At 41.2% G+C, this 127,500-nt stretch overlaps 3 protein-coding genes across 3 annotated transcripts; 1 reads left to right on the top strand and 2 right to left on the bottom strand.

Moving 5' to 3' along the window:
* Positions 1-16,529: 16,529 nt before the first annotated feature.
* On the bottom strand, positions 16,530-68,954 carry igsf9a (immunoglobulin superfamily, member 9a). Its single transcript, XM_084046203.1, has 21 exons — positions 68,832-68,954; positions 57,087-57,183; positions 56,686-56,886; positions 49,078-49,215; positions 46,813-46,958; positions 46,404-46,521; positions 44,013-44,154; positions 42,877-43,022; positions 41,200-41,342; positions 30,569-30,709; positions 29,879-29,995; positions 29,309-29,459; positions 27,040-27,151; positions 25,346-25,536; positions 24,817-25,034; positions 24,311-24,395; positions 22,826-22,996; positions 22,375-22,411; positions 19,496-22,042; positions 18,787-18,872; positions 16,530-18,149 (listed from the first exon to the last, which is right to left on the bottom strand). Exons 2-21 carry the CDS (start codon positions 57,148-57,150, stop codon positions 18,001-18,003), a joined length of 5,103 nt encoding a protein of 1,700 aa, XP_083902329.1. The 5' UTR covers positions 57,151-57,183; positions 68,832-68,954; the 3' UTR covers positions 16,530-18,000.
* Positions 68,955-70,014: 1,060 nt separating this feature from the next.
* On the bottom strand, positions 70,015-77,009 carry tmem230a (transmembrane protein 230a). The gene is made up of 4 exons (XM_084047701.1): positions 76,851-77,009; positions 75,162-75,276; positions 72,813-72,935; positions 70,015-71,864 (listed from the first exon to the last, which is right to left on the bottom strand). The coding sequence occupies exons 2-4, from the start codon at positions 75,261-75,263 to the stop codon at positions 71,724-71,726; spliced, it is 366 nt and encodes a 121-aa protein (XP_083903827.1). The 5' UTR covers positions 75,264-75,276; positions 76,851-77,009; the 3' UTR covers positions 70,015-71,723.
* Positions 77,010-104,026: 27,017 nt separating this feature from the next.
* adra1ab (adrenoceptor alpha 1Ab) lies at positions 104,027-107,777 on the top strand (the record flags this gene model as incomplete). The annotated part of the gene is made up of 2 exons (XM_084047179.1): positions 104,027-104,957; positions 107,299-107,777. 2 exons carry the CDS (start codon positions 104,027-104,029, stop codon positions 107,775-107,777), a joined length of 1,410 nt encoding a protein of 469 aa, XP_083903305.1.
* Between the last annotated feature and the right edge of the window lie 19,723 nt (positions 107,778-127,500).

Here is a 127,500-nt window from a genome sequence, read left to right as displayed (position 1 = left end):
CATGACATGTACCTTATGGATATCTTGTCACCAGTCATTGCTCATTGTTCTTCTTGTCCCTTCAAATGTAATCAGCATAATTGTTATGCTTTATTTCCCATAATACTTGTCATCACTTTGCCATGCATTTCGGCTTTGAATTATGATTGATGGTTGATCTGAAATCTTCTGTCCTGGGGGTCATATACAGATTTATATTAGCTTACAATATTTGTATTATGCTGGCATGATTATCTCAGAGCCACTGAACAAAATTGCTTTTTTTCCAGTTGGATTTCATCTGCCAGGAGAGATTAGGGATCTGATAAATAGCTGAGAATGTACATTATTCAAGGTGACGAATGGAGCTGCTCCACTGAGAAATGTAAATGTCTTGATATGTAATTTGTAAAGCACATATATCCTGACCCCCATAAGTGAACTTGGAGGAAGGGTAGACCTTTGCAAATGCTGCAGTGCAGGGGGATTCAGTTTCTGCTCAGATGGCCAAGATGGGTGCTTGATGGGGGGGGGGGGCTGTTAGGATTTAAGTATCTTGTTCAGCGACACTTTTAAACATAGACATGGGCAGGCCGGGCGGTGGTGACCACTACCAGATGGCCTCCCTAGTCCCTATACCCACTAATATGGCAGGAGGGAGAGGGAGAGGGGGGGCAGAGGGGGAGGCAGAGGGAGAGTGACGGTGGGAGGGAGATGGAGGGAGGGAGGGAGGGGGTGGGGGGGGTGGTTTGGGGGGGTATTTCACCCACGCAATAACCAATGCTGGGCACCAGGACCTGAATGCGCTGATCAACAGTTTATCAGACCAATAACCCCAGCAACACTGGGCAAACTATTGTCTGTTTCTGCTCGAATTCATAATATTAATTGTTGGAAAACTGCAGTCATTATATTCACTGTTGACTGTACGTACAGTATAAAATCCAGATACTTACTGTCAAATGCCGGTTGACACTGTATATATCAGTATAATATGTATGGTTAATAATCCATTCACATATCCATTGGTGATATACTGTACTGATTGATTGATTGAAATTTTTATTAGGCAAAAGAATGTAAAACAACACAGTTACATTTATAATGCTTTTGTCTAAAAGGTCTGGCCAAAAAAGTCCTTGCGGGCTTGTTTCCGTTGGGGTCCTTGAATGTACAGTACATTCATGCATACTATATTCACTGGTGATAGATTGTACATTCATATTTAATATTTATTGATAGAATATACATTATGTTAACTCAGTCAAACCCAATGCAGACTCTAGGTCTATTTATTTTATTATTTTATGCCTATCCTGTGTTTCACTCTTACCGCTGTTGCTGCTATAACACCTGATGGATCAATAAAGATTTATCTCTTATCGCATTACCTCTGCCACTTTTCACTCCATTCCATGTGTCTGTCTGTATGTTAGCAATAGTAGAAAAAGGTAACTCATGGCCATATTTGAAATGGCCATGAGTGAATGAAACACTGGAGGGAATGATCAGGCAGCAGCCCAGAATAGGTGATTAACTTTTGTGTTGAATGGTCAAGGTCACAATCAAGGTCAGAATGAAATAGTTGGTCATATCTCAGGGAAAAAAGATACTTTGATGGGGCTTGATATGTTGGCTTCCTCATGCAAAATTGGATAAAGTGATCATCACTTGCCATCTGTGAAGTCAAGCTGTGCCATATTGGCATCACAACATACACATTCTTGGCATCAAACCTATTCAAAATAACTCAAGATTCCCACAAAACTTTGTGGGGATTTTCAGTAGACTGCCCCGGATGATGATTAACTTTTGAGAGTCAGAATCTGAATAATTATTTTTGCTTGAAAAGGTCCCAACGCAAGATCACAATCAAGGACAAGGTCATAATTATACAGCCATACAGTATCCACGGTGAAAATAGCATATTTTCACAGTTCCAGTGTTACTATTATCTCTTATCAGACCACCAAACCATCAACCAACAACAGGGTAGGAGTGCCAATATCTAGTTTATGCTCCATTATATGTAGGACACTCACACACTGAAAATACAGATCTACAAGCTCACAACGCATCGCTTCTGCGACGCAAGCTTGTACACAGCTCTACATATTTGTATGTTTTTTTGTTTGGTTTTTTAAACAAGCTGATGTTAGATAGCAATATGCAGAGCTAAACATGTTTGCTAACCATCCATAAGAGCAAAATGTTACCAAGACTGACCTATCCAATTGCCTTTTCAGGTGCCTGATAAAGTTTGATGTGGTCGATCCAGCATCCCTTAATTTGATACGACAGAATCAGATGTTGCATTGTTTGTTTGTTTGGGAATTGTGTTAATTTAGCCAAAGGTTATGATAAATGGCACAGCAGCTGCAGGTTGGTGTTGATGCAGCATACATCTATGGCCACGCACGCCCAGTGGGTAAGGTTACGCATGATGATAAGGGAGGGAATCACATTCAGCTTGTCCTTAATGTTAATGTGCCACAATAGGGGCGCCCGCTGGTCTAGCGGTCTAGGCACATAGGCTACCACATACACTGGTAATCTAGCTTGACAGTCGCCCGGGATAAAACCAGCAGCGCCGCTATAATTGGGCGATGTTCACAGAGACCCGCCCACTTCGATCACCCGCCCACTCAGTGACACTGATCGAAGTTGCCTGCCCACTTCCATCAGTAATGTCTTTGCCGGCCGTTGTGTTGCCAAACATACACAGTGTTGGTGTCACTGACATTAGCTGGCTACTACCTATGGAACAATAGCTTTGCAATTTATTTATTTTTAATGTGCAAGTAGGCACTTGCAAATTACATTTCATTATCTGGTATGAATACCACTGGCAACGTCATACAGAATGTGAAGGATAATCTATTCCGTCTCATGGCCAATGCTTGCACATGAGATAATAAGAGGCTCAGAAGACTATTGAGCAACAGGTGTACTGTAATATGGTGTGCAAGTGTATCTTGCCAACACACACATAGTTATGCAATCTGAAAGAATAGTTGCACTCAAAATCCATGTCAAATAATCTGATTGAGGGCAGAAAATGTGTCCCCCCATGAGCCCCGGCATGAGTCAGTCAATTGACAGACATGCCAGACACCATGCACATTCACAACGCGTACTGTGGATACTGTACCTAATACACTGGAGAATTAATCATAAATGCAATAAGGGCATGTTCACACTGTCCTCTTTTTTTTTTTTTACAAGTTTATAATGTAATGCGAGATAACAAAAAGCCGACCACATAGCACACACAAAATGCCAGTCAGTGAGCTTTAGTTTGGGCCAAGCAGAATGCTTTCAAAAGTTGAGAATAGCTTAACTTTTTGAGAAAATAGCATATGATGTGGGAGGGCCAACCATCTGGGATTGTGTCTGATGCCGCAAGATTGCTGTCTCAACCCTCCCGAACAGGTCATCAAATGGACCCTTGCTTTGCCTAAAGTAGCGAGCTTCGTCCAGACGGAGATTCTAGACAGGGTTATTGATATGCCCCGTACCACTGTCGGCCATGGAGGATGTCATTCGCCCACAGCCTCCCAACAGCATTCTCTGCTTCTGCCCCCCAAAAATAAAAAGCCAAAGCGAGTACAACTTTTCTCTTATTAATCGACATGGCCATGGCGATATAGGCTATCGATAAGTATCAGACAAAATACAACCTAAAATACAGACAAATGCAGAGCCACAAGTCTGAGCTGAAGGTCTCTCTAAATTGTGAGAGCAATATTATGAGAATAATGGAAACAAAATGTGCATTGCGAGACCCCCCCTGTTTTTTTCTTTCATTTCCAGCAGAAAAAGCATTAGGCAGCACCTTTTCTTCATAACAGGCAGACACTGTGAACAGATCCCAATACAGCATTTTCTTTTCATTTATAGATAGACATGGTATGAAATTAAAAGATTGATGACCAGCACTTTAAAGGATATACAGCAATAATGTAGCTTCTCTACTTCTATGTGTGTGCGTGTGCGCGCGTGCGCGTGTGTGCGTGCGTGCGTAAACATGGTGAGTCAGAAGAGGCCCAGGAGAGAGTGTGGGAAGAAGTGTTTTTTGTTTTTTTTGGGTGGTCCAAACACAAAGTCTTTGTACTGTATGGGAAGTTATTTTGAGTCATCTGCATGAAATGTCAAGCATTGAAACAAATCAAAGGCAATTTTGATCATTTTGACGTTTCTTTACATGTTTTTATTTTCTCCCTGTTCTCCCTCTCTCTGACAATAAAGCTGATTCTGACTATCAGCTGTAGGCCAAAATCAGTCTGAAATCTGGACACATTTTCACTTGGTTTGAGACCAACAGGCAGCACAACTACAAAGAGTCAGTTCAATGGGCTTGCCACCCGAGGAGGCAAGCCCATTGAACCTCTTGGAGGCTGACGTGCGCAGAGCCTTCAAACGGATGAACATCCCAGGCGCCGTGTCCTCAGAGCATGTGTGGACCAGCTGGTGGGGGTGTTTGCTGATATCCTCAACCTCTCCCTCTCTCAGGCTGTGGTCCCCGCAGGCTTCAAGATGTCCACAATTGAGGTTGTCCCCAGGCACTCCATAGCATGCCTGAATGACTGGAGACTTGTCACCATCGCCTAAAATGTCAGTAAATGCTTTGAGAGGTTAGTGAAGGACTGCATATTGTTACATGCTGTCTGCCACACTGGACCCACGGCAATTTGCATATCATCAAAACAGATCCGCCGATGATGCAATTGCCATGTCTCTTCACGCCACCCTCTCTCACCTGGAGGTGAGGAACAGCACGTGAGTGCATCAGCTGCAACTGGCAGCCAGCTGCTACACTGCCAAAACAAACAAGTATAATGAAGACATAAGAGCAGTGATTCTCAACCGCTTAAATTTCAAGGACCCCCAGTTTGATATGCATTAGGCCGTGGACAGTGGTAGAAAAAGTACTAAAATGTTTTATTGAGGTAAAAGTATCAATACTGCAATGTAGAAATACTCTGTTACAAGTAAAAGTCCAGAATTAAAAATTTACTTGAGTGAAAGTACAAAAGTATTGGTATCAAAATGTACTTAAAGTACCAAAAGTAGAAAGTACCCATTGCACAGAACGTTCGCTAAGTTTTATAATGTATAAAATGTATAAAATTACAAAAAGCTCACAATGCGTCACATTGTGACTCTTGTAGATCGGCTATTTTCAAATGGCCGAAATGTATATGGCCGTTTGATGCAATTTCTCTCTCTCGCTCAAAGTGCTTTACAGAGCAAGAACACAATTACAATTACAACTTATTTAACAATAAAGCAAAAAAGAAAAGCAAAGGCATAAAACAACATTACAATAATAGCAAAAGGCAGTGAATATCAGGCAATGCAGTGAGGACATGGATAACAACACAAAGATTTAAAAATCAACCAAAAAATCAACTAAAAGCAAGAGTGAAGAAGTAGGTCTTGAGCTGTGCTTTAAAGCTATCCACAGAGGCTGCCTGTCTTAGGTGAAATGAGAGTTTATTCCACGCTGTCAGTCCGTAGAAGCAGAATGCTGCTTCACCGTGTTTTTGAGTGGTGGAACCACTCCTACATTTGACTTTGTCCGTGTGTCCGTATGTCCGTCCGTCCGCATGTCCGTCCGTATGTCAGTCCGTATGATTGGTCAAGCTTCACGTGACACATGACAATATGTTGTCACGTGTCACGTGACAACATATTGTTGCTGATTGCAACACAAGGATGCAACCAGTTACACTTTCAAAGGCACCACTCTCTTCACACTGGGTGTGATTTTTTATATGTCATTGTGGGACCTCGAGCAGGTCAGCACTTGAAGACCTGAGGGGGTGGTTTGGAACATATTTAGGCAGGTAGTCATTGGTAAGAGTGTACAAACTAAACAAAATGGACGCACTGTGTTCATTTGGTTCTATTTGTACACTCTGAGAGCCATAAGCAGTTTTTTTGTGCTACAGCTCAACATTCAACACAATAGTGCTAACCTTGACACAAAGCTCAGAGATCTAGACGTGCACCTGACTATGTGCAGCTGGATACTGGACAACCTCAATGTTCTCAATATTCAGCATCTTTGTTAGCTCTTGGACTGTATTCATTTTTGAAAGTGAAAGCACACACGGAATGACAAAAGTTGCATCAGAAATGATGCTACTTTTGCTACCAGTCGGCAAGGTTATAATAGTTTAGTTTCAGTTAGTTTAAAAAAAAATCTAATTCAGTTAGTTTTAATTTTCTCAAACCCTTTCATGAGACACACCGGGACCAGGAGTCTCAGAGAGCTCAATCTGCAAAACACATGAACAAACTAAAAAGCACAACCTCTACAGGTTTAGACTGAAAGAACGAGCCCAGCACCAGATGCAGGTGGAGATTTTTGGCAATTCAGTGCAGTTGAGTAGCAATATAGCATCTGTTGTATTTGACAAAATAAAGTGAACAAAGTGAGTGTTTTGGACAATTAAAGTGCACATGTATCTTGTAGTAAACAGAGAGATAGTTCTCCACCTCAGCTGGATGCATGATGTGCTTAGCTTTTCTATGTTAAACTTGAACGTAAACTGTTCAACAACATGGTAAACAAAAACAACAAAGTGAAGTCCTTGCATCAAGAAGGAATCAGCTGTATCAAATACAGCTTTTCAAAATTGTGTGTGTGTGTGTGTGTGCGTGTGCGTGTGCGTGTGCGTGTGCGTGTGCGTGTGCGTGTGTGTGTGTGCACCAATAAGTCCTCGCGCTTGTGGTGTTCCTGCAAATTTACTAGCTATTTGGCCAATTAAAGCAGTCCATTATGTGTCTGTTCTTCCCCGTGCTAACTGGCCTGTTTCTGGGGTGCTCAGACAGGCTGCCTTGTCAAGGTACTCACTATAATTTATTTATTTATTTTAGTTTTTGTTATTTCGTTAGTTTTCGATAACTATAATAACCTTGCCAGTCGGTGGAGTTCATTTGATCATTTGTCGCAAACCATACTGCTGCTTGATGCTATATCTTTCTTTTTGAAGAAATGTACTATTTGTAAAACCTTCCTTTCACTTGCTTAGGGTACACATATTCAGGTGTACGTCTAGAATGTTGAGCTGTAGCACACAAACTGCTTATGGCTCTCAGAGTGTACAAACAGAACACTAGATAGACACTATGGGTCCATTTTATTTAGTTTGTAAGGGTCTGGGTTTATAGTGAGCCATCCCCTCCTTGTTGGCATAAAGGTGGTCCAACCCAGTGTGGTCATTGGCCTTCAGTGGGAGATACAGTTGCAGATCACCTGACCAAGGGGGAGCATCTACAGTATAAGGAAAACAGTATGGGCCCCAGGATTGAACACTGGGGGACCCCACAGGTGAGAGTTGCTTAGTGAGAGAAGCTGGCGGCTACGCTCCCCACGAATGCTCTATTGTTAAGGTGGGAATGAAACCAGGACAGAACAGTGTTGGTGATACCAACCCCTTGCTGAAGGCGGTTAACAAGGGTGGTGTGATCCATTGGGTTAAACGCCACACTGAGGTCAAGGAGAACAAGTGCGGCACATTTTTCCAGTGTCTGCAATGAGGAGTAAGTCATTAGTTACTTTCAGAATGGCCGATTCCATACTGTGGCCAGCACTAAAACCAGATTGGAACTTTTCCAGTATCTCGTTTTGATGGAGATAGGGTAGCAGCTGACTGAGATCCGTCTTTTCCAGCAACTTAGACAGGAGAGGGAATTTGGAAATGGGTCGATATTGGCTGCTTGGCTGCTTCTCTTAATGTTCGCTTCTGAAACCTGGTTTTTGGTCGAACATCTCCATTGCCTCCTTTGCTGTAGAAGAAAGTAGCATGAGTAGCCAAGGCTACATATTGTTTTGTCAAGCATGACACACATGTTTGAATACTTTATTAGCTGTTTGCAAAAAAAGCACAGGAAAGTAGCCTACAGTTCAATACAAGCTCTGCTGGATTTTAATCATCGCGCGTGTGCACATCAGGTGCACACGCGCTTCCCCATGCTCTCATTGTCCTGCTCTAAATAGGTTGTTGTTTTGACATATCTTAAGGGCCCAATTACAATGGCCCAGGCTGTGTATTTGTTGAATTTCGACTTGAATTAATTACACATTTGAAAACAACAGGAGCTGATCCAAAGTGCTTTCCAATATAGGCAGATGAAAAAACAACAACGAAAGAAATGCAAAATAAATGAATAAAAACACGATAACCACAAAAACATTAAATGAAAAGGTAAAACACAACTAAAGGACTTTGGGATTGTTGTGACCTAAGTGACAGGGGGCAGAATAGCAGATCATCAGTGATGTAATGTGGAGCTAATACACTTGGGCCTTTAAAAACTAAAAGTAACAGTTAAAATCTATTTTGTACTGTATTTCACTAATGACCAATAATGCAAGTCTATCAGCTGCTTCTTTTGAACTTCTACGTTTTGGAATCGATTTTAAGATCCTTTTATTGGTTTCCATATCACTCAACAGACTAGTACCGTAATACTTGTTGCCAGATATGCTTTAAATCTGTGGTTCTCAAAGTGGAGTCCATGCACGGACCCCCAGCGGTCCTTGCAGCTAAAACTTGCAGCTAAATTAGTTAATATAGCATCAAAATCAGTTAATCAGTTAAATCAGTTAAAATAAACCTACAGTATATACAATGTTGTGAGCTTGTAGATCTACAATTTATTTTTAAAGAAACCTTGAAAAGTTTTTAATATTTTTGAAACATTTTAACAACACAATTCTTGGCATGGGGGTCGGCGATCCTTACTTGCCAAGTTTGAGAACCCCTGCTTTAAATGTCCTGTGCTCCCTCTATTCCTCAGGTCCTCTGGCACTGGCCTTCTAGTTGTTCATTGAGTGAGCATCAGGGAGTATGGGGAGGCGGCCTTTAGCCTGCCAGAGGAGCTGAGGGCATCACAATCTGTCCACACTTTTAAAAGAAACCTTTCTTATGAAAGCATTTCTCTTAATCCATTTGATTGTTTTTATGTCATATTTCCTTTGTTTTCACTGCCGTGCTGTTGTGCTAGTTGCATTTTCAATGTATTGCTGTATTTTTATTGTAGCTTTATTGTATTTTATAGTGTCATTTTATTGTTGTTAAGCACTTTGAATTGCAAGCATTGCACAAAAGGTGCTATATAAATAAAGATGCATTTGATTTGATTTGATCTGTAAACGCAAAAGGGTGGACTGGGTCAACCCCAAATACAGGCAATTAGAATTAGTCCAGCCAAGCGGTGATAAAGCATGGATAACGGTTTCTGTCTGGCCTTATTAATATAAAAATGTGGCTATGGTTCTAAGCTGATAAAAAACTGCCCTTCAACACTTTGGACGTGTAACTGACAAGTGTTTTCTCTGCTGAGTTGGGCTGTAAAATAAGGCGGGCTCAGTACTGGGTGAGAGGCCGGACTCACTGGAGGCTGTTGTGGAGAGGTGTATACACAAGAAGAGGAGGGCCATAATGGACAATGTGGGTCATCCTCTCCACAACATCCTGGCAGGTCAAAAAAGCGGTCGTAAGGACCTGTTCCGTTCATTGCCCTGCAAGAACGATCGTTTTAAAAACACTTTTGTTCCAACAGCAATCAGGCTCTTCAACTCCATGACCAGCCGCTAGGCTTATGAACTGGACTAATGGACTAATGGTCGTAGTTTTTAGTTATTTATGGGTCTATGTGACAATGACTAAGGATGATATATTCCAGTGACACCTTTTAAATGCTCTTTTATGCTTATTTCATAATATATCTTTTATATTTGTCTTCTCTCAGTTTTAACCTGTACCCCCGCCCTTTTTGTGATGTGTTTTTAACTAACCTTGCCTGTATGAGCTATGGGATATCTGAATTTCCCCTCGGGGATCAATAAAGTATCTATCTATCTATCTGAAAAGGTGTTGCGATGTCACAGTGACCATGACGTTCTACTGTACCACCGGACGGACGGACGGACGGACGGACGGACGGACGGACGGACGGACGGACGGACGGACGGACGGACGGACGGACGGACGGACGGACGGACGGACGGACGGACAGACAGACAGACAGACAGACAGACAGACAGACAGACAGACAGACAGACAGACAGACAGACAGACAGACAACCTCTGTGTGCTCTGTCCGCCAATGGAGGCATAAAAAACTGTATATGGTGTTAGTACTGTTGTATAAATACTATTTTATCTTAGATACTTTTATATTATAAACTGCAGGTGGGGGTTGTTATGATAGACAGTTTAGTTAGGTCATTATGAGTTGAGCATAAGCATCCTGCAGCATTATGTGAGTGGGCATGATGTCATGTCACAGACTCTAAGTGCAGGTGGAAGCTGGATGCTGTGTGTTACCATGCTGTGAGAGCAGCCACTGAAGGCTTGAAATAACTTGGGAGACAAATGGACTCTTACCATGCACATCATTCCCACTGTTTTGCAGTGGTGGAAAGTAACTAAGTGCATTTACTTAAAATGTTGAGGTATTTGTACTTTACTTGAGTATTTCCTATTTACTTTTACTCCACTACACACATTGTGAGCTTGTAGATCTGCTATTTCCATACATTTGAAAACTTGAAATGGGACATTCTGCCTAATGAGTACTTTTACTTGTGGTACTTAAAGTACATTTTCGATGCCAATACTTTTGTACTTTTACTGAAGTACATTTTGAATTCCGGACGTTTACGAGTAACAGAGTATGTCTATATTGCAGTATTGATACTTTTATGTTTAAGTAAAACATGTGAGTACTTGGCGGGTTGGCCCCGGTAAGGCCTAAGCTGTGCCAGAGGGATACCTTGCGTGGGCGAATGGTGTGAACTGGTCGCCAACTCAGAGTTTGATTCCTGCGGCGAGGTGAGTCAGTGAGTCAGCCCTCCCTCTGGCTAGGGGATAGAATGCTCACATGAGGCGAGACAGAATCCATTTTACAAGTTCTTTGCAGCATGCAGAGAAATGATTCGAGGTTGTAGGGGGCACTACTCTAGGTGCAGGGTTGGATTTGCAAGGGAGATGGGGGATACATGTCCATGCTTTTGATATCCTCCCCACCGGTCATTCATTGTTTATTGCTGGTGGGGATGTTTTATCCCTGCTTCTGGTCTGACAGAATTTTGGGAAATGTAGACCAGTGGTTCTCAAACTTTTTCATGTCAAGGGCCCCTAACATGATATGTATTTGGCCATGGACCCCCCCAAGAAACAAAGATTTGAGTTACAAATGTTCGCTTTAAAAATATATACAGTCAAAGGTTTGCACAAATAGTCACGATATTTCAAAAATAGCAGATCTACAAGCTCATAGCGCGGCACTCGGTGCAGCGCTATGAGCTTGTATATCTGCTATTTTTGAATAGCCAAAGTATAAAAGGTTAAAGTGGTTAAAATTATTGTGATGCTATATTAACACTTTTTGCTGTGGACCCCCTTGGAACCCCCCCTAAGGACCCCTGGGGGTCCCCGGACCCCACTTTGAGAACCAATGAAGTAACTATCTGATATGTTTGATATTTATGTTTGATAATATCACAATTGAACTATTTAATTAAAACAAATATCTTAACCACATCCCGTCATCCCTACTTAATTTCGTCTAAAACCTTCAAAATAAGTTCTGAATATGTTTCTTCAGAGAACGAGTTTGCTTGTATCTTTTTTATTTTTTCATCACCAACTCAGCCAGATGAGAGGTACTTTTCTTGTCAAAGAAAATAAGACTCAATTCAGATTGAATCTTTTATTCGCATAGTCAAGGGAACTCTTCAATGTTTTCACAATGTGAATAAGATCATCTCCAAAGCCAGCACACCAGAGAACTAAAACCTGAGCCTAGACTGGAGTCAAACTGTAAAATTATTGAGATGTTCAAAAGGAAATTGTTCCGGTTCAACTTTGACCAAAGATAAAAGTAGTGCTCCACTTTTAGGCTCCAGGCTATGATTCATGTACTGTTAATATCTTATGAGAAGTACAGTTACTGTTATAAGAAGTATGTATGTATGTACGTACAGTATGTATGTATGTATGTATGTATGTATGTATGTATGCATGCATGTATGTATGTATGTATGTATGTATGTATGTATGTATGCATGTATGTATGTATGCATGTATGCATGCATGTATGTATGTATGTATGCATGTATGTATGTATGTATGTATGTATGTATGTATGAATGAATGACAGTGTCACACTTTCTCTATAGACCTAGTAGACCATTATTTCTGTTTTTGAAGAATTACGAAAATGTTTGAACATTTTAATGACATGCCAAACTTGCCAGGTTGATGTGTGTGTGTGATTGTGCCAGGCCTCGTTAATTATGTCTGTGGGATTTATAAATATTTAACCAGAAGTATTAACGAGCTTGTGACAAAATAATAAAGGAGGTTCTTCTTTCCATGTCCTTAAAAGTAACGGTTTTGGACATAAAAGGTTTCTGCCCAAAGGCCACAATATTAATCAGTTTAATCCTGAAAGAGCCACAAATCACAAACTTTAAGGATACCTGCCTCTGTAAACAGACTCTGAGGACAAATACCTGTGAGCCTTATCAGTCTAGCAGTGGACTGGAGGGCAAACATAAACACTCCATTACTATTTTGCCAACAGGTTTGAATGAACACATTTGGAATCAATATAAGTATGAAACTCCGTAAGGTCATTGATTTTCGGATAACAAGAGCAGATATTTCTTCAAACGACAGTGTTAAGAGCACATCTTGAAAGTGAAAAGGGGGTTATAAGTGGAATGCTGTGTTGTGCAATTTAAATGATGCCCTCTTTCCCTTGGCACTTCACCAATCTGCTAGGAGGCATTGTGTGAGGTAATTAATTTCTCTCATGCTGTGTATTCTAGTCCCTCATTCGGAGTGTTGTGATTGAATGACTGATCGAAAAACTAAATATAATAAAAAAAAGAATGTTGTTTCAATCTATAAATTATTCACGGACAACAATATTTCTATTGCTGACAATTGAACTCATTGTACCCATTTTACACTTGGCGGGAGATAATAGCTGTGGCTTATCCCCGGCAACATCCACTAATTGCATCCTCATTCTCTTATACAAACATAATACCTGCTATACTTGGACAGGGAAATAAAAAAATAAAAAAGTGAAGTGAAGTAAAACCCACATTGCCATGACCTTTTTCAAACGGCCAATGTTCTCTCTGTGCTCTCCTAGACATTATTTACAGTAAGCATTGGAGATTCTGCACCAGTACCAAGATAAAGTCTGACAGAGAATGGTGAGGTGATTCTGATTTAGATTTTATATCATCTAATTAAACTCCTAAAATATTGTAGCTATCGTAAAAGAACATTAGCGATGGGACCGTGTGATCATTTTAGACCTTGACCTGAGTTTATTTTACTATTCGATACTGTATGAGCCTGTTTCTGTTTTTTTCTCTCATCATAGAGTCATGGTGTAATGAGTCTGGGTTCCCAGTTGGACAGAATTCTCCAAGGGTTTGAGGTTCAAACGGTTCCAGAGACCCATTCTGCAAACCAGTCTAGTTTGGATCTCACATCAAAAAGCCACAACATGAAAGCAGAGCTTTTAATTTGGTGTATTTTCGAGCCTCCATGCAAAATCCATTTTAGAATGTTGTTATGTTCCATATAACATAATACAGTAAACCACCAATTAGTATGAACATGATTTAAGTCTGGAGTATATTCTCGCCTAAAAACAATTCCTCAATTACTATATTTTCAGGCACAATAATGCAAATGTGTTTGAATTTCGGCACAAATGCCAATGACATTTCCAACCATAAAATTCCTGAAAATTTGTTAAAAAGGTTTAGACTAGTCCTGACTCCTGACAACAACAAAAAAACAATGAATCGCATATAAACAAATCCATTAGTCAGGAAACAGTGTTGCAGAATGGGCCTTCAAGGACATATTTCACTTTGACATACTATTTTACATGATACAGTATATTGGATACAGTACAGTACAGTACTCTCATAGGACTAAGCAGTCAAACAACACTATCTCAGCAATAAAGAATGATGCCACTTACTTCAGTTTCAGATCAAATACCAAAAAAATCCTTTTTGAAGGAACCATTTTGCCTATTTGTCATCCTCATAGCAAAAGCATAAATATGCTTTAAATTACCACTAATTTTCAACCAATGGTCCTCACTAATACTCATTATAAGATGGTACCATTTCTGTCTGCTCACTTGTCTCAGAGGAGGACTGTGGACACTTCAGAAACCTGCCAACCAGTGACATAATCGGCAGGTTTGGTCATTTCAAACGAGATTATTACTATTAGTATTAATGCAAGAGCAATGTCTTCTGTGTATATGCTCTTGCATTAATATTAAATGAAAATAACACAAAAGGTTGAAATCTTGTTTGAAATGGCCGATGATTCACTGGTAGTGTTCAAATGTTCACAGCCCTCCTCTGAGAGACAGACCAAATAGACAGAAATGGTGGCAACTTATAATGAGCATTAGTGAGGACCAATTATATGAAGATAGGTTGAAACTGGGTGGTCCTTTAATGCCAGAGTTGAATACAAACTCTCGGACCACAGTTACACCATATACGTGAATTGAATAATGAACAGGTTGCATTACAAAGGGAAATATTGCTTTGAGAAAGCATACCAGAGAATTTCAGCTTTGAAATATATCATTACAGTGCCAAAGGACAACATTCACTAAGCCATGTTCATCTTTGTCTTTATTTGCCAGATAATGCTGTAGTCCACAAACAAGAGTACAAAATAAGTTTGTTCCACTCCATAATCTGTGATCTCTCACAGATGTAAATCTCAATAGGGAGTGAAGTGGAAATGATGAAACAGGTAACTGTGACATTATCCTGATTAATTTTCTGGGGATAAGGGTGTAGTCTCTGGTTTGGAACTGATAACAAAAGTGTAATAAGAATCCCATTGGAATGTGGGACGAGCACAGTCAATATAATCATTGTCAATATATCATTGTCAAAGCAGCAGAATGATATATAATGATATATATATATATATATATATATATATATATATATATATATATATATATATATATATATATATATATATATAAATATATATATATATATATATATATATATATATACATACACACACTGTATATGTTGTCCAGAAATATCTTATAAATCAAAACAAATCTCCATAACCGTCCATCTGTGAGTCTGTCTAGGTGTCCCTTTTTTATGCCCATATGCAAAAATGGCATCAAATTTGCATTTTCAATTATCTGTAGAAAAGGTGTTTAAGGTGTTTACAACTAATTATAGAATCTTGAGAGGTGATAATTCCAACTTACACTAAATTATAGCATTTACTGAAAGACCGGGTGTAAACAGCAAACGGTAGCTTTAGGTGCTGCACATGCTGTAACTATGCAAATAAAAATAGAAAATTACAAACATTTGCCTAATGCAGTGTCAAGTAGATTGGATTTCAAAATCTGAGTCTATTACCAACCAGAAGGAGAGTTAACATTAACAGGTCTTTTGTTAACTTACACTGTACAATGAAACAGAGATGCAGTTCCTTTGTTAACGATATGCAATTCTCATTGCAATGGATCTTATAGTTGAAGTTATAAACCGAAAAGCTGTGAAGCAATGTTGATGTTACCCTAGAATTGTGGACCCATCAAATCCTGCGACTCTGGTATTTACAATTTAAAACAGCAATGCAAAGCTCCAATCAAATATCAAAATATATGTTACTTGAGGGTCACCATTGGGAAATTACATTCCTTTACATTCTGACTGGATTTCTTGCTCGGGCAAATTATTGCTGGCAGATGCTGGGCATAATAAAAGTGAAACCTATAAATGCCACATTCCACTTGAAAAGAATCCTCGCTAAGTAAATACTGTTGGTATTACCGCCAGGGGTGGATTTAGCTGTTTCTCAACTTTTTCAAATTAAACTGGCCCGAGACACCAGGGGACCGCCACAGGCAAGTTTCTTTCTTCTTTTTTTCTCCCCAAAACAGTGGTCTGTTTGAGTAAATCAGATTCTGTGCATCAGCTCATCATTATATATCATGGTTTCCTTTACAGTAGCTCCAATACAGGTGCCGCAGGTCACGCAGACACTGCGACAACAAACTCAAAATATTTTGAGCATCATGTTTCACTGTGGAAACATGAATACGTGTGTACAGCTTTGTTGGAAGAATGCTACTATCTAATAAAGCAACAAATACCAAAAACTAAAAAAGAGCCCACAGCACTGGCGGTTCATCCGACGAAGCAAAATGAACATTCAGACATCCTCGTCAACAAAATGTACAGTTTTGCCAACAACTCTCAAGTCTGAGTTTGTTTCATTTGTTTATCTCTGTAAGTATGCGTGACATATACAAACCAGAGAGTCTCATGTACAACAAACTGCTTAGTTGCAGTCGTCAGAACATAACAGCACTGTCGTAGGCCTAAACTCTGGCAGGAGAATGCACCGCACAAGCTCACAGGGGATATGGATGACACGCGAACACAACAATATTATATAATTCTTTTTATTGTAGGGTGAGGAGGTAAAATGGCAGTTTAAATACATAAAAATATTGTAAAAAAATCTCTAAATCCGCCCCTGACTAGAGCAGTTTTAAGTTTCTGTACCCCTCACCAGGGTGCAGACATCCCCAATGAAATACCCTTTACTGAAATTGAAATCCACTTTTCAGAACACACACACTGCCAAAGAAGTTCAGCGACAGTCAATCTAAATATGAGCTGCCCGGGGGAAATGCTGTCAAGCCTGGCATTCAGGCTTTCCCTGCTGGCTCTCAATATCAATAACTGTGAACAGGTCAAATTACTTCACAAGAAAAACAAGCTGATCCCAGATACAGAAACAACAGTAATAGCCGTATCTGTTTTCCTTATTTGGTGAATTGTGAACTTTTTTTCCTGCAGCACCTAAGAGCAGCACCTTTTCTGAGTTTGATCATTCATGGACTTCTGCTGAAGTATGTGCAGCAGAGAATTAAAATGTTCAACCAAAATGAAACAACACTTCAAATGCAGCCTCTGGGATATCCGTGGGATTTCAGTCATGGTATGGATACCCCGGAGTACCCTGCTACCATGTGGAAGGTAGGGTTGATTATTTGGCCCTAAGTGGCAACAGACTGTTGAAAAATGTAACTTGTTTTTTTATCAGCATTATTTGCTACAGTAGGAAGCATTATTTAACTTTGTAAACTGACCCATACTAATTGAGGCTTTAGGAGTTCCTTTGAGAAAAGGATTTAAGGCAAAAAAAAAAATCTTTCACGCTGTCCCTGGTGGACGTCATTCATTTGTCAACCATAACCAAGTAATAGACAGTGAAACAAAGGAGCCACAGACAACTGCTATATGTATTCAATAGCTCACAGATGATAGAATATAAAGATGAAATCTCTTGCTTATTTTTCAGTTCTATCAATTCTTCTTCTTCTTCTTCTTATTGTTGTTGTTGTTGTTGTTATTATCATCATTAGGGTTGCATTATTATTATTATGCTTCGTGGAGAGATAAAGATATAATAAGTCATGAATGATCGAATGCAGTCACACTGCATTGGACGACTGAAAACAAAATCTACATCAAAAATCACACTGAGATACAAGCAATTTCATTAAGTCTTGGCAGACAGTCTCAACATAAAATATTACATCAGTATAAGATTGTGGTGTTGTTGATGGACCACAACTCTAAAATGGATGTTTAGAGGTCAGCATAAGTGCACAATGGTTGTTTATGTCTACACTAATTCTCTCTTACTTTAATATGCCCCAGTAATCATGGTGACTTCTATTAATTGGGACAGACAACAACAACTGACATTGTTCTACAAATATTTACAGGAAAGGCTCCAAGTTACATCTTCTGGGAGGCAAAAACAGAAATTAGGTCGGCCCAACGCTGGGGAGACGGCACAGTCAAAACGTCAGTGGCAGTGAATGATATGAATCAATAACAAAATGTCACATCACCACCGTGTGTCGAGCTGAGGGCTCAAACTGTCAGAACAGGACCATCTCTGTCTCTGGCTCAGTGTAGAAGTAGGCTTGAACATTCCCCTGGGACGAAGAGAGCTGGTTGCATTCTTTTACTGCCTTGGCAGAGGGATGCATGCTGGCTGCCTTCTGCAGTTGCGTCGAGGGGTGCAGGCCTATGGTTGAGGAAACCGGAGAAATTATCTTTGACTGGTGCAGTCGAATGAAGCCCGCAGCAAAATCCTGAGTGCTAGTTTAACCACTTGAACCCTAGCAACCTGCATGTCATCATAGGCAAGCATTCGTCAAAAATAGGCTAACATTTGGAAAAATATCAGATCTACAAGCTCACAACAGTGTTTGTAGATCGGCTATAAAGAGATCTGGTTTAGATCGGAGGAAAAAAAGAGGAGAACTAGTATAGACCCCTGGGGGACCCCAGTCAACGAAGTGGGTCTCAGTGGTTAATTATGAGAGCAAAGCATACAGGGTCCATTTTTACACTCGCAGAGTTAAATGGAACAGTTCATAAACAGTTCATGAATTTGCACTGCAGCTGCTCTAACACTCGCCAGGCTAATCTATCTGGTTCTTTTGCACATAGTCTCACACCATATGCATGTAGCGATGTAATAATTCAGAATGAGGAGCAGAGACCCAGAAACAAATTCAATCACATTGCCGGGTCGAGTGTGAACGGAGAGGAGGTTGTTAAAACCTGCAGAGCAATAACTGCCCCTTCTTGGATGAACATGAACAAGAAAAAGCACTTCCTCTAAAATCAAAGCACATTTAATTTGGGCACAACTCTACCTCTTCCCTCATCGTCGGGGCCTCCAGGATCCAAGGAGACATCAACATCTGCATCCCACTCGTAATTCTCATCAACAGAGGGCCTTCTGGAGAGCAGAACATAAAAACGGTGTCCACAATCAGTACTACGGGTACATTTAAGGGGTAATCACACAAACATGCACACATATGCATGAGTGAGTTTGCACATACAGGCTCGACACACACGCATGAGGAGTGATGGATCACGCCCCATTCATTTTAGTTAGGGGCTGTTGAACCAGGAATTGTTACCACACACGGAGAGATACACACAAAAACACCTTACGCGCGCGCGCGCACACACACACACACACACACACACACACACACACACACACACACACACACACACACACACACACACACACACACACACACACACACACACACACACACACACACACACACACACACACACACACACACACACAGAAGATGCACTTGTCAATTACACTCCCAAATTAGATTCCTCCCTCTTACTTTGACATGTCTATTATATTTATGAATAATGAATAATTCTACACCAGATTTAAACAGTGCAGACTTGGCACTAGTATTTCTCTCTCCAATGCTGAATATTCGTAAAATGCAGTGATACTCTTAACGTCGCCTGTTTTCTCTTACAAGAAAATGCCAGAATGATCGGGTGAAATGAAATGTATCTGGGTTAAATAACATTATCTAGTACCTTTTGCTTGGATCCCTGTGGTCGGGGATTTTGTCCTCCATGTCCTCCTGACTTTCCTCTACAGTCTCAGGTGAGATTGTGTGAGTTGGAGACAGGCAGAGGGACAGGCGTCCATTAGTGGGCTCTAAACTCCCTCTGCCACTGCTGGCATAGCTGCTATAGCTACCTCCAGACTCTGGCACACGTCCATAGCCACCTATCTCAACCTCCTCCTGGCCACCGTGACCCTCACCAACCTCCACCTCCTTTCTCTCTTCTCTCACCTGCGTCCCTCCTCGGGGCAGCGGGGAGTCTGGGCCCGGGGACGGCCGGCCGAAGCCCTCGTACACGGAAGCCTGTGGCCTGCTTTCGGGGAGCCTAGGGTCAGTATGACCCATCCCTGAACGCCCCATGCCGTGCGGCGGGTCTCCGGGAGATTCCGTCATGGCGTCCATGCGCTTCACTGACCCAAACGCATCCTTGTAGACGAGGGACCGCCTGGAGGCGTCTGCGAAGCTAGACGTCTGTCTTTCTGGGTCATGGCGGGGTGGATGACCTGAGGGCACTGCTGGATTTGGGTTGAGCTTCATCGAGCCCCCTCTCAGAGATAGAGGTTCAGCACTGGGAACTGGAGGAGAGGCAGAAGGGGACGGAGGAAAAGGAGAACGGGAAGAAGTATTAGCTCCAGGTTTGGGGGTCTCCAAGCTAGGAGTGCTCCGCGGGGCCCATACCATAGAGTCCGAACTAAAGGAGGTGGAGCAGTTCTCCTGGCTGAGAGAGTCTATCCAGGCATCAGGCGTCAAGAAGTTTTTGCGACTCCGCCTCTTGGAGTCTAAACTCTTGCTTCGCTGGTGGTAATATATCTTCTGAGAGCCTCGGCTCACGGGTTTCCATAAATGTGACCCTGGAGGGAGGGAGGATGGTGTTCTGATAGGCCTCTCACATCTCCTCTCAAGTTGCTCCTTAGGTGTTGGGTTCTGGCAGGTAAAACTTGTTTTGTTAGTTTCCTCATACAGTCCTTTCTGAGTCAATGAGTTTTCCTGTAAACAACAGGCACCACTCTGGTGGATCAGAGGTTTTGTGGGCGACATTACGGAGCCCACCAATTCTGGCTCATCAACGCTCATCTCAATGCCCATTTTAGGGACTGCTATCTCTGCTTTTGAAGGCGCCGGCATTGCAGTGATGGGAAAATTACACATCTCATTATATGTCTTGCCACAGGAATGTGACGGTGACGAGCGGCTGTCACGGCAGAGATTGCTTCGCTTCCATGCCCTGGAGCATGAATTATTCCTTTGCATCTCTAGGTCTATGGATTGTGGATAATTATCATAGCCCTCTGGCTCTGCCTGTACCCTGTCATGTCTCTGATGCTTTGAGGAGAGATGTGGGAGAGCTAATCTCTGTGATTGTCTGCCGGCCTCCTCAGATTTGTGGGTGGTGTGGTTGGTAAATGATGGATCAGAATACTGGGCAATAGAGTCATAACATAAGGGGCTGACTGACACAGGCCTATTAAGTGGTCTCTGCGCTGGGACCAACGTAGGAGTGGAAATGAAAGGGTCTTCCCACTGGCTGTAGGGTGAATGAGACGTGCCCGTTGACAGAGCACAACTTCCCCTGCTGCGTTGGAGATGACTGTGAGGAAAAGTGTTTCCCTTGCATCTCCACGCGAGTTCGCCCGACTCTCTCCCCTCCACGTTCCTGCCTAGTTCCTCCATGCCTCTCTCGTCCTCTCTCTCGCTCCTCTCCAGCGTGTACTTCCGAAGCTCCATCTCCAGCTCCTCCCTCTCCTGGGCCAGTTTCAGACAGCGGCTCAGGTTACCTCTCTCCCTCTCGTGCTCCATCTGGAGCACCAGAGTGCTGGCGGTGGTGGAGGGCTGGCCGACGCCCTTCAGGATGGGGTACGCAGGACTGATGTCTCTGTCAGGGTGGGGGAAGGCGGCCGAGCTTTGCGTACAATCCGAGTACAGGCTGCTCTGGTCGGGACAGCCCTTGTAGTCCCCCTCGTAGTCCAACTTGTATTGGTCATGGAGGGATAGGTACTTGGCCATGTCACGCCCTCGGCCCGCGGGGTCGGATTCCGCGGCGGGTCCGCATGGCGGCAGGTCCACCGAGAGCACAAACGGCGGCTCTTTCCTGTCCCCCCTCTGCACGTGCAGGGACACGGACCTCTGCACACCGGGGAGTTGGGAGTAGTCCTTTCTCAGGCCTCTCCTGGTGTAGGTGTTCAGTGTGGACGCCTGGTCATAAGGCTGCACTGCAAAACGTCCATCTGGACCTCTAGAGATGAACTCCAGAGGAGGAGAGATCGGAGACGACGACGCCCTCTTGAGGTGGACTCTCTGGGGGTGGTGGCCGTGGTTTGGGAAGTCCCGGGCGGAGGACAGGAGCTGCTGACGCTGGCCTTGATACTCAATGTGGCTGCCCTTGATGACGGAGGAATGACCTGCAGACGAGCTCGAGGAGGAGGAGGTGGTGGATGAGTTGGTCGGATAAAGGTCGTGGGGATGGAGTAAATTCTTCTTCAGCACGCTGTCCGGGCTGCCGGGACCTGACGTCCTCCTGGGACAGAGAGAAAGGAGTGAGAAGAAAAGAAAGAAAGACAGGAGGAGGATAGAGGGAGAGGGAAACAGAAAAATGAAGTGTGTGTGTGTGTGTGGGAGGGGGGGGGGGATAAAAGAAATAGAGCGAAACAGAGTGAGCCAGAAAGAGGGAGTCATGTGTGAAAATTAAGAAAATAAAAGTGGTAGAGGTCAGTAACAGGAAATAAGACAAGCGCTATAGTAAAAGCAGTGGCCTATTCAAACTTTTAATTTCCAAAAGAAAGCATAAGATGATGACAATGGGCGGGGGGGGGGGGTGTTACAATGACATGACAGAATTAAGATACTTACATGGTTGGGGGACGTTTGAAGATGACAGGAGGTGGATCTGGAAGGGAGGGAAGGGGTAAGATGGTATCTGACTCATTATGATACAAGCATGGTGACCAAGAAAGGAAAAACATAATCAACCCCAATAAGATCCCATTACAAGGCCCGAGGCACCAAGCCGTGTCCAAAAAGTTAATTACGCTCATATTCATCAGCCACTAATGAGAAATGACCCTAATTAGCAAGTAATGTAAATGACATCAATAACTTTTACAACTGAATGGACAAGCGGGCGGGGACAAGTGCACCGCCAAATTCCACATAGAGAGCTATGATTTATGTAATGGATTGAAAGTGCTTTCAATATTTTATTGAATAAATGATGATATGCATGATGTAGTTCATCAAAGGGAGTCATTGCTATACAGGGGTGTGGTGGGGTGTGTGTTGCGGTGGAGGGGGGACACTTTACCATCGTTCTGCTTTTTACGGCGGCGATCCCTCTTGCGGCTGATGACACAGGCGGACCCTAGCAGCAGGATCAATGCCAAACACAGGAGTCCTGCCCCGCCCATCACGCCAGCCAGCAGCGAAGGCGGAACTCGTTCGAGGAGCTGGGAGGTGGCAGGATAGATCGCCATTCCTGTGACATTATCGGCAAATTATTGAAGGCTTATTTATGCTTCCGTTGCATGGCCCTTTCAACCTAGTGTTCCTCGTCAAAATAAAACGATGAAAATCTTTGTGACCTTTTCAACGCACTTGTCTAAAGGGTCATGTGATGAAGCTTTTAGTGGTTAACAAAAAGCAAACGTGGGTGGAAAGACTTTCACTGCCAGACAGCAATGCCAAAAAAGATATGTTTTCTTCTTTCTTTTACAATTATTTTTTCCACAAAAAATCTCCCAATTTAGTTGTTACAGTATGTCAATTTCCGATTCCCCATGCAACTACTCCTGTGGTTGGTTGAGGGGCAGACCCAGAACCACGTGTCTCTTCCAATATGCATGATGTCAAGGCCACTGCTTTTCACATAAAAGTTCCAACGCATAAGGGGGTGTATGCTATTGTTCCTAGTTCCACACCCCACTGCCCTGTGTCTGCGTGACCGGTGCCCTGACCAACCTGTGGGAGGCATTAATGCAGCACTCTCCCCTCCCGGCTTCACATATTTGTGCTCGTATGGAGGCATTGCAGAGGATTCAAAACCATAGTCTCCACAGTGGCAGGTAGGGACATTCTCCCTGCGCCACCCAGGCGCCCCCCCTGTAACTTTTGTTGATTTGATGCTACTTATTCTGTTAGGATACAACTATATACTATTATTCATATCATAAAGATTTGCATTACTTTGAAAAGGTGGGTAATCTCCTCATCATAAATAAAGCATTTGTAGTTTTCTGCGTCTAGTCTTAATGTATCCTTCACTACCAAATAGATCATCATTACTGTTGGTGCATCCACTTACATAATTTACACATCTGCGTGCTCCACTGAGATTACCACCACAGCCCTGTTAAACAATACTTAAACTGTGGCTCTGATTTTCAAGCCTGTCTTCGTGTTGTACCAGTGGGAGCTTCAGATCTGTTTGGCTGATAGTTCTGCACACTGTTTCTAATGAAACATTCATTTCATATCACACATTCGCACATAAGCATTGGAGAGGACCAGAACAAAACTCTTTGGAGAAGTTATTAGCGGGATATATTTCTATCACTCAGGCCCGTAATAGGCAGCATCCCCTAAGGGCCTGCTCTAATTTCGCTCGTACATTATGGAACATACAGTAGGGACGCTTGGTGAGGGTGGGTTGTTGTATAGAGGAACCGAGAGAGAGAGAGATACCGAGAGAAAACTGAAAGAGGACAGTATGTGACATGGGAGGGTGGGTGGGGGGGGGGGGGCTTGGAGGGATGGAGGTGTAGTGGGGGCAAGGTTGGTCTCATACACCTACCTATGGTGGAGACGTTGACTGATGGACTGGGCTCGCTCAGCAACTCCCCTCGACGAGATAGCAGCCGCAGCTCGTACACACAGTCCTGCACACACGCGCACACACACACATACAGATATACGAGCACACACACACACACACACACACACACACACACACACACACACACACACACAGTGGGGAGGACAGAGGATGAAACCACACTTTGTCAACACAGGCCTGCGCCTGCAATGCTAATGAAGTTCATTTGAATTCATGTAGGCCTATATGGGGAGGAGGGGGCAGGGAGAGGGGGAGGAGGCGAGCACAAAGACAAGACAGCCGCGTACATAGATTGAGAGGAGACCGAAAAATGATGGCTGCCATCTTAGTGTGCATAATCTGAGAAACTCAAAAGGCGAAATCACAGCGGCGTGTGCTATAGATAAGAATCTTGGGAAGCATTGGACGAGGAGCCTAGAATGATTAGTCTCAGAGGGAGTAGTGTGACTGCCGTGTTACAGTACCTTGCGTAGACCTGGAACGATTATCTCGCTACTGTTGGCACTGATGTCCTTATCCAGATTAAACCACTCCCCTTGCTCGGTGCGGGATTGGAGAACAAAGCCTGTGATGGGAGGGTGTTGAGCCACGGGGGGAGACCACTGCAGGACCACACCTGCTGAGCCCTGATTAGCTGACAGCATCATCGGGGGATTTAGCTCGCTTCTCCGTGGAGGCGGATCTGATGCGAGATGAAATAAAAAGACCCCCACCCCAAATGATCAATCAGCCATGCGCTGTGGGAGGAAATTAAATTACAACAGAAGAAATGGCCACTTCCCCTGATGTTCAACCTTGAGATTGTGAGGACAGTTATACCCTCTTACCCAGTCACTTCACACCACTTCGCACACACACACACGCACGCGCACGCGCACACGCACACGCACACGCACACGCACACGCACACACACACACGCACACGCACGCACGCACACCCGGAGACACAAAAATAGAGGTGGAGAAAGATAAGTCTGGTGTTCTGGTACTGACCCAAAGTCCGGAGAGTGGCAATCTCACTGAAGGGCCCGGTGCCAACGCGGTTGTGTGATAGGACACTGAACTGGTAGTCGGTGGCCGGGGACAAACCTGTCACCCGCAGCCTGGTACCGGTGGAAGGAGGCACAGGTACCGAGAACCAATCCCGTTTCCCACCATCATCGCTCACAGATATCTGCTTCACCCTGCAGACAGAAAAAAAAGAGAGGGAGAGACAGAGAGAAAGAATATGAGAAAGAGAAAGAGAGATAGGGAATGTGGGGTTGCGTGGAACATGGCAGCAAAGTAGGTTTCATTAATCATTCATAATCACCCTCCATTCCAGATTTCGCTGTGAGAAATGGCAACGATGTATCGTCGCTGTCACAGAAGAACTTGCAACTATAATTTTGGCAATTTTCACATTTTATTCTTGAGATTTAAATATTCCTTTGTAGACGGACCAAGCTGCCTGTCGCTAGGGAGAATTATTAATCTTTCAAAACCTATGGTAAAACTTTCGAGGGCACATGGTTGGCGCTCCATGGTGGCTCAACCACTTTATGTGCCAACCACATAGCAGCAACATCCTGCAAATATTACATATGCAACAGAGATTGATCATTTATCTACAGACGAGAGCTGGCAGGGGAGTTTTTATTAAAAACATTTTTGTGCTGTCCTGTTTCTATTCTCCAGCATAGAATACTGGCACACTCAAACACAAACTCTCACAAAGTTACTCCCACTCAAACTCTTTTTCTCGCTTCCTCTATGATTTCAGCCTCGGTATTAGGATTTAATCGGCTTCATCCTCTCTCTGGTTATTTGTATCTATATTTGCTGTTCTGTTACTGCTTTACACCCAGACACGATCTGTTATCATTTAGCATCCGTCCAAAGCTGTGTTGCTCTTTCTCTTGTACAGTAGGTGATGCTTTTAATGGCATGGCTCTACAGGAGTCTTGCCATCTATAAGAGGTCGGTATGTGTGTCTGGAGCTAATGACGTAAACCACTGGACAGATCAGTGCCAAATGTCTTGTGCACACTGCCAGCAGGCCAGAGACATAATGACACTAATGTAATTCTCACAAATATGTTATTCGGAGTCATAATTATGTCATAGATATGTCATAGACGACACAGGCAGGCAGCATTGTGGATGATCAATAACCATAATGTTCCAGCATATGTTCAATGATTGTTTGCCACAAATACTATGAACAGTAGTAGAACATTATTTATGAAGCACAATTCCTTTTCTGACTGATACGTCATAATATTATGAAACTGTAAACTAGACCATCTCTCAACTTCTGTCATCAATACATTACAACTATATGAAAATTGTTTTCCTCCACTGTCGCATTTGGCTGTACTGCTCTCCCCTGTGTAATGTAATGATCACGCTCAAATTATTCTGGTTGGGTGTCTCCTCTTAGCCTACATGACTGTATTTCCTCCTATGGATACGGTACATTTTATAATTTGTTACACCTCTCATCTATATTGCATCTAGAGTGGCCACTGCAGATAACAGTTCCATATAATTTACAGCAGGCGTATCTTATTTTATGGTAGCTATGAAAAAAGGCTATAACTGAGAAATGAGTTCCTCATCCCGGAGATCAATAGTCTAATGCCGGGGTGCTGTCGATGGCTGCCATGGTTACAGTCCGAGGGGAAAGTGGGAGGCTTTACACCCACCAAACTGAAAACGTCTGCGCTGATCCTCCATCAAAGCCTGCCTCCCAGGATATGTTGGCCTGCGTCACCCCCGGAGAGACGGACAGAGATGTTGCCGCATGGGGACTGGTCCCTGTAATGGGAAGAACGGAAGGGAGTTGATGAAGTGTCAGCTGCCGGCCTGGCCCTTACACCCCTTCAGTGGTGTACAGTAACTAAGTACATTTACTCAAGTACTGTACTTAAGTATAATTAACTTCACTGGTGTATTTCCAATCATCAGTAATCTTAGTTTTACTCCACGACATCTCAGAGGCAAATATTGTACTTTTACTCCACTACAATTATTTGAAAACTTTAGTTACTAGTTAATTTACAGATATAAATTATTATATTATAAAACATACATTAACCACTTTAGCCCTATTTTATACCTAGGCTATTTGAAAATAGCAGATCTACAAGCTCACAACGCGTCGCGATGCGACGCGTTGTGAGCTTGTAGATCTGCTATTTTCAAACATAGTACTTTTACTTTTGGTACTTTAAAAACATTTTGATACCAGTACTTTTGTACTATTACTCAAGTAAATTTTGAATGTCGGACTTTTAATTGTAACAGAGTACTTCTACATTGCAGTATTGATACTTTTACTTAAGTAAAACATTTGAGTACTTTTTCCACCACTGCACCCCTTCCAAAGTATCGGTAGAGGCTTGTTAGATTGCTCATGGTAACAGCTAGAGGACAGACACCAAGAGAACAAAACAAGACTTTCTCTGCCTATATGAGACATACACCATTTTATTTTTGAGTTGCGTGGGCGGTGAACTCTCCTTGCTTTGTAGTTTCTGTTTAGTTGAAACAGACAGACAGACAAATCTGAGACACACACGATGTAGAGGGAAAGACTTTAGGCCGGATGTGAACAGATCAATAAGTGTGTACTATGAGCATCTTCAATGGGCATGAATCAATAGCCACAGCCAAAAAAACAATAATACATCACCTACAATTATTCGCTGGAAATTCCCTATTCCCCGGAGCTAATCTCACAAACCGATCAGCACCAATCTTTGCATGCATGCTGCCGGTACCTCCACAATCGCTTTTTTCTCTCCAAATATGTTTTATACTTTTTGAAATATTAAATGTAATGTTACTACTAGAATGGCGCCCGGCCTACTCGGGGGTCATGCAAGTTAAATCGGGAACGATGCAAGTCGGACTCGGGAACCCATCTACGCAATACCCATTGTTCTTGTTGTACTTGTTGTCAGAGTACCCATTGTACCCATTCTTAGAGTACCCAGTGCGGTAGCCATTAACATAATCGACTAAATATGGAGATCCCTGATGTTGTCAGAAACTTCTGACGTCTTGTTGATGACGTAGATGGGCATACGTAAATAGAGTTATATTGTACACACTTGCACACTAGCCCGTCTTTACCATAGAAATGCACGGCAGACAGACGCTGCGATGTCAACAAACACTTTCTATGGACAAGGCCCCTGACATCACAGGCTGGCCACATGAAGTCGGAGATCCACATTGGAGCCACACAGTTCCCATGTGGATAATGAGATCCACATGATTCAATTTACGAAAAAGGGCTTAAGTGGTTAAATAACTAATAACTGCTTCATGTGAAAACTGGTATAGTTCGGAGCTCTGGGACATGACACCTCATTGATTCTCACGTCCATGATTCAGTTATGATGGTAAACAACAACATCACAGAGGCAGATTACATGATTGCCATCAGATTTGGAGAAAAACAAAACAGCAAAAAAACAAGGAAAGGAGCAAGCTGAAGACAGAGTTATGACCCATGATTGAAGATGCCAATGTTTTGACTCTGTTTTGTGGCATTTTGTACAATCCGTTTGTAGTTAAATTAGAAACTGGCAGGAAATTAAATGCCTGCCTGCCACTTGGTTGAAATGTGTCTCAGCTGTGCTTGGAATAAACAATAAACAATGTTTCTTCCATCTTGACTTGCAGCAGTGTTGTGACGGATTCAGCAGAGCCAGGTATTCAGCAGAGCCAGGTATGATTCATGGTACATTAAAGAAACAATAACTTAATTAGGTCACCGTCAAACCAATTAGGGTGGATTGTAGCAGCGGTTACGGGTGATAGCAATTTATTTTACAGTAAATGACTATTAAACTTGATTTAATTTTCCAACTTAAATTGAATTTACTTAATATTAAACAACAGTGATTTGATTTAGTTTTGATGTTGATAGTAAAGGGATGAGGGATGTTTATGGCTTTTACTCACCCAAGACATGGATCAGAGTGCTGGCTTTCACAGAGGCCACATGGTTGGTAGCGCTGCACTCCCACACCCCCTGCTGATCCTTACTGAGAGGCTGCAGGAGCAGTGTCCCGTTGTCTGCCACGGAGTAAACAGAGCGAGGAGCCGAGCCAACCTACCAGGAACAACAATACCGTTCACGTGGAGGCCAAAGGTCTCTGCTGATTTACCGGCAGCAGGCCATTACAGAGAAAAAGGGTGCGTTTGTGCGTGTGTTATCTTTGTGTCACACACACGCATGCGTGTGCAAGCATCAACAGTGGGTTTACGTTTCAAATGCATGTTTATATGTTTATGTTTACCTGGAGGGCAGCTTCAGGATTCTAATCTTTACTTTGTGCATTTGGCGTCTTGTATTGCGGTGTCTAAAGTCTGATTTATATTAAGATGCGCGCCGGTGCCGCACATAATATCTAGGTGTCAAAAATAGCAGATCTATGAGCTTGTAGAAAGGCTATGTTGGATGCACAAGCACAGCACAATGTGCTAGAAAGTATTAAACAGAACCTGGTTATTTATGAAAGGTCAACTCACCTTTCTCCAGGTTATGCTTGTGGCTGTGTCCCCGTTTCCCTGACATGGGACTTTCAGCGTCCTGCCTGCCACCATGCTGTACTGTCTCAACGGAGTGACGCCAAACGATGGGGGGTCCTGTGGATTGGCAATAGCAATGCAGTTAAGTCAAGAAGATTGCCATATTTGCCACAATGGAATTAAAGACGGATTACAGCCGCTTTGGACAAGATTATCCTAATAACAAATGGATTAGCCAAACAATTAACTCTGCTATAGTGGGGCCATTGTGACAAGTACTGCTAATGCCAGAGGGCTCATACATATTAGGAGTTACAGTAAAAGGTCGAAACAATGTCAGTTCCCTTGCATTTTTAATTTGCTGTGGCAGACGCAGCTGCAGCCAATTAAAATACACAGCACCATGGAGTCCGATAGTAGACGGGGCATAAAGCACAATGCTGAGAGTACTGCTGTGAAAGAGGTTAGAGAGCAGGAGTTAAAGACCAAAGGTCCATAATTATAATCATCAATTACTGCAGGTTCCATTTACAGCATGCCATGTTGTTTTTTGCTGTTTTATTTGTCTAGTACATTGGAAATTGTGTATTTAATTGTGTAATAAGCTCTCGAGCTTTTTTGTGTTTTACTTCTACATGCATTTCTGTCGATAAAAACATCAATCAATAAATCAATCAATCAAAGGCTAACCTGTAGAATGACTGTGGTGGGCTGTGACGGTCCCATGCTGCCATAGCTGTTATAAGGGGTACATGTGTACACGCCTGCCGCGTCATCGTTCACCGTTGCCATGAACACCGAGCCTTCTGAGGTCATGGACCATCCTGGATACTGGGAGAAAAGTGAGAGAAAATGTATCTCAGTTCTACACACTGCTGATAATACTGTAAAAGTAATAATATTAATTGAGAATAAATACACAGTTTTTATTTATTTATTTCTATTATTTACAGCGTTTTAAAAGTGTTTTAAGAAGAATATTAAATGGTACTCAATTATCAGGCAACCATAGTGTCTTCATTGGCAAGAAGTTCAAAAAAACTAAAAGAAAACTTAAAATATATCTTTGGCCGGATATAGGTCTCACCACACTGAATTCTGAACATCAGTCAGGGGATGCATACGTACAGCATAAGCATACAGCATGTAAGCATACAGTACTAGTGTAGATCAATGAGTACACAGAACAGAATAGAATATATCCATGTTATACTGAACACACAGTGTTACAGTGTAGCAGTGTATACAGTAACTCAGTGGTTTTCAAACTTTTTGTGCCCAAGGCAAACCAAAACGCAAGTCAAAATCTCAAGTCATATCTGTATTCATATCAGTCACTGAGGGAGGGGTCAGCATTAGGGTGGCAACTATCGATTATTTTCTTTGCGATTATTCTATCGATTACTTTTTCGATTATCTTTTCGAATAATTGAGATGCGTGTTTTTTTTTGTACTTTATGCCAACGAATAAACTGCATTTCTCATTCACTCTCCATACACAAATTATACAGGCTGATCCCAGGATTTGATACAAGAACCTTCAAATCAAAAACTCACTTCCCTATTCCATCAAACACAAATAGAGAAACACTGGGAGAAGAAGTCAAGATCACACTGGCAGTAATCACATTTGTGCATTTTCAGCTCCTAAATTGCACCTCATCTTTTCTTCTAGTATAGGCTCTATTGAAACATAATGTGTTTACAGCATATACGTGCTACAAAATTGAAGACTGAAAAAGGAATTGAACCAACTCGAATCCACAGAAATGATGCAACCATAAAAGAAAAATCTACAAAGTGTATTTTATCACACAGACCTACTTCTTGTATCTGTACCAAAATCACATTGGTTATAGTAACCTATTGATTGTCAACTGATTAAAATAGCATCGCTAAAACAAGAACCAAGAACATAATGACTTACTGTTTCCAACAATCCTCCCACTAGTGATATTACCATTTTTGTTCATATCTTTTCCCCATATTCTTGTAATAATATCCTTTGACCAGCACAACTTTTCGTGTGATAACTGACTAACATTATGCCACTCGTGTTCATAATTTACTGTAAACAACAAACTTATCATACAATGTTTTCGGAAAAGGCAAGGCTAATTTATATGGGTATGGGTAGGGTAAGTTATTTTGGTCATGGTTAGGGTTTAGGGTATGCATTAGATTACTACAATATGCGACTTAAGGTCATGTTACAGCTCACTTTGTTTCTTAGTAGAACTATAAGTTGTCGTGACATCAGGCTTGACCGTTCCATTTAATTTCTTGTCATAATTTCCTTTTTATACCAGATATGGAAAAGCCAACATAGCTAGCATCATGACATGCTAAGAAAAGGATAGCTCTTCAAGGGCAAGGCACACCTGGACTTGTCTCACAACACACCAGTGTGCCTGAGCTTGGAGAGCTGCTATTTTTGGTGCAGGACACCCATGCCTAACTAAGTATAACTTTGGCTTACCCTCCTCTGACACTGACTGTGTCATGACAGCTACAATATATGTGCCACATATTTACTCACCTACACCGCATGTCATTTGGATGAACACCTTAAGAAGAGTGCAGTGTGCACCCTGGTGGTGAGTCTTCCATATTTCAAAACTGCCTGTCATTGTTCACTTGGATCTATATGTGAGTTTTTTCAATCCTCTGTCCCTCTACTCATCTATGCTATGTAGGGTGAGGCACCTTCTGTGCTTTGATGACACCTGTGCCCTCCTCTACAAGAGTCTATCTCTCCACGTGGGGAAACTCAAAACCCACATATCCATCTGCTGTGACAAGGTGAGTGATGGATAGGATAAAGGTAGTGTTTCAGGCCTGCACCAACGCACGCACGCACGCACGCACGCACGCACGCGCGCACACACACACACACGCACACGCGCACACGCGCACACGCACACACGCACGCACACACGCACACACGCACACACACTTCCCCTCTCTTTCTTTATTTCTCTCAGAGCAACTTGTCTTTCATCTCTGTTCATCGGTGTGTGAACCACTCCCAGGCCAATTTTTTGGGGTGTTCACTCAACATCCTGCGTTCGTGCAAGGTTTTGACAACAAATGCACGACTTTTGAAATCACTTGAGATTCGAGAACAAGGCAGGCACACCGACAGCGGGGCCTTGGGGCCCGTGAGGCACGCACAAGCGTGCTGTTAGGAGAGAGTGTGCCCGCACAGAGCAGCTGACAGCCTTGCACGTTGACGAGCATGTCATCCAAGCTGGCAAGGGATTCCCAACCTATTTTTCCTTGGACATCAGACAAAAGCTGAGACCCCTGCACGCACTCGTGTTAACCACTTTTAGGATTTAGAACAGTGGTTTAGAGGAGTGGTTCTCAAAAATAGCAGATCTACAAGCTCACAGCGCGTCACTTTGTGCCGCACTGCGAGCTTGTACATCTGCTATTTTTAAAGGTTTTTGAAAAATCTTAAAAGTGTAGGAAAAAAGTTTTAATAATTTTGAATGTTTTAAAACAAATTCTCTCTTCTGGGGGTACCTGGCACAAAACATTTATCAGATGGGGGTCCGCGGCCAAATACATATCATTTTGGGGGTCCTTGGCACAAAAACTACTGATTTAGACGGCATTTGTAGAATTGGCTTCAGGTCTGAAGAATGGGTTAAACCAAAATGAGGGGGGGGGGGGGGTGGCTTGGATATGGCATATTGTACACGCCTTTCATCATGATAACTTTCACCCTCATGTGATAAGTAGATCAAACCAAATAGACCTCTGTGCTCCTCATGCTATAGGTGCCAAAACGTCCCTCCTGCAGAGCCTGAAGGTCTGTTCATTTTACATTCACCAACCATGAAGGAATCAACGTGACTTACATACAGAGCAACAGGACTGACTGTGTGCCCATCTGGAACCTTCCAGTAATGACTTTCACCTTGGTTCAGAGAATGTAAAGAAAATAGATGTTTGTAAAACTGTACAGAAATGTCCTACAACTTCCATGTGTATTGCTTCAATGACAACATACAGTATTAAGTTAACTATTTAACTTACAAGAAAGCATATTTTCTTGAAATGTTTAGACTCATTTAAATGTACATTTCACAATGTGTCAAATGATGAGAATGTGCTAGAAAATGTTTATTCCCTAAATGTATTTAACCACATGAATCCTAGCGTCCCTATTCTGTGCATGTGGTAATACAGTATGCAAACATTCTGTGAAAATAGGTGAACATTTGTCGAAAATAGAACATCTACACTAGAGCATTGTGAGCTTGTAGATAAACTGTTTTCAGCCAAGAGATTTAGTGTTGAAGGAAAAAGGAGGGGACCAAGTATAGACCCCGTTGGGGACCCCGGTCAACAAAGTATGTAGGGCATACATGGGCAACCGCCTTCACTTAATGCAGATTGCAGGTCAATATCTAAATACTGATATATTATTGATTTCAGCTGTTCCAATTCCAAACATGCACGTTTACAAGACTTCTTTTATTTACTACATTCCATTCCATTAAATTGTCATGTCCAATGTATTTGCATTTAAGTATTACTAAATGCATTTGAAATTAAATAGAAATGTTACAAATGTTACTAGAATACCACTAGTGAGAGTGCAGATACACAATGTGCCCCCCCTCAAATGGGTGTGGAAATTTAGTGGCCCTCTCCATCATCGAAGTTGGCCACCCCTGATGTAGGGTTTAAGTGGTTAAAGTACAAACAGTACTACAAACAGTACAATAACAATTCTCTCAGCTCAACAGCCTTCTTCAACAGGTGATTTGTTGAACTGTGTGCTTGAGAGGAGGGGGGAAAGGGCTTTGGCGTTGTATTTACTGCATACCCATCTCCCTGCCAGCCTATCCCAGCCCAAAACACTATACCTCACACTATGGTGTCAAAAGGAACTCTTTTGTTGCATAAACTGCAACTTGTCTCCAGAACTCAGAACTCATGTAGACACTCTTCTCTCAGCTACTGCCGTCTACAGTCTGACTTCAAAGACCCTTATCTCGTTACCATGGTAACCAAGTCTGAACGACCTCAGCTCCTCTGTCTCTCCACCGCTGAATGCCAGAGACAAAACATTTCCACTGTCTCTAAAAGAACCAGATGCTTTTGGTTTCCGACAAAAACAGACTTTCTGTGCCTGCAAGAGCCAAAACCTAGGTTCAGATATCAGCGCAGCCCCGTGCACGGATAAGAACACAGAGGCTCACCCTATGTCTCCCAGATACCTTTCCCTGCCGAACAGGCACGTCGACCAACCAGCAGGGGTCCCGACTCACCGGCGACAAGGACACTATCCTGCCAGCTTTGCACCCGGCATGGAGTCCCATGGGACCTGGGGTGTCTGTGGAGGTGGCCGGCAGTGTTTCACCCCTATGGCAGTGGTTCCCAGCCTATTTTCATTGGAGCCCCCCCCTCTTCTTACATCTGACAAATTTGAGACCCCTCACACGTGCACACACACACACACACACACATGCACGCACGCAGGTGCACACGCATGCACGCACGTTTTTCAGACATATTAACAACTTAAGCCCTATATTCGAACAACGAATAACGCGTTGCATTGCGGCACGCTTTAAGCTTGTAAATCTGCTATTTTTGAAAATGTTGATATTTTGGAACTTAGTTCTGCTACAGTATGTGAGCTTGCCTTTGTTCGCCTATTTACAACCATTTCTGATTCTAAACACTAATCATTATTTTATACTTTGGCTATTCATAAATAGCAGATATACAAGCTCATAGAGCGTTACTTTGTGCCGCGCTAAGAGCTTGCAGATCTGCTATTTTTGAAAAAAATCGTGAACATTTGTGACAAATCTTTGAATATATATATTTTCTAAATCAAACATATTTAACTCAAATCTTTGCTTCTGGGGGGTTCCTGGAACAAAATACTTTGAGATGGGGGTCGGCGGCCTTGACATGAAAGTTTGAGAACCACTGATACAGAAACATAGGTGTTTCAGAAAACTGTAAGGATTTAGAAGACATTTGTAGAATCAGGTCCTCAGGTCTTAATGGGTTAAAGGGAGCAGGTTGTGCCTGACATCACTGCTGTTATAACTGGTTGTTGGCAGCTTGCCAGTGGTTAAAGAAGGCTAATCTCAGGACTCATAAGGTTATCACATGTGTGATACCAATAGTTCACTTCTATGTTGTGTTTCCTTATCAGAACATATACTGTTGGATTATTGCATCATAACCATCTAGTCACATTATCCATTCCAAGTGTGCTGTTGATTTTAGAATCTAAACTTCAAGGAGCATTTTGTATCGTCTTTGTTAGCTGGCATTCTGTTGGTATGAAGTGCACAGTTTTATCCCGAAATTGATGAATTCATAACTTCAGATTAAGGGGATAAAGCTGCAAAGCTCCCATAGACACTACAATAGACTCAATACAGAGTAGGCTAGGACAGGGAGAGTGAGAAAGAAAGAGAGAAAGTCAGAGACAAAATACATTTCTTCTCTCTTCGCTGGAATAAAGAGAGAGACAGAGCTAAAAGGAGTGAAAGAAGAAGAGACAGTGTGCATGTGTGCGTGAGAGAGAGAGAGAGAGAGAGAGAGATAGATATGGAGAACCAGGACAATAGTGAGAGGTATAACACAGAACAAGGAGTGCCCAAGGAAATTGCTCCTACACAGTAAAATCCACAGTTTAGGATTGAACATCCTATCACTGTCTATCAAGAGCAGGGATTAATGATTTTAATCTCTATATATCAATGTACATATCTATAATAGATGAGAATGAATGTCTCAGCCTTGGTCTCACAACAGCATATCTAGTCATTTTGCATTTTACAGCTGGACTGGAATGTTGATTTGAATGTGTCAAGTCTATGACTTGAGTCATCTATGATGTATGTAAAACATATGATTCTATATTTGGGCAAGGTTTCAGCGTGATCCGCTTCCATTATTGAATTAAAGTTAATATTTAACTTTCATTTGATAACGGAAGCAAAACTATTTCAATTGTGTGAAGAATGCACGGAGGTACTTCCTTGGCCTGCTGGCAGTGTGCACAGGAGATTTGCCACTGATTGGTTCAGTGGTTTGTGAGATTAGAGATTAGATTACATTTAGAGAGAAAGTGTATGGGAGAACATGATATAGCAAATATTAAATATATTGTGAAAATATATTTCCAGGATCAAATACATAAAATAACAGAAGTGTGAACATATAATCCCAAATCTTATGGGAAAATATTGTGGGAAAACTATATTTTTGAATGTACAATAGAAAGCTGAATAAAATCCAAAGTGGCTACAACGTAGCAGTAACATTTTTAACCTTACATCCCACGAGCGAGATGGATTTTCTTTCTATGTTTTAGGCAGTTTTTTTTTTCTTCTTTCTAATCTCTCTCTCTCTTTTTTCATATAGTATCTTGAAACATGCTGTAAATGTGAAATACACAGTACAGTAAGTAACCGCAACCGCAACCGCAACCTCAGCTAAATAAAAAGGAACGGTTTTGGACATATGAGATTTCCACCCGACACAAGACATGTATCAACAGGACTGATGGTCACTTGGACCGTCAGAGTCTCCTGCAACAGGCCTCTTTTAAATCCCCTCCCACCGAGGATGCATGGATGAAACGAGGCAAGGAGAGAGGTAATGAAGAAACGTTTAGAGAACTGGGAGGAATTTCCCGGTAGCGTCATATTAAGCGACGTCAGTCAATTTCAGATACCAACAACACAGCTGAGCCCCACCCCCAACTTAATGACTCTGCTTAGACGCAGTAAAAACCCAGCTCATTGATGGCAATGAAACAACAGTCTTTAGTTATGTCACAGTTTAATTTGCCCCGCTTCAGTTACACATCGGCTTCCCCCGCGGCACCGACGCGTACACACGCACACCAACGCAGCACTGCCAGCTGTAGGGGTGGAGTCACTCATTAGCATCATGCTGTTCAGCTTGGAAAGTCTCCCTGGAAGGATTCACTGCTTTTTCCTCGCTCATAGCGAGGAACTTATTTAACCCATTTAGACTGGGAAAGAATGTGTGTGTGTTTTTAGATTTCTTTGGTTATTCAAAAATAGCAGATACAAGCTCATAGTGTGGCACAGAGTGCCGCGCTACGGGCTTGTAGATCTGCTATTTTTTTTTTAAATCTTTGAATATATGTTTTTTTAAAACAAACATTTTACCTAACATCTTTGCTTCTGGGGATTCTACAAATGTCTTCTAAATCCTAACAGCTTTCTGGAACACTTATCAGTGGTTCTCAAACTTTTTCATGTCAAGGACCCCCAAAATTATATGTATTTGGCCACGGACCCCCACCTCAAAACATTCAGTTCCAGGGACCCCCCAGAAGCAAAGATTTGAGTTACAAATGTTTGCTTTAAAAAATGGATATATTCATAGATTTGCACACATTTTCAAGATTTTTGAATGGCCAAAGAAATCTAAAATGACACAGATGCGTTCCCGGTCTTAATGGACTAAGAAAGAATACAATATCTCTATCCAGCAATCCAGCAATTTCTGCGGGCAGATTCGTCACACTGGGTGGCAAACTGCAGCCAGGAGTGCATTGCAGTCGATGAGAGCCAGGTAGACCAGCTTATGAACAAACATTATTTCTGTACGACAGTGACCTTTGTAAAATACTCTGTCCAGGAATATAAAAGTAGACATATCATATCACACATTGGTTTCTGCTGTGTTGCTTTTCAATGTGTACACTGTAAAATCTTATTGAGGTACTGTATCTAAAGAGCACAGAGTCAAAAGGGCCTTTCTATGTGGAGTTTGCATGTTCTCCCCGTGTCCCCTAGGGTAAGTACGATCACAAAAAAACATGCAGTAACCCTGGTCTCTATACTGCCTCCCCCTGGTCAGCCGGGGCGCTTGATAGAGGGGAAAGGAACTGGTTGTTCCTTCCACGCGCTACGTCCTACCGGGGAAACTCCCCCTTGTCAGATGATAAGAAGCGGCCTGCTCACTCCTCATGCAATGAAAGAAGCATGAGCTCAGTTCGGGGCTCTCTCCAGGTTGGCAGAGGGAGAGTAGCGCCCAGGATTACAAACTTAGGCAATTGGCACTGGGTGAAAAAATGAGTTACAAAAATCGTGGGATAAAAAATGTAAGCTAAAGAGCACAGCGTACGTTTCCGACTGTGACGTGCTGTTATCGAGAGACTAACCATCATTGACAGCCTGACAACCACATCTCGCAATACTACCGAGTCAGAAACGATAACTGGCGCTGTTTAGACGCCTCAATAAAATTATGTAGAGTCCACATCGAAAAACTAGCGATCAGAAAACAACCTGTGATATGTCTTCTTTTACATTCCTGAACCGATTATATGACAAAGGTTGCAGTCATTCAGAAATAGTGTTTGTTGTGCTCGGGTGGCGCAGTGGTAAAGTCACTGCCCACCACCACGGAGGTTGTGGGTTCGAATTCACTGTGGTGCAACCGGCTTTGTCGAGGGTCTACACGAACACAATTGGCCCGTGTTCGGGGGAGGGAAGCCGGACGGGGAGGGTGATATTAGTCATTGCACGTACTCCTACGGGCTGGGGCGTCACCTGTCAGCGGGGAGTGTTGCGAGAGGAGTAGGACGAAGGCTCTACGTCCTCCTGGTGGGGGCTCCTCACTGGCAGGTGAGTCAGTAGGATACGACAGCAGTGACAACACAGATATGTGTGTGGGGAGGAATTAATTGGCAAAACGACTAAATTGGGGAGAAAAAGGGGTAAAAAAAAGAATTGTCTAGTCTATAAGTTGTTCATAAGCAGAAATTAGTGTTTGTTCATAAGCTGGTCCAGCCGACTCTCATTGACTGCAACGCATTTCATCGAACTTCCGGAGCGAGTTTGCCAACCATGTGCGTCAATGGCGTATGCCCAGCGTCGAGCGCTTCTATTTCTTCTTATTGAAATTCCTTGGCTCATAGCTCCTCAGAGATGCCTCCTAATGCTCGCTCCTCTGTCCTTGAAGAACTTGGCATGATCGCCAAATTCTTCTTCTATTTCTGGTTCAAGTATGGGATAGGCTAGAGGAGCGAGGAACGAGGACAGAGCAGGATAGCCTGATTTACACTTTGCTGTACGTTGTGAGCGTGCAGATCAGCTATTTTCGGCATAAGGCACCATCGTATGACGGAGTATAAATGAAGCATTATTTATGCCCTTCAGCCTGTTTTAACCACAAACCCTCTGAATATGCACTGTCAATTCTCTTCTATTCTACCACCTGAAAAGGATCAAACTCAAGCAGCAAAAGCAGCACCTTTCTGCCATGAATTAAAGATCACTTTACACACAACCATGGGCCTAGGATGGGATTGGGTGACATATTGTGTAACACTGCTGTCGGGCAGAAACCTTGTATCTCCATATTTGATACATTCACATTCTCCATACATATTATATTATATTTATTTATTTTTGTTTGATCTACATGATCACGAGGCACACGTTGTGAGCTTGCAGCTGTGCTATTTTCGCATTTTTCGTCAATTTTGAAAGTGAAACTGGTTAAGGCTGTCTGTGGGTTTTATACATATTCAACCAATGAAAAGTATTGACAGGAGCTTGTGACTTAATAATAACTACATTGGATCCATTGGAACACAGGTTCTTTTTTGCCATTTTCTGAAAAATAAGTTTTGGACATACAAGGGTTCCACCCGACAGCGACGATAGGTAAGCTCAGGTGCAGCCAACTTTATCATTCAAAGAAAAATATAAAAAAAGATGCAATGTGACTTTTGTCAACATTTGGATGACATTTACGCAACATTTTCATAAAAAATGAATGGATTCTCCCCACTAGTTGCTTGCAGTGCAAGAACACAGCAAACTGCTGCAGTGTGGGCGGCCCATACAGCAGAAATAAACAAACAAAAGTGTGTAGGCATACTGCAGAGCTCTGACAGTATTATGAGGATCTTCCAGGTGGGCAGACACAAGTAAACTACTTATACCAATAGGGTCATCACGAACATGACATTTTACTTTATGATTTAATTACCATACAAATAATTGCGATTAAGGATTTAATAGTTTTGGCATTGAAAATTGGAACATATAAATAAAAATTGCATTTCTGTTTGGCTTTTAGGCTTTGTAAACAAAAATCACACCGGGCAGATATGACAAATAAGTTAAAAAAAGAAATCACTTACAATCGGTACCAACAATCAAAATTAATACTGCACTATGGCCAAAATAGGACATAGCCTATTTAATAATTGTATACCTACGATTAATAATTGCGATTATCACAAACAAATCGGGTAATTATGTAATAATTGTGACAGGCCTACTTACCAAAGACAGATTAAGAGGCTCTCCGTCCTTGGTCCAGGTGACTCGTAGCAGAGGAGGCTGAGCCATCATAGGACAGGTGACAAGGCCCTCCATAGCTGTGGGAAGGTATGTTTCCTTGGGCATTTGAAGAGCTTGGGCTGGGTCTGCACAGAAGTGGGGAATCAGAATCAGAATATTATGCAAAATCAATCCTATTTTGTTCATTAGTCAGTAACATTAAAACCCTTAACCCAGGAATTCAACTTTTTCAGGCCAAGGACCCCTTGCTGAGAGAGAGACAGATTCAACTTTTCATAGACAGTTGGAGTCAGGCTAATGAGTATTTTCAGATAGTTAAGCTTTTAAACCCTCAATATTTAGTCAACTTGACCGTTGGCTCTGTACTTGGTCTGGTCTTTTTCTTCACTACACCAACTCTCCGAAAATAGCAGATCTACAAGCTCACAATGCCTCGCAGTGCCTCGCATCGGCTAATGTTCCGCAACGCACAAAGATTTGGCCGACCCCGTGTAGTAACTCTGAGGACCCCCTCGGGGTCCCGGACCCCCTGTTGAAGACCCCTGCCTTAACCTATTAAACCTTCTATATTTAGTAAACTGGACTCTATCCACAAGTTTCCTCGGGCATTGTGGACATCACTTCCTGTCGATTTGATCAGGTATCAGCATATAAAATCGACAGGAAGTGATGCCCACAATGCCCTAGGAAACGTGTGGATACAGCCCGTAGGAGTACGTGCAGTGACAGATATCACCCTCCCTGGCCGGCTTCCCTCCCCTGAACACGGGCCAATTGTGTTTGTATAGACGCTCGACAAATCCAGATGCCCCTTGTGGCATTTTAACCTGAGTGCCCGCTGATGTCATTGGTATGCAGATTTTTAACTGTCCACAGCCCACTTCTGAGGCACAGAGCGAGTAGACAGAAAGGGGCATCTTATAATGAGCAATAATGAGGACCAATTACATTGAAAATGAGTAAATTGCTCCTTTAATTACTTAATGATAAGGCAAGACCATTATAAGCCAGACAGATGAGGCACTTGCAAAGATATTATTTTCCAATTATTTTTGATACATTTGTGGAACAATTTCTTGACATTGTAGCAAGTAAAGACACAGTCATTGAAGGGGTTTACTAAGTAATGCCACAAAAGATTCTCCAAATGGGTTGAGAGCGCTATCACAGAGTTGAAAAACAAAAACATAGCGTACAAAGGCAGAGGTAGACAGAATTAATTCATTTGTTCACAAGTCATTCAGACTTCATTCATTTATAATTCCTTCTCACATTCAAAATGATTTCATCCAGAATGAATTAGTTCATGCAGAATTCATACAGTATTCATTCATCCTTGGTTCTTTTTTTTTGTTGCTCAATAACTGATTCATTGTAGTTCACAATTACTTCAAGCATATTTGAACGTACCCTTTCTGCAATACCACCACTTATGCAAGTTCAAACATTTATGTAAAGGACATAAGACCCGAATTTAAAAATATTTAGCTCACAACATTTCCACCCTAAAGTATGTTATTGTGAAAAACTTAATTTGTAAATGTCCAAATTGTTTCCACTGAGTTTTAGCCCGAACATAGAATCTAGACGTCACCAGAGGTATGGGTAGGTGGATCGTCTGGCTATGACTAAGACTACAGTAGCTGGTACAGTACTTACGCATCACTGTGAGGCTGGCCGATGCAGTTGGTGGGGTGAGCAGTCCATTGGTTGGCATGCAGGTGAAGTTCCCAGAATCCTCTGGAACTAGACTGGAGATGAGGAGAGTGCCATCTACCATGATCTTGACACGTGATTTCAGGGTCCTTCGGGGGGGGGGGGGGCACATGAGAAATCACAAGGTGAACTGGCTTCTTCAGAATTATCGCAGTCTTGTCAGTTGTTGGCCTTGTTGCAATACATTCAAGTTAACCCATTAAAGACCTGGGACGCATCTGTGTCATTCTTAGCTTTGAGCTAAAAAGCATTATTTTACACTTTGGGCTATTCAAAAAAAAAAAGAAAAATCAAGAGCACTTGTGCAAATCTTTGAATATATATATTTTTAAAGCGAACATTTGTTACTCAAATCTTTGCTTCTGGGGGGGTCCCTGGAACAATATATTTTGAGATGGGGGTCTGCGGCCAAATACATATACATTTTGGGGGTCCTAAAAAGTTTGAAAACCACTGACATAGCAACATACGTTTTTTTCAAAAAACTGTTAGGATTTAGAAGACATTTTGCGGAACCTCAGGTCTTAATGGGTTAAACTGTCTCTCTCTCCAGCATCAGCTGCGTAGGAGGTTTCTCTATGGCGTATATTCACCAGTGAGCACAGCGAGGTTAAGCAAATTTTGTTTCATGTCACTGCGAGTGGGTAAAGGAGAATACTCAGTTTACATTTTTCATGCATTTTATCCGAACCAGAGAGAAACCAAACACTGGGAAAGCTGCCAGACAAACAGAATCACATCAACAGCCTGCAGATGCAATATACATATCTACATTCTGATTGTGATTCCCAACCTCTTTTCCTTGGAGCCCCTCTTCTTACATCAGACCCCCCACGCATGCACACACGGATTGCACACACACACACTCTAAAGTGTTTTTCAAATATGTTAATCACCTAAGAGCAATATACTTCTCATACAATGAATAAGAAAAATAAGCTATTTTGTGATCTTTTGTGACCTGTGTGATCTTTGGCATAAAAAGCATGTGGATTGGAGTTAACACTCAGGACTTTTTTACTGTGCATGCATTGTTTTTTGCATAAAAAATGTGCTTCCACCCTCAGATGTTCACTCACTCTATATGGTGCACGTTTTCACCGCCTCTCAGCCACACGTAAGTCATGTTGGGAGGATCCGCCACTGCCTGGCATCGCAGCAGTGCATTCTGGGACATGTTGAGAGACGTGCTCTTTGGAGGGATGACGATGACTGGGGGACCTAACACATCAACAACACACACACACACACACACACACACATTAATTAAGTACATATAATACCATGAATGTCTTCTCCTATCTCTGTCTGCATGTTCAGGCTGTGTGTGTGTGTGTGTGTGTGTGTGTGTGTGTGTGTGTGTGTGTGTGTGTGTGTGTGTGTGTGTGTGTGTGTGTGTGTGTGTGCGTCTATATTGTGTCTGCATGCATGCTTGTATTCTCTATCAAACAAAAAAGCCCACAGAAGAAGGCTGGCAGACAGGTAATTTGTCTTAGGAGTAAATGACCACAAGAGCAGATTTTTACAGCCATCATCAGTGATCAATTAAATGCTTTATAGATATAAATGCCACATGCACATGCCTGAGTAACAATTCAAGGGTTACATCCATTCTGTTTGTGACACTGCCAGAAACCGTGACCAAAGCACTGTGGAAGTCATGTTTTTTCACTATGATGTCCCCATGATTTTGCCATTATTTCTGTGTGTTATAGACGAAATGGATTATAAAGGCCTAATGTTACAGTTAGATCTGCTCCATGTAACCCTTATATTGTTATTCAGGTATGTGCATGTAGCCTGCATTGTGCAGTATTTGGAATAGAGATAGGTACGTCTTCGACAAAATACAATTATGCAGAGGTTACAAAAGGTATCGCACAACAGTCATAACATTGACATAAGAACGGAATAAAAACAAGGTTGTGTACTGTAAAAGCGCGCAAAGAACAGAGTATAGAAACATGCCTTATCACTGCTGAAAACCATGTCTACAGCTAAACAAATCCATTTCCGGGAATGTAGAATGCTATCAGAAGACTTCTGATAGCAAACCTCAAACGGATGTCTTGATTCTTGCAATGTATACAGTAAAAGAAAAAACTAGTTTAGTATTCTGAATTATTAGATAAATTACTTTTTATTTGTATTATTTTAAATTCAAGCCAATCATTTTTACCCCGCTTTTTTTTCTACCACTTTAGTCATTTCATGTGGCTAAGGGGGGCCAAGGGCAGAGTGCAAGTTCAGGGTTTTGTGTTGCCAATCCCTGACGTGATGCAAGCAGGGGAAACAGACAGTGGTGGAAAAAGTACTCACATTTTATACGTAAGTAAAAGTATCGATACTGCAATGTAGAAATACTATGTTACTCGTAAAAGTCCAGAATAAAAAATGTACTTGAGTAGAAGTACATAAGTATTGGTATTAAAATGTACTTAAAGTACCAAAAGTAGACAGTACTCATTGTGCAGAATGTCCCATTTCACAAGTTTTCAAATATATAAAATGTGTAAAAAATCTTTTGAAAATAGCAGATCTACAAGCTCACAATGTGCCGCATCGCGACGCATTGTGAGCTTGAACATCGACTATTTTCAAATGGCCAAAATGTATATATGTAGGGCTGAAGTGGTTAATGTATGTTTTGTAATGATAATCAAAAGTAACAAGTAACTCAAGTTTTAAAATAATTGTAGTGGAGTAAATGTATAATATTTGTCTCTGAGATGTAGCGGAGTAGAAGTAAATGTACTGAAAATTGGAAATACTCCAGTGAAGTAAAAATACCTCAAAATGTACAAAAAGGTGCAGTTCTTTAGTTAGTACATGTACTTAGTTACTTTACACCACTGGAAACAGACATGGTATGGAGGCAGTTAGCCAAACAAGAACTTATCAAGTTGAGTTGAGATATTTTGAAAATTGAGTGTTGTGATAGCCATATCATTCACAACATTTGCACAATGATTGTTTATTCTGTAGCGGTTGGAAAAACTAAATGGAAATAGAGGTTCTTCTGCGCTGTGTGGTTTGAAGCAACACATTTATTTTTGCCAAATACTGTGAATACTGTCTTAATGATTTTGCGGAAAGAATGATTACATTATTACAAACTTCCAGCAGTCTGCCCTGCATAGCTTATTTCTCTCTTTGACTGGTGGATTCAGAACTGCTGAATTTGGCCAAGAAAAATATTACTTAAAAAAAAAAAAAAGATTGCTTCATTTTAATAGCTTAGTCTAATGTGTGCTCAATCTAATATGACGGCAGAATGAAGTGATACTTTAAAACTTTGCCAAATTCTAAAAGCCAACGTCATCATGATTTAAATTAATACACAAAATAATTTGTACAACCCTGGATTGATGCTTAAATAGCGAAGAAGAGAGACAGACTGCCACACAGACAAGACATGCAGACAGGCAGAAATACAGACAGAATGGCAATAGGCATAGAGGCATACAGACCTTTGACCTTGAGTTTTGTGATGTGGGTCACGTTCCCCTCTGAGTTGGACGCATGACAGGTGTACTGTCCTCCTGATGCAATACCCAGAGCTCGCACAGACAGTGTTCCATCCTGGACCTAAGACAGACAGACAGACAGACAGACAGACAGACAGACAGACAGACATACAGACAGACAGACAGACAAAGCCATTTTTAACTATTTGAAAAACATTTTAAAATAGAGCAATTAGCCGATCTACAAGCTCACAACGTGTCAATGTAGATCGGCTAGTTGAACTATTTTACTAAAAAATGTAAAATAGTAAAATATGGCTAATAAGTTCAGGGATAAGGGGTAAGGGGGTGCGCAAGATAGGGCCCATACTGTATATACTGTAGTGTACATGATGAGTGTTGCCAGACATACCTCAGCATTTTCTCCTTGAACCACGCCATCTTTCAACCAGCGTACAGTAGGGGTAGGGTTGCCTCTAGCAACGCAGGCAAAAGTCAGTTGATTTCCAACCAGAGCCTCCATGACAGGTGGTGGTGTTTTAGTAAAGGTTGGTGGAGCTATGGTGAAACAAATATTGTTTTTGTTTTAAAATAATGGTAATAATAATAGTAACTATTGCAGCACATAGGACATTTTTGTGTTGAATGAGTGTCGACCACTGCAACTTCTTCTAACCCTGTTATTCTTTGCGGTTACATAGTTTGAGCCATCATCTGACCATCCTGTAGGGCAGACCCAATACATTTTAAGTCAACATTCCTCAATTGAAGTGCTATTCATCCATCACGGTGCAGAACCTCTCGCAGCTATTGTTTGGGTCCCCAAACCACTGTTTGGCTGACTTCTTTTTCCCCTTAAGCCTGAATTATACTTAGTTGTGTGCCGGTGTCGTGCAACAAAAATAGCAGATCTGCAAGCTCACAACATGCAGTGTTACATAGCGCGACGCGTTTTGAGCTTGTAAATCGGTTATTTGCGGTGCAAGACACCAACGCAAAACTAAGTACAACTCACCCAGGCTTCATTCTCCATTGCTGCCCTTGTGTCTGGGTGAGAGTCACTGAGGTTCTGTGGTGTAAAGTAACTAAGTACATGTACTCAAGTACTGTACTTAAGTACAATTTTGAGGTATTTTGACTTAACTGGAGTATTTCCAATTTTCAGTAATTTTACTTCTACTCCACTACATCTCAGAGGCAAATATTGTACTTTTACTCCACAACAATTATTTGAAAACTTAGTTGCTAGTTACTTTGTAGATTTTCATTATTATTACAAAACAAACGGACATTCTTCATAATGAGTACTTTTACTGTTGGTACTTTAAGTATTTTTTGATGCAAATACTTTTGTACTTTTACTCACGTAAATGTTTAATTCCCGACTTTTACTTTTCTACATTTCTACATTGCAGTATTGATACTTTAACTCAAAATGTGAGTACTTTTTTCCACCACTGCTGAGGTTCACACACTGAGGAAAGCTGTCAGACAATGTGGAGAAGAGTGCTCCTGCAGGGCATGTCTGTGACTGTCAGGCACCAAGCAGACGAGGAGGTAATCTATCCTAATACTCACCTCTCACCTCACTTTCACACCCAGAGACTTAGACATGGCTTTCTGTTCCTGCTTTGATCCTGCGGGTACTAATGCCTTGTTTTGTGCAGGCTGTGTGCAGAGATAGTCACGCTTTTTGAAACCACAGATGGAGATCCAAGATAATTTTAACCCATTCAATCCGGGGGAACGCATCTCTGTTGTTTTTTAGATTTCTTTGGGCTATTAAAAAATAGCAGATATACAAGCTCATAGCACCGAGTGCCGTGCTATGAGCTTGTAGATCTGCTATTTTTGAAAAAGCGTGAAAATGTGTGCTTTTTAAATATATATATATTTTTAAAGCGAACATTCGTAACTCAAATCTTTGCTTCTGGGGGGTCCCTGGAACAAAATATTTAACAAATGTTTGCTTAAAGAATATATATATTAAACGATGTGCACAAATGTTCATGATTAAAAAATATATAAATAGCGGACATAGCTTGGCACTGAGCTTGTAGATCTGCTATTTTTTGAATAGCCCAAAGAAATGATGACACAGATTCTTTACCGGTCTAAATGGGTTAAGAACCACAAAGAACAAAAGGCAACCCATGTGTGTTTCATACGCTGCCAGTTAATTTTCATATGGTTAGTTTGTGTCTGTGATTACAGTGAGGACTGCACTCCCTTCATGTTATGTATGCATTACAAGTTCAAGGCTGTCTGACAAAAAACAATCACATGCAGGCACACACACGCAACAATCTGGGGAACCCACACGCAAAGAAAAACTTGATTTGATGTGGTTCAGTGATGCAGAGAGACTTAAATGGTCTTCTGAATACTTAAAGAAAGACTGGGATGAGCAAACAAAGAGAACATTATGATATCTTAATTTTTGATCTTGTGTTACAAATAATTGTTAAAAAACAAATCTTGTGTAAATTGTGTCTGTCGTGCAGCTTTTTGTTTAGTGAGATGTTAAGGTAATTTTGCATAATTATGTTTTGGTGTCTTTAATGCCATAAGGGATGGGTCCTGAAGGACAAGACCCGAAAATAAAACGTCAGTCAGTCAGTCACTCACTCACTCACTCACTCACTGATTCACTCAGTCACTCCCCATGAAATCTCACCTGTTACAGTTAACAGTGTCCATGTGCTGTTGTAAGTGGATTTATCCAGGAGGAAGATACGACATTCATACAAGCCTTGGTCCTCCAGTTGTAAGCCCATCACCTGCAGGGTTGTGTTCCTCACCAAAGCCACACGTCCTGAGAACAAAACAGTGTGAGAAGAGAAGAGAAGAGAAGAGAAGAGAAGAGAAGAGAAGAGAAGAGAAGAGAAGAGAAGAGAAGAGAAGAGAAGAGAAGAGAAGAGAAGAGAAGAGAAGAGAAGAGATTATTGATTCATGAAGGGTTAATCAGTTGTTACAGAAGTCAGTAGCAGATTGCATCGCAATAAACAACTGTAACAAGAACCACCTTTGATTGCACCTCCAACACACTCACATTATGCTGATTACCCTATTTGCATGTGATAGGGCTTGACGTCATGCAGCAACATTTTCGTTCAAAAATAACTAAAATGATAAATGTGGAGAAGCATGAGTTTTACGTCAAAGGAGGGAAATCCAACATTTGACTAAATCACAAAAACATGGGTTAGTGCTGCAAGTGCACTATTGCAGTGCACATGAATGCGAATTACTTCTTTAACATGATTGTTCAGAGTAAATGGAGTGAACCAAATTCTCTTAAAGAGACTTCTGTGATATATCACACCCCGTTATTTTAGAGAGGGGTAAGGGTTGTTGAACCAGGAAGTGTTACCACTGTGGTGGTCAATCGTGCTCAGCAACCTGCCCTGAACAAATAAAGGTTACAATGCATTGCATTGCATTTGTTGAGTTAGTTTTCATGAATGCAACCAACAATGGCATTCAAGTGACACAGAGAGATAAACCAACACGCACGCACACACACACACCCGCCCCCACACCCGCACACACACACACACACACACCCGCCCCCACACCCGCACACACACACACACACACACACACACACACACACACACACACACACACACACACACACACACACACACGGAAATGTGAGCTCCTGGTTGCCAGGAGACAGCTCCCTTTGGGTTGTGGTGCTTGCTGACTCACACCTATCTTCCCATGTCTCCTTTATTTAGTGGCCTTACTTTCTTGACAACTCCTCTCTATTCAACTCTCTTTTTGAATATAGAGGCAACCTTTTTTTTTACAGAAATATACTCTTTCTTCGTAATTGTTGCTGCACTGACTGGATAACACGCCGACAACATAATCACGTTGTCCCTGGTTCAATTGCGGATTATGGAGTGCTGCGTTGTCTTCCTCCACTCCCTGCCCTCAATTTCCTGTCTCTCTCCTACACTAACTAACCCAAAAATACATATAGAAATACATTTCCCACACATTCCTTTTTTTTCCCCTTTCTTTTTTATGAGTGAACATTAACAGAACCAGCGGGCAACAGAGATATACTGTGGAAAATCTGGAAATGAAACATTCAGACGCTCAACGCTTGAAAGTTGGCAAACTGGTGGGGAGTCCCTGCCACTTTAGACCAAACGCTCTCTCTCTCAGAAGAAGAAGAAACATGTAAACAAAAATGAACACAGCGTGAACCCCCCCATACACACACTCACAGTGTAGTGTCGGATCCAAAGCACGTACCACTGGGATGTCTATGCCTTGTTGGTAATTATTAACCATAGCTGTGATATCTGGGAACAGTGGTAGGGAGGGACAGCTTTGACAGTCACAGAGGAAACCAGGAAGTGAGAGCTGAGTATGTTGGCAGCGATAACATACCGTGTTTACTTTTCCAAGCCACCAAAGGGGACTAAATCCACAGGGGTGGTAATGGTGGGGGATGTGTGTGTGTGTGGGTGTGCTTGATACAAAACATGCATCAGCGTGCACTCAGCGGATTAGCAATTTCCAAAAAACCCTAACCTGTTGACTCCTAATTTAGATATGCCATGGCCTGATACAGGTTTCTTTAACAGCTTGGAGAATAGGTTGTGTGAGTGACACCTGACACGGCATCAAGACAGCATCCGTATGAATCATCATGAAAGGAAGAGGCGGAGTGACGGGGTTGGGGCGAGAAGGTGACCTCGTGCCACTGCTGCTGGGATTTGAAAAATGCACAGAGGCAAATGCAACAATTTGAATGTCGGGAGGGAGGGGCCGAGTGTGTATCGAGCAAAACACAGAACAAGGGGTGTAAAAGACAGTTGTAATCTGAGATGGGGTGCGTGCGTGCGTGCGTGCGTGCGTGCGTGCGTGCGTGCGTGCGTGCGTGCGTGCGTGCGTGCGTGCGTGCGTGCGTGCGTGCGTGCGTGCGTGTGTGCGTGTAGTGTACAATATAAACATGAAAGAGTGTAAGTGCTCATGTGTTCTAGCTTTCCCTCCCCTTTTGGAGCACACTGAAACCTGGACACCACCAAATTTCCCTTCCCCCGGTGTCCCTCCATTACACATCATTCATCAGACGAGGGTTGGCCACCCAATGAAAACTACCTCTAGTGCTCAAAGGCTTTAAAACGAATGAATGCTGTCCTCTAGGCTTATAGCGCAGCTCGAACAAACAAATGCAGGGCCATTAGGGTAGAGTTATTCTATATATCATGTTATGGGTGGGTTTTTTCCCCATCTTTTTCATACCACAATACATACTGAAAGGGATACTGAAAACAAGTGCACTGCACAACCTCCCCCCATCAACAGCTAGCCAAAAAGAAACCCTGGCCCCAAATCCTTCTTATTCTTTTGTCATCTTACGTCCAGTGGCTACATTGAATAAGCCGAAGAGAGCAGTTCTGTGTCTGAGCCAAAGGTGAGTCCTTATTTAGTTCAGCTGAACCCACTTTAAACCAACACACAGGCAAAATTCTCTCGTCACTTGCCAAAGCCGTGTCTTGCTGAGGCCCTACATGCATTCATCCATCAATGCATTCTCGGGTGACAAAGTAACATAAACCTTGCCGTGACAAAAATGCTCTGTGATATAATACCCTCTTGAAGAACAGAGAGCTGAGCTTCAAAATGAGAAATTCATCATCTGAGAGAAGTGGCGCCTACTCTTACCAAATGATTGATAACACAAAACTATAAATGAATCATAGAGCGGGTAAAACTGATTATAGTGGAGCATATACCAGGAAACTTAAGTCCTTGGTTTACAAAATGATAACGGTTTTACAAACTGGATCTCAATTACAGAGATATTAAATGATGTAGTTTGGGCATTGATTTTTACTTTCCAAAATGGATGTAAAGCATTTTGAAAAATAATTCTTCAATTATGGGGCAGTCTTCTGGGGAATCTGGTTTGTTTAGCTTGACGGTGCTGCATATTAACAATGATCTAAATTCAATTCATGGCTTTAAAAAGATGGATGTTGATGTCCCTGTGAGAATATTATATTCCTGTGGCCCAGGGCCTATCCGTTCTCTAAGACATACCGTCAGCCCTTGGCAAGCGTTTCACCGTGTGTAGAGGCATTCAGGTTTCGGTCAGAGAATGGAGCAGATAGGGTTACACTCTTCATCGCTTGTTGTTCTATTGAGGTCTACTTGTGTGAGCGTTTTAAAATTTGAATCATCACAACTCGGCATGCCATCCGGGGCAGACCCACTGCAGCCGGTGAATACAAAAAAAAGCCATACACAGAAAAGTCCTTCCTCTGATATTGTAATAACGGACCCATAGGGTCTCAGACATGAATGAAAACTCAGGATTTTACATTGTCGTTCCAGGGAGCCGCTAATGCTCAACTTTCACATTTGGCGACAGACGAAAGGAAAGCACATTAGCGATGTTAGCTCAGGATGTAATGTGTTGTGTCTATACACAATCTGGTCATGGTGTTCGGGTGAGGGGAATTACGCGGTAACAGCTTGCTAACACAGCATTTATACAGCTGTATTGACTTTCTCAAGCATCAGCAACTGTTTGTGTGCTGAAGGAAAAATGGGAACTATGGGGGAGGGGGGGGGGAGTGTCCGCCCTGAGATTGGGAGATCGGGGGGTTCGATCCCCGGCCGGGTCATACCAAAGACTCAAGACCCAATGCCTCCCCGCTTGGCACTCAGCATCAAGGGTTGAATTGGGGGTAAGTCCCTGTGACATACTAGCGTCATGTCCAGGGGGTGTACTTGTACATCAAGCTGCCTCACGCTACAGAAACAGGAGATAGGCTCCTGCCCTATGGGCCGCATGGCTCGGCAAGGATTACTTTATTTCCACTCATGGCAGACCAATCGACAGAAAATCTTCTCTTACCGTGTCCACCCGCAAGCAACATACATACGATATACACTATACTCACGTATCGTGTTCTATTCCTGTTAAATGCATTGGTATGTAGTACAGTAGCATCTTGGAAGAGGTAAAAAGCATTGGAATGATGATCTGCCTCAAGGCACAGTTCAAGTTGAAGTTGCAAACACTTGGTCTGTAAGACACTTGGTCTGTAACCATGGATTATTTTCTTAGTGATTATTCTATCGATTACCTTTAAGATTAATTGAATGATCTAGAAGTGTGTTTTTTATTTCACATAATAACATAAACCGAACAACAAGCTCACAACCTGTCGCATTGCGATGCATTGTGAGCTTGTAGATTGGCTATTTCCTGTATTTTTGAAAATGAACCATTTTATTGTAATTGATCAAATCTATTCAACTCTATCAGTTCGATTAACTGTTGTACCCCTAAGCACTTGGGCAGGTTCCACTAGAATCACTGTGCCGGGTCACAGGTGAGTAACAGGTGGATTATTGGTTCTCTACCTGAAGCCAGACACCGATCCATGGGGCTGCCTCGCCGACGACACCTGAGAACAGCCCTGAGGAAGTGAAATCCACACCACAGTCTATGCAGTTCTAACCCCCCTAGTACCCTCCCATGTTGCACCTGTCCCTTCCTCATCACAGTACTTCTTAGTGCAGTACCTGTGAGAAAGCTCGTACCAGGCTTCGGATTGGACAATGCAGCTTTTTTTAAAACCTTTTGTGGCCTTGAAGCACGGGACCTTTTCTAAACGATCTGTTTGTTACCCGAGAGGCGCACTGGTATCGAGTAGCCCCTCTTCTATAAAGGACATGCATTTGTTTTGAGAGTGGAGGCTGTTTTCTCAGCAAATTGTCAGCAAATTCTAATGGACGTTTGCCAAAAAATAGATTGATTTTATTGATGCCATGGATCCAAAGGTACACAGATTAAATGTATTACTAGTGCGACCAGCGCGTATCCCTTCTCATTCCGGAGCTAAAATTCATCGTAATAAAACATGACATTAGTGCACCTTGAAGGATCCTCTTTAAAGTCCATGACAAAAGGCTAGCCTCTTTTATGAGCTGGGAAGAAATTAAAGTATCCCATGCCCCCACTTACAATAATTCTCGAGCCAAGGTTTCAGCCTGACTTTATTGCTATGTAAATGTCTGTATCGTTCTACCTTGTCTGGCAGGTGAAGCCTGATTTACACTTGCTCGTACGAAGGTGTCGCATGCCGAAAATAGCCGACCTACAAGCTCATAGCGCATTGTGGACGCAACGCGCTGTGTGCTTGTACATCATCTATTTCCGGCGTGCGGCACCGTTGTAGGACGGAGCATAAATTAGACATAAGGGTGTGGCATTCTTTCTCTAACACTGAAATGAGAATGGCCTCAGCAGTGTTTAACAGACTTTGGCAAACACCTACACGACCTCACTGACAAATAGGGCGGCACTAACAAACTACAGTGATGCTAAGTATTTCTGGAGGACAGTGGTATTGTAATGTTATAAGAATAAGCATTATTTTTTGTATGGGAAAGACTATTTCCCATACAAAGATAATAGATTATCCAGTAACATTATTTAAATGTATATTTATAAGAAAGAAAGAAAAATTAAAAAAAATAAATGTAATATATATATATATATATATATATATATATATAATAAAATAACCAGTTGTCTTATTGCTGCAAGTGGAACAGTAAGACATCTTTTTTTTCTGCGCTTTTCATTGCTCTTGTATTATGGTATCATAGCTGGAAACTGTAATATTGTTAAAAGCCTGCACAGCACTCCTGCTGAGATGCCAATAGCTTTCGGAGAGGGGTCGATAGGTTGGATTTCTCTCGCAGTATCTCCACTGGAAAAGAGGGAGATTCCGACTAAAAGGATCCCTGAGCCACCCAGACATGCTTTCCCATTGTCTACATCGGTTCCTTTGTTTGTGACTTTAAAGAACAACAGCAGTCACACACACACAAAGGTATTCTTGCTTCATAGAGGATCGCTTTTCCCCACAGACTGGCTTTGTTCTTCTCAGAGCTTTGGGGCAGAGAGGGGACAATGGCACATAATGCAATCTGAGAGACTCAACTGTTCTCAGAACAGCCCCCACTGAGCGACCAGGATGCCAGTTGTAAAAGAGCATCAAGGTGTGGTGGTGAAGTTTCCATGGAAACTACGCACTATGTCATTTGTTCATTCAATAGGAACTGCCACCGCAGCATGTGACAGCCAGTCAGGATTGAAGCCTGGAAACTGGGAGCTAACAAATGTAACAAGAGCTGGTTAAAGAGCTACTAATTAACTAGTCTCGCGAGACCAAGACTTGGCTCACACAACTTTCAAATGCTTCCACATAACAGATGGGGAAGCATTGACAATTAAATAAAGGCCCCCAACACACGCGCGCACGCACGCACGCACGCACACACACACACACACACACACACACACACACACACACACACACACACACACACACACACACACACACACACACACACACACACACACACACACACACACACACACACACACACACACACACACACACACACACACACACACACATACACACACACACACACACACACACATTAAGGATATTTTAAAATATGTTGTATGTAGGAAAAACAGATGACAGCTTCCTCTTCTGAACATTTATGGGGAAGAATTTCAAACTCTCTGTAGGATTCGAAGCTTGTGGAAGCTGGCGGCTAATTAACCTGAACCCTCGTTATGCTATACTCATTTTAGGTGCTGTTTTCTTTTCAGCTCAGTGAAAGTGAGTAAAAAAAGATCGTAATGAGCTGGTCTGTTTGGCAACAGACGGTGCTGAAAACGGCAAAATAAACACCCCGAATGATAGGCAATCAGAACATTATGCACACCTGTAGGTTGCAGGGATTAAAGTAAAAGCAAAAAAAAACACTGAAAAATTGTGTTAGGCCCAATCTGCAATTTGTGAAAAAGCTTGAAAGCCCCCCCCCCCAAAAAACACACACACACACACACACACACACACACACACACACACACACACACACACACACACACACACACACACACACACACACACACACACACACACACACACACACACACACACACACACACACACACACACACACACACACACAGCACTCTAAACAAATTAGGAGGTTTTGGTATTCGTTCTAAACCTGTGTTCCTGCTGTTCTACATACAGCCAATCAGTTGAAGAATTCGCAGATTGAGGATTTAACCTTTGCTTTATAGAAGATTACTGTATTTTTGCTTGATTTTAACCGCGACATGGGTTACGGTTAGGGTTTTGTATGATGCTTATAATCAATCATGGCAACTGAGAACTTTTATCCATGAGGTTGCCTTGTTTTCAAAGAGACTCACCATCATACGTGGGATGCACACGAGGGGCATATGCTCCAAATTTGATTAGGACGGCGGTGTCGACTCCCTGGCGCACCCATTCCACCACATGTTGCGTGGCAGACACTACCAAGTCTGGGGGAGAGCCGCATTCCAGCTCCACCACAGCGCCCAGCTTGCCACGCACTTCTGACCTCAGTGCTTGGCTGATACCTGTGGATGCTGTTGGGAATATAATTAGAACAATTAAAATGGAAATAGGACTTTGAAGCAATTACAGTTTCAGTTTGATTAGTTCTTCAATCATGAAAACATACTGAAATGCAATTTGCTGATGACACGCACAGGAACGTAACATACATCTAAGTTCAGCTATGGAGTGGAAATGTTTTGGATCAAAAGTCTTTGGTGGTAAAACTTACAGAATAGGCAGAAAACAGCAACCAGAGCAAACATTTGGAAGCTTGTCCTTGTTGCTGGTCCCATAGCTGTCAGTCAAATGATCTGCAGACAGTAGACCTGTGGAGGAAAAATAGGTAACTGTCACATGCAGATATCCCAGTCTGCAGACGAGAGAAGACATAAGAGACACAATTGCAACATGCAGATATCCCAGTCTGCAGGTGCAGAGAGCTAACTCTGACACATCTCTGAGCTAGGGGATCTGTGGGCTGGGCTGTGTCAAAAGTTTACAGACAAGCAGTGAGAAGTGTTAAGGTTTTCAATACAGCTTTCCAATCATTGAAATTCATCCCATGTCATTACACAAATGGGCAAAGCACAACCTCCCCCAGCCCTCTATTGCTGTTTCTGAGAACAAGTGTCATAAATGTCACATAAATCCTCAGAGAGTCATGTGTGGACAGACATCTTAGGCTTTTATTTAAGGTACATCATCAATGAAGTTGCTGGCTGGAACAGCCAGGAGACTCAATGCTCAAGGACAGATAAGCTGATGTGCTGCTGGCATATAGACAACATTAAAGCGCATACACACAGTGTTGCCGAGATGCAGCATTTCAAAACAATAACATTTCTGTTATCATGCGTTGGCCGGTAACAAAAATGCCACAACTCCCCTAAGGAATCAATGTTACAGGCTAGGTTTTACAACAACACATCACTAGAAACCGCTCACACAATGACAAAGCTCACAAATCAATTTCCCTGTCAAACACCTTGGCTTGCACACAGTGAAGCTACCGATTGTACAGTTAGTCATTCAGGAAAAACATGTAATAATATTAAAGTCCTTTGGAATATTTTTGCATTACAGTGAAATGTGTTATCTGCCTTTAGGAGCAGTGGGTACTATGGGGGCAGCGCCTAGGGGAGCAGTTAGGGGTTAAAGGGATAGTTCACCCCAAAAAAGTATTTATTTATATTTATAGATTACACCCCATGGAGACTTGAATTCATGGATATTTTTGTTATTTTTGTCACATTCCTAAGCTAATAATTTTAAGACCAGCGGAACGGTAGGCAGCGGTTCTGGAAGGAGACACAAAGGAGAATCTTTGTGTCTCCTACCGAAACGGGTGAACTATCCCTTTAAGTGTCTTGCTCAGGGACATTTCGACACGTAGGCTGGGGCATTCGGGATGCAAACCTTCTGTTTCCCAGGCGGCCTCTGTACCACTACCAACTCAGCCACGGCCGCACCATGTTCTGACTAAAGCCTGGCCGATGCTCGATTTTCATTTTAAACATTCATTAAGTGGATATATTAAACTTCAAAATATGAAAAGAAGACGTGCATACAATGGACAAGAAAATAAGTAAAATATACACATAACTGAACTGTACTTAACCACGTAAGCCCTATTCAAAGTGAACTACAAGCTCAGAACACATCTCAATGCACCACATTGAGTGCATATAGATCTGCTATTTTTGATCACTTTTTAACACTTTTTATTTTTTTGCCTATAATCAATCACATGTCCAAAATAGGTGACATGCTGTTGAAAAGTGGTTAAAAATCAGCCCGGACTGCTGGCGTAGTAGTCCGGGCACCTAGGCTCTAAAGTAGCCTGACAGCGTGTTGCAGGTTCGAGTCCCGTTAAAATCTATCAATAAAAAGGCAGAAAAGCCTAAACAAATCTAAAAAAATAATAAATCAAATCGGGACACATCGGCTGCATACTTGCCGAAACCAATGTCGTCAAAAAAGTCGAAATTACAATACCGATATATTGGTCAGGCTGTAATTCTTCTGACACTGTATCCTCTTTTGCTCTATGGACATGGACATTATCTACATTGATGTCATCCAGAAAATGAAAGGTATACAGTAAATGCTTTTAACAGGGAGTGGTCTAATAATAATCCCATCAGCTCACCAACCACACACTCAGTGCACCCTTGAACACTTTACTACACACCCCTAATGCTGATATTGTTTTCAAACTAAGTTAATTACACTCACTGAAAGACCAAAGGCTATTTTCTGATGGCACAGTCGGGCTGACCAAATCCCACCAGCACGTTCCAACCCATGTCTACACAGCCTCACACTGTATGATCTCTCTCCAAGACCTGTGCCTTGGGAGAGCTGCTTTAAAAAAAGAGAAAATTGGTTTAGCAGGTACTTACAATTACAATCCATGGCACCGCATGAAATCATTGTTAGAGCACCGCATAATTAATACGTGGTAGGATGATGACTAACTCAGATGAAACCGCTCAAAATAAATGTTGAAAGATTAAAGTTTTGCTGCCTGTAATTACCTTTTTATATAATTATACACATTTTTATATAATTATAGCACTACAGTGCTATGTTAACCACTTGTTAAATTAACACTGACAGGATGATACTGTGTTGGACGATTATTAGGCTAATTGTACTAAAAAGGTTGGGACTGCTCTAATTAAAGTGTGTTATAATCATAAGCCTGGGAAGTTACATTCAGGGTTGCAACAGTTAATCGATTATTTATAAATATATATATATATATATACATTTATATATATATATATATATTATTATCTTTATACTTTCTTTTCCTTTTTCTATTTAAATACAGTAGCAAAAATAGCAGGTCTACAAGCTGTGCTGCGTGTTGTGAGCCTGTAGATCAGCTATTTTTGCACAAAACCCTTGTACAGCGAAATATAAAACAGGGTTTAAGTGGTTAATCACACTAATCAATTTAGTCGATTATTAAGAAAGAAAAAAAATAACAAACATAAAAAAACACGTTTCTCGTTTTTTCGATGAATCAAAAAAAAAAGTAATGGAGAGAATAATCGCTGTGTAAATAATCGATATTTGCAGCCCTGGTCACATTTGTGGCGCTGGTCATGTTCCACGATGTCTACACCTCCTGAATGGCCTCTATACTATTAGAGAGCACATGCAGCCCAGCCCGGGGCGCAATTGCAAAACAGGCCATATCTGTTCACCCTAATCATAAAGCTTTATGGGCTCTTTTCATTTCACGGCTACTAGGGCTAAAGTCTGAACCAGTGAAACACAATTACATAGGTTGTCAGAGGCTGCCGAGTCCGCTTCTACACACTCCCATGCCTCAGTAAACAGCAGATTTGCAGAAATCAAAGTGAAAGTCAAAATCCCACTGCAGTGAGGGGAGGTGTTTGGTTGCTGAACCTTCCTAATGTCAACAGATGTCCAAGCTTTTGTTGTGCACTCCAGTGTCATTGCAGGAAGTGCCGCTATAGAGCTGCTGTACTGTAAGTCTGCTGCTGTAAACATATTTCATTTGAATTTGGCATCAGTCGCTGAGTATGAGTCAGCCAAAATGAAGCCAAGGTAATGTTTGAAGAATTCAAGTCTGCCATTTCCTCTTATCTTCACAATGTGGGTAAGGATGAAAGCGGGCCTGCATCTTTAACATGTCCAGTGTAGCTAAGGATGAAAGAGTGACTGTATGCATTACGTAATGCATAATATGCATGCATGCAGGCCCACACATGTGCGTGCACACACACACAGAGCAGAATAGCTGTTGCTGTAGTAGCTGATATTCTTTACAGACAGACAGACATTAGTACATCAGTGCACTGAAACAGTAAACTTCTCAGGGAATAAATGACTACACACACACACACACACACACACACACACACACACACACACACACACACACACACACACACACACACACACACACACACACACACACACACACACACACACACACACACACACACACACACACACACACACACACACACCATGATCTAAATGACACCAAGCATCTTTTCTGCATTATGTTCATATCAGCACGTATCGGATAACATGTGATATCGATACAGGCTATCTGTGACAGGCCAATATCGGCCAATACAATCAGCCGATCGATATAACGGTCAGGCTCTAGAAAAGGCCAGAGGGCCGTATTCTGTGGAACCCATGTTGCATGGCAGCAGTAGAGAGGCAGAATTTTAGACTTACTAGTCTAGAGTAGAGATTGATGAAAGTCTCCCAGCTTTCCTTGTTAAAAACTGTGTGGAAAGCATCATAAAGTAAAAAAAAAGAAATACTGCATTGCAGGACTAATCCAAAGTCTTTTGGATGGTGCTTCATATTTGGGCAGTGACAGGATTAGTTTTCAGAGGTGTGGGCGTAGGTTTGTTAGCAGCTTGACGATGTTCTAGCAACAACCTTGCATTTAGAATTCCCCAGAGCTATCAGTAGGCGGAGATGTCCGATCGTCTGGCAATGTGAGACTACGTCAGACTAATGGGCTTTCCTTCTTTTTTTTTGTTTTTGTTTGGGTTTTTGAATAATTGGCCGTTGGACCAATGACATGGCACTGCAGTATGACAGAAGAGAAGAGAGTTACGTAGAAACATGGTGAAGAAGCATACAAATGCGTGTGTATGTGTGTTGTGCAGAAGCATATACAAATGCATGTGTGTACATGTGTATGTGTTGTGCAGAAGCATACACAAATGCATGTGTGTTATGCGTGTTGTGCTGGCGTGTGAAGAGAAGAGAGGGACAGAGGGATAGAGAGAGAATTTGGGGGGGAAATGGCACGGAGAGAAAAAGAATATACCTTGTTAAACTGCGAGCTGCTGGAGAGACAGACATTTTTTTATCATTAAATCTGGACCTGAGTCAAAGGCCTGCCAGGCTGCCACCTATTTTGCTTGTTACAGGTGGAACTTTCTAACCATGGCAACGCCTGTCCCTATAGGCATTGTCCCACCGGGATACTTCCTGGCACTAACACAGACGATCTGCCTATGAACACAGCAAACACATTGGCAACACTAAACCCTCCTGAAGCCCCAAGTTATACTTGGTTGAGCATTGCGTCGCGTACCGAAAATAGCCGATCTACAAGCTCGCAAAGTGCAACGCGTTGTGAGCTTGTAGGTCAGTTATTTTCGGTGCATGACACCAGCCAACAATTAAGTATAAAGAAGGCTTGAACTCTCCAAATGTTTAAACAGCAAGACCCATATTAAACAAGCCAGCAGTTCACCCAACAAAGGGTTGCGTGCATTTCACACAGATTTGTATGACAGAAAGACAGATACGTCAACAACAGGTTCACTGACAACAACCTGTGTTTGTTGTCGCTCTAGGCTACATTTTGCATCAACATGCACAGAAACTGATTTAAAACTGTGAGAGAGCAATAGCCTGTATAGCAGTAAAGCTTTATAACCGTTTGTAGACATTCTGCCAGTTCCAACACTTTTTTCTATTTTAAGAAAAGCCACGACTTTCACCTGGCTGTTCCACGACATAACAGAAACATTTTCATGAGCATGGTAGTGTTGGTGTCTGTGACAAAATATTTTCTCAGTTTTGTTTGTTGCTTAACATCTGATTTGAATGTCTGACGTAATGCTTTGGCTGCTCGAAAAGCAACGATTACTGAGGTCATTGGCATCAGGAAGTGGGTCATTGCGTTCTCCAATCCTTCAAAGTGCTTGGCTGAGCTTAATGTTATCACTTAGCACGTTATAGGATACAATTAGCCTAAGCTACGTTATAAAATGACATCCTTTATAATAACCTTTATTTGTGTAGCAATTTTCTATGTGCTTCAGTGTCCATGATTTTGAACGTGTGTCATTTCCTATACTTAGTTTCCAAGAATTTTCACATTCCATAACAAAAAAAGAGAACTCCACAATCTCTCATAGGTATGCTTAATGTATTTTCACGGCGGTTTGTATGATATGCTATGAAAATGACAGCTTGCTCATTTGCTTAAGGTCAAAGAGGAGATTCAATTAATCCATAAAGGGTGTATAAAGCAATCCAAAGACTACACATCCACAGAAAGAGTACATTGTACAACATATTATGAGAAACCTTGGCAACTCAAGTGACAGCTATGATTCCACATTGCTTTAACCACTCAAGCCCTATACTTTATTCGGCTAAATGTAGCAAATATCTCATATACTCATCTGCAATCAATTAAATGTGCAACAGCTGATGTTAAGGCAGGTGTATACTGGGAAGAAGAAAATCATTCTTCCAGTCAGTCATGCTGTGGTTTGTGGTTTGCTGAAATAGGACTACACTTCATACTTGCATTAAATAGTATTTGACAAGCAATGTTTGCATCTGTATTAGCCTGCTGTAGCAAGTACAAAAATTGTGGGGCTTTACTGCATCAAAGCAGTTGAAATAGTGCCAGTTCTTTGTAAATACTCTTCGACCTAGACCGACTACATTTGTCAGAATGTAGTAATGCATATGAATTAGAATAGAATGAGTTCAAATATAAAGCCATTTTGACTTTCACTTCATGCTTACAGAGGTGCATATACGGTAGGCCTATTTTAAACTGATGCCCGACAAGTTAATATGGACTCTCTTTTCTTGACCACTGGATTGGATAGAGTGCAGTGCACACACATGGGCGACTTTGATCTCTTCAAACTCTGCCAGTTGTTTGAACCATAGGGTAAACAAAAGGCAGCTCTATTTGAAGAAAGGTAGGCTAGTGCAGTAGTGGTTCTCAAAGTGGTGTCCGGGGACCACCAAGGGTCCCTGAGGCCAGGCTAAATGATTGAAAGTCGGGAACCATATGGTTGGGAACCTAAAGTGTCAGTGTACAAATGGAACCAAATTGAATTTTGGTTCCATTTGTCCACTCTCAGTTATCGGGGTCTGTAGCCTAGTGCACAGGGGGTCCTTGAAATTAAAAAGTTTGAGAACCACTGCTGGGCTAGTGAAGAGAAATTCACAATGAGCTTCAGGTTAATCTACCATAATCTGATAACACATCTTATTTTGAATAGTATCCTATGAAACTTTAGTTATAGCTGTTTAAATGTATAGGCTGTTAGGAACATACAGATATCTGGTTAGATTTTTGAAGCATATACTGTAGACTAATATGGCTTATCTACAGTGGTGTAAGGCCTAACAAAAAAATATGTTGGTTTCCGGTTGGCGACCGACCCTATTAAATACGTGCGACCCAGATGATTTTATTGGCATTTGGAGTGAAAATAAAAAAATAAATAAAATTAAGTCAAAATCCGACCGAGTCGATCAAAAACGTCTTACAAAAAATATATTTGGTGCGACCACATTCCCGAAGTTTAATCAAAGTTTTCTTTCGTCTAAAATATCATGTGCGCAAATGTTTTGTTTTACTATTCATGCGTCATTGCGTCATCGCGAGGAGACGGCGGCACATGCACGTCCTCCTCCAGCCATGGACCTGTGTACAATGTCTGTCGTCTGCCCGTGCAAACCACCTCCTAAAATAATTCGATTGACTACTAAAACGTTTGCAGACATAATTAAGGAGGTGAAACAGTGCCGATGTCAGTTTTCATCTGCAGCAGGGAGACATGACCGAGCGGATACATGGACCCACATCTCAGTTGCAAAGAAAAATCACCCCTTGACTCTCGTTGCATATGCTGTTGAAAAGACAACTTTGGCATGGACGGGTGGTGAGAGAGAGAGAGAGTGTGTGTGTGTGTGTGTGTGTGTGTGTGTGTGTGTGTGTGTGTGTGTGTGTGTGTGTGCGCGCGATGCGATACGTGTGCGCGCACTTCTCACACAGACAGTAGCTGCTCATTCCGGGTTTTGGGCTCAGGGTTGCCTCTTATTCCAAATAAATTACTAGGCGCCATCTGAAAAGTCCTTAATGCTGTACACAGCTTCCGACAACAACTCTAAAAGACGTTGTGATCCGCTGGTCCACTGGTTTAATTCATGTGCCGATACAGACGTCGTCGCATCTATCCAGCTGTAGCCTATTAAAGCTCGTTAAGACTCGTCCGAAAGTTTAACAAAGAGTAGTGTAACATTTTTAGTCAGAGGTTAAAACAAGCCAAAACAGTGACATAAGGTGAGCTGAGAGATGAAACAGGGACCCCCTTCTATATTGTATGACATTTTTACTTGGTCTGCTCTTTTTTCCCCTCTACACCTATATACCTCTTTGCCAAAAATAGCAGATCTAAGCTTGTGAGCTTGTAGATCTGCTATTTTTGGCTTTAGTCCACCTCAGAAATGGGATGCTAGTGGTTAATGTAAAAAATATTTCACACAAAGATTTGGTGGCCCCCCCTGTAGTAACTCTGAGGACCCCCTAGGGGTCCCGGACCCCCTGTTGAAGACCCCTGGACTAAAGTGAAATAAGGTACATTTCTCACCTTGAAAACAATTAAATGCAGACATGTCCTTCTATGTGTCTGAATGCGAAAACCTTATTTATTTGTTTTTGCTTTTAGTTCAAATAAGAAAATAATTTTCCATTAAGATAAGATTTTGTTAGTTTAAAAAGATTACCATTTTTAATAAATAATAATTTCAATAACTGATCTCAATATGGACCCATAATAAGTTTTGCCAAAATCATGCAGCTCTAACGGCTAACAGCAACAGCCATAACAGCAATGGTATTATGGTACAAATAGATAAATATAAATATAAATAAATGATATAGGCTACAGTAGTAGTATTCTTTTTAAAATTCTTCTTGTTTTTGTAATGACTTTAGGCCTTTCGTTGCATAGTTAGGGCATCAATATTATAGCCATATCATGATATTAGACTGGATATCGTCGTGATTGTGATTTTGGATATTGTACTATTATGATATGGCATAAGTGCTCTTTTCCTGGTTTAATCTTATTGGTACTCTGTATTGGCAAATACACAAAATTAAGTACTTGCCTGAAAAAAATCTAGTTAGAAAATAGAAAATCGGTATCGGTAAAACCGGTATCGGCAGGTCAGACTTTTAAAAAAACGGAAATTGGTATCGCCAAGGATTTTCCAATCGGTGCATCTCTAACTCTACCTCTAAATGTGATATATGGCACTTTATTTTGTATCTTTTACTCAGCTGTTTGTTTCAGTTGTCTGAGTCAGAATGCAGGGATGCTTTGGCAGTGTTTCTGGCTAGATGGTTTTGAACCTCCCTGAAGCCGAATATACTGCATGCCTAAATGCAACGGATGTGCAATGATAGCGTTTTAAAGGAGAATTCCAGTCATTTTAGATGTTTGCTTTGATGTGTCGCTAATCACTCACCAACATACAAAGGGCCGTTGAATTTTTCCAGAGAAGCCCCTGTTGTCCATTGTGGAGACCCCTTCCACTGGCATAATGGAGTTATGCGGATAAACAAAAATCGCCTATTTTAGCAGCTCCAAAGTTCGTTTTTTTTTCACTAATCCTCATTATGCAGTGTACTGACACTCAAACATGCACTGAATGTCCCTTATGAGCTGCCGTTCATGCAGAACGACATGGAGCTGGTTGCTTGTTTCTCTCACAGAATCTGGCAACACCGAGGACTAGTTTCACGTCGTTCTGCATGAACGGCAGCTCATCAGAGACATTCAGTGCATGTTTGAGTGTCAGTACACTGCATAATGAGGATTAGTGGAAAAAACAACAACTTTGGAGCTGCTAAAATAGGCGATTTTTGTTTATCCGCATTACTCCATTATGCCAGTGGAAGGCGTCTCCACAATGGACAACAGGGGCTTGTCTGGAAAAATTCAACGGCCCTTTGTATGTTGGTGAGTGATTAGCGACACATCAAAGCAAACATCTAAAATGACTGGAATTCTCCTTTAAGCAGTAAAGATGTATACTGTATATCAGTAATAGAATGGGCTTCAATGTTAAAGCTCTTAGTTCTGAATTGAGCTCATCTCATACCCTGGGGTAAAATGTTTTGTTTCCTGGTTTAATTCATTCACCAGTCAGTATTCTTGGTTTTCCAGCTCCTCAGGCCATTGGTTAGCCAGTTTGATCCAGGGATAGCCAGTAGCTAAAATATCTGCTTCAAAACACTTTATTACTTGAAGATGTTTGTTTTGTATAAATATATGTGAGTGATACAGCACTTTACTTTGGTACTTTACTTAGAGTTGAATTAAAACTCAAAAGTATTCAACCAGTGTGTGGACATTCTATTCAAAGTTTTCAATTGTTTATTGTTTGTTGTTTTCAGACACTATTTTGTAAGTGCAGTGTACATGAACCATTTAATGATTTAGAAATTGGTAACTCAGGAAAACATAGAATATATTAAAAAAGAAGCATTATCGATCATTGCCATAGGGAAAAAAAAAAAAAAAAAAAAAAAAAACTACCTACCCATCCTTCCCACGAGGAAATAAAATAAAATAAAATTCCTTGCTACCCATCATTCCCACAAAAAAATAAAATAAAAAAAATAATAAAATAAATTCCCTACCTACTCAGCCCTAAAATGACAGCCAACCGGAAACCAAAGTTGTTTTTTTTTAGGCCTAAAGTAACTACAGTACATTTACTCAAGTAAGTACTGTACTTAAGTACAATTCTGAGGTAGTTTTATTTACCGGAGTATTTCCAATGTTCAGTACTTGTACAGTACTTCTACTCTAGTCCATTGGTTCTCAAAGTGGAGTCCGGGGACCCCTAGGGGTCCCTTAGGGAGTTCCAGGGGGTCCCCAGCTAAATGATAGATTAGGCACCAAATGGACCCTTATGGGTCTGTAACTCTGAGAGTGTACAAATTTGTACACTCTAAGAGTTAAATTAACATAGATTTTACAATAAAAATAGGGGTCCAATAGACAGAAATGCCATTAAATGGGGGTCCGTAGCCCTAATGCATGTCAAACTGGGGGTCCTTGAAATGTAAATGGTTGAGAATCACTGCTAGAGCCATAAAAAAATCTTCTCTTATGGGGGTCCCTGGCATATCTTTTCAAATGGGGGTCTGCGGGCTAATAAGTCTCAATTTGGGGGTCCTTGACATGAAAGTTTGAGAACCACTGCTCTAGTCTACAGTAACACTACTGAAACAGTTTGTCTTGTAAAGTAATGAAAGTCTGTCTAATGGTCATCACTGAGAACAGGTCATCACCACCGCCCAGCTACAACCTCACAAAACCCTAAATTAAAGCAATAACTCTGAATGACCATGAGATATAGTTAAACATTAATAATAAATGAAAGACCTAGTTGGCTGTTATACTGCCCTGTAGTACTGCTGAGTGGGTACAATGAACATAAAAGGTATGGCTGTACAAACACAAGGAGACCTTTAACTCACTCACACAAACAGAACTTCATTTCTAGGCGTAAATATTGACCACAGGAGCGATGAAATAGTCGTAAATTCCGTTTCAAAGTAAGGTATGTATTTGCAGTGGTGTAAAGTAAAGTAAAAGTACATTTACTCAAGTACTGCTCTTAAGCACAATTTTGAGGTCGTTTTTACTTTACTGGAGTATTACCAATTTTCAGTACTTTTACTTCTACTCCACTACATCTCAGAGGCAAATATTGTACTTTTACTCCACTACAATTATTTGAAAAATGTAGTTACTAGTTACTTTGTGGATTTTGATTATTACAAAACACACGTTAACCACATTTCGGCCATTTGAAAATAGCCGATCTACAAGCTCGTTGCAATGCAACACAAAATTGTGAGCTTGTAGATCTCTCTATTTTCAAAATATGTTTTTGAATAATGAGTAGGCCTACTTTTACTTTTGGTATTTAAGTACATTTTGATATCAATACTTTTGTAGTCTTACTCGTACACTTTGAATTCCGGACTTTTACTCGTAACAGTGTATTTCTACATTGCAGTATTGATACTTTTACTTAAAGTAAAAACATCTGAGTTCTTTTCCCACCACTGAATGTGACTGTGTCTAATGCAGTTCCTCATCCATCATGCATGTAAGCCTACCTGAGTCACTTTAGGAAGGATCGGCCAGGACTCTCCTTTTAAAATCCATCCCGTGTTTTTCCTCTTGTCCAATAACTTCCGCTGGCACGATGAGGTTAAAAGTCTCTAAAAGCCTAATTCTATGTTGTCAACCTAAAAGTTGGCCCTGTTGTTACTTGTGATGATACTCCAGAAACAGGTGAAAACTTTCCCCAGCAACACAGTGAGTCAACAGGTGTTTTTTTCACAGTGGAAAAGTAGTCGTGGTGGTGGCGTTCCAGTCCAGTGGGAGTTGATGCTCTGCTGCGCTCCGTCTCACCATTAACCCTCCCTCCACCGTCTCACCTCCCATAGACCAATCACCTCCCTCCTCCGTTCGTTCGTTCGTTCGATCGATCGCGCGCACGCACTCACGCACGGACGGGCAGACGTACATGCACTGAGTGTCCGGCATGGAGCACCTGTGTGCAGCGTTTACAGTAGGCTAAAATAAATAAAGACAGGTGACTCAAAAATACAAATTCCTTATTTTTTTACCCAATATTTCAGGACTGGAATATTCATTCAGTATACAATATTTGGGGCAATACTTGTGTAGCCACAAGAGGGCGTCCTCTTGTGAAATCCTCACATATGTGACTTACTAACTCTGATCATGCCGTCACTCAGGGATGATACCTCTACATGAACAGTTTTCAATTGTTGTTGGACATTTTGTCAACAAGAACATAGGTTAAAAGTTGACCATGTGAGAATGGTTAGGCATATTGAATAGGCCTACATACATTTCACCAAACACAACCATATCATCTGTTGTGTTCCATTGGTAAAGGAACAGTGGGCCCCTGAGAACACTGGGCACATTTTAATATTTTATCATTTACATTTATTTTCAGTGAATACATAATTTATTTATAACATTTAAGGCCAAATTTTACTACAAATTGTTACAAAACCTGTGATGGCTAGACATTTTGGGGATAAACAAGTTGAAGGGTACATTTTCCTGGATAATGATGTACCATGCATGCTCAACACATGTACACTTCACATGATTTCTAACAATTTTCCAAAGCATAAATGTATCCTTTCTTTTTTTACGTTTTGAAAACAATTCAACGTTGAGGTGCCCACAAGGTTTAGTTCAGATTCTTATACATTCTAATTGTTAAATTAATGAAAGCTTTTCAAAATGAAACCAATGTGAGGTTTTTAAATATTTTTTTATTCAAAATCAAGGAATATCCTTGAACAGTAATACACAGAAACCTCTCAAATAAAAACATTTCATTCAGAAATATACTTCGTAGTCCAAGTAACAAATCTTTGGATAACAGATTGCAAACTGCAAAGATAATAATTAGAAAACAGTATGTATTTTTATAGAGAGACGCACAATGCATCTTCTATGCTACTGTGCAAAGAGCACTTGGCTTACTACTACTGTAGCCTACATACTCTAAGTAAACCTTCTAAAACATTGACTTGGAGCAATAGTAATGCAACCATACATTCTCTGTACTGTATATTATCCTAAATTCTGTATATTATCCTAAATTCAGCAGGTCAGCCCACTTTTGACTGTAACTATATGATTGGCTAATCTGCAATGAATCGAAACACTTGAAATAATATTTCACATAATATTATGTGAAAGCAAACACTGTCAAAATGCTGTCGTTTTTGTTTTCTTTTTTGCAAGTCAAAGAAAAGAGTTCCATTGCATGACAATTGCTGTACACATTATACACAGCATAAAGAAAACAACCAAGATTAAATATAGCCAATTTGTAACGCAGTTTCTCATTCCAGTGCAAAGTTAAAGTAAACAGCAGGGAGCAGCCTAATGGTGCATTTACACGTACACGGAGTACAAGGCCTTTTTTTTTGCCGGTTCACGTTCATTTTCTATGGAAGCAACTCAAGCAAGCAGCGTTCCCATGCAAAGGATCATGGGATTGGCAGGTGTGGAGAAGTCGAGGGGATTGTCAAAAGGTTGGGTTTGGCTCACATTTATGCAAATGAGAAGCGAAGTTCACTAGGTGTCAGCCTAACCTAACGGTTTCTGCATTGAGTGACACTTAAGATGGACAGTCATAAACAGACTTCAATATAACTCTCCTGCCTGCTGCTGACATGAGTCGCCTGGGGCTCAAGCTGGGCCACAACTCGCTTAAAATACATACAACTCTATGATGAATATAGCAAATATGATGTACTTATATAAGGTACAGTGGTGGAAAGTAACTAAGTACTGTACTTAAGTACAATTTTGAGGTATTTGTACTTTACTAGAGTATTTCCAATTTCCAATACTTTTACTCCACTACATCTCAGAGCCAAATATTGTACTTTTACTCCACTACAATTATTTGAAAACTTTAGTTACTAGTTACTTTTCAGATATAAATGATTACATTATAAAACATGCATTAACCACTTTAGCCCTATTTTATACATAAGCCATTTGAAAATAGCCGATCTACAAGCTCAAACGCGTCGCATCGCGACGCGTTCTGAGCTTGTAGATCTGCCATTTTCAAATATTTCAGTACTTTAAGTACATTTTGATGCCAATACCTTTGTATGTTTACTCAAGTCAATTTTGAATTCTGGACTTTTACTTGTAACAGAGTATTTCTATATTGCAGTATTGGTACTTTTACTTAAGTAAAGAATTTGAGTACTTTTTCCATCACTGATAAGGTAATAGGTTTAATATACTGTTTTTGTTTAACTGAAAATAGTGAAATGGAAAGCAAGCAGCAAACGAGCGGAGAAGGAGCCTTGCTCCACGTGCGTGTAAACGCACGGTGACTCCGTGGAAACCAACACTATGGAGGAAACACTCTCTTCCAATTACCATCTCGTAGGTTAACAACCACTTGTCCCTGAAACCCTTATTATCCGAAGTCAGTCGTCAAAATCGGGGATGTCATCGTAAGAATAACCCCTGTAGCCTTTGGAAGCATAGTAGGCTATTCTCAGATGGTAGAATCCAGGAAGGAATACAAGTACCCCTATGATGAGGACAGGAATGGTACGGTCTGGATGCTGAAAACATAGACATTGCTATTGAAATGCTTGTCACTAAGCTTCATACCTACTACATCACTACCCGGCAAACACTAACTAAACAAACTATCCGTCTAACCTAAGAAAACATGCATAACCAAATCAGGAACTTGAGCATAATCATTTTATTGCCAAGTGTGAGGCTCATATAAGGGATTGCTCCAGGTAGTTGCAGGGACACTCGACATCAAACTATAATGATTAATGGAGGTCTACCAACAACATACATAGACATATAGTACAGATCTCACCAATAGGACATATAAAAGGACATTGCAGAACACATATTGAGTGTCAAATGCACTCAACTTGCACATTTGATTGAGCACTGCTGCTATTGATTAGTGATTGTATTTGTATCTGCACATTTTCAAAACTGCTGCTAAATGATAAGCTATCGTATCTGTCTAAGACAAGACCCTAAATCTAACTCTTCTTCACGTTACATCCAATATGTTATCATTAGTGTATATTTTGAATAAAATCTTCTTGAGTCTTGAATGAGATCATAGACAAATTAAGTTAGTGCGACAGTATGTAATGGTTGTGCAGAAGAAAGCATTACTGAGGCTCTTAAGTTCTCACTCTCTCAATGGAAAGAGTATGAAGGAGTCACCAAATGCTAGTACTACTTCCTTAGAATGTTATCAGGTTAAATAGATGAGCTTGTATGAACAGGGGTTAGAACAAATTAAATGGATGAATCTGGCCACCAGATGGCAGCATTGCATATTAATTTGATCCCTCAGTGGCATAACAATGGGCTTCCTCACACATTTTGGGGATTGGTAAAGTGGTTTACAAGATTAGATTGGGACAAACAGACACACAGACATGCACATAGACAGACAGACCCTCTTTTAGACGGCTACAATCCTACTGAGACACACTGTTAAAAGATTTTATCACACTGTACATCAAACTTACATCAACTTTTATGGATCCAGCCAGAAGTAGGGCTCCAATGATGATCAGTAAGGAGCCAATCAAAAAAAGGAAAGTGGCCAGGGCAATAGCCTTGTATGGAACTTTGGGAGGACTTTTCTTGAACTATACAGAGGATCAGGACAAAACAAGGTTATCAGTATTTGTGAAAGCATTTAACATTAATATACAGTGTGTATTTTCTCCCAATATACTGTATTAAGTATATCATCTATTTAAATAGAACAAACAATTGATGGCTTTATTGACAAGAATGCATATACATGAACATATATTTGCACATGTCAAAAGGATAAAACACAAAAAGCTTGAGAGCTTATTTCAATCATGGTCCTTGCAAATGCGTTGGGGAGACAATGGGAAATATATAGGTTCAACCTAGCATCCCTATTTTGGGCATGATAATAGGAGATATTGGTGAAAACATAAGATCATTTGCCAGAAAAGCATATCTACAAGTTCACAATGTGATGCCTTGTGAGAGCATGTAGGTACATCGTCTATTTTCTGCAGAGAGAGCTGGTGTAGAGGGGAAAAAAGGATGGTGCCTAGGCCTAGACTCCTGGGGAATACCGGTCAATGAAGTATTAAGGAAGACACAGCTGGAGTATTTGAGAACTGCACCAACACCATAGCAGGCAGATGTCATTAATCTCTTTCATGGATGCATTCAAGGAGAGAGGGAACATAAGTTGTTCTGTCACGGCATGCACTTAAAAGCTAATTTAAATGTCATTGCACGACCCTTACAACAAGTGTGTTGCTCGACAAAATAGATGTATTTTCAACAGGAAAATCTTTAACCAGGAGACAACAAATGAAGGTGTCACCTTCATTGTATGCAGTTCACACAGCTTTGGCTTACTATGGCAGGTGTCATTCTTATAATTCTTATGATCACATACCTAGCCTTTATTTCCCCTGGGTGAGGGGAGTAATAAAACGACAAAGAGGGCGAGAAGCCCTACCAGTATCATCCATATGGCTTATACAGCAGAAGTTAACCATTCGGCACAAGCTGAAGTGCCACCTTGCGATAAACTATTCCTCATTGACAGTAATGTTAATTTATTGAAGTTAACGTATTGATGAAATTACACAATTTTCTTGTTGTCTTTTGTGACTAAATAAGACTATGGTGTATGTGATCAACTAATAAGCACCTGACATTGCCCTCAGTATCCAGTCTTGTGCAATGATGCCTGGGTCATAATCTATTCTGAATGATTTAATATACAATATATCTGATAAGAACTTGGACGTGTGGGAACACGCAGAAGTCATGATCTGAACAAACTCAATTTTACGATCACTGATGCATCACAGAGGAGAGAGAGAGGCTTCACTAGGCATGAGTATCTCTTGGCAGGTTCCATATTGAAGAAACAAACCATAGATTCGCCCTTATCTAGACTCAGGAAAAATGATCTTAGTATTTTGTGGAACAAACTATACAGTACAAGACCATTTCACTGTAACCGTCCCTTTGTTGAGGGAGTGATCTCTCCCTCACACGAAAATAGCCAAACTGGAAGCTCACAACGGGTCGCACTGCGCCGCGTTGTGAGCTTCCAGTTCGGCTATTTTCGCTGCGAGACACGACGCACAACTAAGTATAAATCAGGCTTTATCTGCGGACTAAATGAGGTGGTGGAGTCCTCCCCCGACCTTGGTGATTTATATAGTAGGGCCTTATTCTGCTCCCTTCAGCTAATTCCTATTGACCTTAGTTTGAGTTATACCATACAACAATATCAATAAGCCAATACAGTGCTGTCAGAAGACTGAATTCCTTTGGTACATAATGGAATCTGAACTGGTGTGGTAGTGTGCCATTATAGCATGCTGGATAGTCCTGGGGGATGCTTAGATGTGCTGTGCCTTGAGTTGTTGCTCAAAAGTAGCATACATCAAAGTCAAACAAAAATACTACAATACATTATTGATATAAAAAAATGCACTACCCCCACATCCGGTCCAAAACGATAAATCTCTGACTTGCCTCTTGGCAAGTGTCTCTATACAAGCTCTAGTAGCTTGTATTGTATTGTACGTGTGTGTGTGTGTGTGTGTGTGTGTGTGTGTGTGTGTGTGTGTGTGTGTGTGTGTGTGTGTGTGTGTGTGTGTGTGTGTGTGTGTGTGTGTGTGTGTGTGTGTGTGTGTGTGTGTAATCAATAACCTGAAAATAGACGTGTGTGCAGAATTAAAAAGGATAAAGTCCCACTGGGCTACAGACCAAACTCTACAAACCTACTACTACGGAATAGAATACTAATAGTAGTTCTTAAAGTCTATATCCATTTCTTCCTGAGTTATATATATATCTCTTACCTGTAAATCTATGTAACCATCATCGTCAGCAGCCAGCCGTGAATACTTGACCTTATTGTTGGACAGTGCCGCGCCCGACACGTTACCTCTCGTAGGCATCATTATGTAACAGGACCTGCATACAAAGAAGAATAATCACGTTCATTCACCACTTTCATTGTACAAAGTGTGTACAAGGAATATGACTTGGTGATATGGTGCACAGACATTAACCTTTTTTTGACAATTTGTGCAAATCTTTAAATATATATATTTTTAAAGCAAACATTTGTAAAATATGTTGTTCCAGAGGCCTCCAGAAGCAGAGATTTGAGTTACAAATGTTCACTTTAAAAATATATATATATTCAAAGATTTGCACAGATTTTCACGATTTTTCGTGGCAGAAAATAGCAGATCTACAAGCTCATAGCGCTGTATGAGCTTGTATATCTGCTATTTTTGAATAGCTGAGATGCATCCCAGGATTGAATGGGTTAAGTAATACATCCAGGACAAACACAGACTGGACCAACATTGTAGTAGATATTGACTTAGTAGGTCAAATTTAACAATAGTCAGACAAATAGGTAGGTCTAAAATATCACATTAAAATGCATTATGGTGGTGTGAAATGTTAACATCACTGTTTTTCTTTGATTGTTTTTTAAAGGCAATCAGTTTGAAACAAGACCTCCAAGAGAAGCTGGTCTTCGTGGCAAAGACCTCTGGGAGTCTGCATAGGCCAGTGATTCTCAAACGTTTTAATTTCAAGGACCCCCATAACTAACTCTGAGTGTACAAATGGAACCATTCATTGCACATTATCTGTACACTCTCTGAGTTACAGAGCCCGTTTAGTTTATTCCTTCTGTAACTTTTGTCGATTCTTTAAATTGTTTTCCAGAGGTTTTCATGTGGGCTTCTTAACCAGTGGTGGAAAAAGTACTAAATGTTTTTACTTAAGTAAAAGTATCAATACTGCAGCGGTGGCCTAGTGGTTAGAGGGGCGGCCTTGATACCGGAAGGTCCCTAGTTCGATTCCCCAATTCATCACATCAATCATGAATCACCGCTGAATAGCCCTTGAGCAAGGCTTCCATGCAGGGTCCGGCTGGAAACAAGCTTCGTGCTTAGTCCGACACCCTGGGTAAACAACAAACTTTGCTTTGCTTTGCTTTGCAATGTAGAAATACTCTGAGAAGAACTTGAGTAAAAGTACAAAAGTATTGGTATCAAAATGTAATGAAATACCAAAAGTATAAGTACTCATTATTCAAATGTATACACATCATTTGAAAATAGCAGATCTACTAGCCATGGTTCACATGACCCTCGTCTGTCACATGACAGTCATGTTTCAGCCAGGGCTACAGATCTAAAAGCTCAGTAGCTCACAATGCATCGCATCGCCACACATTGTGAGCTTGTAGATCGGCTATTTCCAAATGGCCGAAATGTGTAGGACTGAAGTGGTTAATGTATGTTTTGTATTAATGTGGTGTTGTAACAAATCTACCTCAATGACAAAGTAGCAGGAGGATACCACGTAATGTCTGTTTCTCTAGCTGACATAATACAGTAGAAAACAGCCGATCTACAAGCTCGCAATGCATCGCATGGACATGCGTTGTGAGCTTGTAGCTCTGCTGTTTAGGGTTTATAGCCACATACGTTTGGAACGTTTGTAAGTAAACAAAGGAAACCAACCCGTTCAAGAACTTCAATGAAATTAATGATATCCAATCCGTCGCTTTACTCAACTCTTTTATCTTCTATTAAAGTTCATATGATGTGTTAATGTTTTCTCCATTGGGTTTCTTTCTCTTCCTCTGATTTGTTTTGATGAAATGCTGTTGTGTTCTAACTTCCTGGTTTCCCCTGCCAGCGCATGCGCACATACTGCCTCTTCATCTTCTCTTCTGATTTATGGAGGAGGACAACCAGAGATGTCTGGGTTATACTGCCGCCTACAGGCCTTTTAGATCTACTACTCATGTATTCAAGGCCTCAGTCATTTTTGGGTGAAGTATTCCTTTACTGAAATTAAATCCTAATAACACTTTTCTTTTCCTTTCTCCAAACAAATACAGTATATTTCATATCAGTATATCATACCAAGTAACATTTTTTGGGGGGTGCAGAGTTTTCAGTTTGATGCTAAATGTGGTTTGGTTTTCAGTGCGGCCTTTTGACCTTAAGGGGGTTCAGCAAGAACCAAGAACCAACAAAGTGAGCTGTGGGTGACTTCAGAAAACCAGTCTGGAATCTGTAAGTCTGGAGTGCTCTGTGCTCAGGGGTGCACTTTGGCAGGGAGTACAGAAAACTAAAACATAAAAACTACGATTGGCTCTGGCCTCTGGTAAAATTCTAAACAGAACTGGGCCACAGCCTAGCTCTGGTCCCTAGTGTTAGAAGGAGTTCTAACGCTATGGACCAGAGCTATAGCCATAGGCCATACACAGCGGCAGACATGCAGAAACAGCCTTCTTTACGGCAGCCCATGCCCATGGCACAAAGTTTACATTTGTATCCCAATTCAATTGCAAACAATTAATTGGAAAATCACTGCATAGGTGACCATTGCAAGGTTTGGCCACTAGATGGCGGTGCAGTGTTGATGGAAGAAAAACAAAACAGCAGTACAGAACAATTACCAAAAAAAATAGCTCTCAGTCTCTAGAAGAGTGTGTGTGTGTGTGTGTGTGTGTGTGTGTGTGTGTGTGTGTGTGTGTGTGTGTGTGTGTGTGTGTGTGTGTGTGTGTGTGTGTGTGTGTGTGTGTGTGTGTGTGTGTGTGTGTGTGTGTGTGTGTGTGTGTGTGTGTGTGTGTGTGTGTGCCTGCCTGCCTGCCTGCGTGCGTCAATCTATTGCACCTTAATTAGAACTTTCCCAAATCAAAAGGATAGCAAATTAAGTTGTTATGGGTAACTTATGGGCAATGTTTAACAGGATCTTTTTCTTGGGGTACAAACATATGATTTGTCACTCTGCACTCTTATAATCCTTGGAAATGACCATAGAGTGGATCAAAGGACCATTCAAATCATGAATTAGATAAAGAATATTAAAGGTAAAATGTATTCCATCAACAAACAAATGTAAAACACAGCAGTCCTGATGTGTCCTTTCAACATAAGTCCTACAAAAATATTATTGGATACTGTAAGTAGTTTTTCAAATAAAGGCAGTGTTGGTTGAGACACTCTTGTGTTTAACTTAGGATTTGCAACCCATAAGCCAAAAAACAAACAAATAGGTAACATATGCTTGCACTAACCACATGAACCCTAGCGTCCCTATATTCTGCATGATCTAAATGGCAAATATTCTGCAAAAAAAGGCGAACATTTGGCAAAAAAATAGTAGCAAGCAGCTTGCATAGCCTATCCTCAATATCTGGCGGAGAGATTAAGGTGTAGAGGGAAACATTAGGGTACCATGTACAGTGCCCTGAAGGTTTAAGTGGTTAAACTTGTGTGTGTTACCGCTTACTCTAATAAGCTTATGAACCGTGTTAGACTGGGGATGTTGAACAACTGGTTGTTGAGCAGGTGGTGACACATTCATGATGGATGTGTCAAGCTTTGCAGGAGATCAACCAGGTCATTGAAAACATGGAACAGAATGTGAAATAGAAACAAATCTAAAACTGTTTCCTGAGATTAAAGCAGCAATGTTGCTATTCCATTGTGATCCCATATTATCAAAAAAGAATCTCCTGCTAATGGAAATTTGTCACTTAGTTATTCGGAAATAAGTGTGAAATATTTCTGTTAACCATTTTTCTTTAATGAATAAATTCCAAATGATTTTCTTATTTGACATAAATATGTTCTTTACATCACTATGTAAAGCACTGTGTAGTCTGACACGGCTGGTGATGTTAGTTGGTTGAGAGAAGGCAAAGCAAGTTAAAAGAAGAGCTCATTCAAGTAAACTATCTGGTGGTTGTAAAATGCCAACTTTAATTGGCTTCAGGAAAACAACTTCAATTTGCGATAACCAGAATTTATTTATTTAACTACAGTCACTGCTATACCAGCCTCTACACTCTAGGCACCACCGGAGGTTCGTCAGGCAGAAATGCCTTTCAGGTCCAACATCAACCTGTCAACAAAACAATAATGTACTGTATATTGTGTATTATACATGCTATATTATAGGCTAGTACCTACATTGATTGTATATTGCTATTTATATTGCTAATGTTTACATTGTATATTGCATATTGTATAGTTTCTGGCTATTTCTGCTTGCCTTTAGAGTCTAACGTTTAGGCTATATCTTTCTATCATTGCTCATCTCTATAGTTTGAGTAAATAATTGAAATGTATTTATAGTATATCATTGAAATGTTTCTATTCTGTTGGTTCAGTGTAATGCTCCAACCTCACTGAGACAAATGCCTCTTATGTGCAAACTGATCCTGACACAATATGTTGCAGGTGACTATATCTTTATCTGACGTGAAAAAAAAAACTGTTTGAAAAATGTGAGTACTTTTACTTTGGTAAAAGTACTGTATATTTTATATATTTGTATTACTTTTGTACTTTTACTCAAGTAAACTTTTGAATCCAGGACTTTTACAATGCCACAATTGATACTTTTAATTAAGTGATGAAGAGTACTTCTTCCACCACTGGATATAGCTTTCCGGGGTGTGCCAGACAGAGAAGCACTTCCCAGCATGCCTCTAGGCACACACACTGACACTCATTCTTTATTGTTGTGTTTAGTTGGGAAACAGCGTATGTATTTTAGCCATTTATTTTATATATGTGTATAATCTTGGTTTGGAAACCATGGTCGACACGGGTAGTTGTGTTGAGCACATCCTCCCTTGTGATGGCATTGAGTGTGGAACTTTGTTGGAGCCGAATGCGAACACTGCAAGTAAACCATGTTTCCCGTATCAAGAAGTTGTGATGTTGGTTCCAGTGAATCTTCACCCCACCAGTCAATACAATGTTTTGTCAGCCTCCCCGGAGTTAGAGAACATTACAGAGGTAGGTAGTAAACACACACTGGACAGATGACTGAAATGAATTTGAAAGAGAATTCCATCACAACTGCACTATCATGTACAAAGATGCTCAAATACATAGACCCCTCAGTCTACAATACAAGGCCTCTCCTATATGGCCATAAACATGGCCCTCTGCCCTCCTATAGGGTCCTTTTAGATTGTAAATCCTGTAAACAGGTCTCTACAGGTACTTTCTTGACCCACAAATCAAGGTAAAGGACATTGCTACTTGTCAGTGTGTCTTCCTTGGGTCTTAATCGCTTCAACTCATAATTTGCATCTGGGAAACCACGCACAGTTACTTTCACAGACTGACTGATCAGGCGGTTGCCGTGCTTTGGCTGACTGCTCTAACAACATTATTATTTTAAGGTCAATTTGGACAGAATGCTGTCATTTATATTCCTGACTAAATTTGTGTTCCCAATCTGGCCCTGTACAAACATAAGTGACACAAGGCAATAACGATCAGCATCCTTCATCAGATCACAGCCTTGCCTTTTCTGATACAAACAAGACCACTGGTCTTACTTCAGAGAGGTAGGGGCGTGCACCTTTTTAGTTTATATATGAATATTTGGTTTCATTGATGTACTCAATACAAAAAGAATGTAGCAATACTGCACAATGGCTAAACTGAGTGTGTGTGTGAGTGTGTGTGTGTGTGTGTGTGTGTGTGTGTGTGTGTGTGTGTGTGTGTGTGTGTGTGTGTGTGTGTGTGTGTGTGTGTGTGTGTGTGTGTATATGTGTGTGTGTGTGTGTGTGTGTGTGTGTGTGTGTGTGTGTGTGTGTGTGTGTGTGTGTGTGTGTGTGTGTGTGTGTGTGTGTGTGTGTGTGTGTGTGTGTGTGTGTGTGTGTGTGTGTGTGTGTGTGTGTGTGTGTGTGTGTGTGTGTGTGTAATGTTTGTCTTTTTGGCCATTACTCTCTTGTATTTTTTACTTGAACACCTGACAGTGATGGATTACATCAAACCAACTGTTACCAGCGGTATGTTTAAACAATAGGCCTATAGGAGAATGACATTAGTAGGCTTTATGCATTTCAGCCTTATGTTGGCTATGAGTATGTACTCTCCATGGTTGTTTTGAGTCATTTATCATTACTTTCCTGTGGGTCAAAAAAACTGAAACTTGCTTAAAATTCTGGAACTGCTTGTTTCAGTCAATGTATCTGTACATATGTGCCCAAACTATACACATTCTGCGTGTTGTTAGCACTTGAGGTAAAAATCCTAAATACTCCCTTCTCAGTAGTTGATTGTAATAACAGATAGCATTCAGGATATACATTGACTAAACATTGTTGTAGCGCCCAAGTCCTATACTTAGGTGCTACTGGTTGCCGAGATTGTTCTGACGTGTGTTAGAATAACTGAGGTCCAAAACTTGTCCGTGTGTTCATAAATAAACGCTTTATTCTCTATTATAGCTTTAGTGCCAATCACTTTTAGCATACAATACACTGAATACAGACATAAATAAATAAACTTAAACGCGCAGGATCCACAGTCCACCAGCTCCTCTGAACACAGTCAAAAGCTGTTTGCCTCTGCCACTGGCAACACCTGCGTTTAATTACAGCCCTGCTAAATACCTAGGCAACTTGGCCTTGACCAAGCCCTCCGGTGACATCATCAATTAACAAGCAATCATATAAGGCTCAAATGGCTCTTACAACTGTTGTTAGTAAAGGATAAAGAGGGCACAACATTGTTCACAGTCCACAAATGTAGGCAGGACATCCTGATCCAAATTTAGCTGATACATGTGATGTAACTCAGATGCTTTATTGTCATGGACATGGTCATACAGCCCCATGTACAGACTTGCAAAGCTGCGCTGTCGGGTGGAAACCATGTAGCCTATGGCCAAAACTGTTACTTTTAAGAAAAATCATGTGTTCTAATGGAGCCAATGTAGTTATTATTTAGTCACAGTTAATACAAAGAAAGGCATACATTTATGGGGGGGGGGGGGGCATAAAAACCTGAAATATGGAGCAGCAACGATAGTTTGGTTCAACTTTGGCTCACCCAAGCAAACACCCTTACACTGTAAATTGGCCTCAAGTGCTGTAACTTGGGACGGGGAGGGAGATCTCTGTCGCTGCACTAGCGACTCCTACTGTAGATAAGATAAGACCTATATTGATCTTGCGAAGGAAATTCAGTTGCCAAAGGCAGCACAGCAGTAAAGATACAGTTAGCCTACAGGGCAAGAGAAAGACATCACACAGGTTGGTTGGGGCGCCTGTTCAGCACGAATTGGAACTTGGAGGGATAGTGTGTTCGTCCTTATAAGTTATGCCCTTCCAGTCAAACTACTCACTTTCAGGTGCAAGAAGTGGTTGGCAACTTCATGTATATCTGAAGGGACACAACTCGTCTACCTTCGCCCATGACCAACTGTAGTGGTTGTCAGTGAGAGGGATGACACATGTGTGGGGATGATTGGGAATTGACAAATTTGGATAAAAAGGGGAAAAAGAAAAATAATAATACAGGGCATGATTTCACCAATCAGTCTTGTGTTATGAAACCTAGTGCAGACAGTTAAACACTGGTGTAGTGAAATTTAGTTTTTTGGGTGTGACTATTTTCATGGCAGACCCCTTGGTGCGCTTTGGTGCGGATTGGATCAACAGTGGGCCTGTGGCCCCCGGAGGCCCCTAACGTAGCCCCTGGTATGACCATTCTGATGGTAGACCCCTGTCCCCTGAACAGTGTTTGTGCCAAGTTTGGTGCGGATCGGAGCAATGGTGCGCCTCGCAGGTCCGGATGTTACGTTTGTGACCACCCACCCTCTAGGCAATTTTAATATACAGTAAGATGGGAAACTCACAGTACAGTCTTTTTTTTGTTTTTAAGAAAAACCTCGTAGCACCTCTCTGAGGTTTCATTGACTTAATTTTCTCTTGGCTCACCTCTGTGCCAGTGCTTTGCATTCCTACCGACATGTGCCGAGAAATGCATCAGGCATATGCAATAAATGTTTCATATGCATTTTATTGAACTTGCAAATTGGATCTATAGCTTGTACACTTTATTCAAGGCTTATTTACCACAATGTAAATATGTAGATCATTTGTTGTGTTTTTATTGATCTCTCTCCCCCTCGTCCCCTTCCCCAACATTCTTCTTCTTCTTCCCTTTCTCTTATGGAAATAACAAAAACAATGGAGCTTGCACAAAAACTAATTTCACCCACTGTTTCACACCTGTACGCCTGTCAAGTTGATTTTGATTGTGAATGGAAACAAGCTTTGGCTTTTTTTGTGTCTAATCCACATTGGCAATTTTGAATGGTGATATTGTTGTATTTTAATTGCTTGCCAATGAAGTATTCTGTCTATCTATTTAATGTGTAAAACAGAAGCTCATTATTGGTCAGGCAAAAACAGCAGCAGCAATCAATATCAATGGCAAGAAAATCAAACCAGAATGGGTTACGTATGGAGAAGAAATATGACTATAGTTTATTGTTAACCAGGTAAATGATCACTGCATGAAGCTAGCGCCTATAAAAGTGTAGGTTATGTCAACACCATAATCATCACTACACCTAAAAGGTAAACTTGTGACAAAAAATGAGTCAGATCATGACATTACAATGAGCTCCATTTACTCTGTGTCAACAGCTGTATTTGCTCATTTAACATTTTCATGGATACTTACAAACAGGTACCTGCTGTTTGCTTAGAAAGTAAACAGCAAGCGCAATATTTCCACAAAATCAATACAACCTTCCACAAGCACTAGTATAGTATAAGCATAGTCCTGCTCACAACCACATCCTCGAGGCTATCTTTCCATTTCATTTTCATTCAAGTCCACCCCCCAGCTCTGCCGTTGATGTATCCATCTCACTTTTTCCTCTCTTCCCCAAAGGCTGTATGAGGCAATGGTACAAAAGTGCTCATTTCAAATTCCATTTGGAAATGTATTCAGTGATGAATTGTATCCACTGTTTCCTGTTACATTTTTTTTTTTTTTTTCAAACCTTATTTAACCTATAGGACTACAAACCTAATTTAATCTTGCTGCCTCTCAATGTCCGCTGTAATGAATGTTCCCTGGTGTCACAAACCACCGGCATTACTGCAGAGCCATGGCCAGCCAAGAAAATGTTAATTTGACTTGACATGATTTCATTGAAAGGCCAAACTCGCTTGCGTATGTAAAAATATACTAGCATGTCACGCATTTGATCGATGCAAGAGTGCACATGTTTTGTCAGTTCATACACCATCAGTCTAGTCTCTCTTCAGACTGAATGAACTCGTCTATAGTCGCTGCAGGGAACAGCAGAATCAATTTCATTGCCCAGCTATTACAGTTCAGTGCTACTGCCACCTGTGTGACAGTACGGGTGGGATAGCCTACTAATGTAGTACACTAACATAATTTTTGTTTTTGGGCCCGGAATCATAACATACCTGCAGGCATGTACGCATTTTGCGTACCATTTATGCATTTTGACCCCGCGGTTAAAAAAAGTACACCGGTATAAAGATTTACACAAAAATATGTAAAATTAGCTTAGGTTTGCAGCAGACATGCTGGAAAGTGGGCTTGGACACGAAAACACTTGTGTTGTTCAGATGGGGGGAGAACTGGAGGTAAGCAGACTAGACAACAGTGGTATCTGAGACCAAATCACTGGGCACCTTGAATACATAGGACCACAATGGAAACAAGCCCTCAGGGATTTTTGTGTTGTCCTTTTAGCATTCTTGTACAAATAATAAAGTATATTCAATCAATCAAAAGTGGTTATCCATAAACCAGCCCTACGAGGACTGTAGGTCTTTTTGGGGCGGTCCTGAGCCCCAGCAGCACCCATGGAAGTCGATCATGCTGACTAATGTCACTCAGACTAACTCTGAAGGAGACTACATGGGTAGATACCTGCATGGTAGAGAGACATGAACCGTCTCCAGCCCATGGGTATGATGGCGGGCGAGGATGGCCGGTGGAGATATCAAAGCAGGAGGCACCAGTGCCGTCGAACTCAATGACAACCAGCTGTAGGCTTGTGCTGGACATCATGTATTGTAATCCTGGACCTTAGGGTCAGAAACTGGGTCAGCGGCCATTCGAATGTAATTGATGTGATTATGGAAACTTTGATTTGATTTCTTTGATTTCAAAACGTCACATCAAAATAGAGACGTTAACCGAGACACACCGGTGGAGAATTATATAGAGATAGGATATAATTCTAGGATAGTAGTTTATGTATAAGCCGCATCTTATATATTGTAAATATGTACAGCAATGTTTTTTTGTTTCCCCTTTTCAGACTCCAGGCACTATGTAGAGGTAAGAAATATAGTATTGCTTTCTATCTGACAGGCTAATTGCCATGTGTCCCATGTTGTTTGTGACAAAATATTTGACCAGTGTTAGCAGGTTTGCATACTGGATGTGAAAGGATCAGGGGAGCCCACAACACAGGCTGTGACAACAGCTCTCGATAATAACAAATAATTAAGATTAACAATAACAAAAATACACTGGCATGAAACGACCGTTATATGTTTGTTTTTTTTCTTGTGCATTAAGTTAATTGCTATTTTTAAGTGTTTATTTTTTGTGTTATTGTCAATACAAATGTTGTTGAGTGAAATGAGCAGATTGAGAAACCTCATACATTCCACGGTGTAGAACATACAATAGATCACATATTGTGAAGCCTTGACGTAAATAAACTACGCAAAAGCCACTTGATGCCCACTCTCTTCATGTTAATAAGCTAGAATCAGCCATTATTGCTCAGTTTGGCAAATTAAAAGTTTGATTAGTTTTATAAATAGTTTTTGAGTGACATGTCTCTTTTTCCTCATTACAGAAAGCATTCAGTTTACTGGTGCTCAGCCAGGCAAGCCCCTGCATTTAAGCAGAAAGCTGGATGAACAATTAGCCGCAGTAATCTCGCCATGGCCAGCCTTTACCTCCCTATGAATAATTTAGCATTTATCCAATTGAAGCTGATAAAAAAGCAAATGTATTTCTCTCTCCTGAGCGGATGACGAAGTCGTGGATGTTTTGCATTCCCCTGGCGTTGGTGGGAGAGTTGTTGTTTTTTCTTCTCAAAATGTAATCAGCTTAGTAATGTCTGAAGCCAGGAGAAATGTGAGAGGACGCCTTGAGTACAATGGGGCAGTAATGGCTCTCTTTCTGAAGGCTACCTGACCTTTATATTGGTGTTTTGAGATTTTATTTCCATCTTTTTGTTTAAGAAGCAGGCAGGATACACTTAACAACTTAAACCCTATACTGTATCCTATACACTTCAGTTGACCGGGGTCTCCCAGGGATATTTGGTCCCCCCTTCTTCCCGCTCTCCACTAAATCTCTTCGCAGAAAATAGCTGATCTACAAGCTCATAAGGCTTCGCATCACGACACGGCTACTTTAGCTATTTGTCGTACAACAAAGTATATAGTGGTTAAGAAAATGCCCCCGAACCCTGTTTGTCAAAGACTGAAATCTGCGAATGCCATGAAGACTGCTTGTCTGAAACACCTTGTAGGCATTGTTTTGAAAATCTGAAGTGCATACTATAATCTGTGACATATTTGGTATATTTGACCACTGTTCCAGAGATGATGAATGACCCCTGATGAATGTGTGATCAGATGCAGTCATCTTTGATACTAAGCCTACTGTGTTTTTCTGGAGGGTTATTTGTCTGATGTTTATCGACATACTGATGAGTAAAGCAACTTTGGAAATTTGAAGAAATCAGGCTATGTGGCTCGGAGGCCAAGGCAGTCTATTAGATCAGCCCGGATAAATTTGGCACATCGGCTGCTATCCATGGTGCTAATCAAAATATATGCACCAGGGCCCATCACAATCACGTTACACCACTGGATACAATGCCAATAAGATGTGCGTCATAGCAGCCAGTCACATTGCTGGATCTTGGTCCACAATTTCAGATACTGCCAGAACTCTGTCAGTGGCAAAGGCACTAAACAAAATTGCTGCTGGTGAATGTCACAATGCCCACACTACTTGCATTATTGCGGCAAAAAATGTATAAAATCTGCACCCTGAATTGGGCAACATATTTTGTATAGTTATTTTGTATGCATAACTTAATACCATTGAATATACATGAATCGAAATGTCTTGTGTTTAAGGCACCTATAGGGGAGAGCTGTCTAGAAGAGGGTCTGTATGTGTCTGGCTGTGTGTGTGTCTGTGTGTCTGTGACTAATCTCGCAATTAAACCACTGGACCAATCAGCACCCTTGATTATCCCTAGATTTCTTGATTGTCTTGCCAGTAGGCCAATATTCGTCCCATATTGTGAATATTTTTGTGCGTGTGAGTATGTTACATGAGAAGCACCATCCCGCCGTCTCTCCATAAGACTGTCAACATGACATCAGTCATGTTACATCATCGATATAACTGAGCCAAGCTCATTGAACGTTTTGGCGGGATGGAAGTAGACAGTTTGCCGACTTAAGTGGTCACAAATCATGTGGGTGCAGGATTGAAAAGACTGTCCCGTACAGGGCTGTGTAACAGCACAGAATACACAATGCCTAATCTACAGTAAGAATCCTTTGCGGTTTACCTTTCTAACTATAGACTGCAGCTGTGCATCAACATTAGCAGAAAATAATGGTAAGGACTAAACATCGGAGCCAAAGAGCTCAGACATTACCTGGGATCGTATTAAAGCCTTTATAATCCCCTCCATGCTCCTATTGTAAAAGTATGAATAGTGCATGAGGTCGATCCAGAAGTACGAATGGAAGCAGCAGTGCTTTCTTTGCAAAGGACTTAACAGCAGATTGTAGAGGGTGGGTCTTCAACAGGGGGTCCGAGATCCCTAGGAGGTTCTCAGAATTACTACAGGGGGGCCGACAAATATTTGTGAAAGGATATTTTTTTTACAACACATTAATTGTGAAAGTGGTGTACAGATCGCACCGGACTTAATGGCACTGGATGAACGATCGGGCTAGGTGTGGAGCACCTTGTTTGAACCGAGTTGTATCCCATACCTGAATGTACAGTACTGTGAGCTTGTAGATTGGTTATTTTTGACAGTGTCATATGTTTAGAATAAATTAGGCTTAATGCATACAGTGCCTTGAAAAAAATGGATATGCTGATAACATTAAACTAATTGATTTAATATTGGGTTGTTGTGGGCAATGCACTCAGCGACTTGGATAACATCATTTGACGTTACTCTCTCAACTGAACCTGGCTGTTTTCTTGAAGATTTTAATTGAATATCCATCTATATGGAAAAACAAATCATTAGTAAGGGGTTATTCGATTCATTGTCCGTAAATGTGCTGTATATACCATAAAGCCCAGTGGTGGACAGGAGCAATGTACATTTACTTGAATACGGTTGGCTACTTAAGTGCATCTTTTGAACATTTTTACTTTACTTGAGTTTTTTTTTTCTTTTTTACTTCTCTGACAAATATATTACCTTTATGTATACAGTACATTACATTACATTACAGTCATTTAGCAGACGCTTTTATCCAAAGCGACTTACAATAAGTGCATTCAACATAGGTAGGGAACAAAACTACTAATCACCAGAGGTCGTAAGTGCATTTACCGTAAAAACAAGCAACCAAGAGTATACCTAGCGCTAAGGTAAAAGTGCAATATATCAGCTATCTACTTTCATAAACACATGAGATAAAATAGCCAAATCAAATGAGCACGAGCTAATAGATCCAATACAACAATACAACAATAGTTCCTACAACTAGTTAACAACAAGTAGGCCAGGCAAAGAGGAAGGGTAGTGTTTCCTGAAGAGGTGGGTTTTCAGCCTACGGCGAAAGATGTGCAGTGACTCTGCTGTCCTGACATCAGTGGGAAGTTCATTCCACCACTGTGGGGCCAGAACAGAAAAAAGTCGTGACCGTGTCGATCGACCAGAAGGACCGTTGAGTGGCGAGGGAGTCAGTCGCCCCGAGGTGGCAGACCGGAGTGGTCGGGCAGGGGTGTGGGCATTGACCAAAACCCGGAGATAAGAAGGAGCTGTTCCTTTCACTGCCCTATAGGCTAGCACCAGGGTTTTAAACTGAATGCGAGCCGCTACGGGGAGCCAGTGCAGAGAACGGAGAAGGATAGTTGTGTGAGAGAACAGTAGTATCAGCTGTTGATACTCTAAAAATGTATTTAAAGTACAATACTCAAGTGTAGGCCTACTTACTGTGACTGTCCACCACTGTAAGTTTGAAAAAATTGACCAGGCTGATAATTTTCACCTGTCATTTGAGTCACAGTCTATCACAGTCACAGTAAGGGTTCAGGCTAATTGAGCATCTTGTGAACATTCAGTTAAAAAATAGGATCCCACTTTTTGATTGCCTGCGAGTTTGGCCTTTCTTCCTGCTCCTGCAGAAACCAAAGAAGAGTACATCAGATGAAACATGGCTGCTCCTCTTCTTGACCACATCCTCACAGAGTCCCTATGAGTCATCTCCTCAACCCTGCTTGGGCTAGTTCGCTCTGTCAGTGCCAGGAAGGTGTAAGAGCCGACTTAATTGGAAATTACTAACGCTGATCTGCCACCACCAGAGATGAGAGATTTCTCAAAAAGGTAGGAATGTTCACAGGTTTCTCAATTAGCCTGCCAATTTTTGTGACTATGACAGGCTCCCCGGCCCCCGTATAGTGGTTGTGGCCCTAAGCAACCGCATAGACTGCTTATGCCATGGCCGGCCCTGAGTTGGTGTATATACAGGGCTAATTAGATAGCATTTGGGACACTAAATTATACTACAACTACAGTGAGTTCACTACTGCTGATACTGAATCTCATGCTGAGTCTCACAGCAATGATGATGATAACCAGTGTGCCCTGGTTATGCTTTGACATCACTCTCTTATATAAAAAAAAGATTGTCAACTAATTGACATTGATTACAACATTGTAATGTAGATCACAGTCACAGTGCAGACATTGGACTACTCTACATCTACGGTTGAAACGTCATTTCTGACAGGAAACTGTGATTTTTTTGTCGAAAAAAAACCTTGTTTTACATTTGATGTGACAGCCATCTTGAAAAGTGGCCGCCATCTTGGATTTTTAGGTGGCTAACTTTTTTGAAAAAGTAGGTCCTAGGCATTATTCATGCCAAATGTCATTCTTGCATCACAAAGTGAACGATTGTGTAACTAATCTGTTGCACTGCTAGTATTAGGTTCATAAAGGATATTTTTTTATACAGACCACATGAAATAAAAATGTACATAAAGGCAATTGGTACTCAAAAAACAATTGTCAGTCAATTTTATTGGCAAAATTGTTGCCAATACAGCAGGATCCGCTGATATTGCATCCAAATGTGTTTTTTCTATTTGTCTTTTCCTAGGAGTTTAAACAAAGACAGATTGAGGACAAACATAAAGGGATAGGAGTAATTTGCTATTCTGAAACTTACTGCAGCGTGTAGTTACTGGGGAAATAGATTCTACACTTTATATGTCACATTCTCATAATGTGTGAGCAGTAAAATGCTGATGCACCATGAATAGGTAAGAAGAGTGCAGAGTGATAGTCTGAAACAGATTATTGTGTGCCTTTGATAGAGTAATTGTTATTTTGGAACTGTTCAAATAATACATTAATTAATTCAAGTATACTTTAATTAGATTGTGAGATTATTAATTAGAGATTATGTTTTCGCCTGTGTCTGTGTGTGCGTGTGCCCGGTCTTTGTCTGTGTGTGTGTGTGTATTCATCTGAGTTTTGCCCCACACCGCTGGACCCGATCGGTGTCAATTATTTGTTTCATCTTTTTTGTACATCATGACTGGAAAAACATCTGTATTAGAATTATGTGCACACCTGTATGCATTTTCTATAGAACCAGTACTATATGACCAAGATGCATTCTAAAACCATGCCAGAAATAGATTTGGAATCAAGTACAAAACTGGGATTTGTGAAATAGTTAAAAATCACCATATTGGACCTATTAGTGTTTAGCTCTAATGTAAATCTATGGTATTTATCACATTAAATGTCATATATTTTATCTAGATATAGACTATATTGGGAGAGGGCACTTTAGGTGTGGGCACACTGAGGCACCATACTGTGTTAATCCAGGCCTAATTTTTGTCTTTTTAGCCATTATATTTTATGACCACATTTTGACAATGACAAATTATGTCAATGGAGCCAAATCTGAAGGGGAAAAAATCAACCATGCAAATTGCAATATAGACAAAGACTTGGGAAGGCCCAGGGACTGCATTGAGACGAGGGATGGCAGCTGACTCCAGAGCATAGCGGTGTCCTTCGATGATGAATATCACTTCAACTTCTGCAAAACAACTACTGTATATTCTAAGGTCTGGCAGCTATCATAGTACCCAAAACAGTCATCAATCCCTTAGAGAGGAGATATTCCTCAACACTGATAGCTTTAAAAGTCCGTACACACCAGGGGCATTGTTTTCGTGCAATTAATTCACCCGAAAATATATGTTTTGGCCTACATCCACACAGAATGTAATATTAAGTGCCGATAAAGCAACGCAATTTCCATTTGGAACAAGATCAAAATTTCACAGCAAATAAAAGCATCAACTATATTGCAAAATCTTCGGAGATGCACTTTCAGATTATTTATTTACACTTCTGGTGGGTAAAGAAGACCATTGTTTTACAGAACATTTTTATAGTGTTGGATATATGGCCTGCATGGCAGTACAATGATTAATAACTAGAGGTTTGCTTGTTCAATCTTGTGTGCTAACAAGAGTGTATAATCAGAATAAGTGCAACTTGATTGCCAAGTATGATGTTCATACCAGGTATGTTCTTCTGCATCTGTTAATGTGACAAACCCAACCCAACAAAAATGACTTCCTGTTGTGTGTTGCTGCAACAACGTCTCACCAGAAAACATTGGATACTGGATAGTTCAGAAAAAAGCAAAGTTCTAATGTAATATACGTTAGAGTACGTCACGGAATATATTTCTCATTTGTTATTCAAGCTCCAGCAGACCAGAATAAAAATGTCCCACTCGCCCAAAGTCTATTACCTCCCTCAGAGGACAAAGATTACGGTTGAAATCAAATCAACTGTGCACACGAATAGTTTTTGACTGGTTATTGGAATGATTATGTCTACTTTTGTTTCACAAGTTAATGTATTGGGTCTGATTTTGATTATGTTAATTATCATTACTATTATTTGTACTTGATTTTTAGACTAGTGTTATTCTATTTAGAAAAGCCTCCTGTGGACAGGTGTTGAAAATGTTAACAATGCATCGGGTTCGTCCAATGTGGATGTGATGTCCATGTCAAATAAAATAAACATAACATAATATAGAGTGGGGGAGGTAATAGGCCAAATAATAATACACATGTACAGTGAGGGAATGCCTTTACATATACTTGATAGAAATATTTTAAAACTTCAGCTTCAAAACTTCAGCACTCGGGTGGTGCTGAAGTACCTGCCCATCACCACGGAGTCTAGGAGTTCAAATCCACCGCGGTGCATCATACTTGCCTGAGCATCTATACGAACACAATTGGCCCATGTTCGGGGAAGGAAGCCAGGCAGGGAGGGTGATATTTGTTACTGAACTCCTTTGGGCTGGGGCAGCGCCTGTCAGCGGGGAATGTTGAGTGGGAGGAAGGCTTTACATCTTCCCTATGGGGGTTCCTCACTGGCAGGTGCAACCATCAGTATAGGGTATACAGCAGCAGTGGCAAGCATGAGTTAATTGGCTTAACGACTAAATTGGGAGAAAAAAGGATGAGAAGGGAAAAAAGAAAGGAAAAATAAACTTCAGTGAACATTCACCTGCTAACATGAATGCAGAGCCTGTCTCTGGTGAATCTCTCTCACCACAGTCACAGCTGTTATGAAACATTCCAAACCCCCTGTTGTTGGGCATTGAGGCATTGCTTAAATTTGAATTGTATTCTTGCTTTGAGGCAACAGGCAACCAGTGGGTGGCAGGTGTCCCCAAAATTGCACTAGGGACACTGCATAAACATCCAGTTTGTTGTACACATTTTTACACTCTCAGTTAAACTAACACTGACGATTTTGACTACTAGTTTTAGTTTATTAGCACACTGTTATAACAAATATAGAAACAATACATATTGAATGACAAGTTGCTGTGCAAGGAAAGGAAGAAACCGGCTGGTTTGTTGATGCTCTGTAATTCTGGAGAGAGAGAGAGAGAGAGAGAGAGAGAGAGAGAGAGAGAGAGAGAGAGAGATAAGAACAGGAATACAGGATGTCTGTATATCTGGAGAATCCCTGGGATTTGCAATTGGAGTGAGACCAACCTAACAGAGTTGTATCTGCTGCAGGCAGGCCGCAGGCAGATGGTCATGTCGATGTTTTAAGAAAAACTGGTATTTCCAGATAAGAAGAAAATTGAACAGTGAGTGTTCTGGCCATAAGGCCAAACATAATTCCAGGTGTGTGTCCATGACCAAACCACCAATGAGCATTCTATAGTCAAGGCTATAACGTTAACCAAATAACCTAATGCAAAACTGAAATGCATTTGCAGAAATTAAAACAGTGTCTACTTGTCTTCATGTTTTGCCTGTGTGTGTGTGTGTGTGTGTGTGTGTGTGTGTGTGTGTGTGTGTGTGTGTGTGTGTGTGTGTGTGTGTGTGTGTGTGTGTGTGTGTGTGTTTTTTTTTACTCAAGTACTGTACTTAAGTACAATTTTGAGGTACTGGATTGTTTCCAATGTTCAATACTTTTACTCCACTACATCTCAAAGGCAAATATTGTACTTTTACTATATGAAAACTTGAGTTACTAGTTACTTTGTACAATTTGATTATAATTACAAAACACACTCAGCCAATTGAAAATAGCCAATCTTCAAGCTCACAATGCCTGAACTGGGACATTCTGGGACATTCTGCATAATGAGTACTTTCTACTTTTGGTACTTTAAGTACATTTTTATACCAATACTTTCGTACTTTTACTCAAGTAAATTAAGAAGTCAGGACTTTTACTTGCCGCAGATTATTCCTACATGGTGTGTGTGTGTGTGTGTGTGTGTGTGTGTGTGTGTGTGTGTGTGTGTGTGTGTGTGTGTGTGTGTGTGTGTGTGTGTGTGTGTGTGTGTGTGTGTGTGTGTGTGTGTGTGTGTGTGTCAGCTTGAGAGGGGACGTGTACGCGCACGTGTGTGCGCGCACGCACTTACTACATACAGGCTAATTACTTGCCAGCAGACAGCGCAGGGACGGTGATACAGGATCAAGTGAACAGGTTCGTGTTAATGTGTTCAGTGGTTCAGAGAGAGAGGGATATAATGATCATATGCCACGAAGCTTCCACGATCGTTCAGACTACATTTGCAGTGAATGTATGAGAGTGTGGAGGACTGTACAGACCACATAGTTAAACAATGCAAGAGGGTTTGCGGTAGAAAGGTAAGACATTTCTTTCTGACCACTTACTGGCTCCCGAGCAATACTTTTGCAACTGTTGATTTCACTATTAATCGATTATGTGTTTAATCAACTTGAACAGATTCCTTTATTGCGTAAAATCTCGGGATTTTGTTCCAAGATGCAATCTACGATCCTTTCTTTAACATTTGATGTTTGCAATTCTACAGGTTTACCGTTATTTTAATGTAATATTAAAGATATAGGCGATCCCTTTTTCGTCTTTCTATTAACTCGTTCCTCTCCAATTAACGACGTGGGGAAATCTTCTCTTAGACGTCCTCACATTGTATTGGTAAAATATCCAATGTAATAACTAGGTAATCAGTATCTAAAAAATAATTATAGCCTATAATATATATATATATATATATATATATATATATATATATATATATATATATATATATATATATATATATATGAAACCTGCAACAGAGGTGCAGGGACTGCAGCAGAAGAGGTAATAGATAATAACCATGGTTTTAGCTAAGCCTCTCACAGGGTAGACGTTCAGTGTCACAATGTGTCAGGTGAGGGTCCAGGATCCAGACGACAAACAGATCAAGTCCAGTAATACTTTAATGAACGAAGAGCAGGCTTAGACTGTACATCACCTGAAGCAGGCAAACAGCAGGGCAGACAGAATATTACATGTAACATCAAATAGGATCAGTGGTGGAAAAGCCTACTCTATTCTTTACTTACTTAAAAGTATCAATACTGCAATGTTGAAATACTCTGATACAAGTAAAAGTCCGGAATTCAAAATGTACTCAAGTAAAAGTAGGCAACAAAAGTATTGGCATCAAAATGTACTTAAAGTACCAAAAGTAGGTAGAACTCATTATGCAGAATGTCCTATTTCACAAGTTTTACATTTTAGAAAATGTATTAAAATAGCAGATCTACAAGCTCACAATGTGTCACCATGCCAAGCTGTGAGCTTGTAGATTGGCTATTTTCAAATGGACGAAATGTATACAGAGCTGAAGTGGTTAATGTATGTTTTGTTTTGTAATAATATTCAAAATCTACAAAGTAACGTAACTAAAGCTTTCAAATAATTGTAGTGGAGTAAAAGTACAATATTTGCCTAGTAGAAGTAAAAGTATTGAAAATTGGAAAAACTCCAGTAAAGTAAAAAAAAATACCTCAACATTTTACTTAAGTACAGTACTTGAGTAAATGTGCTTAGTTACACCACTGGAATGAGTCCAGTTGTATAGGCTGCAAGCTGATTAGTGAAATGGAAACAGGTGAGTTATATTATCAGGCAACTGCAGGGCTGATGAGAGAATGGATACAGGTGTGTAACAGGCTAGGTGGGCACCAAGGAAGAGTGGGCACCTTGGTGTTAATTGGCAATTTTTTACAATCTATGTTAAAAAAATATATATTCGGAAAATGTTTTTAAGTAAAGTAAAGTAGGATATACATGATTATAACATGCTTAAACATTTGACAATTAAGGTCTAATATTTCTACAATTGTTGCAAATTGCTACAAAACCTGTATATCCAGTCATTTTGGGGCTTAAACAAGAAGTTGAATGATAAAATTAAGTCTAATAATGATCACATCATGTGTACTTTACATTACTTAATACCATTTTAACAAAATAGCCAATTTTACATTGAGGTGCCCAAATGTGTCTCTAGTGGGAATGAGGTGAGATGTGGGAGTTGCCAGAGTAGAAAGACAGAAAGCAGGCAGAGATAGACAGAGAGAGAAATAGACAGGTGGAGAGACACATTGCCATTCAGAAAATAATTACTATAAAGTTCACTCAGAATCATTAACATTTTATTTGCCAAGTGCAAAAGGTAGGCAAACTGTTAGCCTCAGCATATGCTACTAATATATGGGGCATGTCATTCAGGCAAAACATAATGGATGATGTACTGTACCTATGTCAAATAGCTGCACGCATAAACTACCAACCCTGGCCACAGTATAGGCAAAGATGAGAGACAGTTTAGCTTATGTGTGAAAATGTGCATCATCAAGAGTGAGCTTGAAGCCCCCGCCACACAAACACACACACACACACACACACACACACACACACACACACACACACACACTCCTGTCTCTTTCTCCCTCTCCTTTTCTATTTCTCTCGCCTCACAGCCTTTTCCGCCATAGTCAAAATCAAGGACAGATATCGAGAATCGAATTTGGTCCACAGGCCTGTTGACATATTATTGAGTTTTGCGGTACAAATCTATACACAGATGGTACAAGGACACGGGGGAGAGTGAGATCCACTCTGGGCATCCAAACTAAACGATGTCTGCAAGACATGTTAATATTGAATTATCAATTTTATCCTTGCATGCTTGTCAGGTGATAATGCCTTTCAGCATGGCTGTCATGATTGGAAAGGGCCATTTGCCCAGCCACAGATTGACATCTCTCTGATGTCCTCCTTCATAAAGAGAAATCATTATGATTACAATTTCAGATAACATTTGCTGGCCCACTTTGACGTAAAGACAAGGGCACTGAGAGCAGATACCGTGTGATGGCCTACGGCAAGTGTGCCATATTGCCACATGAGCCACTACTGAAATATTGAATGCCACACCATAGGGGTTAGTCTGTAGATTAGAGTGTAATACCTCATTTATGCGCCAACGTACGGCGGTGTCATGCACTGAAAATAGCAGATATACAAGGTCACAATACACCACGGATACGACACCATCGTACAATGACGTATAAATCTATGATATTCACAGGCAGCTTCAAATCATTTAGCATGCCATAATACATGTTTGGATCAATTGAATCGACTCCTCTGCACATGAAGGGTGTGTTAGTTTTACAAATTAGAAATTTCCCATGTGATCAAATGTACATAATTGTTCAATTCATACCGTTCTACTTCTCCGCTAACATGCAAAGATTTTCTTTTTTTTTATTGGGGTCACATGCACACAGCAAAATCCAGTGTTAATGTATCCATTTGTAACTCAGACTAAGAGAGTGTATAGACCAGTAACCAAATGGACAAATGGGCCTGTGCTCTCAGGTAAATTAACACTGAGGATTCTATTGAGCATATGGTCCTTAGACAGAGCCTTTCAATCGTCAGCCTTTCAACCAAGGCTTTCAATGTTCTACATAGTCTGTCCCTCCCGCACCTCATGACTAACCCTGCCCCTGTGTAGGTTTAATTAACATAACACAAGGTGTTCTGCGTCAATATCTTCTGTTTGCCCGAGAAGTGGATCATCTTCTTTTAAACCTATACCTGAGAGATGGGTTAGCTGTACTTTGCATAACTTATTGCATAAGATTACTGAAGATTGCTACTGAGGAGAACAAAAACAAAAAAAAACACCATTCATTAGCTCTTAGTGAGAGAAAGAGTGGAATCCTAGTCAGCATTGGAGTTTTCATGAGCAGTTGAGCCAAGACGAGAAAAAACAACCTGGTAGAGTATTGTAGTACCTGTAAGAGGAAGCACAGCTGCATTTCAGCATTTAAATATTTAATTCTCAATGAGAATTTCTCATGCTTAATTGTACACATTAATAGTGCATGCACTGTCGCCAAAGGTAAGTGAGAAGCGACTGACCCTACTAACCTTAGATGTGATACTGTGACATTACACTGGTTTTCTCTCTGTAGAGATAGGATATATATCATTCTTGAGAATTTATGGCAGTCACTTGTAAAATCGAGGTTGTTATGTCTGACAATAACGTCTCCTAATAAAATCTCCTATGTGTCAGTTGAACAGTTTCAGACTATTACAAATATTTAAAACATCACAGAATATAGTTTTTAGTAACAGATCCAGGCTGCATCAGTAGTCTATATACATGGTGGTTCTTCCCTGGTTAGATACTGTAGATACCTTTATTGATCCCGTGGGGGGAATTTGTCGTCCAGAGAGGAAGCACAGCAGTTAAGAGTTAAAGAGTTACAGGAACAGAGTAAGGAAAGTACTGTCGTGTACAGCAATACAAAGGCAAGAAAAACAATAAGAAGCACTGGCTTCTTATTGTCGGTTCTTTAGGGTGGTTGGGGTGCTATACAGTACCACTGCTACCATACAAATAACCTATTAAGTCCTTGTATGGTTCTTTAGAGTTAGATGTTTGGTTCTTAATTCTGCTTAGTTTAGGCACCTCTAATGGTTCTACACCCTTTTACAAATATGCTACAGTATATAGCACCCAGTACAGCAAAGTACAGGTGCTATATAGCACCAAAAGAGGTTCCCCTATTATTATGTGCCAAACAATCACCTTTAGTGCTGTTTAGCACCAGTTTGTTTGTTTAGTAAGATAGCTAGATATACAGTCTTTATTAAATGGTCTCTTCCTCTATAATGTTGTGCATCAAGTTAGCCTGCTATATTGACTTGCTTGGTGAATGACTTTCACTGACTCTTGCCTTAGGTTAATCAATATTATGGAAATGTATGTTATGTTGAGCTGTCCCCCTTTCATGCTAACCTTGAGTCCTCTAATGTGACATTAGGCAGGCAGATGAAAGAAACATTGTAAATACAAAGTTAATGTGTTTCTTTATGGAATTTGACACACTGACGGCCCTCATGTTCACCAAAAATATATTTAGGCATTCTCTTGAGACAAAAGAAAATATCTCTAAATTCACTAATAATAATAATAATACACTTTATTTGTATAGCACCTTTCATACATGGTTGCAGTTCAAACTTAAGTGCTTCACAGACAGGACATACTCAAAAGACTTCACAATTAAGAGAGGTAAGTCAGATATAGAAATTAACATAGCAAACAGCAGGCAAAAACACAGAAAGAATATGCATAGAATCATGGGCATAAGAGGACGGGCATAGGATTAGAATAATCAACACACAATAGTAAAATAAATAAATAACAATAGTCAAATAAAGACAATAAGGTATAGGGTTAAAAGAATAAGAAATCCTGGAAATAACATTCAATAGCAGACATATTATTAATAAAGTGCTGAGGAACCATATAAGGCACTAAGAGAGGATTAACCTAAAAAGTGCTCTCCAACTTCCCCAGGAAGTATGTTCCACAGTTTTGGTGCATAGCAAGAAAAGGCTGCCTTTCCTATTTTCTTTTGTGGGGCTGAGTTGTGTCGAGTAGATCTGCTATGGAGGATCTCTGTTTTCTGGAGTGTATGCCGGTAGAACGTCTGTGATGTATGCAGGGCCTGTTCAGTGCTTTGTAAGCTATGAGTAGGACCTTGAAATCCATTATATGAGAGACCGGGAGCCAATGGAGGGTGTACAGTACTGGTGTGATGTGTTCTCTTTTTTTATATGAGTTGAAGTCTGTCTATGGCTTGTTTAGTCCTGTGAGTTTTCTGCATCTGGTTGTGACTGGTTGCTATATTTCTGAGATGGAAAAATGCAATTTTGGTTACTTTAGTGATGATGAGGTGTAACATTTAGATCTGAGTCCAGTATGACTCAGAGGCTGGTTACATGTGGTCTAATATAACCACTTAAGTTAACCACATGAACTCTAACGTCCCTATTCTGTACAAGTCATACTGTAGTAGGCGACAATTCACAACTTGTCACGATGCAACGCGTTGTGAGTTTGTACATCTACTATTTTTGCTATTTGATGTACAATGAAGTACACAGGGTTTAGGTGGCTATTCAAGGAAATTTCAAAAATAACCAATCTAATAAACTCACAACGTATTGAGCTTGTAGATTCCTGAAAAGGTTTGCCTGTAATGACATGCCCAAAGTAGGGATGCCAGGTTTAGAATCCCCCCCAAGGAACTCTCCAGACAAGTGTTTATTTATCACCGAATGTTACATTTTATCACTGGATGTTGTTCCACATGCTATGCGCACCACCTGTCTTTGATCCTGTATGAACATGTGACAGACTGATGACTGCTCCTGGATGGCGTTATCGCTGCCCCCTTTTCATGCTCTGCCTCACCAGTATTTATCTTTCTTTTTTGACATCTCAGATCTCCAACACGTCCTCTGAAAGTGGTTCTGAGTGAGACTATCAGTGGGCCAACCTTCACAACTGTAATATACTGTCCTCAGGCAGGTTCAATTCTTGGCCTGCCGTCTCGCTGTTGAATTACAGCCCCCGGCTGCAAAACAGAAGACCTTCAAGGTACGCAGCAATAGGATTAGCCCCCCAGCTGTATTTATGTCCCAAGTGAAAATTAGCTCCTTTTTTATCTCTATTTATATTCTGTCAAGACTCTATGGTTTGTTGGTTTTCTCGTAACTTCGTGACAGCGCTGATGACTCTCATATTCACTTTCCCCAAAGGCTTTTTGTATATGGATGTTATGTGCTTTTGCCCTTGAATCTGTTGTCTCTTTGTTAGTTTAATTTTGTTAATGTATTTCATTTCTGTTTACGGCGTGGCTCAGGGTCTGCTGTGTGTGTGTGTGTGTGTGTGTGTGTGTGTGTGTGTGTGTGTGTGTGTGTGTGTGTGTGTGTGTGTGTGTGGGGGGGGGGGGGGTCTGGGTCTGTGTGTCTATCCGTTTAATATAATCTCGCAAACCCCTGGACCAATCAGCACCAGTGGCCACAGAAGTACCTCCACAACGTTTTCTTCACATGTTTTATACTTTTTGAAATATTAAATGTTTTATAATGGAAGTCAATGGGCCAGTGATCATGCTGAATCCTTGCCCAAATGTGGAGTCATACGTCAGATACATCATAGAATCTATGATGTATCTGCCTCATAGATGTTAGTCCTCTATACGAAGATGACTGACATCATAGATGACTGATGTTACAGGCTCGCGTGAAATCCGAGATCCACTTTGGAGCCAAGTTCCAGATTCAAATTGGATCTACGTCGTTTCTACTGTGTGTGGATCCCAAGATCCGCATAATGTCCTACTTTGTTATTAAGCTATTTTATTCCAAGCCTCCTTCCACAGGATTTTAAATAATATTTTGTTATTAACTGACACGCTACATAAATAAATTATTATTATTAGATAAATACATAAATGATTGTCTGGTTCATCGAGGTTGCTGCCTCTGTGCGTGCACAAAGAGGTAAAAAATCAGAAAGGATGTTATGCTGTTTTGATGAAAAAGAGACGGGGAGAATCATTCAGTCCACTCAAGCAGAACCTCTGTTTTCCTCTATAGGATTGCTGAAATGACAAATGAAGTGAGAAACACTTGAAGACACAGAGGCTCTCGGCTCCAAGAAGAAACTGCTAAACTGTAGACAATGCATTTTCCCTTTAATCACAATTCTGGTATGTTGTCTCATGCATTTGTTTTGTAATCTCTGGCAGGCTGAAGGCAGGGCTGCTTGGTTGTTTGTCTGTGTGTCCGTCTCCCGCTGCTAATCTAATACTAATCTCCTACTACACTGATCAGTGTCATGTTTCTTGTGCACGCTGCCAGTAGACCAACAAACTCAATCCCTGAATATCTTTCAAATCGGCCTCATGGTGGCGCTATAACAGCCCACTGGCTCCAACAATAATGTCATTGCACAGCGTATTACATAATTCACGACAGGTGATAAACCTTATGTCCCACTTGGGACTAAGCACCTCTGTGCCTCATTGCATTCATGCAATGTAATAGGACTCTGAATCTGCATCAGGTGAATGTCAGCAGTCATTATGAGTTATCCTGCCCATCAATCTCATGATTTCACACAGGTAGCCCACACACCCTGTCTATTGAAATGCCTTTTAATAACCAACCGTAATACTCAGCTGTGACATGCAGTAGGCCCTTAATATTGAAAAAGAGGAAAAGATCCAAGCACTCAAAAAAGGAGAGGGCGTAAAATCAAGGTACTTTAATCATGTCTCCTCTGCTATTTTGTGAGTGCTCGCATCTTTTCCTTTTTTTCAAGTTTTGGTTCCTGTTGATCCTAGAAGCACCAATCTATGTTTTTAACTAAACTTGTATCTCCATCGAGCACCTGGTTGACCTCTCTCTCCCCTAGGCCCTTAATATTGTTTAATATGTCGCAAGGACATAGCTTTGATTTCAAAGGTGGGGACGACAAGTTTTGTACCGGTTTTCTATGGACTGATGAATGGCATGACAAAGTTTTAGACACATATCCATACCTACAACAGATAATACTTGATATTTAAACCGTACCACATTTGAAGTGTGCGCTAGAAACACAAGCATTTTTGATGATCCTGATGAGCCTATAGCCTCCTCCAATGCAATATTATGTGTTTTGTTCGGCAATATTCCTGTGCGCTTTTTCAAGGTGGGTAAAGCCCCCCCCCACACACACACACACACACACACACACAATCACCCTCCCCTCTCTGTCTCGCTCTGATCCTCCCTGCCCATTCTACCTCTCTCACCTCCACTCCCCCTCTCTGCCCCTCTTCTATCTTCCTCCCTGCCTCTCCTTCTCCCGTGGTGCTGATTGGGCTCTGGCCTCCTTCAAGCTGTGATATCACTCACAACAGAAACCATTGCCTAACAATGCCAATTTGCACTGGCATGTCCATACTTTCAGTGGCTTCACAACACTGATTTAGGCTGATGCCAGGGATCTCAATATATGGGTGTGTGTCCATAATTGGGCATAGCTAATCTGGGCGCACAGACAAACAGACAAACGCTCAGACAACTTGAACTTCATAGTATAGATGGCTGGGTTCCCGTTGTTGACTGGCATCGCGCAGGTGAAATAAGTACTATGATGTCAGTAAGTTTCACTGTACCTATTGAGCTGTGAGACAAAACAGCATATTTTATGAATGGCAAGTAGAACTTCAGCTGAAGCAATACAATGACAACTTCTGTTATCTCCATATTTGGGCAGAGTTTCAGCCCAAGCCCCAAGTCCCTTGACTTCCAGTGTAAAATTAAAGTTTAAAAAAATGTAATATGAAAGTATAAAACATTTTCAAAAGTTGCCCATCACAATGTGCAGTAATATGCTCAGAAATATAATTTCTAATGTCTCTTATCTGTCTCTTATTTTCACAGACTTCTTCCAAGTAAGAGCCTTTCCCGAAGCCTAACCATGACATCCAACTTCTACATGTGATTGTCAATTAAAAAGTTTGAAATTCACTTGCTAATGATCCCCAGGCTCCTCAGGCCAACTATTCTGGACTATGAATGGAAAATTATGGCAGTATTAGTCATGAATACTTCCCGTCATTGACATACTAATGTAACAGTATTACTGCCAACATGATGTGACCTGTGGAGCATTGACAATAACTGCTGGCAAGATTTTACTGGTATGACAACTCAACTCAAGCAAGAGGATATGCGTTAACCTTTTCAATTACCAGGAGAGGATAGAGGCAGATGGTTGACTGTGTATGGGAATTCAGGAACAGATGGGGCATATCATCAATTACTCCTAACGATATTTAGAAGGGGGGGGAAAAAGCAACTCCAAAGCATCAAAATGGTTACATCTGGTGAGAATACGAGTGCTTCTGCTCTATCAGAGATCTGTCCCAACTGTAGCTCCTCCTACCCAGAGGTGGACGTAACCAAAGCAGTGACTTTAGGGCTGGTGCTGGGGATCTTTGTCATCTTTGGAGTTCTTGGCAACATCCTGGTCATCTTGTCCGTGGTGTGCCACCGCCACCTGCGCTCCGTGACACATTACTTCATTGCCAACCTGGCCGCGGCAGACCTTCTCCTCAGCTCTGCTGTTTTGCCCTTCTCTGCCACATCGGAGGCCCTGGGCAGATGGGTGTTTGGCCGGACATTCTGCAATGCCTGGGCTGCCCTGGATGTGCTCTGCTGCACTGCCTCCATCCTTAGCCTTTGCGTCATCTCCATCGACCGCTACCTGGCTGTTAGCTACCCTCTGCGCTACCCGGCCTTGGCCACGGAGAAACGTGGTCTAGCTGCAGTGGTTGCTCTCTGGGGGCTTTCGGCAGCCATATCGGTAGGCCCTCTGTTTGGCTGGAAGGAGCCAGACCCGGAAGATGAGACTGTGTGCCGTATCACAGAGGAGCCAGGCTACGCCCTGTTCTCTGCGTTAGGGTCTTTCTATGTTCCTCTCGCCATCATCCTGGCCATGTACTGCCGCGTGTATGTTGTGGCAAGGAGGAGGACACGGGGCCTTAGGGAGGGCAGAAAGAAGGAAAGCGTGGAGACAGAAGGGGTGATGCTGAGGATACACAGAGGAAATGCCCCAGTGTCAGACAGGCTGGAGGAGGAGGGTGGAGAGAGAGTCACAAAGCGGAGGAAGCGGAAGTGCACAACCTTTGGCCTGATGAGGCTGTTGAAGTTCTCCAGAGAGAAAAAAGCAGCCAAGACACTTGGCATTGTTGTCGGGTGCTTTGTTCTCTGTTGGCTTCCTTTCTTCCTGGTTCTACCCATTGGTACGTATCCTATCCTATCCTACACTGTCCTTATTTTAGAGCATGCTCCAAACTATGTGAGAATCATAAAAAGAACATAGAGACCGTAACCATAATCTCAGTAAGCGTTGAAATTTGATGAGGAAAGAGAGAGTAGATTCCACTCTCATTGACAGCTAACAATGCGTGGCTTTTTTCCACACTGAAGGCATTTCTCTCAAAACCTGAGCCTTCAGCTCCTCTCAACTGTCAAATGCTCATCTCCAGGAAAATAATGGATTAGTTTTAGTACAATATTTTGACGCATGTGTTGTAAGCTGCACTGGATAGGAATATTGGACTTGTAAATGTTATTGTACAGATCTGTGGGTCTGTTTTCTGCATACAGTAGTGGTCTTATGTTTGGGCCACAAAGTGCAACGACATTTGAGGCAAAGAGGAAGGAAAATCTCTACTAAATATTTAATTACATTAAATGTGTTGTCTTCAATAATAACACTACTTCAATAATGATAATTACATTGTATAGAGAAGGCTGTGTGAGGAAGGGCAGAAACAACCATCACAAAATCTGAACTCTTAATTGGTTCTGAAATATTAGGCATGCTGAGACTAACGGGAGGGATTGCAATTGGCGGCAATAATAACCTTGCTGTGATTCTATCAGTAGTTCCCTCCCAGGTCACAGATAATTAGATTAATGGCAAAAAGCATAATGATTACACAGTGTAATATCCTTGATCAAGGAGGAGGGGGAAAATATCAATACAAGATGGGGGTCAAACTCATTCCATGGGGACTATCAGCTGATACACCCCAGCCATATGCATATATACATCTCAGCATTGTCCCAGCATTCTGGCAGCTTTGCACTGTAACATAATGTTACAAAAGCCATCCTGCTATAATAAATACATAATATATATACATACATAAATAATTTAATGTAAAAAAATGTAATGTAAATAGCATAATGTTGTGTACAGTAAATTACATTATGCTCTGTTCGTACATCATATTTACACGAGCTCATTTGAAACCTTTCTCCAGTCAGACCCTGACCAAACATCCCATTTGTGTTTCTGACAGCTTTGCACTGCAACATAATGTTACAATACAAAAGCCATCCGGCTATCGAAGCAATTTACATGCTGTACTGTATATGACATTATGCTCTGTTCGTGCATCATATTTACCCGAGCTCATCTGAAACCTTTCTCCGGTCAGACCCTGAACAAACATCCCATTTGTGTTTCTTATAGCAAACATCAAGAAATTAAATTACTAGAGCGAATAGAACAGAGCACTGGAACAGAATGGACTTCTTCTCTGAAATGGAATGAACCAAACTACCGCTCTTTATTATGGAGACCATTATAGATAACAAACAAGATTTCCTCATGGGCTGTAATACTGGGAGGCACTTTCAGTCACCCTTTAGCTCCCTAAGGCAGTCAACCATCAGACTAAAGTTATGCATTTATATAGAGACAGACCTTCATGCCTCATGGCACAGCGCCCACTCAACCATTGCAGTGATGATAGTCTTGCATTCTTTTAGACTGGGGGTTTGAATGGCTACTGAAAAGTTCTATTGGATGGAGCAATTTTTCTTAGAGAAGTTGTGATGGATTGTCAGTTTTGTATTAAAATACTTGCCGATAGCTTGATTTTCAATGCAGTTGGTTTCTGTCCAACACCACAAGTAGCTCTTCACACTAATCTGACCCTTCTCATTAACCACTTAAACCCTATATACTTTGTTGACCGGGGTCCTCCAGGGCTCTATCTTTGCCCCTGTCATTTTTCCCTCTACGCCAAATCTCTTCACCGAAAATAGACCATCTACAAGCTCACAATGCGTTGCAATGCAATAGCTTACGTATATAGATCGGCTATTTTCGTCAAATGTTTGCCTATTATGACATGCCCAGAATGAAGCCGCTAGGGTTCAAATCACTGCTATTCTGCTGGAAGCAGCCTTTTGGGGGAGTTTCCCCAGTCGGACGTAGTGTGTTCTAATCATGACTAGAAAAGCATTTATTTGATAACCTACACAATGGGGGGGAGCGCAGTGTGGGACTTAACGGACCTTGTTCAAAGAGTTGTAGTTAATATGTGAATTGCTGGGCTATGTCCACATACTGACGGTGTTACTTTTTTCCACAAATAAGACTGTGGTCAATTATGAAGCCCATCCACAGGCTCTGAGACAATAATTTGACTGCATCTTTGCCCTAGGGGTGTGTGTGTGTGTGTGTGTGTGTGTGTGTGTGTGTGTGTGTGTGTGTGTGTGTGTGTGTGTGTCATTATAATGTATTGATTTGTCCATGTGTCTGTCTGGTTGTCTGTTCCCCCTTAGGGTCCATCTTCCCATCCTATAGGCCCTCTGACACTATTTTCAAGATAACATTCTGGCTGGGCTACTTAAACAGCTGCATCAACCCCATCATCTACCCGTGCTTCAGCCAGGAATTCAAGAAGGCCTTCCTGAATGTTCTCCGTGGTCGCTGCTTGAGACGCAGCGGGCCACCTCAGAACCTACAGCCAGCTGTCTGTTCCTACTCATCAAGTGGAGGCTCCATGCCCATACTGAGAGCCACGCCCCCACCACCCAATGGCCAGGATCCTCCCTCGTGGAGCTGCTGCAGGGCCCTTTCCGTGTCCTCGGCCTCCGCGAGTGTCCCAGATCCTGGCCAAAGTGCCAGGGTCCAGAGTAAAAGCCTGCTGAAGGCGTGGTGCTTTGCGGGAAGGAAGGCTTCGCCGCCGCAGGATCTCTCCTCAAACGGATCACGCAAGATCCTGCGTCTGTCTCTCGGAGCCCCAGGAGACGCTGTGTGATGGTCATGTTTTAGCAGGTCGAGGGAGTTTTCGAACATTGGCCATTTCATGCACGGGAATAAATGTGTTACTTTTCATATACTGTCGAGTAACAACATGTATGTACAGCTTTCATGTGCATATTCATTGGCCAAGGTGGGGTCAAAGTCCTCGGGAAGCCAGCTGCTGCATGACTTGAGTTCAGTTAAGGTTGTGTTGCTCAAAACCTTTTCAGATGGTGGTAGTTGTGCCCAGTTTGGCCGATATACTGTATCAGTCATTATTTGACCTTTTTGAGGACATTGGTATCGGCAACCATGCAGCGGATGTGTCCCGATTTGTTGCCACTTTCATCCTGGTGTCCTTATTTTGGGCATTTCATTACAAGTGAAATGTTTCAGCAGATCTACAAGCTCACTTTTAGTGCTATTACAAGCTCACACTGAAGCTCACTCTACTCTTTTTGAGACATTTTGGAAAGGGTTTAAGTGGTTAAATAAAATGTTTAGTTTGTGTATTTTTTGTTTGTTTGCTTGTTCATTGACAACATTAAATGTTATTTTCATATATTGAAGTTTAATATACTTAATTTAAAAATTGTATCCTTCAAAAGTTATGTTTATTTTCTATATATTTGTTTGCTTTTAAGATAAATGTTCTCAAAGAGTTGTTCAAACAGATTTTTTTGACTGACGTTTTTGGTATAAAATATCTGTCAAAACACTGCATCAGTGGTCTAGAACTCTCCGAAATCAGGATCACCATCAAGGCCCCAATATCTGGCATTGGTCAGGTGCTAGGTGTGGCCTTGTTACAGTACCTTCCTTAATTGTTACAGTACTTTCTCATTTGAATCCTTGGACTGTCTGTGAATATTTGGACAGAGAACGGAAATAACACTCTCGCCCAAACAGCTATTGTTGAGATACCCTTGAGAAGGGCACTGATAACATATCTTGAGAGGACTTTGTGGCTGATGGAAGACAATGGTACGGTAGTACTGGGAAGTTTGCAGGTGTGTGAACATATGACTCAGAGTTTGAAGAAGGAGCCTGCTAAAACCAGACCATTCTGTACATACGCAAGTAGATCCTCATGATGAATACTGGCTTAAAAAGTAACAGTTATACAGTACATTGGGGTCGCAAGGGGTTATTGAAAAGGTTTGCTAAGACAATGTGATAATTGCAGATTATATAAACACCTGTGTGCCAAACAAAACTAGCATTTGTTTTGACATTCTATCTACACATTTCTAGAAATTATTTTCAAAGGATAGAACTCAGAGACGTTTACAAATTTGTGAAATAGCCTTCAAGATTTGGGAGAAATGTATTCTGAATTGTTGCCAATATACAGTATTTACTGACATTTCTGAATATATTTTTTAGTAATAATTAGTGACTGTCTGGAGGTGTCTTATTGCAGATATTGCAGGAGTCACTAGTTATCTGAACCCAAACAGCATCCCTATTATGGGGCATTCACCAAAAACAGCCAATCTGTAAGTTCACCACACATTGCAATGTGACACATTGTGAACTTGATTTCATATAGAGGGACAAAGCAATGGATCAAATATAGACCCCTGGGGGGACCATGGTCAATTAAGTACATAGGGTTAATAGTTATTATACCCAGCAGTCAAAAGACATTTCCATGTATAACATGGGACAAATATGTAAATAGCACATAGAACATTTTACTTGAGAAATCACTGACTTTATTTCATTATAGGAGTACTAAAATTGTATTCGATGCATTTTCCATTGATCAATTAATTATTGATTGATTGTTTCACCCCTACCAACAAGGAAATGGCTTTTTTTCTGTGGAGGATGTGAATGTATGAACAGCATATGTATTTTGTTTTATGTCTATAGAATTAGAGCAGAATAGGGATGCCTGTATCCTGCATGTAATGTTCCTCCACAAAGCAGCTGGTTTAGTGGTCTATTTATTTGTGCTTTGTGGTGGAATCTTCTTTCATCATGGTAGCATTTGTCATACACCAGTGGCATCACAGTAATAGAAAACTTGGGAGAAATGTGTAAGGAAGGAGATTGCAGAAGATGTGTAAAGATTCACTAGGAGAGACTGCACTGATCAACCTTAACATTTGTGAAAGGTTGGGTGCCATCTGTAACCCCTAGGTGACAGGTTTCAAAGTGTGGGCCACAGCAACGGGGGAAGGTGGTGAGTGAGTGCAGGGAGAGAACAAAAGTCATTAAAAATATTTAAGAAATTCAATTTCAATTGAAATTCATTTCATAATATGGTAGTTTAATCTATTTCAATCTGGTGTCCCCATTTTGGGTACAGTATGTCATTTCCAAAAATGTTAAATAATTTTAAATCTCAATATCAATCTCACAAAACTTGTAGATAGGCTATTTTCTCTGTTTTCCTTTTAGTTTTTTAAGCCATTTCACCTCAGCGGGGTTGCGGCCAGGGGTCATGGCTATTTGGGGGTCCTTGGTATGGAAAGGTTAGGGAACACTTGCCCTAGGTTACAACCAAAGGCTACATGAAAGGTTATTTCTTTGCTTTAAGACCGGATAATGAAGAGAGCTAGGAAACAACATGACACAGGTCTCCAACTCAGCTGGTATTGAACCAGGGATGTTGTCATTAAGTGGCTGATTCAAGAGATTCAAGATATTTATTGTCACAAAGATGTACAAGTACGTAAAAAACTTCAAAAAGGTGGGGTGCTCCATAATACACAAAAACAATGCATAAATAACAGGAAGAACAGCCCTAGAAGCAATTTTTTTTTCTTTTGGACTAAAGCACCCCAATGTAGATTTTATTTTTAAAGGGAAATGTTCTGTATCCTAATATTTGCACATTACTGAGAAAAATGTCTGTAGGAAAAACTCTTGTAAACTTTTAGCTGTATACTAAGTTGTCTATTGTAGCCATTACACTTTTGCATCAGGTACCCAATAAACATGCAGCTCGTGTTCAGTGGATATGTAGCAAGGTATTCAATGTTACACTGCATTAAGCAACAAGCAACAGGAAGATGTATTGTCTTTTCAGTCACAGGTGCCATCTTGAATCTTAAAATATGTGTACGTACAATGAATTAAGTGCTTTACGTTACGTTATGCAATCTGGGACCCATTCGGTAAAAAAATAGGAAAACATATTTTTCTTTTCCTTTGTTTTTGCCTCCTTTTTTGTGTAGAACAGGAACTTGGTTTGGCTCCTCCCCTTTCTTAGTCCACTTCCTCCCAGGTGCTTTTGTGTTTATTTCTACTAACAACAACATTACATGTTTAAGGCAGTGGTGCTGTTAGCAGAATATGTGACATAATGTTTCATACGTTATGTGACATAATGTTTCATATTTTTTTGCCCCACTAGCGGTGGGGCTGTAGGGATGGCAAGGTCGGTTGGACGGTCCGTCGCTTAAGTCTGCATTATCATGCTGTGCACCTTCATGCTCCACTGATGATAAACACTACTGATCTTGGTGACCCCATGGCCTTTCCTCTAACACCACCCTTAGGCCAAATGTACAATTGCATGTCTAATATCTCAAAATCTACAGTATTCTTCTTTGAATGTATTATTTGAATGCTTGCAGTCTTCTTAACACTATAGGGCATCGCAGTTCCCACCCACTTCCTGGTTCCACTGCAAAATACTCAATGCATTTTTCCCATTGACATTTCCAAAAATATTTATATCAATTAATTTAAGCCTAGAATCAAGCTCTGCAGGGTCCTGGTGAATCATGACCATAAAACGTTTGATTCTGTGAAAAAAAATGTTTGAAAACGACAAAACAAAGGGTATTTATTAAATATAGTATATCATATAATTAGATATAAAATAAAAAGAATCACAGAAAAAAATGTTTAATGGTCATGATTCACCAGGACCCTGGATGGCTTGATTCTAGGCTTAAATTAATTGATATAAATATTTTTGGAAATGTCAATGGGAAAAATGTATTGAGTATTTTGCAGTGGAACCCAGAAGTGGCCGCAACTGCGATGCCCTATACTGTGGGTACATACCACTATTGAATTCCCTGACTGTTAATTGCTTGACTACTTAACTAACAGTATGGGGCTAGTTGTCACACTTTTTGCTTTCACTTCAATATCTGGGTCTCAGTAGGATACAAGCAAAGGTACAGTAGGGTTAGCTAATCAGAGTGAGTTAATACACATTGGACTATGATGTCAGCACTCTCATGGACATTTTGATTTCTATTTCTCATTCCTATCCCATCTCACCTCAACTCCCTCAATACCCATTTAATTCCCTTGCTTTATATAACTTAACCAATTAAGTAAGTAAAGCTTTGCCGAACCCTGAGGCCCTATAAGGCAGGAGCCTATCTCCTGTTTCCTTAGCAGCTTGATGCATAAGTACACCCCCTGGACATGACGCTAGTATGTCGCAGGGACTTACCCCAATCCAACCCTTGATACTGAATGCCAAGCAGAGAGGCATTGGGTCTCATTTTAAGAGTCTTTGGCATGACCCGACTGGGAATCGAACCCCAACCTCCTAGTCAAAGCCACTGAACCAATTTAGTTCAACATATAGTATGTCATTCGACAAATAGCGAAAATATCTGATCTACAACCTCACAATGTGGTCGTGATGCAATGCGTTGTGATCTTGTAGATCTACAATTTCTTTTGTTTTCCTTTTTTTGGGAAATGTTTTGAATTTTTTCTGCCTTTATTGACATGCTCAAAATAGTTATGTCAAGTTGAAAGTTGCTAAATACATTACAAACCCATTACTACCACAGACAGCTTTTGCATTCGACCATAATACAATTAATTATAATATAGTCATCACTCCTTTGGGGAATTTTTGTCACAGTGCATTTGCACTGAAATGTGTCCTCTGCATTTAACCCATCCTAACTATTAGGAGCAGTGGGCAAGTGCCATTAATTCAGCGTCCGGGGAACAATTAGGAGTAATGTTGCTCAAGGACACTTTGACCCAGACAGGGCCGGGGAGTGAACGGCGGGACCTTCTGTTTCCCAGGCAGCCTCTCTACCCATTCAGCTATGGCCACCTACTCATGTACACAGAGAAATGAGGCCTGGAACATCTGGGTATTGAAAAGAGCAAGTGCCAAGCTCAAGAGGTACTTACACATCACTTAATTTGGGTGCTGTGTGCAGGTGTTGTTTAAATTTGTGTGACCGTGGCTTTGTGCAAACTAAAGTGTGAACTGGCAATGTTATGTGAGTCCTTAGCAGATCTCAGGTATTATGTATGCAAAAACATGCAACAGAACCCTGTTAAACATGCAGCGCACGTTTAGTAATAGGCTCTACAACATGGTCTCAACAATGTCACTGAAGCCCTCATGTACAGACAAACACAGTAGACTCATTTGTGATGAATAAATCTACATGTTGGCTCCCATTATGTAAATAAAAGATAAGCTGGAACCTTTTAACTCAGTCACGGGGCTGTATCAGAGTGCTGTTTTATCTTTAGAATGATGACAGCATTATCGAGGTAATAGCTGATACAGAAGAAGAAACTTGTAATTGTCTGACAAAGACCTAAAATGTAAATTATGTTTGTCCTTGCTATTTCAGTTTGCAATTAAATATTTTTTTCTTTCCTTTTTAAAGTGTATTAGGGTTGGAGAAACTGATTAGACAGACTTTCCTTGTCAAAAGATTGTGATATAGTCTAATAAGGCAATTGCAATTATCTCATTCTAGTGTTACGACCTGGCTCAAAGGACAGACAAACTGAAGGCCACACATGCGCCATTGATGCTCACAGATGGCAAACTTGCACCTGAAGTTCAGTGAAATACATTGCAGTGAATAAGAGCCAGTTGGACCACCTTGTGAACAAACACTATTTCTGAAACAATTGTGCCCTTTGTTTTTCGATGTGCACGCTGTATAATTGTATTGAGGCATCTAAACAGCGCCATGTATCGTTTCTGGCTCAGCAATATTTGGTTGTCAGGCTGACCTGTCCAAACGTAAACATCAAAATGCGCAAAAGTAATTCCTTTCCTATAATTGAATTATGTCTTTGGTAGAACTTTAAACTTTAAACTTGGTGTTCCTCAACCCTCTACTTGAATCTACTTGCAACTTAGCCACAAGCACGGGAGACGAGGTCAACAGATCCTACACTTTGTCAAAAGACTGTTGAAAAGTATACTTAAACTTGCTCTCAGTCAAGTCTTTTTAAAAATTTGAGTCCAGCGGGCCTAAGCAGTGTACTCTATGTTCTTCCCTCAACTCGCAAAATCAGTCGACACTGCTGGTGACGTGTATAGACCACGTCTCTATGTCGTTTTGGCCAGCGGGATAGAACTCTGGTTTTGGCGCTTCAAAGAGTTTGTCATTTGTTTCTTGTCCTTGGACAGCTTCGCTACAACTACAACGACGATTACTTTTCACAGTGTTAACTGCATAGGTTAATGAGGGAAGTTCGGCAGACAGTCGGACAGTTCGGCAATCGCGCAAAGACATCGGACTTAATATTTTGAGGGCAAAAATAAGAATTCATTAATTTAAAAAATATATATTATTAATTATAAATATATTTTTTCCCCCAACTCTGGAGTGGGGGTCGCCTGCCATCGACTCACTATAAACTACGTGTCATCCAAAAAGACTGCACAGCCCTCTAACCCCCACACAACTTTGCTCATCAATCTTTGAAATGTCACTGCAGCATTGTAAGAATACAGACCTGTTGCTGTTGTTACAAAAGCACACATTTGTTCTCACCCTTTTCGGAAAGGGGAACTTGCCAGTAACCCTTAAGATCCAATTATCTGCCATTTTTGGCTGCCTCCACCAGATCGATACAATCCTCCATCCTCGAGATGGGGACGGAGTCAGGTTTTGTTACAGCATTAACTTTCCAAAAGCCAGTGCAAGGCCTATGTGTGGAGTCAGGTTTACTAAGAGACAGGGAGAAGCCCAGAGTAAGAGGGTACAGCAATACCATTGTCCAACATACATTACACCTCAGACCTCTGGTATTTTCAGCTGGACCACCTTATGAACAAACACTATTTCTGAAACGACTGCGGCCTTTGTTTTTCTGGGTTAACCCAATAAGAGCACTCAGTAATGAGTTTAGCATCCCCCACATCTACATAATGTTCTATCAGGTCAGCACAAGTAGGAGGGTCTGAGAACAGACATGGATACTTTTGCATAATGTGAAGGCGAAGAGGCAGATGGTGCTGAAACATCAGGAGACTGAGAGCAGGAGGAAACACGATTAGGAGACACAACTGAAGAGGATTCAAAAGGGTGAGGAGGAGGAGGAGAAGAAGCGTCAGCAGGCGTTGTTGGCCTAGACTAGAGGACGGCCGAGGAGGAGGGACAGAGAGCGTACATCTGGACGAGGCCTGCAGAGCTCAGGGACTGAAGAAAGAACAGGAGAGGGAGAGAGAAGGCCGCAGCTGAACGGGAGCGAGCAGAGGTAGAACATGGGTGGATACTACTGAACAGTGGTGTGAAGTAACTAAGTACATTTACTTAAGTGCTGTACTTAAGCACAATTTTGAGGTATTTGTACTTTACTTGAATAATTCCAATTTCCAATACTTTTACTTCTACTCCACTACATCTCAGATCCAAATATTGTGCTTTTACTCCACTACATTTATTTGAAAACTTTAGTTAGTAGATACTTGTAGATTTTGATTATTATTACAAAACATACATGAACCACCTCAGCCCTATACATTACGGCCATTTGAAAATAGCCGATCTACAAGCTCACAACGCATTGTGAGCTTGTAGATCTGCTATTTTCAAATGATTTTTATACATTTGAAAACTTGAAATGGGACATTCTGCATAATGAGTACTTTTACTTTTGGTACTTTAAGTACATTTTGATGGCAATACTTTTGTACTTTTACTCAAGTACATTTTGCATTCCGTGCTTTTACTTGTAACAGAGTATTTCTATATTGCAGTATTGATACTTTTACTTAAGTAAAAATCTGGAGTACTTTTCCCACCACTGCTACTGAACACTGAACAGCCTCATCACATGCACGTACTGTAACATGACAAATGTGCTTGCCTTTCTCTTATTAAGCATTCCGATCAGGCCAAATAACAAAATGTGAATCAGCAAGCAGCAGCTGAACCAAAACCTGGTCACCAGCACGAAATTCATGTCGCTTTGCACTCCTACACTGCAGGGCAAACAATATTTAGATTTTTTTTCTGGGAGGCTTGTAAGTTTTATTTTGCCATTTCCCCAGAGTTTGTGCCTGAAACCATTAACATAAGCAAGTTCTGAGGAGGGTCATTTGCCATCCACAGATTCTACACCACAGACAATGGACCACAGACAGTACAGTATGTGCAAAAACAAGCTTATTTTGGACAACGTCTGTAGCTGCCAACAAGAGCCGCTGTGATATGGTAATATGGGGGTATTGGGGGGCTTTCAAGAAGGATGGGGCCAAATGCATCACGTTTTAAACGTGGCCAACAAAAGTGCTGGAGCACACAATGGTAAGTTCTTCTTTTTTTTTTGCCCAATATGTTAGGCCACATTATCGTGAGCTGAATCTGAATTACTGTTGTGCTACATTTTCAAGGCAATACAATTTGCACAATAGAATCATCACTGAATGTCTCACCCTGAGGAGCCCACATCCTAAGCAAGAGGTCATCCTGGAGGAAACACCCCTTCCTCACCTAAGACTCAGACAAAACCAGGTCATACAACAAGTCTTTCAGAGACTGGCCTTCTTGTTCCCCTTCACCAGCTCTGAATGAGAAACAGAAATTTCACTTGGCACTAACAGTAAAGTGTTTTGCCTCACCAGATTTTTCTGACAACCTATCACAGCCAGAGCAGCATACATTGTCCCCTTGCTGTTCTGTAGAATCCACCTGCTCTGGTTCAGCGAGTTCAAGGAGTTTACATTGACACATCAAGTAGTAAATTGTCCAATCTTACATCCGCCAACACAGGGTACCTGCCAAGTCATTTCCCAAAATGATGTCAACTCCTTTGACTGACAGTTCTGGATGAACAGCGACCTCCACATCTCCCTGTACAAGATCACAGCACAGAAACATTTTATGTACAGGCACAGCATCTAGAGGCCCATCCCTGGAACACAGGCCACAGGACAGAAACGTAGGCACAGAGTATACAGGCCCATCCCTGGAACACAGCCCCCGGCCAGTATCTGAAACTGAAGAAAATGGCAGGACTGCCTCTCTCACAAATGGTATGCAAAGCTCCTGAATCCTGCAAAAGTTTGACTAGAACTTTCTTTTCACTCCCAATTAGCTTGACAAAACCGTCAGACATGAGCATAACCTAAGTGAATCTCCGAAATGTCTATTGGCTTAACGTGCATTTGAAAATGATCCACTGGTTCTCCTGCATCACCAACCAATGGGATTATGAATAGGTGCAGCAAAACTAGTTAACTTCACTAGTAGATTTTACTTTTATATTTTAGCAAAGGACGAATATAAATACAATAAAACCCATAGAATTTAGCATTTTATGAAATGAAGTACTATTTGGGCGGCGATGGCAGATTGGTTAAGATGCGTATCACATAGCAAAGGCTCTAATGCTGACAGCAAAGTCCCAAGTTCAATTCCTGGGCATGGCATGCCTTTGCTGAATGTCACTTCCCAACTGTCTTTCCCTGTTTCCTGTCTCTCTATACTGTAACTGTCAATGAATCTCTATACCGTAACTGTCAATGAAGACAGAGAAATGCCCCAATAATCTTAAAAGAAAGAATGTATGTACTACAGTGAGAAGAGGAGGCTGTTTCAGGTCACCAAAGATCACAGGGGGGTGTGAGGCCTTGTCTGTTTGGAGGTGGCCCAAAATGGTAAAAAAAAGAATGCCCTTTTTAGTCTATATTGTTCTGTTTCTGTTTATTAGCATATTGTTTTAAATACATATTGAATAAATATTGATCCTTTATATTCATCATTATTATTATTGTGGGCTCACTGAGGCGAGAAGAAATCCTCACTATTTATTCTTTACTTATTCCGCCACCGTGATTTTGGCCCCTATAGTGTAACTCATTCCCTGCCCAGTCAAGTGTGGAGAATGTTCACAGCCATGTTGAATGACAGGGAGGGAGAGAAAGACACCTCACCGTATGGGGGAGGCAGCAGAAAGAGCCTCTTGGTGGTTATGAAGCAGGAAGGAGAGGGGAGTTGACGGGCAATGACTTGGCAACCACTGCTGACTCACCACCGTCCGGGAGGATGTCACGGTTCAGGGTCGAAACACCTTATGAGCGATGGACACGCCGTCTAACAACATCAACTCCTCCTGGCCAAGGCTACGTTCACCAAAGGTGAATGAAGGGGTAGCATCTCTATGGATGTAATTAAATTACAAAACCGTGACCAAAAATATAAAAATATAGTCTTATAAAGTTCAAGTTGTCTTTGGGTTTTATCTGTCTGTGTGCCTGAATTATGTTTCAATATGAATACATATGGAGATCCCAGACATCATAGCAAATTGGTATTGTTAAGGAAATTGTTGACGTCATCAGTGCAAATTGTCAGAACAATGGTTAATGTTGTGTGGAAGGGAGGGGAGGGATGGAGAGGGAGAGAGGGATACAGGGATGGAGGGATCGAGGGAGGGAGGATCGGAGAAAGTGAGGGAGGTTGTGTGTGATGTCAGACACAGACTTGAGCTTGATCAGCAAGAGAGAGAAAAGAGAGAGAGAGAAAGGGATAGTGAGGGAGAGAGGGAGAGGGGGAGGAAAAGCCTATTCCACGCACATAATAACCCGGCCAATGCTGGCCTGGGTACGGAAACCTGAACACACTGATCGATGTGTCGCAAAGCCATGTGTTGTCAGCCCAATAACCCCGTCAATGTCAGGCAAGCTGATGACGTGGCACTGACTCCGCGAACCGCTTCTAATAAATAATGTACACCCAAATGAAATCTAATAAATACCAATAACTATCTTAAATAAATAAATATATTTGAACAGTACAACCTACCCACTTTCCACTTGTTTTTACCTTGCTGAAACTAATAATAGGTGTGCAAGACCCCGGGGAATTATTTTGCAAACACCCTGAGAGAAGGAGAAAGGGCAGCTATACGTTTTTGCATGACAGAGACAGATTTCAATTTAACACAATGAGCTCAGCATGAGTCGTATACTCATCATTTAGCAAATATTCTTTGCTCATTCACAGGTAAATGACAGAGTAGAACCCCAGCATCTCCAGTGTGCAACACCCGACTCAAGTGACCAAAAAAGCCTGTGGGTTAGGTCCGGGTTGGAGCTGACAGTTTATGCTTATTGGTCAGGTTGGATAGGGCTCAGGCTCAGCGAAAAATCAATCAATCAATATAATGCTAGTACAAGTGCAAGCACGGACCGTTAGGGATAGAGGTAATGGCAAGGTTTATGAACTACTTAGCAAGACTGTAGGGAAGTGGGCAATGTTTGGTGTGTTTGCGTGCTTCCTGCAGTCAGTGATGGATCCACTCCGTCACAAATAAACTCACTTGCTAGAAGAAGCGGTGTTTGGTATGATATGATATGATATGTAAGTTGATTAAAAGGTATTATGTGAAAATCCGAATGATCAATCTCAAAACTGCCTAAAAACAGTATCACCAACTATTTTCTCGAAAATAGTACCATCTACCCAGCTAACATGATGTGCTGTGCGTTGGAGTGGAGCTAAAGTCTTAATATTTCACACCAAGCTCTCAGAGCCCATGGCTGTGATTATGGTGGCACTGTGGAATAGGTGCAAAATATGTCTCCTGGGGCACATGGCAGCAACTCAACCTTGGGCCCTTCTACAAATGCTGCATAATAATATGAAGAACCTACAGCGATAGCTCACAAGGCTTTGGCTGCACCTGATATATGTCACAAGCATTGTCTGGTAATCATTTTACCAAAAGCCAGGAGACGCTAGTATGTTGCAGGGACTTACCCCCAATTCAACCCTTGATGCTGAGTGCCAAGCTGGGAGGCATTAGGTCCCATTTTTATAGTCTTTGATATGACCCAAAGGGGATCGATCCCCAACCTCCCAATCTCAGGGCAGACACTCTAAACACAAGGCCACTGAGCTGGTAAATTTATTGAATAGAGAGGCTTACCTCAACAAACAGGGAGGCATATCAGCAAGGTTGTTGAATTGTTCCCTCTGAGTGCAGCCTACAAACTAAAATATTGCAAATTCTACTGAATTTTATTTCAGTTTTTTTATTATTATCAATATTATTATTTTTTGTTAAAGCGCTATAATGTTTATTCAGTAACAGGGGTCTCTCTAACTCTTTAGTGAACAGAAAATAAAAAAATAAGTCTGGATGTAGAACCCCACAAAGATCATTCCAGTTCCTCCTCATATTGCTTTTTGGGAATCTCATCACTTCCAGTTTTACTAGTTTATCCTGTATCTTGTATGAGTTCTGTCTCCTGATTTGACCAAATTGGTATCCTGAAAATGTAGCCTATTTTCTGTTTACTAAAGAGCTGGAGAGACAGGGAGCATAAGTGACCAGATATAGCTCGTTACTCCTTACCCCTATATCTGTCCTGTGTTTTCATACTGTGGTGCTGCTATGACAACTGACTTTTTCCCTCCGGGGATCAATAAAGGTCTATCTAAATAATAGAACTCTACTGTCCCTAAAACAAAACTCCCCCAAAAAAAGAAGAAGAAAAGACTGTCACAGAGCACTACTGTTGCTTTGGTCAGTAAATATACATCATTGCAAAACCGTGTATCGTAGTTTTATCTCGAACACTTTTATGAAGTAACAGTGATTGCTTTTTCAATATCCCTTTCATGGAGACCTCAGTGAAAAGGATAGGCAATGTGCATGCTTGGGGACAGAGATCGAAAAAGCAATCACTGTTACTTCACAAAGTTGTTCCAGGGAAGTGCATGCTCAAGCCGACAATGAATTCTGCTGACTAAAGCAACTGTATGGCTCTGTGATTTATTTTGAAAGGCTTTTAGACAACAATGGATTTGACTACTGGGTATACAGTATGAGCTACAGCACAGATTCTCAACGTAGGGTCCAGGGACCCTCAGGGGTCCTTGAGGGGGCTCCAGGGGGTCCTGCAGCTAAGTGATTGAGTAGCTTAACAGTTTAACATAGTGTTCCAGCCTAGATTTGAGATGTGACACTCAGCAATACTAGTCTGGTATTATGTGTCGCTCAACTGCAGGGATAAACATGTAGGGGAATGGGGAATCCCAGAAGATGCAGAGGTTAGAGCATTTGTACATGGGATTGGATATACCTTTCATTTTGCACTGAGAATGTCAACACTGGATTTAAAAAGCCATTAGATGATGATGCACAGGACACAAACTTAAATAGACCTGGAGAATATACACCTGGCCAACTCATCCATTTTTTATATTATATATTATTTATCACATCTATTTGCACTGGCAGGGGAGCTGGTGGGACTGTTTTTGGCCTCTTGTTTTTAAACATCAGCACTTTGATTGAACTTCTTCAGTTGGATTTTAAAAGGATTTGCATGGTTAATGCATCCCCAGGGGCCGTTTTTGCTGTAGACAAGGTTCGGCGAACGCCTGGGGCCTCAACAGTCATTCCATTTGAGGCCCCTCAAAATTCTCAGAGAGAGAGAGAGCGAGAGCGAGAGAGAGAGAGACCATCAATAAAATAATGCTGAAAATTAACAAGCTTTATGCGCTGCTGGTAACTGTGACTGCACAATACCCTTGTTTTCATTTTTAAACTCTATGACTTCCTTTTTCTATATCAATGTAGGCTATAATATGAAGATAGACAATGGTGTTGTAGCCTACTGTGGATGTTTTAACTAATAGAGCATGTGACGTGCACGTGAGCGATCGCCAATTGAAATAACCTACTTTATATGTAGGCCTATTTATTATCCCACGATCAAATGTTATTCTATTTAATTTACTTGCATAATGGGGACACTTTAGTGTTTTCATATACATTTACCGTGCAGGCTCACCTCTGTAATATAATTCATCAATCCTTATCCAAATGTTGTATTTGGACTGCTTTGTGACATCTGACAGTAGGCTATTCCACCTACAGTATTAGCAGGTCACACAATGGACCATTGATATGAATCCACACTTCTCATTCTCCACTGCTGTTCTACAATGCTGTCTCCGTCAAGCAGTTCGTGCCTCTATGTGCCCAAAAGAACAGATATATAAGCTGTTGACACTACACCTACATCTACTCTGTTAAAAAATATCTGGGGGTGGGACCCGAGACCCCCCGCTTGAGAGCGGGGTCAGTGACTCTGAGCCGCAGTCAGGGGCCTCATACTACAGTTCGCCTAGGGCCTCCAGATCCTTAAGTCCGCCACTGTGCATCCTTAATGCATGGTTTCAGCATTAAGGATAATTTAATAATAGAACCGTGACCTTCATTTGCCCTTATTTCCTGAACTGTTCCAGACATCTTGCAATTTAGGCATTTAGCAGACATCTTACTTAACCAGAGCGACATACAATATGCAAGGTAAACACATATTGTACATCACACACAGAGAGATGGTAGTGCTTCAGTAAACAAGGATCACAGGTAAACCAAGAACCAAGCATCAATATTTAAATACAAACTGAACTTTGAACAACAGGATACCAAGTAAACAATGAACCAAGCATCTGTCTAAATATCATGCTATCTTTACATTTTACGTTGTGGTCAAGAAAAAGAACAAGTCTGCATGGTTGTCATAGGTCAGGTGCTACAGGCTAAGGTAGAGTCTGAGGAGGTGAGTCTTCAGATTATGACAGAAAATTGGGAGTGCAATAGTTTGTTCCACTGTCTGGGACGTGTGGAGCGTTGTCCTGGATGTTTTAGGGAAGGTTCAGACCGATTCCCTGTGTTAGCTGATCTGAGAGAGCGGGAGGGGTTGTAGGGTTGGATCAGGCTTTGAAGGTAAGGGGGTGCCATGCCTTTGGTTAGCTTTGTAGGCAGGCCAGCATCAGGGTTTTGTACTCGTAGCGCGGGGAGCAACTGGGAGGGAGCGGAGAAGGGGGGAGACGTGAACATTGCCGGGAGGCCAGTAAGGAGGGAGTTACAGTAGTCAAGTTTTGATATGAGGCCTGGATAAGGAGCTGGGCAGACTCCTGGGTGAGGAAGGGTCTAATCCTTCGAATGTTATAAAGTGTAAACCTACAGGATCGAGTGTCTGCTGCAATTTGTGCCTTGAATGAGAGCTGACTATCCAGGCCGTTGGAACCGAGGGAAATTGTCTATGGAAATAGTGAGATCCTGCATGGGGCTGGACTTACCTGGGAAGAAGAGAAGCTCTGTCTTGTCTGGGTTCAGCTCGAGGTGGTGAGAAGACATCCACTGTGAGATGTCACCCAGACATTAGCGATGCGCTCTTCCACCTGAGTGGCAGAGGGGGGTAAGGAGAGAAACTGTCTTCTACCCAAAGATAATGTCTGCATACATCCAAACTCAAAGCACAACAGAGGGAGGGATCAGACATGAGCCTAAGGCATTTAGGTCAGTGATTCTCAAACATTTTAATTGCAAAGACCCCCAGCTTGATACAATGTTTACCTATGGGATCCCAATCTACATTGTAAAATCCTTAGTGTTAATTTAATTCTGAGAGTTTACAAATGGAACCAAACAGACCCGTACATGGGTACATTCTCTGAGTTACAGACCCGTAACTCTTCAACAACCCCTGGGGTCACTGAACCCCACATTGAGATCCACTGATTTAGGTAAAAAAATAGATCAGTGCCGCCCCCCCCCCGCCCCCCCCCTCTAAATGACCCCAGTTTTCTTGTCCATTGAGCAGTCTGGCTACAGCAAATTAAAAGCATCCATCACCCTTTCAAAGTTACTAAAAGACGAGAAGGATTTAACCTTACATAAAAGCTGAAATTGTAAAAAGGCGGATTTTATAACAGCATTTATTTGCTCATCAAATCACTGTCCAATATGACACCAAGGTTTGTCGGGCTGGGCTTCACATAGGGAGTCAGGGGGCCTGAGTGAGGCGAATCACCAGCAGTACCCGGTGCAAAGATCATGACCTTGGTTTTCTTTTCATTAAAATGTAAAAAATGTGGGGCGCCGATGGCCTAGTGGTTAAGGCACATACCACATATAGGTTCTAATGCAGCCTGACAGTTATTCGCAGGTTTGATTCCTGAGCCTGACAACCTTTGCTTTATGTCACTCACCATCTCCCTGTCCTGGTTTCCTGTCACTTAAAAAAAAAATAAAAAAAATAGTAAGGCCATCCAAGCTTTGATGTCCACAAGACATTCTAGCAGTAGCATCATCTCTTTTCAGGGGTATATACAGTTGGGAGTCATCTGCATGATGGAGCCTAAGGGGAGGAGGTAGAGGGAGAAGAGAATAGAAAACTGATCCCTGGGGGACCCCAAATGGCAGGGACACAGAGGCCGATGTAGAGCCACAGAGAAGCTTCTCTCAGACACATACGACCTAAACCACTCTAAGGCAATACCCTCTATGCCAGCAAAGTGCTCGAGGCGTGAGATAAGGATGCTATGTGTCAAAGACTGCTGTGAGATCTAAAAGCTTAAATGGCTGACTCCCCAGTTGTTATTAAAAGATCATTAGAAACTATCAAAAGTGCTGATTCGGTGCTGTGAAATGTTTTAAAACTGGACTGAAAAATGTCAAGAAGGCCATTTACATCAAAAAAAGAAAAGAAAACTGAAATTGTGCAAGTACAGCTTTTTCTAAAATCTTTGAAATAAATGGGAGTTTAGAAATGGGTCTAAATTTGAAAGGACTGTGGTGTCCAGTTAGCGTTTTTTTTTAATGGACTGGTTCAACGCCAGAAGCAAGACTATCATTAATGATTAGATGAATGGTGGGGCCGATTATGTCCCAAACCTCCTTAAAGAGACAGGGTGGAATAATGTCACGGGGACGGGGTGGAATAATAAAGTCACGGGTCAATAAGCTCCTGCACATCTTTTGCTGTCCTATAGCGATTTGAAAATATCTGCATCTGTAATAATACCCAGGTTACATTCTGACTTGCTCACTGTATTTCATAGAGAGTGAAACATGCAATGTAGCACAAACACACATAAACGTTTATGATATTATGACAATAAACAAAAAATGGCAGACTTTCAGTAGTTTTTGGCATGCATGTACAGATGCTTCCACTGAATATTCACATATTTTAAAATTCTAAATTCATACAGAAATATTATTTCTACTTTGTAGCACCACCATGCCATATCATGAGGTCAAAAACATTTATGGGTGAGCAAAGTTTCAATGATATTAAGTGCTACAGCAGCTGCTATAACCAAAATTATTTTTTTATGGCTCTGTTTTCACATCTACATGATCTGATATTTAAATTCTAAACATTAGGAGCAATCTTGCACAAACTGAGTGAAAATGACTTTGCCAAAAGCACATACCTAATTTACAATGATTGCAGGGGTGAGAGCAACACAGAACAGCAAACAATGTTTTTAAGGGATAGTGCAGAGGGACACCGTGGCGGACACACACACACACACACACACACACACACACACACACACACACACACACACACACACACACACACACACACACACACACACACACACACACACACACACACAAAATTGGCAGGGCAATTTTGAGGAAACTCAGAGACACGGGTAAAAGGCAAACACCTTAACATGCATAGTCACAGTTGCAAACTGGCAGGGGAACACTGGAAACAGAGGGTATACACACATAAGGTGAACATAGCCTACTTGTAATTCAGTTATTCTCAAACTTTTCAAGGACCCCCAGTTTGATGGCCACAGAGCCCCTTTTGATACTTTTCTAACTTTTCTTTTTTTTTTTTATCTCTGTGACCCCAGTAAAATCCTCAGTGTTTATTTAACTCTGAGATTGTACAAATGTGTACACTCTGAGAGTTACAGATCTATTTGATCTCCTGGTGGTCCCTAGCTCTGGTCCATAGCGTCAGAAGGAGTTCTCCTCTCCTTCTAACAATACGGACCAGAGCTAGGTGGTCCCCAGACCCGATGTTGAGAAACAGTGACGTAATCAACAGGTGAAGAGCAGAGACAAAACAAGTAACAGCTACTAGGAAAACAGGAAACACTAATCATAGACTACAAAATAATAGAACAACTTAAAAGGAAAAACTACAACAAAGACACCAGAAAACACAATAAAATATGCCACTTTTAAATAAAATAACAACAGAGACAGATCATGACAGTCAAGTTAGACAGAAAGGCAAGTGGGCAGACATTACTGACAGACAGGCTGACAAATTGATAGACAAGCAGACAGACACAAAGTGAGACAAATCAAGATAAAAGCAACATAATTCTATTATAATAAGTTCTGTAGCTTCTAGCTTGTCTGTAAGAAAAATGTATCTACATCTGTTACAAGCAGCAAACAAGAATGACCAAATGACAAAAACACTGCTGCCATCTAGTGTAAGAAAAGGTAACTCAAGAGAACTAAGTCATACCCATGGAACTGAAGTCTAAACAAATTCAACAAAAGTCCTTTAAAGGATTGATTACTCAAATAAATAAAATGAACAAATGGCACTTGGTTACGATTAAGTAGTGCCAGAAAACGTGTCTGTGTTTCGAAACAAATCACCCTGGTTAGTATTACCATGCCCACAAATCACAAATATGCCAAAGCAGACATTTGCCTCCTTTAAACCAGATTCCATGGTCCTTGACCATGCATTTACTAAAATTCAGAAACTTTAGAGCCCTCATTTGAGGATCAGCTCATTAAGATCACATATGAAAGTGATCTTAAGACGCACATATGAAAGTGAAACACATACCCTTGTGATGATCTGCATGGAAGAGTTGTCTGGCAGAATTCTTTATTCACTTTAATCAATAAAAATGTGTTGTTTGTTTGTTTGTTTGTTTGTTTTACCCAGAACTGCATGTACTGTATCCCCATTTACCTATTCATGAAAAGTTGATGTTCTTGTTGTAAATTATGCAGCTGATACACATTTTTGGAAGAAATGGTACATTTCAATTGCAGGTGTGTGTGCAGTAGCTACCATGTGGCAGAGGAGCGTGAACATCCAGTGAGTTTTCAGGCTGGGATTTGATGATTCTACACTACAGTTTCTCTGACATGACCAGGCACTCCAACAAACAGGAAGGCCAACAAGGGATTGTATGGAGCGGTTTGCTGCACTAGTGACACCTACAGGTTGGTTGGGGTGCCTGTTCAGCAGGGAGCAGAACTGGGAAACATTTTCAATTGAACTGCATGGTCCCTGTTCTGCCAACCCATTACCATACTGTTGGTCTGTGGAGGGTATATGGACAACCACACACAGATGTTCTGAACAGTTTACATCTGGCTACCTTCACAGTGTTGAATAAGTGCTGTCGCCAGGCTGTCCCGATGACACATGCCACCACCACACAGGATAAATATTCTGTCTATATATGACTATGTGACTGTTAGTTGTTGTTTTTTTGCCTCATTTTATTAGTATTTTCCTTAAACCATGCACCTTATCTGTTATTACAGTTGCTGCTAGTTGAACTCCCTCATCCCACAGCAATTCTTAACCACACACCTATACAGTATAAATTACACTGCCCATATTGATCTGTAATGTTTTTCTGTTTTGGGTACTTGGGTATGGGTACTCTGTATTCTGACAAGTAGGCCGGAATGGGCACCAGTCTAGTCAGTCATATAAGTGCTTA

Source organism: Gymnoscopelus microlampas (genome assembly GCF_963454915.1).
Source record: "Gymnoscopelus microlampas genome assembly, chromosome: 21".
Lineage (NCBI taxonomy): Eukaryota > Metazoa > Chordata > Actinopteri > Myctophiformes > Myctophidae > Gymnoscopelus > Gymnoscopelus microlampas.
Note: the sequence above shows the minus strand (reverse complement) of the source record. Positions and strands in the feature narration are given on the sequence as shown.

Coding starts and splice junctions, on each gene's coding strand:
- igsf9a (XM_084046203.1), bottom strand. CDS start 57,150: ATGGGACCAGCAACAAGGACAAGCTTCCAAATGTTTGCTCTGGTTGCT. Junction 27,152..29,308: donor CACTCTGATCCATGTCTTGG/GTGAGTAAAAGC, acceptor TTCCCATTACAG/GGACCAGTCCCCATGCGGCA. Junction 18,150..18,786: donor CCCCGACGATGAGGGAAGAG/GTAGAGTTGTGC, acceptor CCTCAACCATAG/GCCTGCACCCCTCGACGCAA.
- tmem230a (XM_084047701.1), bottom strand. CDS start 75,263: ATGATGCCTACGAGAGGTAACGTGTCGGGCGCGGCACTGTCCAACAAT. Junction 72,936..75,161: donor ATGGTTACATAGATTTACAG/GTAAGAGATATA, acceptor TCCTCTGTATAG/TTCAAGAAAAGTCCTCCCAA. Junction 71,865..72,812: donor CTGGATCCATAAAAGTTGAT/GTAAGTTTGATG, acceptor CTATGTTTTCAG/CATCCAGACCGTACCATTCC.